The sequence below is a fragment of the Rosa chinensis genome, chromosome 5 (assembly GCF_002994745.2).
Source record: "Rosa chinensis cultivar Old Blush chromosome 5, RchiOBHm-V2, whole genome shotgun sequence".
NCBI lineage: Eukaryota > Viridiplantae > Streptophyta > Magnoliopsida > Rosales > Rosaceae > Rosa > Rosa chinensis.
Window position 1 is genome coordinate 66438002 of NC_037092.1, and position 144179 is coordinate 66582180.

The following is a 144179-nucleotide window of genomic DNA, read 5'->3' on the forward strand; positions in this document are numbered from 1 at the left end:
ATGAATTTTTTATCAATTGGTGCACGTTTTGAAAATGATTGGAATTTCTAAAGTTTCAAAAATTTGGGTTTTGATTTGAGAAGATCCGACCGTTAGGTCGACCCCAATTTTTGATAGGTTGTCATAGTTATTGAATCAATATAGCCTATGATTTTTGAGCTCGTTCTGATATGAATTCGAGCTTTCGATAAATTATAATTTTTAGGGTTTTGAATTTTAGCATCGTCAATTTATCCTTGATTATCGAAAAAAGTTAATCATAATATCAATTTGTTCATGACAACATGTAGATCGAGCTCAAGGAGGAAATTGTTGGATAGACGTCATAGCGTAATTCTGTGAGTGGACATTTGATTTTAAAATTAATTGTGCATGTAGTACTACTTTCAAGCTTTTATTATGATATTTATTTATGATTTTATTGCTTATGGAGATATTGAGTTTTATGAGTTTTGATTTACCAAGTATTTGATTTATGTTTTCAATGATTTATTGATGATTTATATCGAGATTTTGAGTACCGAGTTATTGAAAGAAAAATGGAGATTTAAATAGCATGAGTTTCATATTCCAGTATTTGAGTATATATGATATATCGAGATTTCATGAGCTTATTATTATGATTTAATGATTTTAGTTTTGACAGGACCCGCCCTGAATTTCACACTGAAATCAGAGGTGGCCCTGTGGGACCCACCTTAGGAATAGCTCTACCAAAAATTCGACAGAGTCACCCCTAAAATGGACTACCCAAAAACCTGTAAAACACACAAACACTTCAAGCAAACCAACCTTATACTCCTGGAGCCACCCTACTCCCAATTACCATCAACTCCACTTTCACAAAACACAAAACTCAACAATACTAATCCCAAAGGTTATCAGAGCAATACTAATACACAAAGATATATAAAGAAGAGTAAAGGATCAAGGAATCCTACAATGCGGTAGTAATAATTATGCCTCATATACCATGTACGCCCGACCTCCACTAATTCGCCTGCAAACTGGGCATTTGAAACCGAATGGCCCAGGGAAAAGTATTTTAAAACACGTTAGAGTGAGTGGACAAAAATAAATAAGTAAGAAATTCAAATGAAAGTAAAGCTTTAATACTTTCCCACATTTATTCCTTTAAAAACTCGATGCATGCAACGTGGATAAAACATATTTCCCGCAACATGAAAATTTGTGAAAACATTCCAGTCCCGCTGGTAAAAATAAATCAAGCTAGCCCTGCTAGCTGAAGGTATCAATCGAATATGGGGAAAAAGTTCTCACCATACAAATAAGAGAGCCTCCCAGGCTCGGGTCGGAGCATCCCACACTCTGGAGCATCCCATGCTCTGCTCTACTCACCCACGAACACATAGTAAGCAAGGAGGAGTACTAATAGGCTAGCTAGCAATAAATATGACGACCCAGGTATGGTGGTTTAAAACCATACGAAAACTCGAAAATCATTAAGGCTTCCCCATTACTCATGAGAGAAGACATAATCCAACGACGTGGCCCTGCACACCAAAATATTCTCGAAATCATAAATAATTAGGCTAGGATTAATAGATTAGTAAGATTCTTTCGAAAATCCCATTTTCGAAAACCTTCCAGAAATCTCAAAATCGATGAGTGAAAATATAAATAATTCCGGAAATCACCTCGGAAACTGCTTCATCGAATTTCGATATAAATCACAAATTCAAAATCGAGCGTAACAAATTTTAATTTGAAATTCCAATCGATATGGTCATGAATATTCAAATCCCAGTAATATGCTTGATAACTTAAAAAAATAATTTAAATCATAATTAATCTCCGAAAAATAAATCATATTCCCGAAAATAAATTATAACTCCAAATCCGAGCATAATAGATTCGTAACCGAAATTCATGTGGAAACATAATGTCCAAATTATAATCTAAGGCAAAATATTATGCTCGATAAATAAAATGATAATTAAATTAATCAATAATTTCAAAATAAATGCGTGCATCATTATTTAAAACAAAAGTCTACTCACTGTTCTATTTAGGCGATCACGCATACAAGTTCCTTCGTCGAGCAATAGCTCGGTACATCGCCCTGTACACAATTATATTCCGTGAATCACTATTCAACAATTTAATATAATTCCTAAAATCAAATCCTCATAATCACATCTCCACTTCTTCTCGGATTCAACCCAAATTACACCACTAATATCAATCCGTTAATTGAAAGGTTCCAAGGCATAACCGAGAGATATCCGACGGTCGGATTCTCGTAAATCGGTAATGGAATTCTAAATTCCAAAACTTTCATAATCAACACAACTTTTCTTCAATTCCAACCAAATTCACATTTACAAGCTCTCCATCAATTATAGGATTTAATAGGCTAAAAATCGAAGCCAGAAAACTGCCCAACGTGCCTCCACGCGCCACCTACAGTGGCGGCGCGTGGGGCCCACGCGCCGACGGCCACCAAATTTTGGCAGCAGCAACATCACAACAAACCCAACATTTTTCTCAACTACAACAAGTTGCAATTATACCCGTAAGTGATCGAAATTTGCCGGTGAAGAAAATCCAAGAACCCTAGGATCGGGTTTTGATCGATTCTCCCTCTACACTGCAAATCGTGGCTCAAGGCTAGGGGGAAAATGATCCTTGGCGAAAACCGAACCTTCGACGCCGGTTTGGTAGCCGGAGACGACCGGAATCGGAAGAATTGCCGGAAAACCCCCATCTGCTACAGTTTGCTTCTTGTCGTCGATTCTCGCTTCTCCAGCCAAATCGCCATGATCCACGGGTACTAGCGTGAAGAGGGGGGAGTACGCGTGCCGGTGACAACTTGTGGCTTGCCGTTTGGTCGCCGTACGGCGAAGAAATGGACGGAAGAAGAGGAACAAAACCGGAGGAGGAGAAAACTCGGGGGAGAGGAGAGAGAAGGTAGATTTCAAGAAATAGAAATCTACCACAGTAACTTCCTATATATAGAAAGTTACCATGAACAGTAACTTTCACATTTTTGGCCATAACTTCAAAATACGAACTCCGTTTTTTACATACCGCATATGCACACCTCGGTTTAACGTCCTCTACAATTTTCATGAAGGAAATTTTCTCAAATTTTGACCCGAACAAAAATTCATCTTTTAGAGCCCCTTAAAAGTACCGAAACGACAATAAAAGTGAAAGTAAAACTCGTTTACAATCCAAATGACTAGTAAATCGGTAAATTCATGTTCGGGACGTTACAAGTTTATCTGAGGAGGTAAATATATTAGCACATGCATGCATTACTGGTCCGCAGTACCCTCTAGGTAATAGTCTGATCGACAGTACCCTCAAGAATATTCTTATCGGCAGTATCCTCCGATGCCTCATCTGGTCGGCAATACCCTCCAAATGGCATGAGGTAATTCGTCGGCAATGCCCTGTAGCTATCTATGGTTAGTTGGTAGTACCCTCTATCCATACCTCCTCGTCCGGTCGGCAGTACCCTCCGATGTGTCCCTGGTCGGCAGTACCCTCCGATGTGTCTTTGGTCGGCAGTACCCTCCGATGTGTCCTTGGTCGACAGTACCCTCCAGGTGGCATGAGATGACTAGTCAACAGTTCCCTCTAGTCATTGTCTATTTTTTGATAGGAGTATTTCTTGAATTTCAAGAATTTTGAGACAATATTGACAACATGATTTGAGATATCAGTATTTTGACATATATTACCATTGAATATTTTAATGAGATTTCTCAGACTTATAAAGTGATTTGAGATATTTCTTTATGAGAGGCTTTGAAAGGATTTGAGATGATTTACAAAGGATTTGAATTTAGAGAAAATTAGATATAAACCCACAAATTCAACCTTCTATTAGAAAAAACCATACATACTTTTCTTTTAATTTACACCCAAATCATATTAATAAACCTTCTATATAGAGTGATTCAAAAAAAATTCAAAAAAATTAAAAAAATAAAAAAATATATAAAAAAACCCTCCATATAAATTGTATGCCTATAATCAATATTTTTTCTCATTTTCATGTATATCTAATTTGCCTTTTTATATTCTCTCAAATAATACATGTCTAATGTATCTACTACATATGTATATGTAGGTAGGGCTTAAATAATAGAAACGTTCAAGCTTAATAGAGATCGACACACAATGATATATACCACAATCATAGGTGTAACATTTTTGTTTATACAACCATAGATATAATATAATAGAAAACCTAACAAAGAGGTATGATACAAAAAATAATAATAAATTATAATATAGAGATGTTATACAAAACCTATCAACATTTAGGCTGTAATCGAATGTATAAACCAAAAACTAAGTCTCTTATATGTTAGATACATACCTTAAATCAAATCATCTAGGAAAAAAAAAAGTACTCTAATGATTATTCTAATGATCAGGTACCTTTTTAGTACATACCTTACAAATAGAACAAATGTATAATATGTTATTAACCTATGTTTGCTTTCCATTCAAGTGTTTATATGAAAAATATAACATACCTTTTATATAGAAAAAACATACCACAAAATAGTGAAAATCATATATAAATCTCGATCTAGGTATTGATTACGAGAGCTTCAATCAAGGGTCTAGTTCATCAAGTGTATTTGTTTAGAGCTTGTGGCATATTAAGAAATTTTTGACAAAAACATGTTTTATTTTTTCTGTCACTTAATGAGAATTTATTTATGTAATCAACCTAATCAACAGATTTGGGTATATATTAAAAAAAAAATTATGCAAGGGTTTAATCTAATAGGTGTAAACAAATTTGGGTATAAAATGAAATGCCCCAATTATTTTGATATTTAAGTAAAGAGGAGGATTAAGAGTATACCTTACTGCATGCGTGGCTTTTAAGATAATAAAATGGGAAAGCATTAAATCTTCTTTTATTTCCTTTGAAATCATTTATTTTTCGTCCACTCACTCTAACAGTTTTTAAATGCTTTTCCCTGAGTTTTTTGGTTTTACGTGCCCAGTCTGCAGACTAGTTGAGGTCGAGCATTCGTAGGCGGCGAGGATAGTGTTCGCCACCTTCATCATCGCTGTAGTTTATTGTTTAACCTACGCATGTTTGTATAGCGGTTTTATATTCGTAGAATTTCTCTGATTACATATGTTTTTAAGTGGTGTACTTGGAATGTATATATTTGGAATGTAAAAGTAGTTGGTGGAATGTTGATTTAAGTTCTATGTCCAGATTTGTTTATTTGGGTAGTCCACTTTTAGGGGAAATTACGCCAAATTTTTAGTAGAATTTCTTCTAAGGTGGGGTCCGCAGGGCCTGTTTCGGGTTTCAGAGTGAAATTTGGTTCTTATCCTGTTATAAACAACCCAAAAACCCATTTTCAATCCAAAACCTCATCAACCACAATCCGAATCCAAGCTTTTCTAGCTGCTGTAAATCTCTCATCTTTATTACAAATTATGTTTTTTTAGCTCCCACGCCACATGCATCTTGCCAAATCTCTTTTAGCTTATAAAAGCGAAGGATAAAATTAGCTTTCTCTACATCTAAAAACATTGAACACTGAACAAAGTCAACCTAAACCATATCCTTATACATAATGAAGTTCTGCTGCATACATCTAGCAAGCTTTGTAATTTTCTCACCAATTCAAGTCTAAGTTTTAGAGTGCTTTGAAGCAGTAGTCCTCGTAGAGTACATCCCAAATAATAACAGGAAACTCATCTAACCAAACATCAGAAAGATAATTAAAACTAACAAGGTGCGCTAATCTATTTGGCAACACCATTTACTTCACAGAAGATGTGTCTAATCTGAAAAGAGTGAAAATATGTCAAATATGACTTACAATCATCGATAATACGCCTAATTTCATATCTTCCACGTCATGCTGTAGAGCAGTAACAACAAGGGAGCAACCACTCTCAAAATCAAGAGCAGTCGTGTTCTGATGGATAGCAATAAGAGCCCTGCCCTGCATGCTTCCACCTGAGTGGATAGCAGTAGATTTACAATTAGGCAGATTGTCCTGCATACAATAGAGAAATATGTGGTCAAGGTTCTAATACATTCATCGATCTTAATTCAAACCGTGGTAGACTTAGGCCCAGTTTGGTCCCGAGGTGTGTGTGGATTAAGTAACTTATTTCTCAATTTAAGTTGCTAGACCTGTTTGGTAAAACAACAGTCATCAATTATAATAAGAATCTCTCACTTTCCTAGGCATAATCTAGAAGCTGCTAAAATGGTGCTTCTAGAATTGTGGCTTTTAGAAGTTGAGATGACTTACTTGACTTTACCTATATTGCCCTCATCCAATTCCATCAACTTCACAATTCAACCGGATGTCAATAAGTTGCATTCAAAGGCACGAGTTATAGATTGAAAGTAGCCCAGTTCATAAGCCATTGTCCTGGCCTTCTTGTTGATTTGCATGCCACTGGGACTTCAAAAGTTCTTGCATGTCTTTTTAGTCTTTTTTTTTCTTTGTACTGAGGCTTCTTATGAACTGATATGCTTAGAGCAGATTCGTTCATTTGTTGAATACCTCTGCATTTGGTATTGGACTGTTGGGATTCGTTTGACTTTTATAGTGTTATGCTCATGTTTCTTAAAAAAAAAAAAAATAAATAAAAAAGGGTAGCCCAGAGAAACCAAAGCCAACACTACGTCCGAAATTCGTAATAAATAGCTTTGACATCCGAAAAATTTGTAAAAATTACCTTGGATTGGTTGTAACACATACTTTACAGTCAATAAATTAAAGATGCACTTCAATAGACTTTTTGGAAAACTTCCCAAATGTCGTTACTACTTATCGAGAAATAAAATTAATCTAATTTTAATTCCTTAATTTTTCCATGTCCTTTTTGGTCATTTATTAAATTCACAGTACTTTTATACCATAGTTCACCAAACACTTAGACACTACTTTTGTACTCACATCACTTTTTAAAGCAGAATTTACCAAACACTCGGTTACTTAATTTCATAGCTGATTATTCTCACAGTACAGCTAAAGTTGCTTTTACATTAATCACCTCAGGGCCAAACTAGGGCTTAATACGAAAATTTATACAAACTCACTCAGCAAACCGTTTGATAATCTTATTCAGAAACTAACAACATGACAAAATGTCCTGAATTTGTCAACCTCAAGTAGTTCTACATACTGCCATAGATGAATCAGTAACGAATTTTCCAGGTCCATAAGCCAAAGGAATTATAGGACATTGCATTTTCAATAGCTAACATTGTGATTTAATATAATATTTTGATAAGTTATTTAATATTGTTGATGTCATAATTTGGTTCGACAAATACTTTTGACTTTTCAACCCATTCCACGTGGTACGCGTTGAAATGTCAAAGAGTCCACGTAGGACTCTGACCTTTCAACGCACTTAAACCTTTCATCAAGAAAGAAAAGATAACTCTAAGATGGAAATAATCATGACTAGTGAGATGCCTCACTTTGATACTCCAAGTCTTCAACCTTGGATCTCCACCTCTTAAGTTTTGGACGGTCACCATGTAATTGACTCACCATCTTGGATGGCAAGGCAAAAACATATCATGACCTCACTACTAGAGATGCATAATCCAAAGCCTCAACCCCCAAGACCAAGAGTTCGGCCCCCAAGCTTAGAAGCCACGACCTCCAAGGCTAAGGCCTCGACTACCAGGATCACTCTTAGACAAAGTGATTGCAAGGAGACATAGTTAGCGGAAATCAAGGGCCAACTCTTACCTATTAGGCCAGGTGTCACGCTCTGATGATAGGTATGGTCAGAGGGCATGGTCCAAAAGTGACGTGAGAGGAAGAGACCACATAGTTGTGACATCTGTCACCAACTCTGTCAGATGGAGTGTCAGGAAGCAGAAATCATGGGGCTGACACCCTGATTTTAGGGAAGAACCCATGCCTTCCCTCAACATCTCAACTACTCCTTCTCCTATAAATATCAATCCTTCACAAGCAGAAAGGGGGACTTGACCTTTCTCTTCTCTCCGAAAGCTATGCCAAAATACATAGTCCTTTCCATAGAGCTCCGCCAACTCGAGGTGGTGGAAGGCCAACTCGAGGTGATGGAAGCCCAACATTAGGTGGAGGAAGCCCAACACCAGGTGAAGGAAGTCCGAGACGAGACTATCAGTTTCACCCAACAAGGAGCTTAGAAGCCCAACACGAGGTGGAGGAAGCCCAACGTGAGGCCATCAGTTCCACCCAAGAAAGGAGCTTGGAAGCCCAACACCACATGGAGGAAGCCCAACATTATGTGAAGGAAGTCCGAGACGAGACTATCAGTTTCACCCAACAAGGAGCTTGGAAGCCCAACACGAGGTGGAGGAAGCCTAACATCAGGTGAAGGAAGTCCGAGACGGGACTATTAGCTTCACCCAACAAAGAGCTTGGTAGCCCAACACGAGGTGGAGGAAGCCCGACGTGAAGCCATCAGTTCCACCCAAGAAAGGAGCTTGGAAGCCCAACACCAGGTGAAGGAAGCCCGGGACGAGACTATCAGTTTCACCAAACAAGGTAGCTTGGAGGCCCAGGATCAGGTGAAGGAAGCCCGAGGCCATACCTTCAGTCACAAGAGGTGAACGACCAAGGCTAGGCACAGGACTACCAGGGCATACCTTCAGTCACAAGTGGACGACCAGGGCTACTCACGTAGCCAAACTAATCGAAGGAAAAGATAGGCCCACTTGAAGAAAACAACCCCACCACTTTACACTTGGATTTCAACGGAACCTCCGTTGACTCGTTGATGCAAAAATCGGCACCAACAAATGGTGCTGTCTGTGGGAACCTTGAACGCTTGGCGCGTGTTCACTGGTTTAGTTAAGAAGGAAGCATGTAGTATGCCGGAAAGACCTTCGAAGTATAGAGCCTTACCTACAACTACGAATGAAAGATGAAACAATGACAAATTAGGCAAGGGTGGACATCCACCTATGAGGAGGAGCACAGGTTCGAGTATATCATGCTTGCAAGTACTAAAAGAGAAGTCCACCAACCATTGCCACTACAGACCTCGGCTTCCACCTTCTACACCAATCGTAGGCTGGACACTCAATGTTCATATCTACAAATCTTTGTCCACATGTCTCTATTTGACGAAGGATAGCCCACTCTTGAACATGATGTACTCCCCCAACATGCCACTGATGAGGTGACCAAGGGTGACCAACGTCGCAAAGACAAACACTTTTATGATTTGGAGAACACGAAGCAACCATCACCACCCAAGGCTGATGAACACAATTGATCCTCATATCACCCATGCTAATCATTATTATCACTGGATGGTGATGAGCTGATTATAATCGTTGGAGCACCATCACTAGAATTCAAGCCGGGAATTGATGATCAGACAAAGTCCGTAGATTTGATGAATGGTGTAGTCAGGAGATTCACATAAAGATCATGCACGCTACCTGACACGGAGAATCTTTCTGCTAGAAATCCAGCAACGGCCCTACCTTCAACATCCAAGTCATTAGATGATATATAGCTCACAAGGACGCGTAGGAACCTCCGACGCATAGTCAATGACGAGCAACTTCAATTCTCGTGACATTGTGTGACCATCACTCGATGAAGTAGTAGCCTTGGAACGAACTAGAGGCCCCGAACCCCTAACGCCTGGTAGCCCAGGACACTGGCGTAATAGGAGAGAGTTATAAAAGCTTTGGAGTCGCTAGGAAGAGCGAAAAATTTACCGCCAAATGCTTGACGACAAGACCATTTGTTTCACCGAAAACGAAGAACTAAAATCCACTCATGCTAGAAGTCTTTGACCGTTGTTGCCATAAGAAGTATCAAGATGCATGATAGGCGACGTCTAGCTATCAACAGTCCACTGCTCAGATTGACGTTGGTAGTCAACAAGCTTGGAGCTCCATCACCAATTGCCACCATATTACCAAGGCGGGAGAGACTTTAGCTCCTAGTCGTAACATGTAGCTAAAAGGATGCACACGACTCATGCTTCATCAATGCTATTATGGTTGAAGCTTGATGTTCGAATGCCATGAAGGTTCAATTGACTCTCCAAGAATAGAGAAAACTTGGGTGCACCCTCCACCTTCATTGGAATTTCGGCATGCATCCACCATCGTAGGTCTTAACCAACACCTAACAGGACAAGAAGACAATGGAAATGCTATTGATCAGCATGTCGCTAAAAATTGATGTTATAGAATGAGGTGACAACAAATCAAACCTTGAAGACATGAGGAGGCAGCTTGAGCCATGGACCAGACCCCTGGAGGTCCAACATAGAAAGACTATGTTCGCTTGTTGGATAAATGACTGATGTGGAGATCTTGTACACGATGCTCACCAACCCTAACAAGAAAGTTGCAGCTTTGATCAAAAATGATCGATCAACCTCATCAACATACCATCACCAACAATCCACAAATCTTACACAATGTTGGCATCAAGATTATGGGACTCCAGTCCACCATCCTTTCATGATCAGGAGGTTGACCTCAAGTAGGAACACACCTATATCCTCGACTTCGCTGCTATACTAACTCCCTAAAAATCTGATGGCTACACCACCAGCGCAAAGATGTCGGATAATGATGAGCTTCAAAGCGTAGTAATCCTTACAGTAGACTTATCTATGTCTATCAAATGATGACCGCGCACTAGCAAGAGGATGCCATGCTGGTGTTCGTTCGATGATCTCAACTATTTTACTAGGACCTGACAACATTGATCAACCGGCGCAAAGACCTTGAGCATCCACCGCTTGATCATATTTCAATGCTCGGACAATCTTGAGATTTTGGCGTTGCTGGAGTACTACCACACGAGTCAAACATATAGATGGGTTTACAAGTCTTGCATGCATGGCAAAAATACCCATTCACCAATATGGTGAAAAATCAGTAGCTAGGAGAGCTAACCCCAGAAGAAGAAAGAGCTTTCAACCCACCATCTTATTGCCCTTAGACCTGTACTCCCACCAAAAAGGTCTCGACGTGCCACTACTCCACCCTTTTTGTTGCCAAAGGCCTGCATTAAGAAAATGCCTACATGGAGACATCGTCCGGAACAAGTCACATTCAAAGGAGCGAGCTACACCTCAAACGGTACACCCTACTCTAAATTACTTATTTGTCGTATCATAAAGTATGATCACATGCACCATTATATCCTCTTTAAAGATTTCCTTGATATGCCAAGAGTGATGAATCTTCGAACACCAATAGGAATATGTTAGCCCTAGAGAGCTGGGGGCTCAATTCTATTATGTATTGATTTTTACATCTTATATGGCGTTCTATGTATCTGCTATATGTGTCTCTATACTATTTGCATGCTATAAATCATGTTGAGATCGGAATTTGCACAAAAAAATTAGCTTGAAAATATATCCATCTATTCAACAATTCGACAAAGACCCCCGTGCTAAGCATATGACTAATTAACTCTGGTTACATCAGCTCATTACTGATGAACCTGTGTCAATGCCCAGACGCGGACCAAGTGGGGTACCAGTTCCACAAATCTATCTATATATAAACTCCTAGAAGTTTATTGGAACACAAAGGTATAGCTATCTCAATAGAAGTCCATCTAAGATAAATATAGTAGTAGTTTGTATAATAGACATCCTTGGTATTCCAACACCCCAAGGATTTGAGCCACAGGATGAAAGAGTCTTGCTAGCCGAGACCAATTCACAGAGTGCCCTCGAGGTCCAGCTCACTTGAGTCACAGGTGAGCAAGTCTTAACAACTGAGACTAACACACACAGTGCACTCGAGGTCCACTCACTTGAGTCGCCAGGTGAGAGAGTCTTAATGGCCGAAACTCGCAACGAACACTTGAGGTTGGTCGACTCTCAACCGCAACGACCACCAGTTGTGAGACTTTTAGACCGAACAATAGTTAGAGGTCTTACACTCCCTTATAATTTATGCTAATAGTTTAGTTATGGAAAAAGTAGGGACAATGCACTTATGTGCTAAATTAGAGCCAATAGTTAAAGCTCAAAGGGAAACAAAAGGAAGTCATTTAACCTATCCTCACCCTTGTCAAGGATATTACCCTTCTCTCTATTGGAGATCAGTCACAATGAGTTTAGTCTCCTACCGCAGACCTTCGACATTCAAGGTTATCATCATCCCTAGTCGAGGATTTCGTCTTCATCCACATAGGACCTCCGTAGTTCGACCTTCAAACTACCATAGTGATGGCTTATCACATATAGAAACTCACCCCCACACAACGAGGTTAACTTTTTTTACATCCACTCTTGGTCTTTCATTAAGAACCACCTACTCAAGCCTAGATTCACCAAATTCTCCCTCATATTGAGTTCCCTACCCAACATAAGCCTTGCTTGGCCAGGGAACTGGGGGCTTGTTGATGTCATAATTTGGTTCGATAAATACTTTTGACTTTTCAACCCATTCCACGTGGTACGCGTTGAAATGTCAAAGAGTCCACGTAGGACTCTGACCTTTCAACGCACTTAAACCTTTCATCAAGAAAGAAAAGATAACTCTAAGATGGAAATAATCATGACTAGTGAGATGCCTCACTTTGATACTCCAAGTCTTCAACCTTGGATCTCCACCTCTTAAGTTTTGGACGGTCACCATGTAATTGACTCACCATCTTGGATGGCAAGGCAAAAACATATCATGACCTCACTACTAGAGATGCATAATCCAAAGCCTCAACCCCCAAGACCAAGAGTTCGGCCCCCAAGCTTAGAAGCCACGACCTCCAAGGCTAAGGCCTCGACTACCAGGATCACTCTTAGACAAAGTGATTGCAAGGAGACATAGTTAGCGGAAATCAAGGGCCAACTCTTACCTATTAGGCCAGGTGTCACGCTCTGATGATAGGTATGGTCAGAGGGCATGGTCCAAAAGTGACGTGAGAGGAAGAGACCACATAGTTGTGACATCTGTCACCAACTCTGTCAGATGGAGTGTCAGGAAGCAGAAATCATGGGGCTGACACCCTGATTTTCAGGAAGAACCCATGCCTTCCCTCAACATCTCAACTACTCCTTCTCCTATAAATATCAATCCTTCACAAGCAGAAAGGGGGACTTGAACTTTCTCTTCTCTCCGAAAGCTATGCCAAAATGCATAGTCCTTTCCATAGAGCTCCGCCAACTCGAGGTGGTGGAAGCCCAACATTAGGTGGAGGAAGCCCAACACCAGGTGAAGGAAGTCCGAGACGAGACTATCAGTTTCACCCAACAAGGAGCTTGGAAGCCCAACACGAGGTGGAGGAAGCCCAACGTGAGGCCATCAGTTCCACCCAAGAAAGGAGCTTGGAAGCCCAACACCAGGTGGAGGAAGCCCGACGTGAGGCCATCAGTTCCACCCAAGAAAGGAGCTTGGAAGCCTAACACCAGGTGGAGGAAGCCCAACATCAGGTGAAGGAAGTCCGAGACGGGACTATTAGCTTCACCCAACAAGGAGCTTGGTAGCCCAACACGAGGTGGAGGAAGCCCGACGTGAAGCCATCAGTTCCACCCAAGAAAGGAGCTTGGAAGCCCAACATTAGGTGGAGGAAGCCCAACACCAGGTGAAGGAAGCCCGGGACGAAACTATCAGTTTCACCAACTCGAGGTGGTGGAAGGCCAACTCGAGGTGGTGGAAGCCCAACTCGAGGTGGAGGAAGCCCAACACCAGGTGAAGGAAGTCCGAGACGAGACTATCAGTTTCACCCAACAAGGAGCTTGGAAGCCCAACACGAGGTGGAGGAAGCCCAACGTGAGGCCATCAGTTCCACCCAAGAAAGGAGCTTGGAAGCCCAACACCAGGTGGAGGAAGCCCAACATTATGTGAAGGAAGTCCGAGACGAGACTATCAGTTTCACCCAACAAGGAGCTTGGAAGCCCAACACCAGGTGGAGGAAGCCCAACATCAGGTGAAGGAAGTCCGAGACGGGACTATTAGCTTCACCCAACAAGGAGCTTGGTAGCCCAACACGAGGTGGAGGAAGCCTGACATGAAGCCATCAGTTCCACCCAAGAAAGGAGCTTGGAAGCCCAACATTGGGTGGAGGAAGCCCAACACCAGGTGAAGGAAGCCCGGGACGAGACTATCAGTTTCACCAAACAAGGTAGCTTGGAGGCCCAGGATCAGGTGAAGGAAGCCCGAGGCCATACCTTCAGTCACAAGAGGTGAACGACCAAGGCTAGGCACAGGACTACCAGGGCATACCTTCAGTCACAAGTGGACGACCAAGGCTACTCACGTAGCCAAACTAATCAAAGGAAAAGATAGGCCCACTTGAAGAAAACAACCCCACCACTTTACACTTGGATTTCAACGGAACCTCCGTTGACTCGTTGATGCCGAAATCGGCATCAACAAATATGAAAGAAGCAAATATAGTTTTAGTACGTGCAACTAATATTGACATTACCTGTCACTATATGGAGTGTATATATTGACATATTTTCATCGAAATCATCTTCATCTTCATCAACACCGTCTTTGTCATCATTCTCCTCTTCAATTAATGGTGGAGTCAGGATTTCCTATCAGGTTGACAAACATAATTCAATATTCCTCTCTAGCCAAAATATAAAAACTTCCTAATATTGTTACTCCACAGAAGACAGTACGAATCTAACACCCATCAAGTGTAGTTAGTAGTTGATAATTTAACTCAGTTAAGATTCAAAGTTCAAAAGGAGAGTGATTTGTGAAATAAATGATAAGATAATGTGAAGAATAAGTTGATTTTGAGACTTATATTAACAGCATGCTACAACTAATTAAGAAAAAAATTGCATTTGGCATCCAATTGAAAACGAAACAGCTATACACTAAGAAGTATTTGGCAAAAATAATCCTTACTCATTGGATAGCAAGTTGATTATTGATCAAATAAAAAATAAAATAAAAAAAACAGTGAGAAGAAACCCAGAAATCTTTTGTTGTATAATAGAAAGAAGAATCCTAAACCCTAAACGCTTGAACGAAGTACACTAGAAATGATTAGTTGAACATATGAACATATGTAGAGAAATTGAATAAATCTGGTTGGGCATTTGCCCTACGTACCTCGTCCAGAAGTAGCTCCGCCCTTGCTCATCCTCCTCCACCACTTGTTCCTCCTCAAACTGTTCCCTTTTTCTTTTACTATTTTTCAGAGACTGACAATGAGGCATGCATGTTGAACACTGCATTATTATTTCCATGAGCTCTTCCATATTTTCTTGGAATACAAGTTGATACCCACAACTCTCCACCGTTATGTCCTTGCTGTTACTTTTAAATTTGACTTGCATATCCACAGGAGTGTATTTGTTCAACATATAACCTTGAAATGATCCATGTGAAACATACAATATCCAGATGAAACCATGACCCATCATATTAGGAAAAAGATCATTGACAATGACGTATCCATTCATTGGGATCTTCCAAGAGCCAGATCCAAAAGAACATTGAATGTGAGGAATATAAAGCTCAAATTGGATGAGAGAGGGGTGCGAGAGGATCGCGAAAGCAGAACAAACAACTACTCCTTTCCAACCAGTCATATTATTCAACCTTGGGATTGTAAAGGCTGTTGAGGAACCATTGACACTGCAGAACCACTCTGGAATTTCAGATTGTGAAAAAGTTTCTTTATATAGCAAGTCATGCCGACCAGAATATTCCTATCAAACAAAAATGAAATCAGGCTTGTGAACGAGAGAGAGAGAGAGAGAGAGAGAGAGAGAGAGAGAGAGAGAGAGACCTCAAGGATTTTTCCTAACACAAATGCAGTTTTGAGATTAGACGGTCTGCCATGTATGTTGTAGTACTTGCTTCCCGAAACGTCTATCCCCTGAATAAAGAAAATTTGATGTGTAACGAAAATGAGAAGATCATATGAGAGAAAATGTATATGATGTTTTCCTGCTAATTATAGAACCTTAATGTGATGTTGAATGAAAATATATATGATAAAGAAAGACCTCAGAGCAGTTTAGTTCTGAAGGCAGTGACTCAAGGTGTTCTTGCACGGGAATGGTTGAGTTAAATTTCAAATGCTGATCCTCGGCCAACGTTGGCGAAAGAGTTACAGTGGATCTTGAATTTTGTGAAGTGACTTCTGCTGCTTGTTCTTTCATGCCGTACATAATTTCTTGACCTGAATTTTCCTTCTTCCTTCTAATGTATAAACAATGACGGTAACTCTTTAATTCGTACAGAAACCCTATGAAATCGTGGTCGTACAGTAGACGAGCACCGCTCTTTTTAACCTCCACAGCTGGGCTATCAATTGTTGTGTGAGCCTCGATGGTATTGCACTCATTCAAGGAATTCAATCCTTTTAAAAACCAGACATGGGGTATTATTATCCAATATCCATGTGACCCAGTAAAAGGGACGCTTTCAACGTTCACCTCGTGGTATAAAGTTTGTTTATCACCAGGACCTTCCATGGTATCAAAATAACAATCAAACTTGTGCTTGACTTTCAAATCACAATTGGTATCAAAATCCTCATGAATTTCCAATACAACATACAGAGCATATCCCATCCATGGCTTGCCTTTGTTGTCTGTTGGCAGCAGAATTGTTACAGATTGGCTGTTGCTTCTGCTGTCAAACCAATTCGGAATTTCAAAAGCTCTAGTTGATAAACCATAAGCTGTCCTTGACCGTTGACTTATCTCAACCTACACCATTTTTGAGAAGAAAAAAAAGGGAAGAATGTAAATGATGAAGATGTTAATTATCTGTAGATACTTTAGGAGAGATAATTACCTCGTTAGCCTCGTGATAATCTCTAAGCCATGCTGCAAATTGTGAATACGACATGTCAATGATACATATAGTTGATGATATGCGCTTGATAACAGAAACATTTCCTGCTGTAGTTGAATCACATACTTCATATTGATCAGAATCACTTTTCAACGACATACAATCACTGACCCAAACCCCTTTTATACTCAACGGAAGCTTTGGAAATGACTGCAACTGGCTACAATCATCCAATACAAGTCTTGCAAGATTAGATAGTCGACAAATACTTTCAGGTATGCTTGTAAAATTGTTTCCCCCTAGAAACAAGTCCTTTAATGATGACAAGTGATCGAGATTATTGGGGATTGCTCCATCAAATAGATTGCAGTAACTTAAATTCAGTGATGTTAAAGAGCTGAAACCCGAGAAAGAAGAAGGTGACAACATGCCAAGAGCAGGGCATAGACTTGGTGAAGAGCGAAAGAGCAATGATGTAGAAAGCTGACGATCGCAATTAGAGCAAGATAAAACTTTGAGGTTTTTGTGATAGACAATGGATGACGGCATTTGTCTTATGGCAGTTCCGCTTATATCCAGCTCTTCGAGACCTTCCACATTCCCAATGTTTTCTGAAATTTCACCAAGACTAGAGCAACCTGATAGGATGATTGTTTTAAGCCTCGTCAAGCTTGAAATGACACTTGGAATTCTCAAAAGATTCTTGCAATCTGCCAGATCTAACAAATAAAGACCAGTTAGACCCTCAATTGACAATGGTAGTTCTTCTATAGCAGTTCCATCTAAATAAAGCTTGGACAAGCATCCCATATCTCCCAATATCTCTGGAAATGCCTTGAGCCTTGCACAACCAGAAAGACCGAAAATTTCAAGGGATTCCAAGCTGATGTCACATGAGAACATCTCAAGGCTTTTACAGTTTTTCATATTCAATAACCTAAGGTTTTTGAGATTGCTAATGGATGTGTGAACCTTAGATAATTTTGTACAACCTTCAAGAATCAACTTCTCAAGATTTGGTACACCCGTGAAGTCTGGGGTCTCCATCAGACATGTAGAGTCCTTGAGATCGATCGATTTTAACTTCTCTAAACTCTGTATAATAAATATAAAAAGATGTGTTATCAGTTTTCATCATCAATATAGTTTCTACTTTCTACTCAAAAATAAAAAGAAAATTGAAATGTTATAAGCTCTTCCGAAGTTCATATAGTAAAAGGCATATATGCATGAGAAAATTGTTACCTTGTATCCTTTCCATAGATATTCGATACGACTGCAACAAATGCTGAGTTGAACAAGCTTCTTAGATGGGAAGTTTTTCGGCAATAACTTTGAAGGATATCCATTCCATTCAACAACTTGTAGCTCAGTTGATAGATAATTGAGGCCTCGAGGTAGGAGCACATTAGAAATTTTGAGAAATCTCAATTTTTTCAAGTTTGACAAGGCGTCACTTTTCAATTGTTCATTTTGTTCTTGAGGCAAAACAAGGACTATCCCTTGAACCGAATCTGATCCCTGCAGTTAAGTACAGGAAAAAAAAAGAAAAAAAGATATAGAACTGGTAGCCTAGTGAACCAATTTTGAATATTTATTTTCAATTGAAAATATAAGAATCGAGTTTTTTCAGATATACAAATACCTTCTTATGCTTCATTACATCAAGCACATCAGCGGATTGCCAAATTCTACTACAGTTCCCAGGCTCATTGAGGCATTCCGCACGAACAAGTTCCCAACCCATTTCCTGAAGCAAATCATGCATCCACAATTTATTCCCTACTAAAGTGATGAGAGATTTTCGTATAAGAGCTCTTATACCAATGATCGGGTGAAAACCAAAACTCTCTAGCATGACAGCCACCTGATCTCTGTCATGCCCTTTGAAGAAACACGCAATATCTAAAAATATTTCCTTCTCCTTCTCATGTAATCCATCGAAGCTTATTCTAAGGGCAGACATAATATCATTGTCAAGATTTTCTTGTATCCTACTAAAGGCACTTTTCCATTCTTGAGGGCTTTGACCACACAAGAAAGCACCCAAAACTTTAATAGCTAAAGGAAGGCCCTTGCTGTAATTTACAAAGTTCTGGGATAACTCCAAATAATCTTCTGGGGGATGGGCACTCTTGAAGGCTTTCCAACTAAAAAGCTCGAGTGCATCATCATTTTTCAATTCCTTGACCTTGTAACTTCTATCCACATGATGAGCAATCAACAATTGTTCGTCCCTGGTTGTTATAATGATCCTACTCCCTCGACCAAACCAACTGTTGCTTCCAGCTAACGCTTGCAATTGTTCTAACTTGTCGACATCATCAAGAATGATCAGAACCTTTTTAAAACGCAATCTATGCCTTATCTCACTATCATGCACATCCATCCTCTTTAAGACACTGAACAGGAGGTCTTTTGTCAATGCAACGATACCATCTCTTTTAGAACTCTCTCTAACATTTTTAAGAAAGCTTTTATCGCTAAATTGATAAGAGACTTTATCATAAAAAGCTTGTGCAAGAGTTGTCTTACCTATTCCACCCATTCCCCATATACCTATAAAGACAACATCATTCTCTTTGTCTTTAACTGAACATAAATTTTTTATTTCCTCTACACGAAAGTCAATTCCAACAAGTCCAAGGTCATTAGAAAGAGTCTGGTTTGTACCCTTCAGCTCGCTTACTATCATTTCCATAATCTCTTGGATAAACTTTGACTCATACCTGTAAAGAAAGGGTGTTAGATATTTGTGTCAATTAAGCTGGTGTGTTTATGGAAGCATGTTCTAAAATGAGAAAATTAGCTTTAAACCTAATTTTACAATGATTTATTAGGTTAAACCCAATCACTTTTTCTTTTCAATCTACACCTAATCCACATCATGAAACATTCCTTACTGAGTAGATTGTTCAATTAATACAATCTTCATCACTTTTGGTTCCCATTGTACTCTTTAGTAGTTTGTAGAAAGTTATATGGAAAGAGTTAATCATATGGCTTAATTCATGCATGCTTTGATTTCAATTTTTTTTTCAAAACTTTTATATATAGCACCATGATTTCAAACTATAAAGATACTAGTTCATGTTCCTTAAGACCAGAAGGCAGAGCAGCGTGTGCATGGGCAATAGAGTTTAATCAATCGCCTGTTATTTTTGAGAGTGACTGCCTCTCTTTGGTCAATTCTATAAATTTAGGTGATGAAGATACATCCCATTAAATTTAGGGAGGGTGATTGAGGATATTCAGGTTCAGCTTTGTGGTCTGCCGGGTTCCTTCTTTCAGCGTGCTTACCGTGAATCTAACACGGCTGCACATAGAATGGCCAAGCAAGCCATGTTGTCAGGTTTATCTGCTCACTGGCAGGGAGCTATTCCTCCAGACTTGGGAAGTCTTGTTGCTTCCTTTTGTAACATTTGAACTGTCTGAGTAATAAAACTTCTTTCGTCTTGCTCTCAAAAAAAAAAAAAACCAGAAGAAAGAAGTAAGAAAAAATTTCAAATTATTGTTGTGAACTTGTATATCACCTATGCATTCGTGATCATATTCTCTTTCTAATTTTTGGCTTTCAAAAGTGTGGTATCTACTAATAAGGTATGTTATTCATTAGATTTAGTTTTTTAAAAATTTTTCTTTTTTCATCATTTTGCCCTGAATCTTGTGGTAAAGTATCTTGTTCTAAGTTTGAACTTTTCCTTTTGTATATTGTCATATTAATTTGATGGTTGTTCATTTCCAATTGTTACCTAATAGATAGGTGTATGCATATAGGGATAAGTTAGAGATTCAACCTAAGAAATATGGTCAAATCGCAATGATATATAGAATACCTAAGAAAGAGGTTGATGTGAAAAATGAATCATAGGTTTATATGAAAATTCCTATAAGGTCAGTTAAACATACACGTCTAATCTTTAGGTTGTAATTAGGAAAAAAAAACTATTAGCTAGGTTAAAAACTTAAGCCTCTACCTTTAAGTCAAGTTGCAAGTAAATGCATGGATGAAAAACATAAATCTAGAGTTGTGTTGCAAAACACAACAGATAAGAACAACTAATACATTTTTCGTGAAGCAAATAGTGTAGCAAATAGATTGGCTCACTTTGCTAGTTTAGATCATGTTGTGGATCTTTGTTTAGATGAGGCTCCTACTTTCATACATGATGTTCTCTTTGAGGATAATTGTAACACAACTATGCTTGCTCGGGGTTCAGGTCTTACACCCCCCTCGATGCAGCAAAACTTATTTAATATTATAAATAACAGGCATGGGGCTGAGCTTCCCAGTTAGCTAGGCTAGGTTCCAAACCCCCCTTTTTAGGGTGGTTCTAGTTGGACCTCTCATACTTAGTACACCTCTAATTTATTTTTTAGAATACTTAAAAAGTTAAGTAGACTTCCTTATCTTTACCAAAATACCCTTGAACATGAAATACAAAAATTTGTCACTCTACTTTTTATCTGTATCTTCAACCACGAGAAGAAGAATGAATCAAAATCATATGATATTGCTCTCTTATGAGTAGGGTCTCTCCTCCACCAAAATTAATCAGAGAGTTGGTTCTCAATCTTGATATGTTGCTGGAATCCATTTGAATTTGCTAAAATAAGGATTCCAAGGGTTTTGGGTTGGAAGATCGAGTAATAACTATATCATAAGTGAGAATAGTCATTGTAGTCACTCAACTATGACTCATTCGACACTTTAGTCACTCAAGTTTCAAATATATTACTTTGGTCACTCAAGTATTACACTGTCATTCACAAAAATCACTTTGTTGTGAGAAAAAATGCCCCTTGGGTGACTTTTGTGAATGACAATGTAATACTTGAGTGACCAAAGTGATATATTTGAAACTTGAGTGACCAAAGTGTCGAATGAGTCATAGTTGAGTGACCATTTGTGAAATTCTCCCATATCATAATATTGAATGAATTTAGTTTAAGGAAATTTCATATCAGATTGTTTTGGATTTAGTTTTGTATTAAATGATAATTATTATTTTTACTTAATTATTTTTGGTAAATTATAAAACTACATAGGTAATATAAAGAATTTGGAAAAGAAAATTAATTGAATGTTATATTTGGGGAGGTAAGAAGAGATTTTTTTTTTTTCTGTTCCATTTTTCTCTCTTTGTCCTTATTTGTCTTTTCATATAATTTGATAAAGTCTATTAATAACTGAAAAAAAAATTAGAGGTCCAAATATCAGATTTGGAGATCCAACTAGAACCACCCTTTCACAAAAAAAAAAAAAAAAAAAAAAAAAAAAAACAACTAATACTAATTAGTTGAGTTCAGAACACCAAATCTACTTTTAAAATAAAAGTTTAAATTGCTAAAAAGTAAATTATAAATTCATTTAAATCTATAAAACATTTTAATTAAAAAATGTGCAAAGAAAAACTCCATAATTCTAGCCATAATGATTAGTAGAAGGAAAATTGCTGGAATAATAGGACTAATAAGAAAAATCTACAATTAAGGTATTTAAAGAGAACGTTAATCTTGCTAGTTGACTTATGTTTATCAAATTTAAATAGTGGCAATATGTGTAATTTTCAGAAAGAAAAAAAGGCAATATTTAATCCTAGTTGGCATAATTGGGTGTAGATTTAAAAAAAAAATTGATGGGTTTTTTCCACTAAATTTTATAAAAATTTGGTCTATAATGAATTTCCCCGTTCTAAAATGGAGTTTTATGCTTTGTTTAGCTAGTGGGGAAAGACTATTTACCATGGATTGGATTTATTATTGATCTGATTTATCATTATTTGTACGTACGCACCTATCCTGTAAATGAAATCCAGAGAGATTGGCCACTTGAGTCAAAGCAGCTCTCCACTTTTGCAGTTTTTCTTTATCTGATCCAGCCTTGAACCGCTCTTCATGTGCATCAAATGCTTCGCCATACTTTCCCAATTGATTCCTTACCTCTGATGGATCTACATCATAGAAAATTGGAATCACTTTTTGCCCCGTCTCATCCATGCACTCGACAATCTTAGCGAGTTCATCCAAACACCAAGTTGAACTAGCATAGTTTCTTGAGAAAACAACAACTGCGATCCTCGAAACTTGTATCGCTTCCAACAGATTTCGTGAAATCGGTTGTCCTCTTGCAAGCTCTTCTTCATCCCTAAAGGTGAAAATTCCTCCTCTGTCCAGAGCAGCATATAGATGATCTGTAAAGCTTTTGCGAGTGTCCATACCTCTGAAACTGAGGAACACATCATATGTCCTTTGTGCGTTTGAAGAACAATAAGGAAAAGATGATGAGGAACAGAGTGTCTCTGCCGCCATGAATATAATCTTGACTATCCTCCCGATCAATTACACAAGTAGAGGCTGAAAGCTGCACCATAGAAAATAAAATCAAGGTTTTAAAGTTCGAATCTTTTCAGACCAAGTCAATTCACAATTCTTTATTTGAGGAATAACAAGGAAAGCTACAAAACTCAATTAGTTTAAATGTGTTCTTGATGAAAAGGAAATATGTAGATCATTAGATCGAAGCAGACGCATATATGAGATATATATACCTTTAGCTACTTGAAACCAAACTAACGAGCAAAACCTCTCAAATGACGCATCTTCCTCATCAAACTCATGAGCGCAGTACGTGAAACAACTGGAAGGGTACGAAAATTGAGTGATTAGCAAAGACTATCAGATACAGCGAGTCAGAGGCGATGAAAAGTGGAATATATGAAGTAAAACCCACGAAGTGCGAGTGAGGGGTATAATATGATTAGTTTCACATCTGAGAGTTATTCATCAGCAACTATTCCAACACGCTTCCATATTCCAACACGCTTTCATATTCTATTCGACCCTTGTTCTTTTTCGTTTATCTAGAAGCCTAGAAGGCTATGCGGAAGATGTTGAGCTATGGTCAATTAAGGGGAGCTCTTTTAATTAGGAACACTAAGATGAGTACTAGTTGAGAAATTTCTAATCAACGGTTTGGGGGACTCACTTTTCGATTATATTATCGCAAATCAACTGTTAGATGTTTATATATGCATGAGTAGATCACTTCTAAAAATTTTCTTCCAAATTGTTAATCGTTAAAGTACCGAACTAGATCAAATCAATAGACGAAACAAATTTGTCAGACATGAACCGTTCATGTCCATAACTAATAAGTCATGATTATGAATGCCTTAACGATTTTCGGTTTGGTTCAAAAATTGTAAAATTGATCTACACATAAATATCTAAACATCTAACGGTTGATGCGGAAATGTAATCGAAAAGTGAGTCTCACAAAAAAATCTGCAACTAGTTCTCCTTTTAGTAGTCTTTATTAGAAGGGCCCCCGTCAATTAAGTATTCCAACACGTTTTCATATTCTATTCTACAATAATTTCAACAAGTTTTCATATTCTATTTAATATGAATTTTTTTTTTTTATTAAATCATGAACCTATTTAATATGAAATTGGCTAATTAAAAAAAGAAACGATCTAATAGCTTAGATGTGAGTCAATTGGCTTATTTAATATTAAATTTTTTTCTTTTTGAGATTTTATTTGTAACTTTTCTTTTGTCCAAATAAATACTTATTTAGTAAGATTGCTCCCTTTTTTCTAATTTTTTAGAAGGGTGGTTCTAATTTGATCTCCAAATTTGATATTTGGACATGTCGTACTTATTAAACCTTCAATTTACTTGTTTGAATGCTTAAAAAGCTACGTACACTTCTTTAATTTTACCAAAACATCCTTGAATAATTAAACTTGTATTTTCTACTTCTTTTTTTTTTTTTTTTATTTCCATCAATTTCACATTTCAATTTGGAGTAACTGTTAGTAATAAATTAGAGTATAGGTATAGTTATAAATTTGCTAATCTTATTATAATGAAGGGTGGTGCTATTCACACACTCATTTTGTCTATTCACACACCCCCTCTATTTTTATATTACTTTAATCCAATTTTTATTTACAAATTATCCTAATTCCTAACTACCCTCTCTTGTAGCTTTTTTTTATTTAGCAAGTCAATCATGAATTAAAATCATTATACAATAAATCAAAAAATTTTGCTACCAAGATATATATTATGATTATGTTACGAAGATCTTCCAAGTAACACTAATTTTCAGTAGTAGATATGGTTTCACTCTCCATATTCTAATCTCATAACGATGAAAAATCATCTCACAAAGTTAAGTTTACAACACAAATATTTCAATTGTGTATATTAGAGCATGAATTATCCAAATAATTTGGCCAAAAATAAGAAAAACCAATGTACCAATCCACAACATTGCTTCATAAAAATAAAAACTAATAAGCAAGAGCAACTAGAAGCATCAAAACCAATCAACCCTCAATAGAAAACACAAACCCTTCCTTTAAAAAAAAAAAAAAATTATGTTACGAAGATCTTCCAAGTAACACTAATTTTCAGTAGTAGATATGGTTTCACTCTCCATATTCTAATCTCATAACGATGAAAAATCATCTCACAAAGTTAAGTTTACAGCACAAATATTTCAATTGTGTATATTAGAGCATGAATTATCCAAATAATTTGGCAAAAAATAACAAAAAGCAATGTACCAATCCACAACATTGCTTCATAAAAATAAAAACTAATAAGCAAGAGCAACTAGAAGCATCAAAACCAATCAACCCTCAATAGAAAACACAAACCCTTCCTTCAAAAAAAAAAAAACAAACAAACAAACTTGTTGAACCCCCCCCCCCCCCCCCCCCCCCCCAAGAAAAAGTATTTTGAATTCCTCTTTTTCTGCAGGAAAATAAGGATTTATGATTTGGGGATAATTGACTTGTCAAATAAAAAAAATAAAATTGCAAAGGAGTTAGGATATTTTGTGAAAAAAATTTGATTTAAAGTAATAGATAAATAGAAGGGGTGTGTGAATAGAAAAAAATGGTGTAAATAGCACCACCCATAATGAATTATAAATTATAATAAATACGGATAAGTTGTCTCTTTGAATAAAATATTTCGATTAGAAATCAACAAAAGAAAAAGTCAGTGGACCTAATGCCATTGCATCATAATTATTTTCCCTATTTGTCGGCGCCGTGGCGAAATAGTCCGGGCGGGTTTATGGAGCTGGACGGTAGTCCTAGTCAGATGGAGATGCAAGTGAAAGATCGAGAGTCCCGTTTCCACAAGATACGAAAGTCTTGTATATAGAAGAGTAGTACATCCTTAGATTTTGTTCCAATCTTTCCTGGCCATTAATTGGAATTTAAAAGCTTAGACAGCTGGGTAGAAAGAGATAGAAATTATAGTTGACTTGAATCATGATAGGAAGGGAAAGGAAGGACCTGGAAGATAAGGGTTAGCGTCTATTTGTGCAAATCTAACCTGGATCTCTCCTCTCAATCTACTGCGCATGCACGCCACCTAAATATAAATCTATTTTTGTTTTTTCTTTCACACTCCCGCATATCGATTGTCTAGGTTTATATTATTATATATGTAACATCAATTTGGCTTTAAAAAATTTGGTTGCAACTTTGGAACTATATAGTTACCATTTTTTTTCATCTATGTTGTGTGTCATTGAACTCTGTCGAAAACTCTTGTAAAATTCAATGATGAAAAATAGTAAACTTCTCAAAGAGCCGTATATTCTTCTTGCTGATCAACGATTATCACAATATTGGGTAATTTCGTCATATATTTGATTCCACCTAGATCAGGCCTGGCGTTAAAATTGCATAATTCCACTCATATAGAATTTTAAACATTTCTGAAACACATAGAAATATTCATCAAATTCTTTAGTGGACTTTAGTTATTTTGTTTGGGCTTGGGCTACTTCTTTGGGCCCAAGCTGGTTCATTTTTAAATTTTCTTTTAAAGTGTTTTGTGTTTTAGAGCAAGAGAATTTGGGAGAAGATTGAGATACTTTCATTGATAATAGGGGTCACTATATATAGAAAACTACAAGTACAATATCTTCGAATACAAATAGGAATATGCTAACCCTACTACAACCAAGCTAAGTTGTAACGCCCCAAGTTGCACTTCACCAGCTTGAGCACATCATAGTATCGCGAGTCTCTAAAACATAAACCGAACGCTCGATTTACATCTTAGAGAACCGCTAAGCATTTTATTTAATAAACTTTTTGTAAACGCACAACGGAGCTTAAAAATAATTTTGAGGTTAAATTCTTTAAATCACTAAAATCAGTTTGTTCACCTAGAACTTGATATGAATAATCACTCGAAGCAATATTAAACTTTAAGAAATAAGGTTTAGCAAAGTTCGACACAAGACTACCAATGCTTGGTGGTTCAAGTGGTAAGGAGCTTGTTCCCCTTAAGCAAGGTCTCGAGTTCGAGCCTTGTGAATGGAGCAGCCAGTATTGGGAGAGCTTCCCCCCTAAATGGGGTCCGACCCTGCTCGAGAGGGATTAGTCCTTACCTACGGGTGGGGGATAACTTGGTTTAACCAAAAAAAAAGTTCGACACAAGACTAACTTCCAACAAGTTTTGGAAAAACAAAGTTCGGGAAATGGAAATTGGAATAGAATGACCCGGAACTTGAATTCAGTACAAAGGTTTATCAAAACTTGTTACCGCACACCTAGCTTCATCCACTACTGTCCCATCACCAGTGCATAGTATCTGCATCCACACTATTGTAGGGGGTGAGTTTTCGTCCTCGCTGATCAATAGGGACACAACCCCGATTTAATTTGAATACCGACAAATAAAATACTATATTGGCTACCCAGTATAAAAACATACTACAACCAATTGTTTTAAAGAGCGACAAACTTTTAAAATACTTTCTGACTCGAAAATCGATGCATGTACTCAAGTAAACACGCGTGTTAAATATTACCTGATGGTCGATCACTACACGCCCTTACCTCACGTAATTTGTAAACCAAGTAAGCATAGCTCATGTCGTCATTGCGATCATGCATCATCCGACAGATGTACCTAACCCTCCAGAGGTTCTAAGGATCGAATCCCAAGGAAGTCTCTGCCACCCTTCGCTCTCAAGCCATCAATATCTCTCACACGGTTTGATTAATATACTACGCATTTTAACTTAACCAAGCCATACAACTTAACATGCATCATTTTGGGGAGTGAAATTTGCACTCCTCAAATTATAATCTGCACTCCCACTTTCTATATTTAATATACTTTATGACTTTATATATTGTACTTCCTATTTTACCCTTGTACTCCATTCAAAATAAAACACCAAATTTGTTCTCTCACCTGGATACGGAGTTTCAAGTCTTCATCTTTATCCCCAGCTCCACGATTATACAGTTTATACCCAGAGAAGAGTGCCAATGCTATCAGCTTCCTCTGCATCTGTGGTATGGAGTCTAAGAATCAGTAGCCATCACCAAAATGAAAATTCCCAAAAGAATGAGTCTTGGGGTTGAAGATCATGTTTATTGGTTTCTGGGTTTTGTTTTTAAGTTGGAGAGTTTGAGCTTGGGTTTCGATGATGCTTCTTCTTCTTCTAAGAAGACCCATTGATGTCAGACCTGGATTTTCATTAAAGATGTTTGAAGTGGTTCACTGATTCATTTAACAAGTTCAGATTATTTGCCTCTCCCTCTAATTCAATAAATAAACTTTTAGTCTCTCATAAAAAAAGAAAAAAGGCTGATGACATAGGTTTGCAGATGATGTTTCATTGACATAGATTTGCAGATGAGGTTTCATGGACATAGATTTGCAAGTGATATCTGTTAATTTTGTAGACGAGATGATTATTGGTTTTTCATTTTGGTGTTTTTGGCTTGGAAGGAGGGCAAAACAGGAAGTGGATTGTAAGAAACATAAAATATATTAAATGTAGAAAGTGGGAGTGCAGATTACAATTTGGGGAGTGCAAATTTCACTCTCCTTTTTAAAACAACTTAATATAATAAAATCACACATCAAGGAGAGTCCCGAATCTCATACCTGGATTCCAATGCTTTTCTTCACGTACTTTGAGAGTCACAAACTTTTTATTCCTCGGGTCCGACATTTCGATCGTTAATAATCTATTGAACAAATATTCAAAATCTCGACGATTAATAAATCATCCAACCAACTTTTCCTGGTTTGACAAGAAGTTGACCAAGGTTTGACTAACATTTCCTGGTTTGACCAGCATTGACCAAATTTGACCAAACGTTTAACCAACCCACGACAAGGTCCACTTTCCGGACTTATTACTTGAATTTGAAACATTATCTGATTCTCATTCTCTTAAAGTACGTTGCATATTATTTCAAAAAAATCAAAATAAATACGTTGCATAGTAATTCCGTCGAATTACTATGGACACCCATGGTACTAATTAGGCCATTCCTTAAGTATTCACAATACTTGAACTTTTCCACACTTCACAACCAATACTAATTCCAACACAATTTCAAATCTTTCTTAATTCGGTACTACATCCAGACTCTCACCAAGAGAGCAGGTAGACTAAATAGAATGCATCCTTAATTACGACATTTCATTCATTAACCAAATCACTGCAATAACAACAATCCAATTTACCAATTATACATATACAAAAGTAAAATGAGATTTTTACCGTTCAATGAATAGTAAAACAGTAATTTTCCGAATTTGCCCCCTATTTTCTTTGTTCTTTGACGCTTTTGTCCCATATATATATATATATTAAAAGGAAAAAACACAAATATTAGCTCAATTGGATTATTGCAAATATTTTTTTTCAACCAAAAAAAAAAAAAAGATTATTGCAAATAGAAGGGAAAGATGATTATGATCTTAAAATTTATTTGTTCTTGAATTCATGACTTTAACTTAGTAGAATTATACAGACTTTTTATCCGTTTTTATATATGACTTAAGTTTGTCAAATGTGAAATAACCTGAGCCTTTATTTAAGTTGATTTTTCAAATAGAAATTAAAAAAAAGTCCGTAAACATGGTATTATATAAATGGGTGTCTTGAGTAATTCTTAAAATTTAATTTAAAACTTTTTATGTTTATCACAGATTAGTAAATTGTTATACAGATTTTTAAAAGCTTCACTGCTAAGTTTTATATGTTGCTCCTTACATTATGTTGTTTGTATCCAGAAGCAAATGAAGGGTCTTCAACACCATATGAACTAATAAGTGATACATCAGAGGATGATTAGTTCCAACTTGAAATGTATGATATTTTAGTGAGATTTAACCACTTTCTTAATTTGTATGTAAAGAATATGTTTTGTTAGAATATCCCTTTCTTTTGAAAAATGTAAACACAGAAGTTTGATTAAAATATCCGCTCATACTCAACACTTTCATGTTTGAAATATGTTTATATTAAAGTCAAATTAAAATACAAACTTTCATAATATACAAAACGATAATATATTTAGTTAACATTTTTTATATTGTCATTTCTATCTTATTGCGTATAAAAGTTAAGACAAAAAATACAAATCTACAGCATCGCGCGGGCGAGCTGCCTAGTTTCAGCAAAATTCAAAGTTTCACAGTGAGCATACAACATAGCAACGAATTTCAGTCCAAAACGGCAATATCAATAATAGATTCATCACATATTCCACTTCCTCAAATTTGAACTCAACTCACCACAACTTGATAAACTCAAACACATAATCAGGATATTCCGATTTCAACCACAACTCCACAGTTCATCCAATCTGTCAAAAGTACCCAAAGCCTCTAACCCAGCTCGGCAACAGTTTCCCGGAACTCTCCCCAGAATTCGATCGATGTCGAACTGAGGATATCAGTGCAATCTACCCAGCAAGCTTCTGACTTCCAACTCCAAATGTGTTCAGCCTTCGTCTAACGTTGCAGCCAAGACAAAAACTAAGCCAAGGAAAGCCGGAAAAGTCGCCGGTGCCAACAACTACGTCCAAACCTGAAACAAACCCAGAACCAATTTATCTAAACTGGATCGAATTGAGAATCTAATTGTACTAGTAGGTAGAGCGTGTTGAGAGGAGTAAGTTTCATACCACATACACCCCAATCGGTAGCCTGAGTCGCCGGAATTTTCTGAAACTCGCCGCAGAAACTCAAATCTTCCGGTCGTCGATTCACCTTCCTCGTTCAATGCATGGATGATCCAAGGCCACTGGGTTGTCGGCGACAGCGAGACGAAGAGAATGATGCCCGTGCGCGGGCCGAAGATGGCCTAACGATGGAGTTACCACCGAATCTTCCTTTCGGGTTATGGATCACGAGTCTGGGTCTAGAGCTCTCGACTTCTATGGATCGTCTGATCCCACTTCCGTCTTATACCCTCAATTTAATCAGACTTGATGGCCTAGACGAGGCAGTGGGAAAATTTAATGGCCCAGATAGCACCGCATTAATGCCTATTTTCCTTAAGGATCCTTGACCCAAAGCACCAAAATAGACCAAAATCATCCCACTTACCCAGCCACCAACAAATTTTTATTCCCACAAACATAATTTAAAGTGAAATAACAATTTTGACCTCAGCTTAATTAAAAACTACATCAATGCCATCAAGTACTCTCTCATCTCTCTCTCATTGCTCTCTGATCACTCTCTCTCTCTCTCTCTCTCTCTCTCTCTCTCTCTCTCTCTCTCTCTCTCTCTCTCTCTCTCTCTCTCTCTCTCTCTTCTCAGGCTCCGCCGAACCGAAGACTCCCTCTGTATGTCCACCACCGTCGCTTTCCTCCCCCTCTCCAACGCCGTGTTCTTCCTCTTCCCCTCCGACCTGGCCGGATCCAACTCGTCGGAGAAGCTCACCCTGGACCTCTCTAGCTTCTTCTTCCTCTGGTTCTCAAATCAACCCATTCCGATTTCAGCAGCCTCAACTCGCCGCGGGACCTGAGGACTCGATCCGGCAAGGACCTCAGCTCTATTTTGCAGAACAGACAGCTGTCGTCCTCAACCGCTACCAGAAAATCTTCGATGCCTTCGAGAACGCAGGAGCGCAGATGACCGAGTCTGATATCGCCGGATTCTGCTCGAGAATTCTGATTGCAGTCTCGAACTCGAGCTCTGCCCCAATGAGACATATCGCCGATTCGAACCTTCTCGGGCCATCAAATCTCAATCTAAACTTCATATGCTTTGAGAAGAAGATTGGTTTCCATGCATTTTGAATCAGCTTTGAAGATTAGTCTAGTCTTGCTGTATGTTGTGTATGGTTTCTGATAGCCTGGGGGATTTGGTGCAGCAATAAGAGAGGGTTCCGATCATCGAGGAAGAAGAAGATTGGGTGCCCAAATCAGATTTTTTTTTTTTTTTATAAGTAACAGGACAGAATGAAAGAAATTTTTTTTTGAATGTCTATTGAGGGGCAATAGACGTCTATTATCTATTGGGAGACAATAGACGTTTTTAAATTAATAAAATCTCTTCGTTTTTTTCTTTAATCAAATTTTTATTTGTCTAATTTTGGGAAAATTAGTTCTCATTCCCTCTACCAAAAGTTCTGTTGGAGGACAATAGACGTCTATTGGAAGCCAATAGAGGTTTATTGACTCTCTATTGGGGGGCAATACATGGCTGATAGTCGTCTATTGGGGGCAATAGAAGTCTATTAGGGGGCAATAGACCTATTGCCCCTCTATTAAGGAGCAATAGATGTCTATTGGGGGCAAAAAAAATACTGTCCGATGAGATTTTCAATAAATTCCGGTGGGCGGCGGAGGTGACCGGATTCCCGCTGCCGGTGACGAGGCTCCGAGTAGGGCTAGGCACGGGCTGGGACCAAAAAAAATTTGCAAAAACCGACCCGAGCCCGAAGTAATCAGGTCGGGCCCAAAAAGGCATGTAACAAACTTTAGGATCGAGTTAGGCCCGGACAAAATTAAAACGGGCCGGTCCCATGGTTTTTTTTAGGCCCGAAAGACAGTAGGAGACCTGCCTTTCTTTCATTCTTTCAGGGAAAAATTTTAAACTTCTTCCATTTCCAAATCTTATTCTATCATTCTATGCACGCAGAAAACTTGTATCAAATTCAACATTCAACATTCAACAATCAACAATAAATAAGTTCCAGGTCCCAAATTAAATTAACACAGCAGTTCACAGGTCAAAGTTCAAACACAGAATGACAGAATTTAACCAAGTTAACATAAACATCAATGTTCCAAACTTCCAAATTATCCAAGCTTCTAAGTTCTAACTTCAAGAAGCACTGAAGCAGCAACTTGATAGCGACGAATTCCAGATATCAGCTAGACGCCTTGACATCTACCTTCAATTAGCTTTGATGGGCTGCTTCCCTGATAGAAAAAAAATTCAATACCAAACATCAACATTCAACAACATTCTTAGTTGGTTATGCTCTTCAGCTTCTGTAGAAGTAGATCTGTAGATGTCTAAAGAGGACTGAACGAAGATGATCATGAAACCATTTCTTCTAGAAGTAAGCAAACAAAGTGAGAATCTTTCTTTCTATAAATGAAAGAAAAAATAAGCAAATAAAGATGAGATTGATTGAAGCTACAGAGTACAGACCCTCTAAGCAAGAAGAAGAAGAAAAGGAGGTTGAGAACTGAAAAGTGAAAACGAGGCTGCGATGAGATTTAGAAAGAATGAGGAATTGAGTTGTTCATAGCATTTATGGAATCGAGAATCTTTTTGCTTGGGTTTGATCGGATCAGGACTGGGGAGTGAGAGAGAGAGGGAGGCTGCGACTGAGTTGTGAGATAGGCTAGGGTTTGATAGAAATTGGGATAGACGGTGCATTTAGGTGTTACTTGGGTTCATAATCCCCTGCTGCAACTCTATGGTAAGCTTGATTTTGGACGAGTAATATATGGACATATGTCGAAGTACCAATGATATCGGGCCTTCTAGTTTTTTTTTCTCACATTCTCAGGCCCTGGCCTGGACCGTTTAATAATGGTATCGGGCAGGGCTTTCAATAACTTTCAAATTTTAAAAAAAAAACCCAAACCGTCCGGTTCGGTCCTGGGCCTGTCCGAGTCGGGTTTCAGTTTTCCGCTCTATTTGCCCAGCCCTAGGTCCGGCGAAGTCTCCTATGGTTTCTCTCTCTTCCATTTTCTCTCTCTCTCTCTCTCTCTCTCTCTCTCTCTCTCTCTCTCTCTCTCTCTCTCTCTCCCCCCTAAGTAACAAAGGGGTAAGGTTAAAATGGTATTAAAAAAAATTAAAAAACAAAAAAAAATTTAATGGAGTATTAGGGAATACCTCCTTAGAATGTTTTGGGTAAGAGGGAATTAAAAAAACTTAATGGGGTAAGTGGGCAAAAAAATCTCTAAAATGGGGTAAATGGACAAAAACCCTTTCCTTAAATTATTTTCTGAAATCTCAAAATTTCAAAAAATCACAATAAATAGCTCAGTTATCCGAAAAATTTCCATGAACTCATTGAGATCGTAAATAAATAATTTATCAAAAGATCTCAATTTAAGCTCGATAAATTTTCCGATGCTCACATAAGTAACCCTAAACCTATTTAGACTAGGCACACAATATCTTGATTTCCTGCAACATTTTGTTATTTTTATATATCCATGTTAGTAGTTGATTTAATAACTTGCTATCATTTTTTGGTAGGACGAGGTGGGCTTGGTCCCGGCCTATGCACCTTAGGTACCTTGTATGTTCTAGTTAGGCAGAGAGTTTCTTGTTTTGCAAATGATCGCAACCATATAGTGGCAGCAGCATGCCTGCTCTAGGTAGGTGGAGAGTTCTTTGCATGGTCAAATAGTCACAGCCTCCTAGTAGGAAGTTGAAACTAAGTGTTACTAGTTTATATTTCGATAACAACATAGTGGGAAAGTTGATCTTATTAGTATATTATAGCTCTGCATAAGCAATTGCTTTCCGGTATGTTACAACAATTGTAAAGAAATGAAGTAGCCAAGAGAGCACTCTTTGCTAAATGATGTTTGTTAGAATACATTTTTTTAATTGAGACTCTTTATTAATAAATATTTACACGCACACACGTACAAGAACTATCACTGGCTATTTCCACTCGAGAGATATAGGCAAATTTTTGAATCTTTATTATAAGTGAAATTCTTAAGAACATTTGTGCATCATATCTTTATAGGAAGTTCAAACTATAAGACATAAGCAAGGTTGATCTTTCTTCGAAACTAATAATGGGTTATAAACTACAAAGGCTCTAGTTAAAATGAGGGTTAGCTTAAGGATTAAAATGACGGAGGGTATAGAATGGAACAACTTTAGGTAGGGCTGGGCACCCAAAACCGAAGTCTCGGTACCGTTCCGAAACCGTCCCGAAATCTGCCGGTACGGGGCGGGACCAAAATCTGAAATTTACTATTTGGGCCCGTCCCGTTCCGTTTCGTGGGAAACGGGCCCGGTACCGGTACTAGCCTAGTCGAAACCGATTGATCCAGTCCCCGTCCCATTTTAATTAATTAAATTAAATCTTTAATTTTTTATATTACTTGATTGGTTTTGATTGGGTAGTTTAGTCAAATATGTGGAAACACAGAGGAATGACCACACCTGATCAAAACATTTTGACCTAAACGGCCCTAAGCCGCTAAACGAAGACATCGATCGATCCCCAATTCACTAACTCTCTTCTCTACTCTCCACTCTCCAGTCTCCACTCTCCAGTTCTTCTTCTATTCTTCATCTAAATCTCCGATCCCCAATTTCTTTCCAACTTCCATTCACAAAGCAAGCATGATGAGCCTCAACCTTACTTTATTGTGAGGATTTGATTTTCAGCTTAAGCTTGTTCAAGAACCATCCAAGACTCTAACTTCTTAGTAAGTAGCCTCAACCTTACTTTGGGTTTGCTGGAAATTGAAATTCACAAAAAAAGATCGGAAATTTCCTGTTCTTAATCATCTGTTTCTGTCGAATTTTATTTTGAATCATATGGTAGGAGCCGAAGGAGGAGCATGTCACTCTTGGACAGTTGGACCTGCTGTTCGTGATGGAGAGCATGTTTTTGGTGTTGCTCACATATTTGCCTCATTACTGCAATCTGTCATAATCTGCAATTCGCATTACTGCACTTGTTTCCTATCATAAATTCATAATCTGCATTACTACAGTATGAATTCATAATCTGCATTACTACAGTATGAATTCATAATCTGCAATCTGTCATAATCTGCAATTTGCAATTTGCAGTTTTGCACTTTGCAGTTTTGGCTGTTTTGCTCATATTGTCCATCTTCACTAGTTCATTTCTTCTTTTCAAGAATTCTTCAATTCATTTTAATATTTTACATTGTTTGATTTGGTTTAAGGCAAAATTGATTGTGTAGATTTATAAGTTGCAGTGCTAAGAGGACAGCTGCATCCTAGAATGATTGAAATCTGGAAATTTTGGATGGCTATTAAAGTACTCAAGTGTGGGAAAAAAAGAAAAGGAATCGGGTATCCCGAATTGGGCCCGGGCTCGACCTGATCCCAATCAGTTTCGGTACCTTCGGTACCAACTTTGAAAAAACATTGTCCCGTCCCGTCCCAAATAAAATTTTCGGTACCGGACTCGTTATCAGTCAATAACCGGCCCGTGCCCAGCCCTAACTTTAGGTATGTCATGTCATCTCATATTAATCATAAATTTGTATTGCAAATTTGTGTTTATTCTAATAATTTAAAACCCGTTTGGATGTTTCAAGCCCAATGGGTTAGGTTCGTTTGTTTGTTGTTGCTGGGCCGTGATCCCATTCAACCCCCAATTCTCTCTTATCTGTTACGTTTCCGTGGGAAGAAATGACCCTAAAGGCCTATACCCTACGGCAATTCTTTGAGTTCATCAAAACTTTATCCTAAACCCTAAAGCTTCACACTTTACCCATTTCCTTGTTCATCATATAAATCGAGCCCTCAGCTCCGTTAGGGGCTTACCATCACTGAAGAAGAAGACGACGGCGACTGGGTCGCGCCAGAATGTCAAGGTCAGACTCTCTCTCTCGCTCCCTAAAGTCTATTTCGCCATCACTGGATTGGAATCGTTGTCTTATTGCTGTTATTATTCGTCTCGCATGATAGAGAATCACATATGGTTTTTAGAAATGTTGCGTAGTTACAATTGTTTAGGGTTTTACTAGTTTGAGAAAAAATTGCATATACCCAAGAAGAAGGAAGTTGCTAATTGATTTAATTTTGAATCCAATGAAATTAAAACAAGAACACAACACAAAGATTGTCTGTCTCACTCTGCATGTGTGGAAATTGCAGAAAGAAATTGGAATCTGAAGCAAAGTTTGACACTTTCCCTGAGGAAATCCGTCAGGATATCTTTCTTAGACTACCCATTAAGTCTTTGATCAGGTGCACAGCTGTGCGCAAGGCATGGAGATCAGTCATAAGAAACCCAAGCTTTATTCGCACCCACCTCCACCGGACACACAATTCCAATGAACAGAATGACACTCAACTCTTATTGATCCATGGTTTTGCTAAAAAGGCTTTTAGCTTTGATTACAGTGATAGTGAGGATGACATACAGGAGCTTTACTCTTTGTATTATGATAACCCTGCGTTTGACGAGCACTGCAAGGTTGAAGTTCCAACCATTGAGTTGGCGAATGCATGTTTCCGTGTTGTTGGCACTTGTAATGGGCTGGTTTGCCTTGCAGATGATTTAGGGTTATATATGAACACCTACATATTATCAAATCCATCTATAAGAAAGTCTGTGGCCCTTCCCGGGCCTAATGTTACATATTGCACTCATGGTGGGCATGTAGCTTCTATTGGGTTTGGTTTTGATGCTATGACCAATGACTACAAGGTTGTGAGGCTTGTCACTCTTTTGGATGAAGATTCACAAGATGCCCTTTGTCGAACTGTAGTTGAAGTATTTTCACTAGCCACAGGCTCTTGGAGCATGCTTCCTGATGTTTCTCCTCGGTTTGAAATGGATGCACGCACTCCCCAGGCTTTAGTTAATGGGGCTCTTCATTGGCACGCAAAGCGGCGGAAAGAAGATGATTTTTACTATTTCATTTTGATATTTGATGTCAGCAGGGGTTTATTTCATGAGACCATGATGCCAGAGAGTTTGAAATGCGATCCGGAATTAACATTGCAGTTGTCTGTTTCTGGAGATGGGAAGTCCATTGCTCTGTTCAGCATGTATTCTAGTCATTTTTGTGCTGATCCTTTTTTTGATATCTGGGTAATGAATGAATATTGCATCCATGAGTCCTGGACCAAATTGATTCGACTCCGTCCACATGGGGCACTACATGAAGTTCTTTTGTTAAGTAGTTTGCTCCCAGAAGCATTATGTTTCAGGAAAAGCAGTGAAGTAGTAGTGTCCAAACAAAGTGATACATTTTCCTGTTCCAGGCATTGTTATTGTCCTGGGTATGAACTATTTTCAATAGACCTTGGAAGCCAACAATTTAAGAGTCTTGGGATTTGTGGATATAGTTATTACACTGTCAATTCTTATGAAGAGAGCCTCGTCTTACTGGACATGGACAATGCAGTTTGCTACTGAGGCAAAGAACAGGTTAGGTGATTTGAATGCTGATTTTCTGTGGGTTTATCAATTTTTCTTTTATTTTTGTATGCGTATGTTGCTAATCCTTCATGACACCATCAGATTTTAGCAACTCCAGCAAAGTTTGATCGGTATGATGATGTACTACCTTTAAGCTAAGTGATATTTATGTGTGCTTAACAAAGTTTGATCTATAACTTTTGCCTTTATTGTTGCGTTGGTTCTGTTAGGACGACTTTGAGGCTTCTGTGTCTAGCCTCTTGGGTGTTCTTTCCAACTGCTGCTGCTGTTTTTTTTTTTTTTTTCCTTTTTGGTTTCTTGTTTTTGCTGATTGTCCTTCTTGCTTATGGTGCCTGAAAACACAATTTTGTTACTAAATCTAACTCAGCGCGGTGAAAGCTTAATTTTGAATACTTATAGTTAAAAGTAATTAAGTAAAAACAAAAAAATATTGTTCATGGATAAGTAGATGTTCGGAAACAAGAAGTTAAAAACAGAGTAGTAAAAAACATTGTTATACTGGTGCTTTTATAAATGCCTGTAATATCTACTTGGTATGACCTTGAACAAGTGGGCTGTGGAACTGTTAGATCTACTGTATTGAATGTTGTATATTGAACAACTGATAGCATAGTTTATTTTCGGGTGCAGAATTGTACAATAGTACATGCAATCTACACTTTTTCCCAAAGTTACCTTTGTTTTGTTTTCATCTGACTTGTAGTGCCGTAACATACCGACTCAAATGCTCTGCGTTGAGTAAAATAGTTGTATTTGGTTGCAGATTTAGAGCAGTAACATCCTCTAATTTGCTGGTGTTCTACAATGACGTGGGACTTCTTATCCGAATTGCTGAGGGACCTTTCATCTGCATGTTATGTGAACTTCAAATTTCATGTAACTTTGGAAGTATCAGTTACAAATTTCAGTTGGTCTTGTAGTTTGAAGTTTATTGTTAACTTCAAATTTGTCGAGACTATGGAAGTATCAGTTACATTTTCATTTGGTCCTGTAGTTTGAGACTGTATATTGTATAATAATTCACTGAATTTCCTCAACAGTTAACTAATTTTCCTGAACAAATTCAGAAATTCTGGTGTTCGCGTGTATGCTTTACTTTTGTCAATTGCCATCTATATAGTCATGCACTTGGTTCTCTAGCTGATTCAAGGAAGCAATTTCCTGAGATATACATGCAAATTCCCAATTAATAGAAAATGTAGTATCAGGACCTCTGTGAACTTCATGAGATTTTGTTTCGCCTGTTACATAACTGAAATATTTCTTTTGGTATCATATGTCTGATATTGATTTCATTTGAGTTTGAGTAATGTTGCTAGTGTTTACCACTTTCAATCAATTGCATATACCCAGAAGAAGAAAGCGAAGAATGTCTCATTATGTGTGTGGTTTTATGGACTTATCAATACTCGGTTACGAATGCTGACAATTTATGACAATGATTTAATTCCTTGGTCATTGAGGGTGCAATCTATGCTTGGGCCAATCATAATTAGTCCAATTCCTATGAGGATAGAAAAACCTTTGTGAGAAGATACTAGTTCTGTTGCCAATATAACTCCGTGTCTAGCTATCAATCCCATCATCTAACATGTATTATTCTCTGCCTATAGACATAGCCTAAAGGATAGCTTAAAGGAGAAGCACTAAGGTCGACCTTGTCTGCTACAGGTTAACATTAGTTCCTCCATTACAGTTTGTGTTCTTACATCGAGTACAACATACTTATTGCAGCAAGGAATTGATTACTCTTTCCCTACGGATATCAGCCTAGATATGTTGTTTACACTACCCATCAAGTCTCTGATCAAATGCACCTCTGTGTGCAAGTCATGGAGATCAATCATAAAAAATCCAAGCTTTAGTCGCACCCACCGCAGCCGTAAACTGAATTCTAACAACCAGAATGGCACTCAACCCTTATTGCTCCATGGTACTTCTGGAAATAGAAGACTACGCTTGGTCCAATACGTTGAGTTCAGTAAAAATGAAATAGAAGAGTCTTACGCTTTGCTTTATGATAACCCTGCTTTGATAAGTACCGCAAGGTTAAAGTCCGACCTTTTGATAAGAAAATAATGTGGTGCAATTCATGTTTCCGAGTGGTTGGAACTTTTAACGCTCTGGTTTGCCTTGCTGATGATTTATACTTCTTAATATCGAATCGGTGACCCTTCCTGAGCCCATTGTTAGATGCGAGACTCATGATGGGTATCCTGCTTCTGTTGAGTTCAGTTTTGATGCTATAACCGGTGAGGCTTGTCACTGTTTTGGATGATCATTCAAGGCTTTTCAAGCGTCGAACTAGAGCTGAGGTCTATTCACTAGCCAAAGGCTCTTGGAGCATGCTTCCTAATCTTGCTCCTCTCTTTGAAATGAACTCATTCACACCCCAGGCTTTTGTTAATGGGGCTCTTCATTGGCAAGCACAACGTTTGAAAGAACGTACATGTTTCATGCTGAAATTTGATGTGGGCGGCGAGCCGGCGAGTCATTTTCTGAGATAATGATGCCAAAAATTTTCAAATGGGACGTGTCATTGACATCACAGTTGTCTGTTTCAGGAGATGGGAAATCCATGTTAGAATAGAGGATAATAAGCAAGGGATGGATACTCAAAAATAATTGTAAGCAGCTATAAATATAATTACGAAATAAGATTGCAAACGTAATTCAATCCTAAAATTTGAATAAATTAAAATCTGCTCAAAATTAAAGAAAGAAATAATGAAATCACTGACTTGATTTGGGATTGATAGAGGCTTGCTTGTAGCAATCTCCTAGACAGAAGTTCGTCCCTACTTCTATCTTGCAAGATACAACTATCAGATTCAAGTCGAAGCACTTTGACTTGAAATGGTGGCAAACTCTACTATGTGTTTCTCTATAGAAAGTAGGAAGGGGAGAGGAGAAGCGTTGTTTTCTGTTCCTTTAATATTCTATATATAGACACCAAATTAACAGTTGCATCTGTTCAAATTCAAAACGTAAATCAACAGTTGTAACTGTTGAATGAACTATTATGATAATTATCCGAATATAATCAACAGAATACAAAAAGAAATTTTTGATTTAGCCCAAGAGCCCCAAGGCCCATCTTTGAAATATAAATAAACATATGCATATATGTATATTTACACATGTATATATGTATATTTATACAATAGGGCTTGCCTCCACCCATTCCAAAAGAACGCTAGCAAAGACATTTTGCTAGAATCATTTCTCAGATGTGGGAGAGTCCCACATGCTCCAACAATCCATTGCTTTGTTCGCATTCTAATTATTTCGATCCTGTTCTTGATATCTGGGAAATCATAGAATATGGCAACAATGACTCCTGGACCAAATTAAAAAGTTTTTGTGAACAGGGGCCACAAATTAGTTCACTTCCAAAAGGCCAAAAGCATTATAGTTTAGGAAAAACGGTGTAGTAGTAATGTCCCAACTAATTGATGAAGTCTGCACTCTGCAGTTCTAGGCGTTCTTCTCGTCCTGTGTATGAACTACTTTCATTAGACCTTGTAAGCCAACAAAGAGTCTTGGGATTTTAGGATGTAGTTATTACACACTCAGTTCTTATGAAGAAAGCCTTGTGCATGTTACTGGACACGGACAATGCAGCTTCCTACTAAGGCAAAGAAGCGGTAAGATGATTTATAATGCGGATTTTTCTCCGGCTTTTTTCATTCTTTTTGTCTTCAAATGTGTATGCTGTTCCTTCTCAAAAAAAACAAAATGTATGCTGTTAGCCTGTTAATGCAAGAATATGTGATCTATGACCATACATCAGATTTTTTTACTTCAACGAAATTTGATCTTACTACCTTTAGCCAAGTGATAAGCTATATCCTTACATTTTGCCTCCTCTGTTAGTTTGGTTTCCGTTCTTACGAACCTTTACACAACCTTTAGGCTTTTTCGGGACGGAAACCACTGTCTTTATGGTTGGATCTGTAAAACTCGGAGGAAGAAGAGGAATAGAGTACTGCGTTCATCTTTTTCTTTATTAAAAGAATATTATTTTCAATAGAATTTTAATGAAAATGGAGGTCTTAACAGTGTTAGCCTTAAAAAACAGAAATTTATGTTCATATTGACCACAAGCAACGAAGGAACGCGATGTACGCGCTTGAGAGAAAAGAAACGAGGTCCTCCCCCTTGTCCCGCGGCGTGCCCCTACGCCGTCGTCGGACAGGCCATTGCCAACTCCGCGTGAGTTGGGTGTGAGGCCGGGTCTCTCGATCACCGTTCTTTGTCCGATCGGTGAGATTACAGTGGATGTCAGTGAGGGAGGGGAAAACTGCAGCTGCTGGCTTCTGGGTCTCTCCTCGATGGCCAACTCGACGGATTCGATCTCAGATTTGGAGGCGATCGGGAGGTGAGGCGTTCGGCGCTGCGTGGCTCGGGGCTACTCGGAGCAGCTTGATCTGGTTAGGATCCTCTGATCCCTATCTGGGTCTTCTCTATGGTGCGATGACTATTGTTTCTCTGCAGGTTCTGGTTCCGATCTGGGATGACAGATCGCTGATGATGGTTTGGCGAAGGCGGCGGGTAGGAATGGCAAAAATCCCCATTGGGTAGGGTACCCATCGGGTATTCGACCCTAACGGGGAGAAATTCGGGGGAAATCGGGTAACGGGGATGAGGATCCCTAATATTCGAATTTTGAAATCGGATACGGGGCAGGGATGATATTTTGATCCCCATCCTCATACCCACCCAATAAGAATTATCTGAATTATATATATATATATATATATATATATTTTGATATTATTTATAAATAAATATTTATGTAAACTTCATCTTTTGTCAATATTTAAATTCTGTTAATAAATATGTTAAAAAAAGAAGAAGATTCTTTTTATAAAAGATCTTTATCAACATATCAATTTTCCTTTATTGAAATAAGAAATTTATTTTATTTTGATGTTTGATTTTAACTTCATATTTTACAATTCATAATTATTTGTATAAATTTTTATATAATAAATTAGTAATATTGTTAACGGGGATTAAGGCGGGTACGGGGACCTAATCCCCAATGGGGACGGGGACGGGGAATCCCCGGTATCTTATTACGGGGATTGGGGCGGGTAAGGGGATGGAGAATGAAGTCGGGTATGGGGATGGTAATTTAATCCCCTTACCCTACCCTCCCCATTGCCATCCCTAGCGGCGGGGCGCCCTCTGCATGGTTCGGCAGATGTAGCTGTAGGGGATTTGGGCCGGCCCGGCTGGCAGATTGTGGGTTTCTCCTTTCTTGAATTGCTGCTAGGGCTTGGGCCCTCTTTTTGGGCCTGGTCTTAGCTAGTTATGTTACTAATGTTTTCTTTTACTGCAGTTATGTATTTAGGTCGCGTCTTTGGCATGAAATAAGAGTCTACACTTGTTGTGTAGAACTTGTAGGGCCTTGTGCCAGAGTATGCACTCAATGTGTCTTATCTGCTCTAGGTTGGCAGCGAGCTTTTGGCATCGTCAAATGGTCGTTACCGCCTAGTGGCAGGATGAAGCTAAGTGTCATCGGATTTATCATCTAGCGGCAACATAGTAGGAAAGTTGTGCTAAAGCGAGTACTTATGCTACGTTGTAATCGGGTTACATATCGAGTTATCTTTTCGTTATGTCACTGCTATGTGAAAGCAAATGGAGTAGCAAGTAGAGCGCTCTTTGCTAGTTGGTGCTTGTTTGAATACAAGTATTTTGTAGAGATTCCTGATATTATTTCGGGACACACTCTAGTCGTTTATTGTAATCAGGGGTTTAGGCTCAATGTCCCCACCTTGTATTCAACAGTTTCATTAATCAAGGCTTGAAGGCAACTCCACCAGCCCTTCTTTCAAAAAAAAAAACAGCATTAGCCTTATGTTACTTAAGAGTACACGTGTCAAGTTATGATGTGAGTGACAGAACAGGGACAGAAAAAGCTGAGACAGATGATTTCCTTCCACTTTAATGGATAAGTTCTATTTGGCTAGGGAGGAGAAAGTGACTGTTCATGAGGCTAAGGATGCAAAATGGGTTGTAGCTGATGGTTAATCTCAATTGCACGCCGAGATTGACAGAGAATGGACATTGGACAAAGTGAATTAGAGGTGTGACTAGATAGAATTGGAGAGCCTGCAAATATTTTGATTTACATGTCTTTGCTTTGATCTGGGTGCGAGATTCATTTCGATTGTTCAAACTGATACCTCTACTCTTTAAACCTAAAGTAGAGGTTTTATTTGGATCTAGATCCATGGCCTTTTGGATTCTGAGAAAAAGGTTTTGCAGGGGAAGAGAATATTTTGATGAAAAATGTTTTTTTTTTTTTTTTTTTCGAAAAGTAAAAAGAAGAGGTTATTGATTTGGATTTTTTTTTCCTTCATTAATGGAGTTGACTCTAGTTATGTGAGATAACACGTGTCAAGACAGTAGTGGGTACGACAGAATGTGACATGTATATTCGGGACAGGTGATATTTTTCCGATTTCCTTCGTGTAGGGTGTTGATGTATAATTAATATTTTTTTGTGTTTTTCTATATGTCGGATTTACACTTTTTTTTTTGGAATGAAATTCAACATTTCTCAATAATAGTCTCAAGCTAGAGCAGTATATTACATACCTTTCCACTGCCTTGAAAAACAGAGGGCATATAAGAAAACGTGTTATATATATCTAGTACCACTCATTAACGAATATCCATGCTCACTTATTCTAAACAGGCCTATCTTACTATGATCGAAACGATTGCATAGTAAATAAGCATAGTACATAAAAAACTTAATAGGAAGGCTAAAGAAAAGCCTTATGAGCCCATACCCTCCACCAGGATCCCATAACCGAAACCCTAGTAGGCCGGAGCCTGCCTGTTTGGTCTAAACTTGGGCCACAATCCACAACGTGACACCCAATCTGTTTTGAGCACCCAAAATGATATAGGCACCCAAAGCTTCCCAGAATTGGGCCGCAAACTTGACCTGGGCCATTCAGCAGATTTGGGCCACCCAATCGAGTTGGGCCTCGAAACTGATCTCGGCACCCAACCCAGAATGAGCATACCCACTCCTGCTCCGATCACTGTCACGGCCTCCACCTTCGCTGCACATACAAGATGCAGGCCATCTCGTCTCCGACCCGGATCCACGACCGAATTCAGATCTCGCAAAACTCTAATCCAACACCGAGAATTAGCAAGACTTTCGTCCACCTTGAGACGCCCTCGACGGAAAGCGAAATGCATCGCTCTTGCAAGTTGGAGCCAGCCCACCACTGCCTTTGAAAGCCAGATCGCTGCCACCTTGTTCCAGGAACAGAAACGATCCTTCGTCTCATCCACCAATCGACAAAAGCCGATCTCCTTCAACCCTGCAGGCCCGCTGTCAGGCTCTTTCAACCGTCCTCTGCGTGGTCGGATCCTACCCGGATAAGCATGGCTGCCCATCACCGCAAGCATGTAATGGAAAGCTGTACTACCCACCGACCCCTCCCAACACTGGGAGATCCCATCACAGCAAGCAATCGCTCGAGCTTTCACCAAGTCGGAGTACAAATCTACAGTCCCCCTTTGTAGTGCACAATACCTTTTATCGGACACAAAGCAGTTGAGTTCTTTGGAGATCGGCGCACGAGCTCTGTCTATATAGGCCGGTTCTCGATGCCATTTGGGCAGCGTACCTTCTTCCCCTCTCTAGGAAAAAAGGCAGAGCCGCTTAGCTGTACGATTGGCGCAAGGAAGCGCCATTGGAAGCCTAGCAAGCGGCGGCTAGGGCAGTGCATTGAGTATACCCAACAAGGATCATAGAAAAGGAACTACGTCTGATTTACACTTAGGCAACCTTTCTTATAAAGTATTGATGTATAATTATAGCATTTTGAAACCATAAATCACATACTTTCATTGGTGCATTTTGAAAGTATGTGATCCATGTATGTTGAACTGTTGAAAGCACATGGTTTAACATCCTCAACTCATAAGCTGATGTATTTCAATGTGAAGTTTATTGTAAACTTCAGTTCTGTTTAAATTGTACGACATTATGGAAGTATGAATTATAGCTAGAATAGAAGAATATAAAATGCTAGAAAGTTTTCATTCACAGTCTATTACATCCGCAATTCCAAAAATAAGGTAATGGTAACCATATATCAGTGCTGATCGAAAAGCTAAGAAGATCAACGATCTCATGTTTCTCTGATCATATATATACCACATACTAACTACATAACTTGAAATTCCACGGCCAATGGGGATTAGAAATTCCTCGGATAGTGATTTCGACTTCAATCATGTAACCATCATTCTTAATTAGGAACCTCGCATTATCTTCCTGTGTAATGAATTCAACAGAACCCAAACCATATCTGATGGATTTGGTGGGTTTGGTGATGAACCAGGAATTATGTTGTGTCAAGGAACGATGGTGTCACGCCCCTGATTTTTACACACATGAAAATCGATATATATAACCCATAATTATATATGCGTGAACGTTCAGTCATCAATACAAATACCTGGAACATCATTCCCCTTAAAACAAGTACATACTGATGCCCTGAACCAATCCAAGTTAATATACACTCGCTCAACAGAGTTATATATTACATAAGCTTACGAATTAAATTTGCCATCACAAAATAAAACGTAAGTACTCCTCAGAGTTCACTATAAAGCGGAAGTCATAACAATGGCAAAGCCAGATCAAATTTGCTTCCTACCAGTTCTGCTACCAACAAGATACCTCAGCTTCAGCCATGATTTCCCTGACCTGCAAGGTTAACCCCTACACCGTTTGAATAGTGCATGCACCGGGTTGTCACACAACAAACCCGGTAAGCTTTTGCAAGCCCGTATGAGTAACTCAAAATAACTCACACCAAATTACGGGATAAAAGCCCGCACAACTCACGCCAACACGAGGAAAACCTTTCGACTTGAGAATAAGGAAAACATACCATGCTTCCCAAAACAATACTCTTTTCCAAAAAGGAAATCACAAAAGCCACACCATGGAAAAATCATATAAATCATTAACCTAACAATTCAAATATGATTAATCGATCCAACCTGGATAAAACACATAAGCACACCAATCAGTCCAACCTGGACGAAACACATCAGCACACCCTCAATCATACCTATCGTTAACCTAACAAATAGAATATGATTCTTAGTCCAACCTAGACAAAATACGTACCCAGGAGTCATAAGTAACCTACTTAGATCCATGAGGTATCATGGCAGACATACTAGCACTCTAGCTTATCGTAACCACTTGCCCGGCTAACTGCGTGATTCCTTATTTCTTGCCTTGGTCACTATCAGCGACCTGTCACCATCTGTGACATATGATCTTCAGACCCCATCAAATCTCGGAATCAACCATTGGTCACCGTCTGCGACCTATCACCATCTGTGACATATGATCTTCAGACCCCATCTGGTCTCAGATCAACCATTAGTCACCATCTGTGACATATAGAATATGATTCACAAGTCCTCCCAGGACATTTAAAAGAAAGAATCCCCGAAACTCTCTTTTAAAAACAAGTACTAATGAGCATCAGATAGCTCCCTACTAACCCCATGATGTACCAACAACAAATCAGTCCAACCTAGACACACAACACATCAACACAGATTCACCACGAAGCCACTAATACATGAATACGTGTGTGTATATATATATATATATCCCATAATATATATATGTACACACATAGTTATTCACTCAGAAATGCTATCAATACATGAAGACATATGTATATATATATATATATATCCCATAATATATATATATATGTACACACATAATCATTCACTCAGAAATGCCACAATACATCTATAGTCACAGTTAATTCCATAACTCCAAGACAATATGGTAACTAGGCTCATAACACAGATAAATCATTGGTCACCATCTGCAACCTATCACCATCTGTGACTCTTGGTTTTCATACCCTGTCTGGTCTTAGAACCAACCGTTGGTCACCATCTGCGACCCATGCTTTTCAGACCCCATCTGGTCTCAAGTCAACGTTAAGTAATTCACACCTGACCTAAAAACGTTATGACCATCTAGTTCCGGCTTTCCCTATCCCTGCTCACCATCTATGACCCTTGGTACAAGGACCAATACATTTAAAATGAGTCACGCTTGACTCCAAAATGTAACCTCAAACTCAATACTTTTCAAACAATAGAAAACATCTTTTCCACAATATTGATTCTATGAAAAGTCTCATTCAACAATAATATGAACCCATCATGCATATTATTCATCACACATCAACCACAAGAATATATATATATATATTTCACGTAAATATATATATATATACGTAGTCATTCGCTCAGGAATGCCTACTAATACCAACTATAGTTTGCAGTTAAATAATTAACGCTAAAACGATAATGGTAATTCTGTTCATTGATGAACCTTGTGAGATTACTCACCTCGAAACTCCCGCTGCGTCTTCAATACAGAACAAGGCAGCCACACCACAAAACAACCGTCCAAGGATACCTCGTCAAGCACCTAATCACATACGGTTTCAACTTAGCAACAATCCACAAACAATTTAAGTCCGAAACCCCCGTTTTGAACTAAAATTCCCAAAGTGACGCCAATCGAGGCGAAACCACATCCGAGACCACCCAATGTCTCCAGAATACTTCTACGATCGATATGCCAAAACCACAAGTCAATCGGAAGCTCGAATCCTCACGGATCGAAACATCGAACGGTCCGAAACCGTAAAAATCACAACATGCTCATACGATCTCCAAAAATTACAAACAATATATCGAAATGCTCGTATAGACGAGTAGATCGAACTCAGGAACAGAAACTATCCCTGAGGTGGCCGGAAACCACCGGAAAACACTACCACAGTGGCGGCACCGCCGCCGGACCAAAGTCGGAATTTGACAAAACTCCCAACACCAAAGTTCTTCATCTCAACCCCAATTTCAACTTTCATAACTACAACAAAGTCCAAATATGAACCAATTGATCGAATTTTACCTTAGAACAAAACAACTCGATTGAAACACTAGAATTTCAATTCCAAAATTCGACCTCCACGAGTTGAATCGATGCAAGCCACCTTGTGGGAAGCATCAACGTCCTCCAAGCTCCAAAAGCCCTCAAGAATCACCGGCAAAGGTGGCCGGAATCTCCGACTCCGATCAAGGCGATTTCATCCCCGAAGCAGCCACTTCCAGTCGATGTAACTCCCTCCACGGCTCGAATCTCTCTTCAATCCTTCCACAGACCTCAAGAGGGGATTGAGGCGAGCAAAACCCACTCTTGAATCAAAGAAAACGGTGGCCGGAGGAGCGAGAACGACGCCGGCGAAGTGGAGGCCGCGCGCGGGCTCGGGAAAGGGCTGGGTTTCTGTTTTTGGAAATCTGGCCTTCTTTGCAATTTCCGGAAAATTTCGTCCTTTTATACCAAAATGGATAGTTTTTCCGAAGCCCATAATTTCTTCATACGAACTCCGATTCTTGCGTTCCGCATGTCCACAAACTCGTATTGACGCGCTCTACGACTTGCGTGAAGGAAGTTTTCGGAGAATCCCAACGTATCAAAAGTCAACTTTGAACCCCCCCTAAAGTCACACTTTACGAATAAAAATTCTTCCGAAACACTTCCGCTCCGTCCACGAGCCACGAAACCGTCTGATACCCATAATTTAAATTCCGGAAAATCCTCGGAAAATAAATACGAATTTCTGGGGCATCACAGATGGTTACTATGAATTTGATCCAAAACGCCTGGAGTAAAATTCCGCAAGTATTTTAGATCCATGAGGAAGCTTATATGGTTGATCCGCAAACAAAAAATGAGAAACATGACTAACCTTGGGATAGAGACACAGTCCCCATCTCTACTGATCTACTATATACGTCAAAATTTAGTGTTACATGCTTCACTAAATTTTAATTGTCATAGATATTCTTTACAATAAAAATAAAAATTTATAACTGTTTTAGGGAATCAGAAATTGAGAGATAATTGCTATGTATTCGCATTGATAATAGGGGCCTCTTTATATAGAGGATTACAATACATAGAATCTCAATCATACAAGGAAAGAAATTCTACATTGATTAGGATTCTAGATCCTTCTAATTAAATCATATTACCACTAGGTCAAGTAACCTAGAGTTTGGGCTAAGCACAAATTAGGTTTTCCTTGAACACTCCTCCTTGTGTTGCCCGAACGCGGTGCTTCTCTCATTGCCTCGTTAAAAACCTTGCCGAGTAACAAAAACCCAATGGGACAAAAATAACCTCAGTCGAAGGGGAAAAAGAGCACAACACACCCTTCACGATTCGAGACGAACATGTAGACATGGGAGTTCAGATAATTTCCGCAAGCCAATTCTTGCCACATGTTTCTCGAACGTGGATTTGGGCAATGACTTAGTAAACAAGTCTTCCGCATTGTCCTCAGATCAAACCTGGTTCACTTTGATCTTGAGGAACTTCTGTTGTTGCTGATTGTAGAAGAATTTGGGCGATATATGCTTGGTGTTGTCGCCTTTGATGTAGCCTTGCTTCATTTGTTCAATGCAAGCAGCATTATCCTCATAAATGCTCGTTGGCTCATCTGTGGTAGACTTCAAACCACAATTGCTTCGAACATGCGTAACTATGGATCAAAGCCATATACATTCACGAACTGCTTCGTGAAAAGCAATAATCTCTGCATGATTCGAAGAGGTAGCGACTAAGGTCTGCTTTGTAGACCTCCAAAATATGGCGGTCTTTCCCATGGTGAAAACATAATCAGTTTGGGAGCGACCTTTGTGTGGGTCGGAGAGGTACCCAGCATCAGCAAAACCTTCCAAAACACTTATATCATTTTGGGTTGAGGAGAGGGAACGCAGTCCACCATGTGTAGCGTCCCTGGCACTTGATGGGTCCGAATCCATCACCTCTCTGTAGGGATAGAACAAGCCCATATCGATCGTACCACTTAGGTATCGAAAGATATCTTTAACACCAGTCCAATGACGTCGTGTAGGCGCAGAGCTATATCTAGCTAGCAAGTTCACAGCGAATGAGATATCCGGTCTAGTGCATTGTGCTAAGTATAATAATGCGCCTATTGCACTTAGGTAGGGCACTTCTGCTTCTAGCACATCTTCATCGTCATCTTTTGGACGGAATGGATCTTTTTTTGGATCAAGACTACGGACGACGATTGGGGTGCTTGAAGGCTTAATCTTGTCAGTGTTGAAACGCCTTAGCATCTTTTGGGTATAAGCTGATTGATAAATCAGGATACCATCTCTACGGTGGTCGAGTTCTAAACAGAGGCAAAACCGTGTTTTCCCAAGATCTTTCAGCTCAAACTTGGATTTCAAGTGTTCAGCGGTTTCCCTTAACTCTTTAAGGGTGCCAATTATGTTCATGTCATCAACATAAACCGCTACTATTGCAAATCCGGAACTTGTCCTTTTTATGAACACACATGGGCATAGTTCATTGTTGACATATCCCTTCCCAATCAAGTAGTCACTTAGACGGTTATACCACATCTGTCCGGATTGTTTCAATCCATATAGTGAGCGTTTCAATCTAATCGCAAACGCGCTCCGTGGTCTAGAGCCACTTGATTTGGGCAACTGAATTCCATCTGGAATCTTCATGTATATCTCTGTATCTAGATCCCCATATAGATACGCAGTAACCACATCCATAAGCTGCATGTTCAGTTTTTCAGAAACTACCAAACTGACAAGGTAGCGAAACGTTATGACGTCCATTACGAGAGAATAGGTCTCCTCGTAGTCGATTCTAAGGCGTTGTGAGAAACCTTGCGCCACAAGGCGAGCTTTGTACCTTACAATCTCGTTTTTCTCATTACGCTTTCTAATGAATACCCATTTGTGACCAACTGGTTTGGTGTTGGGCGGTATTGGCACAACTGGTCCGAATACCTTTCTTTTCGCTAGAGAATCAAGTTCTGCCTGGATCGCATCTTTCCACTTTGGCCAATCGGCTCTACGTTGGCATTCATCAATGGAGCGTGGTTCAATGTCATCGGTCTCAATAATCTCACAAGCCACTGAATACGCGAATACATCATCAATGATGATGGAGTTTCTTTCCCACGTCCCATGTACACTAGTGTAATTAACAAAGATCTCTACGTTCTTAGGGATAGGTTCTGACATTGAGGCGTTCCCCAATGATGTCTCATGGACATAACCATAATCCGGAACATTCTCATAGGATGGATTTTGAGTATCGATGATCAAATGATTTATTTGTGCCTCATTGGCTCTCTTTCTAGGGCGAGTATCCTTCGAACCAATTGGTCTACCGCGCTTCCTTGCGGGACCCGCGGCCATAGATGCCACATCATTGCCATGTTGGGCAATGGCGCCATCCCCTGATGTCACAGGAGTGGCGTGATGTCCAGTATTTGGGACATCGATCCTTGCAGGCACGTTTGCAGCAGGTATGTGTGATCTCGTCACTTTGGCAACATTAGAAAACGCATCAGGCAGAGTGTCTGCTACGTTCTGGAACTCGATTATTCTTCGCACTTCAAGTTCTGACTGTACGGTACGGGGATCGAGATGAGACATAGTGGGGACAGACCACGACAATTCCTGTCGCTCCTGTTGAACATCTGTGTTCTTATCTCCCCCTAACGATGGGAAGACTATCTCATCAAAGTGACAATCCGCAAATCTAGCGGTAAAGAGTTCACCTGTCAAGGGTTCAAGGTAGCGGACGATAGTTGGAGATTCATATCCAACATAAATGCCCATTCGTCGTTGGGGACCCATCTTAGTACGCTGTGGCGGCGTAATAGGCACATAAATGGCACACCCAAAAATGCGTAAGTGCGAGATATTAGGCTGGTACCCAATCACTAGCTGTAACGCAGAGTAAGATTGGGTGGCAGTGGGTCGTAGACGAATTAGCATTGCTGCATGCAATATTGCATATCCCCAAGCAGAAACAGGGAGATTGGTGCGCATAACCAATGTCTGTGCTATCATCTGTAGTCGTTTGATAGCGGCTTCTGCGAGACCGTTTTGGGTATGAACATAGGGAACTGGATGCTCTACACCAATCCCCAGTGACATGCAATAGTCATCGAATGTTTTCGATGTAAACTCCCCAACATTATCAAGTCGAATTGACTTAATAGGATAGTCAGGGTAGTGAGCCCGTAGACGAATAATCTGGGCGAGGAGTTTAGCATAAGCGGCATTTCGAGTGGACAATAGCGCGACATGTGACCAGCGTGTCGACGCATCAACCAATACCATAAAGTATTTAAAAGGTCCGCATGATGGTTGAATTGGTCCACAGATATCCCCTTGGATTCTTTGTAAGAACGGAATGAGTATTTTGGGATCCTTTGCGTAGGACGGTCTCAGTCCTAATTTCCCGAAGGAACAGGCTTTGCAGAAAGAGCGAGGGGCCTTAACAACCAATGAGGATTTTGGTTGGGCCTGAGCGTCCGTAGCGCTATTAGAAAGTGTGTGACTACATCTCCCATTTTGGCGTTAGAGCCATGGAAATTGGTGTGTGTGGCGTCATGGCCACTAGGAGGAATAACCATGGCGTCATGCTCATGGTTGGCGCCATTAATGGCATCATCACATGGGACGTGGGCGGCCTTATGGCGCCCCAAGACAGCTGCAGCTCCAGATGCTGCAATTGTTGCGGTCTTGCTAAGTCCTGGAATCAATTTTCGATTCTTGCTTCTTCTCACTCTGAAGAATGGATATCCGTGTGAAGTCTTTAGTATACGGAGCATCATATCACGACCAGGATGTCCTAGTCGGTCATGCCAAAGCCAATATGTGTCTGAATCCAAGAGATCTTCTCTTATGATATTATTGGATTCAATAGGTCGAATTGTAGTGACATAAAGTCCACTAGATTGACACATAAGCTTCTCTAAGATGCGCTTTCTTCCGCAATCATTAGAGGTAATGCAAAGGAATTCTATTCCGTTCTCACTATGCGTTTCCGCATGGAATCCGTTGGCTCTAATATCTTTAAAGCTCAATAAGGTTCAATTTGCCTTAGGAGCGTAGAGAGCTTCAGTGACTTTAATCAAAGTGCCATTAGGCAAAAGGAATTGGGCCATTCCATGTCCTTGAACTAAACTTGATGGCCCAGCCATCGTAGTCACAGATGAATATGTAGGCAACATTTCTAAGAATAATTGCCTATGTCGTAGAATGGTGTGCGTAGTCGCACTATCCGCAAGACATTGAAGTTCATCAATTCCTAAAAGAAAAAGCTCGTAATTAAAAAGGAGTCATAAAGAAAAAAACTCAACTTTTATTAATAAGCCAAACGGAATTACATCATCGTTTCTCTTAACCAAAGAAAATCTAATCCAATAAACTAGTTAATGCAAAACAATGGTAGTCGTCTAACTTCTTTCGGTAATTCCAATGTAAATGTGACCAGGTAAGTAGAGAGATGTCGGTGGAGCAAAGCTCGCTTAAGTACCACTTATCTCAAAACCTTTCTAGACATCACTTTTACATCGAGTACGCCTACTTTGAAGAAAGACTAACATCATTGGCATCTACTACAAAAGTAATATGGCAATTGCCTACATCTCTTGGAAAATAAAAAGACTTAATCAAAATCGCCAGTTTCTGGGTCTTGATCTTTGTAGTCTTCCACCCTTAGATCGAGATCTCCATCTTGATCTTCTTGCTCCATGTAATTTGCCTCCCTTGCTTCACGATACATCTTGTATGCGTTTGCAACGTTCTTGGATGCAGTACACTTCTTTGCCCAATGTCCACTTGATCCACATCTGAGACAAGCATCATTATGGTCAGGTTCCCTTGATCGAGGCACTCTGGGGGCGTTTTGTAGACGGTTATTGCCTTTGGTGGCGTTACCACCATAACCGGAGGCTTAGCCTCTCTCTCTCTTCACACGTTTACCTTCACGGTTCCGTGCACGCCTATCTTGGCGATTTCCTTCCTCTTTAGGGCGAGAATATGGACCAGAACGTCCAGAATTATCCCTACTCTTAGGGTTTCGCTCCTTGCGTCCTCCCTTGGGGGCGTGACTATAATTAGACTCCGGATTTGACTTGGTTCCCACGGGTCTAGAGTTATAGTTCTTCACAAGTATATTGTCGTGCTTTTCAGCTACGTTCATGGCACCAATTAGCTCATGAAATCTTGTGATGCGTCTAGCATTGACATCAATCCGATAGTTTTTGGCTATCATCAATGCAGAGACGGGGAAGGTGGAGAGAGTCTTCTCGATCAACATCGTATCAGTGATGTTCTGTCCACAGAATTCCATCATAGATTTGATACGAAATGCTTCTGAATTGTAGTCAAGTACAGACTTCAAATCACAGAAGCGGAGGCTATGCCATCTCACTTCTAAGTCTGGAAGCAGGGAATCACGGACGTTGCCAAAACGCTGCTCGAGTTCCACCCATAGTCTTCTTGGGTCTTCTTCATTGATGTACTCATTTTGGAGCGCGTCATTCATATGCCTTGTCGTGAGAATGATGGATTTAGCTTCATTCGCCTCTCTCGTAACTCTATTTGCTTCAAAAGCAGCAGCTTGTTGAGGAGTACGCACATCCTGACTTGGCTCTTGGATCGTACTCAGGATCCCATCAGCCTTAAGATGCTGGCACACATCACGGATCCACTTGTGGTATCCTGCGCCTGTTGTCTCTAGTGGAGCGAAGCTCAACTTGTTCAGGTTACTCATCCTGAAAAAACAACAAGAAAATAGGGTTAGTTTCGGAGCGAAGAAGGCTACCACGAAAAACTATATAATTTCTGAGCGTAGTCACTTCCAAGAAATTAGGGATTTTCTGAGCGTAGTCGCTTCCAAGAAAATCCGATTCCAAGAGGGGTTTTGGATTATATTGAAACGACGATGTATGTGGTCGATTGTTTTCTTCTCAACAAACTCTAAGTTTGGAGGACTCTACAAGCTCTAAGCTTGGAGTGAGTACGAACCCCCACAGTTCGGCTATCGGTCTCCCCTATGAAGAAGAAAGGGGGTAGAAGAAGGGATGTTGGAAGTCCCCGAGAAAAGAAGAAAAAACTTCAAAAACTTCAAAAACGGGAACTTTTAGAAAAATTTACCTTGAAAAATAGCCGGAAATCTTGACTGGAAAAAGTTTCTGTAGATGGCCGGAAAAAGGTCACCGGAGGTCGCCGGAAAAGTGGCCGGAAACTGGTGGCCGGCGGTGGTGGCCGGAGCTAGGCTGGGCTGTGCAGGGGCTATGCGGAGGCTGTGCAGCAGCTATACGGAGGCTGTGCAGGGCTCGTGCAGGGGCTGTCGGCAGTCTGTCGGCAGATGTCGTAGGGGTGTCGGCAGATGTGTGCAGGACTGTCGACAGCTATCGGCAGATGTGTGCGGGACTGTCGGCAGCTATCGGCAGGTGTGTGCGGGGCTGTCGGCAGCTTCTCGGCAGGTCTCGCAGACGCTTCGGCAGGTGCTCGGCAGGGCTCACAGACGCTTCGGCAGCTACACGGTAGATGCGCACAGGCTCTCGGAAGCTCTCTGCAGGGGCTCGGCAGGTGCAGAGACCGGTCCGATTTTTCCGACGGCCGGTTCAGGGGTTTTCCAGCCGGTTCCGGTGGTTCCGCCGCCGGTTCTGGGCTCCTTGGGATTAGGGCTTCGTTGTGTGGGGCAGTGGTTGCAGGATTTTGAGGGCTACGAAATTAGGGTTTCAGGGTTAGAGACTCATGCTGATAACGTGTTTTAGGGAATCAGAAATTGAGAGATAATTGTTGTGTATTCTCATTGATAATAGGAGCCTCTTTATATAGAGGATTACAATACATAGAATCTCAATCATACAAGGAAAGTAATTCTACATTGATTAGGATTCTAGATCCTTCTAATTAAATCATATTACCACTAGGTCAAGTAACCTAGAGTTTGGGCTAAACACAAATTAGGTTTTCCTTGAACAATAATCTCAAATGATTATTATGGTAATCTATAAAAATACAAAAAATATAAAATTGAGAAAGTAAGTGAGAAGAAAACTTTCACGTTTTCCTTCATTTCAAAAATAACACGTGCATTGGACGGATATGAGGTTAGCAATAATTTTCAGGCCCGTTCGGTTTCACCTGAAATCTGTCCCGTCGGGGCCCTATTAGTATTATTGGTCGTTGTAACAAAAAAACAAAAAAAGAAGAAGAGGGAACTGAAACAGAAAACCCATGTGTCTAATGAGTCTGCACTCTCCAGTAGAACAACCTTTTGTCGAATTGAACTGAGCTTTATCTATGAATCAATCCAATCGAGACTCAGATATGCTGAAGATGGTGATGATGATGCGCTGCAGCAGCGAAGGAGGTACGCCTTTTCGTCATTTAGGGTTCTCAAACCTCTGAACCAGTCGATTCCAGAACCAACCAAGTGGCCCAGATTGTTAGAGAGAGAAACCCACCACCCAAAATCGCTGATGTTGTAGATGCCCGCAAGGTCTGCGATGAAATGCTTCAAACTCGGCCTCTGCCCTCGCTTGTCCGTTTCCCTCAAATCTTGGGTCAACTCGTGAAATTGAAGCATTATTGGGAAGCCATCACTTTGTACAAAGTACAAACAAATGCGTCTTTGCGAATTAGTCCTGATGTTTATTCTCTAAGTATAATCATGAACTGCTATTCTCGTTTGAACCGAATTGGGTTCAGTTTATCTGTCTTGGCTCAATTCTTCAAGTTTGGTCTTGAACTAAATGTCACCACCTTCACCACCCTAATCATCGGCTTTTTTATTCAGAATAAAGTAGCTGAAGCAGCAGCAATTTTCAGCAAAATGGTGGAGGCAGGTATTCAGCCCAATGTGGTCACTTTCGGCACATTGATAAAGGGCCTGTGTATCAAGGGTAACAATGTTGCAGCTATTCAATTACTCAGAAAGATGGAACAAGGACATTGTAAGCCTAATGTAGTTGTCTATAACACCATCATTGACAGTCTTTTTAAGGATGCAAGGACGCGTTGAACCTTTTCTCAGAAATGGTAAGAAGGGGTATCACCCCAACCGCCATTACTTACAACTCTTTGATTAATGAAACTTGCAAAGTAGGTAGGTGGAAAGAAGCTACAAGATCAGTCAAAATATCTTTCCAGATGTGCACACCTTCAATGTCTTGGTTGATGCACTTTGTAAGGAAGGGATGGTGGAGCAAGCAGAAAGTGTGATTCAGATGATGAGTCAAAGAGATAGAATCACTTACAGTTCGCTTATGAATGGTTACTGTTTGCGAGGAGAAATGGACAAGGCAAAAGAAGTCTTTGATCTGATGATTAACAAGAAATTCATGGTTGATGTTCACAGTTATAACATATTGATAAACGGATATTGTAAGCAGAAACAGATTGATTAGGCAACAACGCTTTTTCAGGAATGTCTTGTAACGGACTGGTTCCAGATACCGTTACTTATACCACTCTTATCGATGGTTTCTGCAAAGTGAGGAGGATACAAGCAGCAAAGAAGTTGTTCTCTAATATGCAAGCTCTGGGCCAACTTCCAAATTTTCAGACTTATGCAGTTTTACTGAATGGCCTATGTAAGAACTAACAACCTTCAATGGCAATTGAATTGGTTAGAGAGATGGAAGGCAAAAAGTTGGATCTGGATATTGTAGTGTATAATATTCTTATTGAGGGTTTCTGCATAGCAGGAGAAGTTGAATCTGCAAGAGATCTCTTCTTTGGTTTATCATCAAAACGACTCCAACCTAATGTGAGGATGTATAATACTATGATTAGTGGATTTTGTTATGGAGGCCTATTAAGTGAAGCAGAAAAGTTGCTCAAGGAAATGGAAGATAAAGGCTATCCTCCATATGGTTGTACTTATAACACAATTATTCGAGGATTGATTAATAACAATGAGACACTGCAGGCAATGGAACTAGTTCAACAAATGGTGGAGAGTGGTTTCTCTGCAGATGCATCAACTGTGGAATTGATAGTTGGATTATTGTCTATAGAGAAAGTAGATCCTGCTTTGTTGCCATTGTTGAAAAGTTCATTATGAACTGCATTTTCATCATTAAAATGGAACTTTCTGTATTACTGTCGTATAGCAATGTAAGTTCCATTCTATTGCAGGTACTTGCTTGATTTGTTTGGCTATGAGTATGACTGAACTGAACACTGTAAGCTGCCAGTTATTTTGTGCAGTACTGGATACGATATATGAAAGTGCAAATATGGGCTTTTGGACACTGGAAATGAGCTAATTGATTGTTGTATGTTGTGTTTATGGAAACATTTGTCCTGGCAGGATGGCGAATGACAAAATTGAGGTAGCAGTAGTCATATGGAACACTAGAACGTAATTTTTATTCTTGCTTTGGATTTACAACTTTTAACTGAAAACATGCTACTAGAAGTTGGTTTTAACCATCAGGCTGGTATGAATGTCGATGATACGACATAACACTCTCTCCTGCAAGCTATCCTTAGGCTGTATTTTGGATGTTCTCTTAGTAGTGCATTTCCTTGGTGCATTATCAGAAGAGATGTTGACAAAGTTGTATATACAACCGGTTATATATGTAAGAATTTGTATTCCTCCACAGTTTATAGTATACATCTCTTTCTTGCTCATTTCAATAGGCAAAGTCCTGTTTGATCTATATTTACTTGTACATTTTTTCTAAAACCCAAGTCCCATTTGCCTTTATATATAGGTGTCAGGTTGTTAACTACCACTCAACACTCATAATTAGCAGAATTCTAGCTTTGCTTCTTCATTGTTAGGTTGTTCTTGAAACCTGTTTTCAAAAGCCCTCGTTCTTGTTTCTTCAACCATGGCAAGCCAGCTTCATCATTTCAAGCTTATCTACTACTGTATGCTGCCTTGCGTATATAACCAGGATACTCCACATTGGTATGATTACACTGGAAAATTTATCCTCTTATGTAAATACATGCTACTGATTACCTTCAATAGCTAAGCTAAACTTTCAGACCCAAAAAAAAAAAAGAAGGAAGCTAAACTAAAACACGACACTTTGATGAGCAACCACATTACATGACCGAAGGCATAAGAAAAAACATCATGATCGATGCTTAATCTATTCGTTTTTCAAGTAGCTACACAAACTGAAAAATACCAGTTTGAGTATTAGACTCAGAGAATTCAACTTTCAAAAGCTATCTATTATCTGCAGAAGATTAGAAATAATTTCGGCTTGTCTTGGAGAGAAAATGCTAGGCAAGAAAACAATTTTTACGACCCTGGTATTACCCTTGGCATTGCGCTTAACAACACTGGCATTCCCAATTCATTGTAAAAGCACCACTCGTTTAGTTTTGTACACTCTAGAAGAACGCATCCACCTACGTGTTCGAATTAAAGTCTCCAAGTATAAATAGACCTTGAGCTGCTAGTGAGTTAATCTTCCCTAATCCTTTTCTGTTTTTCTTAGAATCTAAACATTCATTGAATGAGAGAGAGGTTACAAACAAAGAGCCATACATGGCCTCGTTAAAACTTTATACAAATAAAACTTTAGATTTATAGTACTCCAGTTTTAGGTAATATGTCCCCCCTCACTATACAATCATCCTTAAATTATTAATAATAATTTCGAGCCTGAGACTGAGTTCGGTTAGATTGGGTTCCAAATTCTTGTTAAAAAAAAATAAACAAACAAAGATTTATTATTTAAAAATATCTTATATACATAAAATATAATATATAAAAAGAGTACGTACAACATCCTCAGATAATAAATAATAAAAGATACATTATTAATTAAATTAGCCTCATCTATCTCCATCCTCACTCAGATCCAAATCCCTCATTACACACTCATTAAGCATTACGACTAAATATCCGCTTGTTTATAAAAATAAAATTAAAATTAAAAGAGAGAGAGAGAGAGAGAGAGAGAGAGAGAGAGAGAATGAATAGACAAAAGATAGAGTCATGATGACGAGGGCAAGTAGATTTGGTCATCTCGAGTAAAATAACTCCTAAAATAGCCCCAACAACCAAACCCATATGGTTCAAAATTATTTGGCAGGCACTGTCATTTTCCAAAGGACATATTGTCATTCTCATATCCAAACCTAGTACCATATGATACAAAATTAAATGTAAAATTCCATGTTCCCATTCTATTGTTAGAACACCCATTGAAAATCTTGTCCCACTCAAATATTCAAATGTCAGTCCAATTTGCTCAAATTAACCAATAAAGAAAACCAGACAGCAGATTTCAAAAACAGAAGCTGCTGACTATTCTCTCACGCCCAAATCCTTACTTGGATTTGGTCTGCTAAGAAAAAAGAAAAATCCACCGTGAAATTTGTGCTCATGCAAAGTCATGTTTCACTGAAATTTAAATCCTTGAGGGGAGGAAAACCCATCAGCGCCAATAATATTATAATTATTCCTCTCTAATTTAATACTCCCAAATTGAAAACACAAATATCTACCTGAAAAATCTAAGCTGTAGTCATAGCAGAATATGTTGAAATCATCCAAAGCCTGTAACCAACAAACCAGTCAGAGTTCAGACTGCCCAAACCATCAAACATCTCTCTCTCACTCTCACTCTCCCTTTAAAATTTATATGGAAATGATTAAATAAAAATTCCATGGCAACCTCTGCAAGTTTTTTGTCTTGGTTAGCAAACAAAATCTGGGATTTCAGAAAAAAAGAAGAAGAGATCATATCATGACATATCTTAATACAAAACTTAATAGAGGACTGAAACTGACATTTTGAGTCTCTGATGATAACTAAGTAAACAAATTAAATTTAAAGTACCCTATGCTTTTTAGTTTTGGTAATTTCTGGGTGAGTACCACTTGATTTTAAACTAGGGGAAGAAGTCCATGCCAAGATGGATTTGCAAGTCCATTCCAGCTCTCTCTTCCCGAGTTATCATACTGATCATGATGAGCACCACCACCACCACCACCACCACCCATGTTCAAGTTGTGATGATCTCCATTGTTCATCTGCCATGGAAACCCCCACAAGACTCTGTTGTTGTTGGTCTCAATATCTCTGCTCAGCTCTTGCTTCATTGTTGTGACCGTCACAGCTGTTGTGGTTGCTACATTGCTCAATTCCTCATAAGGGTGCAGCCCCATTTCTCCGCAAACCCCATTGTCCATTTCCGCCTCACCCACCATGGCGTTCCCCCCACTTGATCCAAACCCATAATACAAGTTGTTCTGGAAGCTGTTGCTGTTGTGGGTTTCGAGAAACCCAGTCCGGAGAGCATCCAGAAACCCTGGCGATGCTGATGCAGACGAACCGTTCGACAAAATGTCGCTGTGGGAATTGGTGGTTGGGTTTCCTAACATGGATAGGTGATCATCATAACCCAACTGCCCACATGACCTCTGGAGCCTAGCAAAGGCAAGACTGAGGTCATTGGAGTCGTAGGAGAGCGATGGGAGGAGCGGGTTGGAGTTGGGAGTGAGTGGTTGTTGAGGGTCTTGCGACGATCGCTTCGATGAGGATCTCTTGTTCTTGCGGCAGCCACCGCCCACCGGAACGTTCCGCAGTGTGCCGCCTTTGGTCCAGTACCTCCTGCAGGACTTGCAGAAGTACCTGGGCTGGGTGAGGCTGTAGTTGTTGTAGTAGCAGAACTTGGTGTTGGTGGAGTCACATCTTGGACACTTGAGGGCTTGTTCTGGTTGTGGCCTTGGTTTTCTCTGGTCTGTTTGCTGCTGGGATTTTGAGCTGACCAACATGTCTAGGGAATTATGAGCTTGCATATCCTGAAAGGTGGATCCAAAGGAGTTAATTAATTAGAATACAAAATGATGATAGATTATATTCTAATCTTGGCTTTTAAGTCATATATGGTCACTTGATTGAACACCTGATAGTTCATGATACATGTGTTGAAAGTCATAACTGTCATAATGACATGTAATGCTCATCATCATGATATATTAAAACCAGAGAATTTAACTAAATTATGATCACAACACACTTAATTTCATGTTTGCTTCCTTCTTTTCATGAACAATCAGAACCGATTAATAACAAATTACCGACCGAATTTAATTAATTAAAAATTAGTTGTGCTGTTTAAGTGTGAAAATTTAAACCAAAACATGAAAATCAATTGGGAAAATCAGAAACGTACAAAAACCCAAGGGAATTTTTATTTCCATATATGTTACTTTACCTACTCAAGCACAAAAAGAACTGAAGAAGAAGGAAGGAGGAGGGATATCAGGCATTATAACAGTAAAACAAAACTCGAACATCATCAATTCCCCCTGTGGAAAATGAATACTTCTTTCTTTACAAATTCGACCCGGCCGAGAAAGCCAGAATCAGAATTAAAAACAAACCCAGATAGAGACTAAGGAAATGAAAAACGCTTCAACAAGATCATGCTATCACTCAAAACCAAAACTCAAAAGCTTCAACAAGATCATGCTATCACTCAAAACCAAAACTCATGTCCTACCTGGTTTTGTTGTCCGCTTGAAGGATCCATAAGCTCATGCACTGATGAAACACTCCCCCAAAATTGAAAGAGAGAATGGCTTAGTTTGTGTACTAAACAGGAACTGGAAGATGGGAGAGTAAAGAGACTTCTGGGTTTTTAAGAAAAAGGATGGCAGTAGTCACATGCAAAGCGAGGATATATATAAAGCAAAGCAAACCCACAACAGACTGACAGAGAGGCTTAGAGAGAGAGAGAAGCTTAAATTAGGTAAAAATAAAAATGATGGGTTCTGCCGTACGAAAGATGATAATGGATATGAGAGGCGGTTTCGGGGTTCTGGCTAGGTAGCTTGCACGCAGAGAAAGAAAGAAAGGAAAGCTTGATCGAGTAGTAGTAGTAGTAGAAGGGTAGCGAGTCCCACAGGTCCGCAACGGTTTCTTTATATAATGGAGAGCCAGCTACTGTTCATGAATCATGATGGTGATTCAGAGATAGCCAGGCAAACCTCGCTTGCTCTCCTACGCATGTGGGCCCCACTATCGCGTGGATTGCAACAATTTTTTTTTGTGTGCGGGTCCCCACCGGCTGACCCCTCCCACTCCCACCACCACCCCCACCACCGCTCGCCTCCAATTCCTTAGCCTACTTAGTCCCCTCTCTCTCTCTCTCTCTCTCTCACCTCGAGCGCAATCCTCGTGTTCCAAAAACAAAGAATTAAGAAAATAATAAGACAGCAAAGGAAAATAGAGATTTGGTCTAAGCAAGCAAAGAAGGAGAAAAATATGTGGGCACTTAGGTTTTGGACTGTAGTGGGGGGGAGGAGGGACCCACTGAAGGACTGGTGAAATTATTTGAATTGGTTCAATGGTTGTTGTTGTTGCTGGGATTGATCCAGATTTTTGATGATGTGGACAAGGTGATGATGTTGGGGACAGGCAGGGGACAGGTTTTGATTGAGACGCAAGACAAGGAATATTTCTTTCCTTAGTTTCTTCATTCTTCGTTACTATTATTACTCGTAGATCGACGACATGGCTAGAGTCCTAGAGAGACTGAGCTATTTAGCCTACTATGGCTACAGGGAGAGAGAAAGCAGCTCTGCAATTCGTTGCTTTGGTCTTGCCGTGTAGTCATGCATGCTTCGCGGTCCATCTATGGGAGCCTTTTGCGACTAGTCCTAATCATCCTCAAAGTAATATACCACCATAATTCACATCCCCTCCTCTTTGTACCAAGTAGTACCAACTCTGTAGTGTGTCCCAACTACTAGCTGTGCTGCTGTATGAGAGTTTGGTCTCAATCTTCTCATACATCCAAAATTATAACCAGATCTTAATAGTTTATGTGCATATTTCAATGAAATTGTATGGAAATTGGGTGTTATATATACGAAATAGCTAACATGCATGTATATAAATTGACTCTTTTTAGTATGTTTTTAGAAAATTCAAGGGTCGATTCCTTAAACACGACATGAAACGTGATCACGGTTATATAAAATTTTCGTAACTCTTTATACTACTCGAGCAATTAAGATTCTATCAAAACCTTTTAATCAAGATTAACCGATTGACTTAGCTAGTTGGCATTGCTTATTAAACTAGATAAACATAAGATCAATTTCAAGCACAACATAGCTTCGTTATAAATAAGATATTCAGAAAATATGTCGGCTTAATGTTTCAATCGAGACATTAATTTATATTTTCACCATTTGCTTCTCTTGACGAGGAAAGCTCATAATAACTTCTTCATCAAATCACATCGTGGATGTGTGTGTTCTTGTGTATAGTCTAATCCCACTAACAACAAGATGCTTCTCTTAAAAGTGCATTTCCAATTTTCTTTCATTTTCCCGGTAAAGAGTAGTGCCCTACTCCCCCGAGAAAGCAAAGGCTGGCTAACTTAGAAATCCAATCCATCGTATACAAAGACCAAGACCAAGATCAAATTAACAATCATGATTCACATTTTGTTTTCTTGCATAAATTGGCAGGCTATCTTCTTTTTAACTAAATTAAGCGTCAAAATCAACATGACCTAGGCAATGTTTTCATGTCACGAAGAAAACGAAGCGATCTTTGTCGTTCTAAAAGGGTCTATTACTTAATCATTCACACTAGGCATTTCATCAACACCAGCTTTTCCTTCTTCGTCTCTATGATTAAAGCTAATGAAAAATTAGCACAATTAGTTAATTAACTTGTTTCTTAATCAAATTAAGCTGCATCATTACTTTGTTATCCACATGCAACCCATCATGGGGGTCGATAGCTCAATCAAATCGGAATCCGACGGCTCAGATTTGAGCAGCTTTACAAGTGTTGAAGTTACGATATAGGGACCAAGATTCTTGGAGTAGCTAGCGGGAAACACAATGTACAAACCACTAATTTGTAGTTGCATGTTATAATATGTCAGAAAAACTATGACATGTACCGGAGAAAATGATAAACAAACAATGATTGAGACCACCATGATCGATCACATTCTTTGGATCCTATGAGAATTTTGTCTTAGACTCCAAGAACCCAAGAAAGATACGAATGATCGATCATTTTTAAACAATTTACATAAGTAAAGGCTAGGGGAGACAAAACTCATTAATTTGAAGATATTTGAGGGTTAAGGTCTAAATCAATACTAGGATTGCAATTTAATTAGCTTATCAAAAGAAGACAAATCGAATAAAAAATGAGAATACATCCTTTGTAGCCTGTAACCTACAATAACAGTGCAACCACACCTCCGCCACAACATCTTCTATCCACATAAAACCAAAAACCAACCTCTTTCACAGTAACTGCCCAGATAATTGAGGAATAAGAGGATATTGGCTCTTTATTAAATAGTTAATTCAAGTCTAAATGTCTAATAGACTTTCGAACTGCATCGAAATCAATTGTCAAGTCTAAATGTTTAATAGACTTTCGAACTGCATCGAAATCAGTTGTCAATCAATGCAAGACAGTTCAATTTTAATGGTCATTTGTGAAAAATCAATTATACAATAATAATAAAATAACAAACAAAAGATTATATAAAGTCACGTCATTCGTCAAGTAAGTTGGTATCTTCAAAAATTAATAAATAATAACAATGCTGAAGCTTATCTTTTTCGATAACAATACTTAAGCTTATTGATAGTAATCTTTTATTAGTCAGATGATTATGATGATCACAATTGACGAGTAAGAACACAGCACTTTGGGTGCAAAATTTACAAAAATTCCGTTGGGGCCTTCCATGGGTGATGCATCAGTGTGGGGACAATGGAATGATATGGGGATTTGATCAGTCAAGTTAGTTGACTGGTCAAATGGATCAGTCAAAGACAATACTGGGGTAGCTAGCTAGGGCCCAAGTTTAAAGCCAAAGTGGTCACCGGTGAGGTGGGAAACCGTGCCGGGAAACACAATATGATAGGCCTGACTGGACTACAGGAATAGGGAGTATCAGAGTATGCGTCTTCTGTCAAGTAAAGAATGTTGGCATGCATCCTCGTTCTCGTTCTCACTCTATCTATGCTTGGAGAGAATCTCTTGGGATTTTTGGCCAACTATTCACACCTAGGATTTGGTTGGGATTTCGTACGGCTGCTGCAGCTTATTGTTTAAACAACGACATGGTTTTGTTTGTTGGGGAATTTCATAGTGATCTTTGAAAATAATAGGGATTGAGGGGGATGACTTTACTCATATATGGTCACTTAGTCGTACATGGGGATTTTAGGTTCATAGAACCCATCGTGGTTGTTGGTGAGTCTAGGTTTAATAGAAGAGAGAAGAAAGTAAGGGAGTTGCTCGTGGTTGCATTCCACCCTAAAATTGTTGTAAATTAGAATTTACAGTGGTGTTCACCTGGTCAGTTATTGATAAAAAAAACTATGCTCAATCACCTCTAAAGGTAAATCTAACTGTTGAAAACAAACAACTCAACTTAAAGTCCACAATGAATTTACATTTAATAGTGGTTGAGCATATTTTCCTTAATGAGTTACTGATCAAGTGAACATGCTTGTTAAAATATAGGTCTGCTCTAACAAACTGATGTCTGCGTTGTTGTTGTAATGGACATAGAGATTTTTTTATTTTTTTTTCATAAATTGATCAAGGTTTCAATGAGATCAATGCATTTTTTATATCATAATCAATGTTATGATTCAATGAAATTGTGCTTTCTGAAACAAAGATTTATTAATTGAGTTCTATATGACATTTAGGATCAAGTTTTTGTATATAAAACATCATGATTTTGGGTAGGTTTTTCTTATATCACATTTAAATTATGACAGAATGTACATAAATTTTTTTTTTTATATGGTCACGTACATATGTCATGTTTGATGTGAACTAGTATTTTAACATATTAGGATTTTGATTCGATTTGGATGGTGTCTTGATGGCTAAGTTAAGTAGCATGATATACAAAGAAGTTTTTCTTATTGGGACACGAGTCAATGCGTCTTAGTCTTTTGGAATTCTTGTAATGTCCAACACCTGTCGATTATGACAGAAATATATAATATATAATTATGAGGACTTTTGGATCGCCATCTATCATGGCACCTAATATCTTCAGTAAATTTTATTGTGACATCAATTGACTTATATGAAGAATGTGTATCTATGACCTAACTGATCATAATTTTATATTTTCATATCTGACGCATATATATATATATATATATATTAATTGGGAGTGAGGTAGCAAGTCATCTCAGTTACGTTAGCAAGTTAGTAACACACCCACCCACCTAATCAGTATTGGGACCGAGGGACAGAGGTCCACGAGAGTATCCCAGTAAAGCCAGACTAATCTTCCGCAGCAAGCGCACTAACCAGAAGTCCCCTCAAACCCACTGGCCACAAACTGGTGGGAGTTGGGATTCGAACTCTAGACATAGGGGTTCCATAAGAGGCAGCTCGACCAACCTTACCACACCAGTTGGTTTGACGCATATATTTTCTGATAATTGAATATGTAATTAAATTAATTCTTAAATTAAATTTTTTAGTGTGTGCAATATTATAAACATAATCTACAGAGGTCATCATTTGGCCCGCGGGCCTAAAAGCCCATGGGCACCCTCCCGGCCTAGTGGGCAAAAGCCCTGCCCGACTCTTAGTAAAACCCATCTCGGCCCTGCCTATTAGGCACAAGGCAGGGCTAGGGCTAAGGGTTCAAAGCCCAGACCCAGCCCATTAAAGCCCGCAGGGCCCGACCTTATAAGCCCGCCTGAAAGCCCATTCAATTCTCGTAGTTATATTGAACTAATTATTGCATCAGGCCATATGTTATTTTAATTTTGTATTTTATTTTGGTCAATCATTAACATATCATAATTTTTTCATAACTTTTTGTATTTCTTTTAATAAAATAATATGACATATAAATATAATGGGCTCGGCCCTGCCCACCCAAAAAAGCCCAGCCCAGCCCGACCCATCCAGGCCCAACCCAGCCCTAAAAAGCCTGTAAGGCCATGGGCCTTGATTTTTAAGAGAAGCCCGGCCAGAAAAATTAAAAAAAAATGTTTTGGCCATGCCCGAGCCCATTAATTTTGGGCTGGGCTGGGCCGGCCCATTAGTGACCCCTAATCTACTGCTTGCACTATAATTTTTTTTTTTTTTTGGGCAAAAGTTACAAATAATACCCCAATTTAAAGTCATTATACACTTTGGTACCTCATCTTCTAAATATATCACTTTGGTACCTAAACTTATTACTTATGTATAACATTCGTACCTGCCGTTAATAACACCGTCAACTCAAGTGCCATGTAGTTTTCTGCCATGGGTATTTTTGTCTACTTATGTTTTCCCACCAAAATTTCATGAGAGAAGATCTAAAATTCCTTTCTTTTTGTTGAAAATAAAATCTGTCATCAAGGAAAACATTATATTTGGGTTTATGGAAGATCAATTTAAGTTATTGTACTGAAAATTTTGACTTATTACTATGATCCTAGGAAAAAGATTAATTAAAATGAGAATAGGTGAGAGATTTATCATTTTTCAGCCTGCTAATCCACAAATAGAGAGTGATTTGGATGAGATCAAATTATCTGCTAGCTTTATTAATTGTTGATTCTATATCATCTTATCTTAGCTCTTCAAGTGTAATTTGTTGGGTAGATACTAGTTTTCTTTCAAGTTTTGGGCTTTGAGCCTTTTCCTTTTTAATTGAAGAACTCTTCAGAAAAAAAAAATGCATGTTCAATTCATTATGCATAATTAATTTCAATATCAATCATAGTAGATTGTTTAGTAGAGTTGTAGAAGTTGCTAGAAACTTTTAAGATCTAGAGTTGTTGTAGTTATTTGCTTACTTTTTAAATATAAATTCATGGTCGTTTGGTTTCTTCGACATTGAAGAAGGATGCAACAAGTGTTTTTATTTTTTATTTTTTAAAATAAAAACAAATATGAATTAACGTAGTGAGTGTTTGTTAAGTGGCAAATACCATGAGATTTTTGGTGGAAAACATAAATGGATGAAAATACCTATGACAAAAAGCTACATGACACTTGAGTTAACAGTGTTATTAACGGCTTGTATGAATGTTATGCATAAGTAATAAGTTGATATATTTAGAAGATGTGTTATCAAAGTATAGAATAACTTTAAGTTGAGGTACTGTTTTTGACTTTTTTTTTTTTTTTTTTTTTCAATGATTAAAACAACAAAGGCTAAAAAAAGGGCTCTTTTAATTAAACTACCGACACCAAAAATATCTAAATAGAAAGCATTTCTAGCTTGAGGAGGAACTTGTTGAAACCAAACTTTTGTAATGACAGTATGTCCTAAGTGAGCAAAGACATCTGCTAAAAAATTAGCATCTCTCAATCATTTATTTTTTGGGGCAAAAGCCATTTCAAACATTAAGAAATTAGAAATTACAGGTATTGAACAATATAAATAAATAAATAAAAACTCAAAGCATTCAAGAGTGTGAACAAAGTAGGAAGTCTTTGGAGTTTCCAGAAGCGGGAGGAGGAGGAGCAAAGAAACAAGTAGGGACAAAGCTAGGGAGATTGAAATGGGTTGGTCCAAGGTGGGACCCAGGCTGATTATTCCCTGATCCCAACACGTGGCAGCCACAATGCGGCCAGGAGACGAATATCTCTGTTTACGAGGAAAAGAGCAGTGCACAGTCTTTGTCAAATACCACCTTGGGCCGCCTCTGTGGGCTTTTAATCTGGGCCCCACATGGAATTCTTCCTCTCTTCTCAAGTAAAGGATAATTCTCTCTCTGCAAATTTTGTCCAGTATTATAATGGGAAGATGACGGGGGAGAGAGAGAGAGAGAGACAGACAGAGATGAGGTTGGTTATTTTGGCACGTGGGAATGATGACGGGAGGTCACGCGGGGCACGAGAACGGAACGGGGACACGAATACGTAATACGTACGTGAGTGAGTTTTGGTAACGGATTCTGGGTTAAGGTGAGTTTCCTTTACAAAATACACTTCAAGTTGTATTTTATACCTGAGGACAACGTATGTGTGCAAAACTCTGTAACGTATGTATTTTATACATGTATGCTTGTTGCTGGAAACTCTGATCCTGAAGAGGGTTATCCTCTCTATATAATTGTTTTTATTTTTTTTTCATATAAAGCGCATCCATCATTTTTATTAAACTAGTTTCTGTTTTCTTGTTGGATCGACCAAGGTGAAATGTTTTGATCAGATTAGGTTTTGAGTTCAAAACGCACTCCTTGTATGGTAAGGGAAAACACATTTCTAACAATTTGAGGGCCAAGTTTAGGATTTAGAGAGATATCCTTCTTGATCCTCTAGAGAATTAAAGTTAATTCTATGCGGGTTACGAAACTCCAGAAGTAGGTTATAATTAAAAGAGAAACCCACCACTAGGGTCAAAACTTTTCTTCACCGGACAAAATGATACCCAATTTTCAAAAGTGATCAAAATGATACCTAAATTTTTAAAAATGATCAAAATGATACCTAAATTTTTAAAAACAAATCAACTTGATACCCAACTTTCAAAAGTGATCAAAATGATACCTAAAGTTTTAAAAACAAATCAATTTGATACCTCAGTTTATTTTTTTAGGGCTAAATACTAGTTACTACTCTGTAGTTTAGGTCCAAAATCAATTCAGTCCCTGGACTTCTAATTTCAATAAAAACACCCCTGTATTTTCAATTTTGATCTAATAGGTCCAATTCATTAATATTCTGTTATGAGTTCAAGTTATAGTTGGATTATTTGTTGAAAAACTATTTATTTAATAGATTTCTAATAGTAGGACTCACTCCAAAATTGACTATGCAGGCCACCTCAACACCACATCATAAAACATAGGCCATATATGAGCCACGTCAATAAGTTAAATGACTCAATTGTCTGAAGACTAACAAATTGGACATATTAGTTTAAACTTGAAAGTGCAAGGGTGTTCTTGATGAAATTAGAAGTTTAGAGATTGAATTGATTTTGGACCCAAACTACGTAGTAGTCAGTATTTAGCCCTTTTTTTTTAACTTTGTTAAATCAAATGCAAAATCAAGCACAAAAATTGAAGTGATTTGTGGTCAGAGGGCCATCAATCGTAGAAACAAATAAAGTTCGGATGTTTCCCAACTTCTAAAGAAACAAAGAAAAATGGGAAGAGAGAGAGAGGCAGAGATAGAAGAAGAAGAAGAGAATTAACAAAGTAAAATAAAAAATAATTGAAAAATAGTTTTTTGTGTAAAATATTATTATAACCCCATAAAATACTGCACCACACGTGATCAATTTTAACAAAAAGTTACAAAAAATTAAACCGAGGTATCAAATTGATTTGTTTTTAAAACTTTAGGTATCATTTTGATCACTTTTGAAAGTTGGGTATCAAGTTGATTTGTTTTTAAAAATTTAGGTATCATTTTGATCACTTTTAAAAATTTAGGTATCATTTTGATCACTTTTGAAAGTTAGGTATCATTTTGTCCGGTGAAGAAAAGTTTTGACCCTATTGGTGGGTTTTACTCTAATTAAAATGTAGACTTGTAACTAGTTAAATATCCCCGATGCAAAAATTAATAAATCCACCTCTCCTATTGAAAAATGTATTGTCTCGCTCGATTGTACTCCGCCTAATACTCATTGCAAACAACGTACACGCATTGAATTAATTTGAAGAATTTCGAATCTTCGATGTCGTACACTCGTACTGTTGGTCTACTCCAACTCTCCCAACATCTTTTGTTTAGATTATCTTTCCATTGCTGGTTTATTTGTAAAGATTCTTCCAAATTTTTAAAACTTTGCCGGTAATTATTGAATATTATAGTCGTAATTCTTTATATATAAGATTTCAGAGGGTACCTGAAGACTTGAAACATGTCAAAGAAAAACAATATACTAGAAATGAAAGTGATCAGGTGAATATATTCTTACCCCCTCGTTTTGTTTAAACAACAGGTATTTCTTGTACAACTGTACAAGTACAGGAGAATGCATTCAACGCAACACGTTTTGAGGAACAGTTTCTTCCTAAGACAATGAGAATGGAATATTTTTTAAATTAGTTTAATTGATGATTTGACTAGCAAATATACCTTGTCGGTATTAGCTTTTGTGCTAATTAAAGATGGATTATGAGAATTAATCAACCATACAGTTTTAGTTTAATTAGATTTATAGTAATTATACAAATTCTGCACTTTAATGGGTTCAAATGTTCAATTGATCCAGATGATCTGATCCAAGTATCCGAGTCCAATCCAGCATACCTAATGGGTTCTAACGGCATGGTGGTGGGTTTTAGTGATTGGACAACATGGTTTGGGCTTAGGAACGGTAAAAGTAACTTGGATATTGGAAGTTCCCAATTTCCCAACTGAACTCGACAATGAATCTCTTTCAAACAAATCATAATCATGAAATAAAGTAAATACGTTACTAATTACATCCTTCAAGCTCAAATGAAAAATGCTTTAGGTAAAGCCAAAGATTGTATCTAACCACCGAATGATCACCGAAGGATATTTTGAGATACCATGTAAATTAAACTCCGAAGTAAATGAAAAAATATCACTGAAAACATGTAGCTAGCGAACTAATAAAATAAATCAAATTAGAAGAGTATCACGCATCATTCCAATTAATATAACATAAGAAATTTAGAAATTAATCAACTTATTACAGTGACCTTAGTGATCTGAATTTACAAGCAAGTTCATGTAGCTCATTGGATAGAGCGTAAGTTTACCAAGCAGAAAGTCTAGTTCACCTTACTTGGCACACATTCAATATTTAGGTTTTGTAATCACATGCATTAGTTTGTTCCAATATAATTATTCGTCTTTCTTACAAGCAATCATATACTTAACTTTCATATAATGATGCATTTTATCCTCATCCTTTTCATTTAAATAACAAAGGCCGGCCAATTTTTTTCAGTGCTATATATTCATTGTCATGAAACCTGTGTTACCAAGTTTCTCACAAAAGTGGTATCATTCATGTCAAGGTTGTTGTGGTTTAAAAACCGTAGTTTTCTCATTGATATTCATTGTAATGTAAACTTTATGTTACCAAGTTTCTCACCAAAAGAGTTACAAGTTCATCCATGTCATGATTTTTCTCAAGTCACAAATGAAAATACGTGAAATTAAGATTATATATTTCATTTATGAGCGAAAGACATGAATTGGGTGACAAGTCTGTAACAACTTTTTTTATTAAAAAAATAAAAGTTAAATTATGAAGCAACAGAATATGTTTGGCCCACTCTTGGTTGTATCACAAGACTTTTTTATTACCCTCACTTATATTTATTATATTTTGTATTTGTTTTTCGAATGAGTAGTGCTAGGGATCCCAAAATTTTATACCAAAATTACTTACCAAATGAAATGGCACATGCCATATCATCAATTCTTTGGAATTTCTGTTGACATGGATTTCCTTGTTTGATATAAAATAAATTTCAAGTTTTTTTTTTAAGAATTAAGAAAATTTATATTAAATAAAAGTCACAATTAAACAAAATACCAAATTAATTTAGAAAATGAATAGATGCAGTTGTTATAGCAATCTAGCTCTCTGCAACCTTGATACCCAGATCAAAATATATATTAGAAAAAAAAAAAACAATTCCCACATGAAAGATTATAACTGGATCTTTGATGTTTGAGTTTTGAATCGATCTCTGCGAGTTTTCTTAATGTCTTTCTTTATTTCTTTCTTACCTAAACCTTTTGCAGGTTAATGAGGCCTTGAAACCATGGCTTATTCCGATCGTCATTGGATAAATAGAACTGAGCAGGGATGAGATCAACTAGCTTGTCCATAAATTGAGAATGCTGATGGGTAATAGACTTCAAATAAAGAATTGGATAAGAATCAATATTGGTCTCTCTATCCGTTTTATTCTTCATCATTTTCCCCATTTAAGCAAGATGAAGCCAATTAACGAACAACATTGGCTGCTCCTCACGAGAAGCAGTGTAATTATATTTGTAATTGCTTTGATTTTTGTAAAACATTAGGGTTTTGATAATATACAAAATATTTTCTCAAAAACATTCTGTTTTTAAATTGAAAATAAATAAATCCATGTCATTGAAATTTATGGAATGATATTGATGAAGTGTTGTATGCCACATCATTTGGTACTCAATTTTTATATAAATATTTGATGTCTCAAGCATTTTCCTTTTCGGATTGCAACTTTTCATTTTCACAACATTAGTTTCCATTGAGCTTGAGCTGCACAGTCCTAATAACTTTTTGGAAAATGTTCATTTAGGTCATTGTCAGTTAAAATTCAAAAGAAGCCTCATTCATAGTGGGCTTGGATCGGGCCGTACCGAGCCTTACTACATTATTAAATCGCAAGATCCAAGCTCGTCCATATAAAACGGGCCTCTTGGATCTTGCGGGCTTTTTGGGACTGGACCGGATAACCCTAATTTTTTCCGGGCCAGGCCTGACTTTATTTACAAAGAAATCTTTAAAGATACTATTTTTTCTTATTGACTTTTATTTTTATTTTTGTGTTCTTTCAAGAATGTGTTAGTACCTTACTATGTATTCATAGGGGCTGTAATTGTATGCTATTGCTACTTCCAAAGTTTAATAAAGAAAAATTGATAAAGAGTGATTTTGCTGTGCAGAAGCAATAATGTTAAATTGTTGTTGCACGAACGGATACACACACACACGTATTAATATAAATAGATATATCTCTGATGAAATTAATCATAAGGAAGATGTTTGGGTGCTTTGAATTCAAGAGCGAAGTAAAGGATGAGGGGAAATAATGTTGATAAAGGAACAACAACATTGATATTACACTGAGTCATGCGAAGGTGAAAAGACCAGACTTATTAAGTTCCCATCCATCTTATAGAGGCAGCATTCATCACTATTCCAGTCAGGCGTTTCATCAACATTTTCATCATTCAAACTGGAGCTACTAGCAATTTGAGCAGAAGCCTCCCTTTTCTTGCAGACGTCAAAGTTTACAACCCATGTCATAAGTTCAGATGTCGGACACGTCAAAGTTTAAAATATATATATATATATATATATATTAATTTATGGGCTTTTACTGGCCGGGTCTTGCGGGCTTTTACGGACTGGGCTGGGTAGGGTTTGAAACCTCTAAACCAAGCTTCACCCTCTACCCACCAGGCAGGGCTTTATGCGGGCCGAGCCAGGCTTTTACCCATCGGGTTTGCTGGCCTCCATCGGCTTATTTGATCCGCGGGCTAAATGATGAGGCCTAGACTATAGTTAAGATACAAATGCTCAGATTAAATTAAGAGCACCATTTATATGTCATTCTAAATTTCTAATGGTAGTTTAGAAAATTAAATTGCATGACTAAATGCAACAATCAGAATACAACTTGTTAATGCGATCTGAACCTGCACAGATTGTGGTCGCATCATTTTTTTTTCTCTGGTTTTTATAGGCTTTTTCACTACTACAGAAATTGAAACATATGACGGGCAAAAACTGTTGTCTGATATGGAGGTTGACCGTCGTATATCGAGGGGTCGTCTGATGAAAGTCGATTGTAGGGAACCGTCGTGTGAAGGGCTCAGGAGCATGTCGACAGCCTGTCGACAACATTAGTTGTTGTGTGACTGTTATTCAGACAACGGGCGACTTTAGAAACTGTTGTGTGATTGCGATTCAGATGTCACTTTATTTTATGGCTGTTGTGTGGCTTCTATTCAGACGACAGTTTTTATTTTGTAGTCGTCATGACTATTGTATACACTCGACAGTTCTTTTGACAAAAAGTGTGGTGTGCAGACTAACAATTAAATGTATTTGTGCTTTAAGTTGACACATTGAGCTTTTACAGTTGTGCTATAACATATTGGACAAAATATATAACAATCAAATTAATTCAAATCCCACCATATGTAAAATGAATTCAGTAAATTGATATCAAATAGGGAGTATTTCCCAAATATTCATACACAAATTTAAGAGGGTCATTTGTACATTTATCTTCTTTCTCTGTTTCTGTCAACTTTTGCTATTTTCTACATCATACAATGGCCGAGTATCTTGTAGCTCCATGTCTACAAGTTGAGCTACTGTCTGTGATCCTTGGGACACATCCTTGATACTTGCCATGTTGCTTAGCCTGCTGTTGGCACCAGTAAGAATGGGCAGCCCTTCTCTGAGTTCCAACTGATATCCCAATAACCATTCCAACAACAATTGAATAGATGCAGAAGTTTCCAATTGATGTTAAAAGCTGCAACCATCAAACAAACATTACTTTTTGTTAACATTTATACACGTACGAATTGGTCATTAATACAATGTATAGAAATTGTTCCCATCTATTAACCCATAAGATTTTTTTTTTTTTTAAAAAAAAAAAAAAAAAAAACCCCACCCTATTCCCACCCTTGATGGGGCTCGAACTCCTGACCTCTTATATATGAGACCAAAGCCTTACCACCCCACCAAACACACACACCCTATTAACCCATAAGATTAGCTCATCTATGATTAATACAAGGTGGAGAATTAATGTGAAATAAACTTGTTGGAAATGGCTAACATGTATCGTTTTCTCCACAAGATCAGCTGACTTTCCAAAGAAAGTATGGATACCAGTTGCAATAACACCTCCTTAAAGTTCTCCTTGTTTGCATGTTGATCCTACAAGTGATAGAAAGAATATCTCCAGGAACCAATCTAGCTACATATGTCTCCAGGAACCAATCTAGCTACATATGTCTCCAGGAACCAATCTAGCTGCATCTTCTTATGTAAACCTACACTGGACTACATTATTTAAAAGTAATGTTTGAAGAGAATGACATTCGCTTTTGGAGCCAACTGAGCCATAAGAGCAGCAGCAACATTGCCCTGCATTGTTCTCCTCTATAAAACTGATGATAGAATTAATAATAAGTAAGACGATGATCCAACAAAATCATGATAACTTGCATCATATATTTGCACAAAAAAGGTGACGTCACCATCTAGTGATCTGAAGCACGATGGTAGAAGTGCCATTGCCATTCTTCGCCATTTGGAACCTCCAAATAAACCTGCATATAGAGGTATGAAATGAAGGTGGGTGAGATGCCAAACCAACTTAAGTACATTACAAAGGGAAATGAAATGCAGCATTCTGCAATACACACTATCCTCCCACCTCAGTGGTGTACCTACCCCTTGGTTTTTGAATATTTCTTTAAATAACTCACCCGGAGTTAAAGATCACATGGTCACTTAATCACATAGTTACAGATAAGAAAGCAATGAATTGAGTACATGTCATGAATTAATTTTATGAGGTGTGCACATCTAGGTGTGTATTAAAGAAATTATCAGATTCTTTAATCATCTTAGTGCACATGGATTTACCGTGTGTTCCTATAAAACTATTATTTCCCTTTCTGAGGAATCCCATCATGAAGATTTGCCTCCCCTTTCTTAGACAAACAAAAACAGCAGCATCAAAGAGATGGTTATGTTATAAAAGACTATAACTTCAACTACCCATAAACAGATTAGTCTAACATTGGCAATCCTAAATTCCTTGAAACAATCAAGATGAGCTAGAATGCATGTCAAATAGAAAGCTAGGGAAATCAGAATTACATACCTTATTTACACCAATTGTCTTTCCATAAAGTTTGATCATATTAAGCACCTTGACTGCCTGCATAGCAGTCAAGACAACAAATTTATAGTCATAAATAACATCTTTAACAGAATCGGGGAGCTACACAATAAATTGAGAAAATGAAAACTTATGTAATCAGCATCCTCTTCACTTCGGAACTCCACAAATCCGTATCCTTGATGGAGGTTCGTAACTCTATCTTTGGGAACATACACATTAACTGCACGAAAATGAGCATAGAGTTCCATTAATAGTTTTAACAGATCTTAATCAATTCAATTTCATTTATTTTCATTAATAGACGGGATATAGAGCAACTAAATACACAAAGCAAGCTTTATAATTAGATACATACCAACATGATCAGCTTGAACAAACAGCTCCCACATCAACTCTTCACTAACCTGAAAACCAACCAAACAAGAAAATCAACAACCAATATACAAAACCAAGTGGAATGAACTCAATGCCAAAACCCTAGAGGCTCAAATTTCTAATTGTCAAGCAAATCAAGAAATAGAAAGAGAAAGAGAACCTGAGGGTCGAGATTGTTGACGTCAGCAGTGGCGTCCTGGTTTCTCTCGGCGGAGTGTTGACCGAGCAAGTTGGCTCCGACTCCCGGAGCTATTCGAGTCTTCATTGTGTCTCTCTCTTCTGTGAAACCCTCTCTGATTATTTACTTACCAAAAAGCTCTCTGATTGGTTGCGTATTGAAATTGGAAGCCATGAAACAGAAGATGGTGTATAATGTAGAGCAGAGGATGAGAATGTGAAAGGTTAGATGTGGCTGGGTTTTGGGGGTTTTTCAAGCCCTAAAGATGCTGGGTTCTGGCTTTTGAAAAATCTTGGAACAATCTTGTGTGGGTATTTTGGACCACGGAATATTCCACTTCTTCCAGCCACGGAATTCGCTGTTGCTATCCCAGTCCCATATTTTGTTTTGGCTTTTTGACAGAGAGGGGAGGGCGAATTTGGGTGGTGACCCTAACCAATTGAAACTAAAACCGAAGTCGGAAAGATCGAAATAGTGACCTGAAAGGCTTTGTTTTCCATTTCGAGTTCGCAAACTCGCTTCTCACAATCGTAAGGCGGCAAACGCATTCGAAATTGGATCGGCTAGTGAGAAAGAAGCGAAACCTGAAACCATAATCGAGTCGCTAAAGGTGGTAATGGATCGGAGAGAGACTGCCATCGGAGAGACCATCATTGGTTGACTGCTCGAAGAAGTCTTGGATGTCTTTCGTGTTTATGTTGGCTCTCCACGCATTACTGCACTTCTTTTCTCTAAGCCCAAACCGAAACCTTCAGTGAGATCTGGGAGATTTGAAAATTGGAAATTGAGGATTTGAAATTTGGGGATCCAGACGGAGGATGGTGGGGATTTGAAAATTGAAACCCTAGAAATATGAGGGATTTGAAAATTGAAAATTGAGGATTTGATATATGGGGATCCAGATGGAGGATGGTGGGGATTTGAAAATTAAAACCCTAGAAATCTGAGGGTAAGAGTGAGGGTTTGGCCACAAGTTTTGGTTTTGGGGAGACGCTGTCGAGAGAGGGATGAGCTTTGGGTTTTGGTTTTGGTTTTGAGAGCGAAGGAGTGAGGAGCTTTCGGTTTTTTGTTATTTTTTTCCTCAAGTGTTAGGGTTTTAAGCCCGACCTATATTGATTTGGACAAGTCCTATCAATTTGGACAAGGACTTACACAACAAAATTTTATAAACATATGGTCTGAGTGTGGCTATTTTAAATTTGAGATTTGTCTCCTATCAATTTGACTTCCCTCTTTGGGGAGTTAGAGAAAATGGTGGTGGGAAATCTCCCTCCTTCAGCCAAACATATTGATCAGACCACAGTTTTATTATTTTTGGTCGTATGATTAATACATATTGGGGGGAAATTTGGGGTTTGAGATGGGGTTTGGCACCATTTACATGGTGAGAAAATTGCCGCTCAATTTATTAAGCGTCACACAACGGTTTTATCCTTAAACACCTTCTGAATTAATTCATAAGTCCATATCAGACGACAGATTTTGTAAAAACGACATCTGAAAAAATAAAAATCAATTAGACGACGGAAAAGTATGATGCGTCGTGTGCGAGGCATCGTCTGATTCAATTTTTGTAGTAGTGTTGCTCAAAATATGTGACCGATCCCGCCCCATGTTTTGGGTTTTGGGAAACCACCCATTTAACAACGCTATACTTGGCGAGCTTTTCCCTACAACCCATAGCAATTCCTCTTGCTGGCAATTGAGATCCCCCAATCCGCTATCGCCATTGCATGTACTTGCCCTTATAACCCATGAGTTACCTAGATTCTAGTGGCAGGATTCATTTCCATTGTTGTCCCAGAATGAAGAGTACTGAGATAACTTCCCAAAGAATATTGGGGGAGGATACCATTACATCAACTCTGATGGATTAGTGTAAAAAACGATTGGAGTTTGTTTAGTGAGGCTCTTAACTTTGCCATTTGTCTTTGTTGCTCTTTATAGGTCGGTTGTAGTTTTTTTTGACAAAGAAATTTTTTTATATATTAAAACCTCTGAAACAACCAGAGTTTGTAGTGTCAAACAACAAAGATTGAGTAGCCTCAGTATGGACTCTATTTGTCTAAGTTACAACATCGGAAGCAGCATGTCCTAGATTGGTTATTGCATTTGCTACAAAGTTCGTTTCTCTTAAAACATGCTTGTGTTGATATCACTTATACCACATACCGCCAAGCATAAGTAACGACCTCGTAGGTGAACCCCGTGACATGATTAGTCCTGCCTAAGACATGCATCCGGTACACCGACACCCAAGCTACCTCGTCATGATGGAAGTCGACCGGTATCTCGCATAGAGGCCATCCTCCCATGCTCTCCAAAGGGCTTCAAGAGAAACAAATAGACACATATCGTCCCACATCGGATATATAGAATAGAATGGGACTTACTTTAGCTATAAGAGGAAGTCCTCCCCTTCTTAGAGATGGATAGGATCCATGATCCCCACACTTGTATACTACAAAGGATACTTGGCCTCACTCATAGTGGAAATATCTAAGTGGATGTAGCCTTGCCTCAAAGGCAAGATGAACTACTATACATGCTTGTGTCATTTCTCTCTCCCTCTCTACCTTGCCTCATACTTAGTTCCCGTTCTGTATTCTCACACAGAAACAATGGTGCTAGAAGGAGGAGCCCTAGGAGCTTGGGTATAAGCCTCCGACCTTGAGCAAGGGTCATGTACGGGTACCACGAGTCAGTGGGTACACGCAAGACATCCCTCACCTTTCTCACCCAAGCCTCTGAGGAGCCACTGGGTACATGAGCCAGCGGGTACCACGAGCCAGCGGGTACGTGCACATCCCACTCCCAAGTACCTTCAACTGCACTCCCAAGTTCCACTCTTCTTCGGGCCTCTCACGAGTCAGCGGGTACGCACACCTCCCAGTACCTCTCTCCATCCCTCTGCCATGCAATACACCACCACCCATCAAGGTCCCACTTAGCTTGGCCAATAACACATCAGTGATATGCACCGTTTCATCATCGGTACTCAGAAAGTTAATTTGAAACTGTATACTCAACCCGAAGATCACAAGCCCCCGACAATCCTCGGTGCTCCCACTCCCGTAAGCAAAGCAACCTTACTTAATCTCAAATCTCACAGTCATCAGTACCTTAGCATTCCTATTGATCATCTGGTTCTCTAACAAGCTTCTACGGCCCTTGACCAGCCCGAGACTCCGTACGTGAAGTTTCAAATACAACCCGGTCAAGGAGCTACACAACTACACCTATCTTCATATGCGACTTTGGGATCCATCCGTACTGGACTTTGGGTACCTGCATATCCTTCCAGGACCTCCTTGGCTCCTCCTCCTTCGAGATTAAAAAAAAAAAAAGGGGAATGGATCTGCTCTGGACACCCAACCCACCCCGATGACTCACCCTCAGCGTGACAACTTCTATCGAAGGCCCATCACAGCAGCACGTACCAGTGACACATCACCCCTGACTCACGAGCACCGTCCTAAATCCCGGTGAGCCAATCCAGCAGCACGGAGGCCCGACGGTCATCCTACTCCGTAGGAGATTCGAGTCTAGCCCCAGCTCAAAGTCGGGCATTTAATAGCAAAATGCTCCAGGGTCATACACCTGGTCCCATCCGGGTCAAGCCAGTTCATCACCTTAAGAACTGATTTGAACTGATATGAATGCATCGGTGCACGAGCAGTTTCGAATACGACCTGGGTCAAAGAGCCATCTTTCCGGCACTTTGAGTACTTGCACACTTCCGGGACCTCTTTAACTTTTTCCCCACCTGGATCATCACCGACCGGGACCTCTTTGGTTAGTCAAACTCCACTGAGAACTTAGCTTTGTTTTCTTCTACAACATTAGCTACCTAGCTCCTCCGAGGGGCAACACACAGCAACCCGCTCACTTTCGACAACCCGGATCCTTTCTTGATTCCTTGTCGACATCGTTTGTTCTCGGGTTCATTGGCAACCGGGAAGTTGGTTTGGACACCAACCCGGAGAGCACAGGCCACTAAGGTTCACCCAAGCAGTTTTTTGACCTGGCACGCCCACTCTAATACAAGAACAACCGGGAACCCATCGCTCTACTCAACCCAGAATCTTCCTCTTCCCGGCAGTATACGTCTGGGAACAAGCGAAGCTAAGTGCCTAAGTCTTCACAGCTTACCATTTCTCAAATTTATCAGTAATCATATATGTGCATGATGTTGCTCTTTGTGCAATTACTGCCCACTCTATATGCATCAATCTACTTTCAGAAAATGGATACCGGTGTTCAAATATAGCTGCCATGTATATCTTCTCTCATGAGAATCGAATGTCCACCTTTCATTTACTTTTCTTTTTCCTGAACTAAACCACCATGTGGTGCACATGCACAGGCTTAAAGGCTATAAAATGGATGCCCCGTCCAAATTATATACTTGTACGAATATGCATGTGATTCTTTTCACCGGGAACGAGTTCATGTCAGTCATGATATTATTATATCAAGTTCAAACACCATGCTTGCATGACCTTATGATTTTATAATTCATGCATGATTAACACCTTCAGGTTGTGTTTGTTTCGTGGGACTGGATGGGATTGGACTAGCTTATATAATGAAATTAGACTTGTCCCACGTTTGGCACACATGAGGACTCAATTAAATGAGATAAGAGAGTCCCCGCGTCAGCTCCCGACCTTCTTACATAGAACCCCCAAATCTCAAGGGACTGTGGAAGCAAGGGCTTCAGCAATGCTCAATCCCTTTCGCGCGCTTCAGCCTCGTCTCTCCATCTCTCGATCGCGCTTCGTCCTCCTTGAACTACTCGTCCAGGTTCAATCTCTTTTCTCTCTCATGCTCCTTTTGCTTTGATTTTGATTCCCTCTTCCCTTCGACCCAGTCTAGCTTCTTCTTCTGGTGTATCTACTGTGATTTGTTAAATTAAAGACTATGGATTGATTTTCTATTAACAATTGTTTATGGGTTGTAACAATTGGTGTCTGGGTAGCTTGATTTGCTAAGAATTGATCAATTTCAAGACTGGTTTTTTTTTCTTTTAACAACGTCTCTGTTTTTATCATAGATTTAATATTTCTGGATTTGGATAGTTTGATCATAGATTTAATATTGTTTTTGGTATAGGAGTCTGCTTCAGGTGCAGTTGAGATTGCTGGGAAACATTTTCCAGGAGTAGAATGCAAATGGGGTGATCAGGGTCTTGAGGAAATTATTGCAGATAGTTCAATTCTTGGTGTTGCTGTGGTTTTAGCTGGCCAAGTTCAGGTATCACTAATACTAAAGCTTGCTTCTTTTTTTATTGAATCATAGAAACAGAAGCTTGGTAGTAGAAATTTGTAGTCTTTTAAGCGTTTTGTGTGTAAGAAGATCTTATTCGAATGAGTGGATTACAGGAATAGTATAAGGTGTGTGAAGTAATGGTCTCTTAGTTTTAAGTGTTTGGTTATACCCTACGAGCAGAATGTAGAACTAATTTTTATGTGGTTGTTGATTTAAACTATAGTATTACCGCTTGTCCTCATTTTCATCCAATTTTTTTTTTTTAGAATACATTTTCATCCAAATTATAACTCTGATGAAATGAAAAAAGGAAAACAAAATGAAGTAACTATATAGACGAGAAGATGTATTCAAGTATGTGAGATACACCCTTTCGGAGATATTTTTAGCATACCGTGTAGCTATATAGATGTGAAGATGTAATCAAGTATGTGATATGAACCAACTCATGCAGGTTGATTTCTCACTGAAGCTTCTCAAAGCAGGGAAGAATGTCCTTCAAGGTTAGTCCTAGTCTCTAAACAATTGTATAGTTGGATTGTCAGAATGATGCAATTCTATTTGTGAGATTGATAGTTATGTTAAAGGATTTGTAACCTCCAATCAACCCCCAGGCTGGTGCCTTCTTTTTTATTTGACAGAAAGCTTACATGTTATGGTGCTATAATAAATCATCTAATACATTTCATTGACTACAGTGGACTAAATCTTTCCTTCTGTTTATCATTGCTGTACCTATTCACTATTGCTTGGCCAACTTAATGGACTTGAAGAGAAACCAGCAGCAGCTAGTAAATAGGATGCAATTTACTTTTATGTGTTATAACTGTCTTTCAATTTATTTTATGACATCTTAATTTGGAAAATGTTGGTTATTTGTTATGTTATTACTTTTACATGTGATTCTGTTTATTCTAAGTTACTTATTCTGTTATGCAGCTACAAGTGAATTGGAAATTGCAGTGTCAAGTTATAAATCTATTGTTGCTAATACCTCCAATAAACCAATTTGGGTTGTAGCAGAAAATTATCGATTTGAACCTACTCATGTTATCTCAGGCTGTGTTGTATTAATAGGTGGACTTGTCAATGTGTAAAAACTAACTACAAGTATGCAGATTGTGGTTTCTTTTCTCAATCTATGATTCTTTTGCTGTATGTGAACTTTTAGTCCAATACATAAACAAACATGGGATATGACTATTTTGACTATTCTGCTCTTTAGTCCTAAGCAGTACCAAACATGGGTCATGTATTAACATAGCATATCCCAGGCTAGAAGAGTCCTAGACTATTATAGGAAATAAGGTGGGAGATATAGTCCCCCATAACAAACACAGCCTCAGGGCACGTGTTAGGCATGATTATGTGACACAAAACTCATGCATGGCCATTATCTGACCGGTACACATGTTCAGTGTCAACCATGCATCTACTTAGAAAACACATTTGTTCCACTTTATTCATATTTATTCATATGTAGTCTTGCCATTCTATCCAACCATGACAGAAGGACATCTGTTTGACTGTTTTAGGGGAGTGAAATTTGCACTCCCCAAATTGCAAACCACACTCTCCTATATTATTTTAATAATATTTCATCTCACATTTCTTTACACTTCCTAAAATATCCCAAGTAAGGTTCATTTTCTTTTTTTTAGTCTTTTTCTTTTCTCTCTCTCTCTCCTCCAAACCACGACAGATTCTATTTTCTCTCTTTCTCCTCCAAACGACATACTCTCTCTATCCCCTCCATTGAAGCTTTCTGGTTCCACAAATATCAACCAAGACGAAGTCCAAACCAGGTCATAGTCCCAATTCTTCTCTTTATTATCTCACATATCTACTCTAATTTCATGTCCAATTTTGCTTTTCTCTTCTGTAATTCAATTTTGTTGTTACTGTTCCTTATCTTTTGGCAAAAATTGCACAAGTTTCTTTCTTTATGATTTGTGGGTAATATGTTTTCTGATAAATTGAGAAATTTGTAGTCTTTATGCTTTTTGAAATCTTTTCAGGCAGCTTATATTGAAAAAAGTTCACTTTTATGCCCAAAATCAGCTGCTGAGGAGGTCAGTACAATGGAAGAAGAGCCTCTGGATACTGGGTTGCAAATTTCTAAGTCTTCAGATGATATGGAAGAAGACTTACAATCTAATCTCCCGTCTGAAGGCTCCATTGTCAATGGTAAGTATTATGTGCTATCACTTTTATTATGTTTAGAGCTTTTAATTATTTTGTTTTTCTTTGATTTACTTGAAGGCCCCTCTAATCCTCTATGATTAATGTTTCTGATGAATTCCTCTCATTATCGACTGAAACTTTTGAAAATCGAGAAGACCTTTTTCTTTGATTTACTTGAAGGCCCCTCTATGGTTAGTCGGAATTTTTTGTTTACTTTCTTTCTTTTTTTTGGTTGATGCATTCTGAGGAATTGTTTTGGTAGTCATACTTTGTTATGCATATTTATAAGTGATTTAAGTATGCTGAATGTTTTTTTTTTTTTTATGATCATATCTATCCGTAGCAATGTACTCTGCAAAAGGACACTAGTACAGAGCTGAATGTCATCCAATTTCTATTTGTTCTTACTTCTTTTGGTTTGTAGTCTTCTTTTTGTTGTTTTTAAGTGTGAAGTCATATCATGGAATGCAACCGTTTTTTATTTTTCTCAATGTTAGGTTGATGCTTAGATACTTTAGGTTTTTAACTGATGAGTAAGAGAAGTGATTATTTTTCATGCTCAGGTTTATTTGATGAACAGAATGCATCAAGAAATGATTACTTGGTTGGGGTAAGCAATGCAGTAGCTTGTAGAATGCATATTTTATACATAATCAGGGTTCTGAAAAGCCTTGAGGGAGTATAATCTGCCTAAACTTGGTTGTTATTACGGCTCCAGGTCCAATTTAGGATTGTTAACCTCTTGCTACAAGTGACCGATTCTATTAATACTACTTCAAATGCTTGGACCATGTTTGTTTGAAATGTAAAATTGAGTAGGTGTGCTAGATATGTATTGTCTAATGTGTTTTGCTCATTAAACTGAAATATGGGCTTTTATTGATGTTTGCAGGAAGTTAGCAGTGCATGAGAGGCTTTTGTGCAGCATGGCCAGAACTATGGTCTCTTTTATCTCTCACAGCATAGGAGAGTTTTGTAGATGACATATTATTAGGGGCTATGAGTTATCTATTTGGTAGAACAAGTTTAGGATTTGAGCTATGTATCGTTTTGAAGTCAATGGATGTTACTTCAGTAGTGCAACTTTTCATACATATTGGATTTGATTGAAGAGTTGTATTAAAATTATGAATTTGAATTTTTTTTCATTGGCATACGAAACTGGATTTTAGAAGATGAAATTCCTTTACGAATTTTGATTCCAGTGACCATCCTTATCTGGCCAATTTTTTTTTTTTTTTGGGTCAATCTGACTAAAATTTCAAAAAGAGAAGAAGAAGACAAAAAAAGTCTTACTGAATTTCAGAAAAAAAAGAGAGAAGAAAAAGACCAAAAAAAGAAAAGGAATCTGACTTGGGGTATTTTAGGAAGTGGAAAGAGAGATGAGATGAAATATTATTAAAAAAGTAGAAGGGAGTGTGGTTTGTAATTTGGGAAGTGCAAATTTCACTCCCCCTGTTTTATTTTTATATTCTACTTCTTCAAAATCACCTGAACATTGTTAATTACTTACCATGCCTACCCATGATTACTATTGCCATACAATAGTTGTGATTAGTTTACGTCATGCACCAACCATGACAATTGATTTTTTGTAGCATGCTCATATTAATCTTCCCATGTCAGATTAATCATTTATGTAATTACATGGGCAATTCAATCCTTCATGCTATGGATTTAAATTGTCAATATGCCTCTCATACCATATCCGAGCACACAAGCGCAATATATGTGATTCATCAATTAAATCATATAACTTGCTAATTACTTATTCTCTTTTGCCTTTGGAGAAAGCAAAATCACTGTAATTGGGCATTTTCTTGTGCGTACAAGGCCAAGCAAACTATCGACGATCATCCATCGATTACATAGAGCGTTATGTTTGGACAACTCCAACATGATTTGGTATTCAGGTCAATCCCAATTTTCAAGTTCTCCAATCGGCAAAAGATAAGTTCTCATTACACTTTTAAATTCAAGTTAATGCAATGGTTTACATGCTTCAAATAATGATTTCTATAATCTAAGTATGCCTATGATATTTGATAATTTCGATATCATATCTATTATGCCTATGTATTAATGTCAAACGTTAATTTAATTGCAATCCAATTAAATTGCTACATATACACATGTGACACTAAACAAATGTGTAATGTGTGGCACTTAAAATTCTCGTCCCGAGCGAGGTACCCTCAAGGGGTAAGCCAAGGTCAAATCCTTGCATCAAATCCCACCAAGCCCTCACGCTACCCCATCGGGTACAAGAGGCACCAAGCCCTCACTTTACCCCATCGGGTACAAGAGGCATCAAGCCCTCACTTTATCCCATTAGGTACTAGAGGCACCAAGCCCTCACTCTACCCCATCATGTACAAGAGGCACCAAGCCCTCACACTACCCCATCGGGTACCAGAGGCACCAAGCCTTCTCACTACCCAGCCTGGTATCAGAGACCGGGCCCTCCAACGGGTACTAGAGGCCGACGCCTATACAATACCCCAAAGGGTACCAAAGTCTGTGTACTCGAGGCCTACAGGCCCTCATAAATCCTCTACTCGAGCGAGGTATCCCAACAAGATAATTAAAGGGTAGCTCCCTTACAAAAGGCAAGGTCCAGTCCCTTGCATCCAAATCCTTGCCCCGACCGAGGTACACCCAACGGGTAAGCCAAGGTTCAATCCCTTGCTTTTGAGTCATCTCACCTCCCGAGCGTTCTCTACACTTGGGGGATTTATTCATACCACTTTTCACAAGTGGAGGTAATACCTGACCGGGACTATCATTGAGCTTCACGCTCATACTTTTGGTGCTATGGTCTATTAATGGAAATATTGAATTTTTTCGCCTTGTTGATCACAACAATTAAATTTCTTTTACATCCCATTAATAAGACCATATGACAGAACTCACACAACCTACCGCTCGCTCAATATGAACGAGCGCAATTCTTACACATTCATACTCGGGGGACTATCATGGTCTTGCCATAGTCTCGCTAGTATGACAAATAGTTACTTGGATACTGGAGCTTCATTCTCAGCCTTACCGGCATCGTCGAACATAATCTAAGTCTGAATTCCCTTTTTACTAACTACGTGAGTTGAGGGACTTGGCGAGTGATAACACTCCCGATCCTAACACATATGTATCACATGCATACAACATTTACATATCATTATGTGTCATCGTGCTCATCACACATCTTTGCATCATATGCACTTTGTATGCTATCACAACCATATACATTTTTGACTTATGCGTCGTATGTCAACATTACATAATATGTGCATACACACAATGTGTAACATGCATCTCATATAAACATTCATGCACCTTGATACATTTGACTCAAATGTCACTTAGATTGCCCTAGCGCAATCAATATGTTTTTTATACACTCTTATCTTATTTGCAGGTACTAGCTTGATGAGGGCCCCATGGCACCAACCTACCCGTAGAGTCCCTTCTTGCTTACTGAGTTAGGGGACTAGTATGGGTATGACGTTCAACAAGGTCATCACTCATACTTGGCGACATCATATTTAAACTCCCAAACCAAGAAGCGCCTCTTACTCGGGGACTTGGGGGACTTGTTGATATCACTTATACTACATACCGCCAAGCATAAGTAGCGACCTCATAGGTGGGCCCCGTGACATGATTAGTCCCCCCTACGACATGCATCCGGTACACTGACACCCGAGCTACCTCGCCATGAAGGAGGTCGACCAGTATATCGCATAGAGGTCATCCTCCCATGCTCTCCAAAAGGCTTCAAGAGAAACAAATAGACACATATTGTCCCACATCGAAAATATATAATAAAATGAGACTTCCTTTAGCTATAAGAGGAAGTCCTCCCCTTCTTGGAGATGGATGAGATCTATGATCCCCACACTTGTATACTACAAAGGCTACTTGGCCTCACTCATAGTGGAAATATCTAAGTGGACGTAGCCTTGCCTCAAGGGCAAGGTGAACCACTATACATGCTTGTGTCATTTCTCTCTCCCTCTATACATTGCCTCATACTTAGTTCCTGTTCCATATTCTCACACATAAACAGCTTGAATGAGATGGATTCAAAATGTGAAGCCAGTGTCCTTATCTCTTTGATGATCTTGAAAAGTCTCCAGGGTGGTCTAAAGAGTCCACAAACAGCATCAATGACTAGCTTTGAATCACCTTCGACTTCAATCCTCATGAAGCCAAGCTCTAAAGCACAATGAAGGCTATTGCTCTCTGCAACTAGAACTGTTGTCTTCCCCATATGTCGAGTAGCTGCTAGAAGAGGCTTGCCAAGGGAGTCTCTAATTACAAACCCACCAACAGTTGAGACTTTAAGGATTGAGCCATCGAAGTTTATTTTAACATGATCACTAGAGGGAGTCTGCCACCTAACTAAGTTTGGGTTTGTAGGCAGTAAGCTAGCTCTAACAATCACACCTTGTTTACCTGAAGCTGTAGTTACAGCAGCTGCAGCTGCATCAATAGAGCCCTGGTTGGCTTTAGCATTACGAAAAACAACATCATTTTGAGCTTTCCGAACTTGCTAGCAAATGGTAATAATTTTCTCAAACACGGCACTACAGTACGGTTGTAATAAGAAAAGCTCCTTTAACACTTTAAGGTAGCCTTCATTCCAATTGACTGGGGGTCAAGAGTAGCAAGATTCCACACTGCTTTACTGTCATTGCAGTAGCCAAATAAGTGATTGGCAGTTTCATTATCTTCTTGACACAGTGGACAAGAATTGTCATTAATTAGTCCAAACCTTGACAGTCTACCCCTGGTCTTAAGTCTTTCTCTAAGAAGAAGCCAACCAAACATTTTCACTTTTGGTTGTATATTCAGCTTCCATAGCTTATTGATTAGCTCAATTTGATCATGTTTTTGAAAATCAGAAATTTGTGACTAAGTAGCTGAATTTATAGAAAATTTACGATTGGAGGCAGGTCCCCAAACATACTCGTCTTCTTGATATGTAAATGGAATAAAGATACCAAGAACCTGGTTGACAATGGAAGGCTCCAGAGGAGCATTGCCTTATTCCAAACTTTGTCGAAAATGTAGTCACTTATTGTTTCATCTATATTAATCAGGTGCCTACTATCTTCAGGAATGTAATCCAATAGTGGATGGTCTTGCGCCCAATTGAACGTCTAGAATTTGATGTCCTTGCCATTTCTTACAATCCAACGCATTCCTTTGACAATCAGCTGCCTTGCATCGAGTATGCCATTCCAAGCCAATTTACCAAGAGCTGCATTGTTGAAAAAAGCAAATGGTCTAATACCTAAACCACCCAGTGATTTGGGTTTGCAAACCTGTTCCCAGGCCACAGGTGGACATTTCATATCATTTCCCCATAAGAAGGTTTTAGCTTGTTTGTCAATTTCATTGGTAACTTTCTTGGGGCATTTGAAAACAAGACATGACATGGTTAAGCATACCAGTAATATTAGATTTAATAATAGTCAGTCTAACTGCATGAGATAGAGAACCATTTTTCCAACCTGTCAATTTGTTGAAGATCTTAAGGAGAAGCTCTTGGGTATTTATAGGGTCCTTCCAGAAGATGACATTGTGTATGCCAAGATATTTCATAGATAAGTTGTAGTTGCTCTCAACTGTTTAAGATTTCATTTTTTAGGCCTTGTAGCTGGGCTATGAGATTTCATTTTCTAGACCTTGTAGTTGGGCTATGAGATTTCATTTTCTAGACCTTGTAGCTGGGCTTGTTGCCTCATGTGCATGCAAATTTTTTTCGCACATTTCTAAATACTCAATTGGATAAAAAATTTCTTAAATACATTACACTTTTTATCTAAAAATAAATGAAATACCTACATGTGATATGACATTCCAATTTGGTACGAAAATACCAAACATTCTACTAGTCTATGTTTCGTCTCTAGATATAAATGGAGATTTTTAGAAACAACTAAATATAAGATCTCTCTGTTTTTTTTTTAAGAAAACAAAATATATGGAATGATTATATTCAAACCTCCTAATTTATTTTTTAAACCTCTCCTAATTTTTGTAAAAATTTAATCCCATTATTTTCCTCTGACTAAAAAATAAAAAGGAAAAAAAAGAAGAAGAAAATTTTAATATTGATTTAATGACCGTATATTGAGTGGTTCTGATTCTTGAATATACGGTTATTGAATAAATATTAAAAATTTTCTTGGTCCATAGTCATCTACTAATTTTCTCTTCGTCGCCTTCCCCGGCAATCTCGGCTTCACCTTTCTCCGGCGCCGACCTGACCTCCACTCCACGCGCCATGGCGGCGACTTCCATTGCTCGATCCGCCGCGACTCATCTCTCACCACCTCTCCCATCGAAGTCCTCGCCGTCCGATCGCTTCCCTAGAACAACACTAAAGTTCTGCCCGAAACGGCGTCGTTGTGCCGTCGTCGTCGCTTCTCTTCACGGAGACGGAAACGGAAAAAGCCACCACCAGGTCGGCGGTGCTCTGGATTTGGAAGACTTGCCGTTCGACGACGCATCGAAAGACTTGCACACTCTTCCAAGTAACCAATCTTTTGCTCTGATTCGGATCCCTGTTTCTGTAAATTTATGGAAAATTGAGTTCATTTTTTGATTCGGATTCGTTGATTCAGGACCTTTGTCTTCGACTTTCGCCTCCAATTCGGTTGCTGAGAGCTCTCGTCTTCGTGTTGCGTATCAGGTATCTCTCTATTCTCTCTGCTCAACTCTCAGGGTAGTAGAAGCTAAAATGAGTCGCTAAATACTAAATTGGACAACCAACTTTCAAATTTATCAACTAACTTTATAGAGCTGTAGGTATAGGTATATATGCAAACACCTAACTTTCAATTTCTGATCCTGACAGAGAAAAAAAAAAATGACATTGTAATTGTGATGAATTATTTATATTTAAATTATTGTATGCAGTTGGTTTTGGTCCACAGTAATAGGGAAGGAAATCATGATTAGGTAAATGCATGTGTTGATCATATTGAAAGTGCATCTGGTGTGAAACTGGCTGATTTTATACATCTTGCATGCCGGATTTTATGATATCCGGAGATGTTGAGCTATCTTACCTAAATGTGAATATTTGTTTGGCAAAGCTTCAAATAGATGGGGAAACTTAATCTGCTTAGACTTGGGTATATATGCAGTATAAAGGGAATATGTGATCCAACATTAGGGTTGGACAAAGATTGTAATTTTTTCTTATTAAGCAGTTTGTCGACAATTGTGAGTTTTCAAGTGGAAATATGAATGTATGGTTTTGAAATTTGGTTAGCAGTTTGACCAGAAAATGTTAATTTGATTCACAGTTTGACAAGAATACATTACATCATATGAGGTTATTCTGTGGTGAAGTCCTTAACTCTTGATAACTCTATATCTGGTCAAGTCTAATAAAAGTATAATCTGAGGGCTTACATAGAGGAGTTCCTTTGATAACCTGGATTTTACTGTTTTAGCCATTAGGTCAGATATAGTTGATTGATATGTAGAGTACGTGAGTTGAAAGAGGTATGTTATAACCATCCATGTTCTCAGTTTGAGCCATCAACTTAGATTCTTATAAGATCATTTTGGTGTGTATGTATGTATGTAACAAATCTGGGTAATGTGACTTTTTGGGCTCTGATAATTTAAGTTGCAGATTGGGATTGAATCACATTGGTTCAAGCATTTTTAGATGGTAAAAGAAAAGGAAGGGGGAAAAAAACTTGTTTATAGATGGTTGAATATTGAATTACATTTCAGGGTGTTCAAGGAGCATACAGTGAGTCAGCTGCTCAAAAGGCATACCCAAATTGCGAAGCAGTGCCTTGCGAACAATTTGATACTGTATTTGAGGTAATTATTTCTGTTTTTGCCATCCTCATTGTTTCTCTTTATTGGATTTGATTGTATCACTAAATTCTGGTAGCATTACATATCATTTATTCATTTATCTTTAGTTCATGAATAATGACCCATGATGTATGTGCACTATGGAAATGCAGTGATCATGATGCATATTCATTCTTGAATTCCCCTGATTTTAAATCAAGGGGCAAATGCATTTCATTTCATGGACCTGAAGGCCTTGGATTGCATTTCGTTTGATGAATTTAAGTCAGGCTGCATGTGGTAGGGTGTCCTTTTGGATCTGATTTGAGAACCGCTTAATTTCTGTAGCTGTATTTTGATTCTATTTGTGGGAATTGATAATAGTCTTTGCAATTTGTTTCTCAATTTGTTGACACTGAAAGAACTTCCAGTTATGATATAAGTTTGGTAGAGGCCTTCTGTATAATTGAAGAGATGGGACCTTATGTATAATGGGAATGATACAGAAATATGTTAAAGTAGGGAAAGAGCTGTTAGAAAACTAGTCAACTCATTGCATGCTCCATATTGTACGAATTTGCAATAAATCATTTTCAGCGAACTCACTACGAATATGCAATCTTTGTTTGTTGACTGTGAGAATCTGAAGGTTATAGAGATGCATAGCTTTAGAATCTTGTTTTGCATCTCCTGTGGTGTCATCCTTAGCCTTATGCTCTTATTTTAGAGAGAAATGTCAATATCCTACACCTCCAGTGTAGAATTATTTACCTTCTTTCCTTTAAATGTTTGGGTGTTGATAAATACAGCTCTGATGACTGGCTTTTTATTCTAGCTAATTGTACATTCTCCTATTGTTCTATTGTTGTTGACTTGTGCCTGTGTTCTTTTCTTTTATCTCTTTTTGGATATTTGTATGGTTATTTGTTGCCTCTCTAATAGGAAACTAAGTAAACCATCTTTATAGTGGAGACAATGTCCTTTAGTTTGGGTGAACTGTAGGGTTAATGCTTCTTTGGTCCAACTTACTGTAGGCTGTTGAACGGTGGCTTGTGGACAGAGCAGTTTTACCATTTGAGAATTCATTAGGTGGTAGCATCCACAGAAATTATGACCTTATACTCCGGCATAGATTGCATATAGTAGGGGAAGTGAAACTTGCAGTTCGACATTGCTTACTAGCTAACCATGGTCTTGAAATTCAAGACCTAAAAAGGGTTCTCAGCCATCCACAGGTATATTAATTCTCACTCCATGGTTCTCTCTTCATCTGTTATTTTACTTTTTATCATGATCTTCCCTCATAACTAGTCATATTTCAGGCTCTTGCTCAGTGTGAGCACACATTAACCAGGTTTGGATTAGTCAGAGAAGCAGTGGATGATACTGCTGGTGCAGCAAAGGTAAGCCCCTGATTGTGGTTGGACAGCTTACTCCAAGAATTTCTGGTGCCAAATATAGCTCATGATATGTTTGCACTGTTGTGTTTGTGCATGGAGTGTTTCTTTTCTGTTTCACAGAGAAAAAAAAAAAAAAAATCTTGGTTGCCTATTTTAAGTTGAAAAACGTAGTACTGTCATTTCTGGGGGCCTGCCTGTTTTAAATTGTACCATTTTCATTATTCTCATCTCAGAGGGTCTTCTGGTTCTATATCGTTGGGTTTCATTGCATGGTAAATTGTGTTATGAGGCCTCAGTCTAAAACTAGAATATTCAGATAGATTATCTATCATGGCTTATAAATAATTAATTCATTTTTATAAATTGTAGCATGTTGCATTCCACAAACTGAAAGATTCGGGAGCAGTGGCCAGCTCTGCTGCTGCAGGGATATACGGTCTGAAGATACTTGCAGAGGATATTCAGGTGTTATCCAATAATATTTGGTGTTATGATGACTTATAGTATGCATTAGAGGTTGCTTATAACTTTCTTTGTACAGGATGATAGTGATAATGTTACTCGATTTTTAGTCCTCGCAAGAGAACCTATCATTCCTGGCACAGATAGGCCATTCAAGGTGAATCCTGCAAGCGTGTTTCTGTTGAGTTGTTGAATACATGTATTCCACACCTTTTTTTGAAAGATTGATCTTATTAACACTTGATTATTACATGTATAGACGAGTATAGTTTTCTCTCTAGAGGAAGGCCCGGGAGTCCTTTTTAAGGCACTTGCTGTTTTTGCATTGCGTCAGATCAATCTTACAAAGGTAGGTTCTGAAATCTCTAGGTCTTCCCATAGTTTCATTTTGGTAATCTATTGATAGCCCACTTTGTTTCTTTAACCAGATTGAGAGCCGTCCCTTGCGGAAGCAGCCCCTGCGAGCATCTGATGATAATAATGGTGGAATTCCAAAACCAAAGTAAATTCAGTGAACATCTCAACTGATTTATACTTCCCTAGTAATGAAATAAACACGCAGTTGCGATTGGTATTACTGATGGGCCTTTATTGCCACAGCAATTTGATTTTGGCATTAAAAATTATAATCAATTTTTTTATCTGATAGGATTTTTAGTTAACGATTATTTTCCTATGATATTTTGTATTTTTCTTGCAGATACTTTGACTATCTTTTCTATGTGGATTTTGAAACATCGATGGCTGATCATAATGCACAGAATGCCCTTAGGCATCTCAGGGTTTGTATCTTTCTAAAATAATTCTCAACTCTATGAAGGAAATAATCTTAAACAGAGATATGAAAGTGTATATTTGCTTTCCTTTGCAGGAGTTTGCTACATTCTTGCGGGTACTAGGGAGTTACCCAATGGATGGAAGCATGCTATGATTGACCTACAATTGTGGTAAGAATCCAATTTCTAAATGAATGTCATAAACTTGTTTGGAATGATTCAGTCTGTGTATAGGCGATTCTGACATGAGTCCTTATCATCCTCAATGTTAACATATATGTTGTATATGAATCGGTCCCTTCAAGCTTTAGTTGCACCTCTAAGTGGAGCCTGTTCAGATGTTCTCTAAAAGAAAACATCAAAAGTACCTTTTTTTTTTTCTTTTCATTTTTATCATTCAAGAATCAAGACTCAACCACTATTGTTCAAACCAGTTGCTAATTCTCTCTTGCTTTATATTTCTTGATCCTCTACCATTTTTAATCAGTTAATTGTTATAGAAATTATTACCTATTGTAAGAGTGTTGTGATTGTGTCAGATGGTCTTCTTGGTTTTTCAGTTCTGATCCTATTTCTACTCCACTGGTCTTGCAGATACAGGGTTAATGAAGGTACCTTTAATATGGATCCGCGTTGTTGAGCTTCTGTCTGTCATTATTGTCCCGAGTTAAGGAAAAGAATTGAATCATAGGACAAGCTGTTGTAGAGCTCGATTTACTGGTTGGTTTTGTATGTCCTGCAAGTATAGTAGTTGGGTAATATCTTGTTAATAGAAGCTGGTTAACATTGCAGTTGGATGCAATTTTGTAGTGGCTTTCGCTGATTTTTGCTATTCAATTGTTTAGAACTACTTGATGAATTATCAAGGTTGCTCCTTTGTTGTTGAAGATCTAGTCCTACTCGGCATTCTTGTCACTGTCGGTTTCTTTATTGTAATATTCCTCCATTTTACCAATAAAATGTGGTCATATTATTGCTGCCCATTGTTGAACTTTCAGTTTTCCCTGACAAAACTAGTACTGAACCATACACTGCGTTGAACCCTTGACATCAGTACATTATATTTGTTCTAACGATAGTCCCCTTATTAATTAGAGTAACGAAAGCATTCAAAATATGTGTAATGGAAAAATAATCCAATTGAGTGAATTGACCAAAGGAAAAAGAAACAATAACCCAATAGTACATATAGGCGATCATAAATAAAACTTGCATGTGAAAGACATGTCACACCAGAAACCGACTAATGCAGGCAGTGTGCATAATGTTCACTTAGCAGTGAACTTATTGTAAAGTTAAATTGTAGATCCGGGTCCTAAAATGTATGACAAACATGACAGAATTACTAATTATTTATGGTAATGAGTTCATAACAGATCCTCAGTTCTGTTATAACCAACTTATTTAAGGAAACATCTGATCGGTTATTGGAGAAAACTTGAATCAGCAGACGAAGCAGTGCTCATCTAATCCTTATTATCATGAATTGCTTGCTCCAACTGCACAATCCAGCATGTTTTTGAAGGTTTTAAAATAAAAGAAAAATCAGAATATTAGAAGAGTTTACAGTAAACTTAAAAGACGAGAAACACCAAAGTTACCAATATACCTGAGCAATCTTATTCAGACTCTCCTGCAAGATAGAATATTCACGATTGACCCCTCCAAAGAGTGCAAGACACCTGAAAACATAACATTAATTTTCCTTAAAGCAAAGTTTTTAGAAGAGGGAATTAGAGTCTTCATCTATCGATTACATTGTTTAGGGTTTGTATAAATTCTGAACAATTAATTAACTGGTGATGGTGAGGGAACAGATTTCTTACGCTTCTCTTTTGTTTGCCTCACTTGCCTCACAGAGCTCAGCGCAAACATCTGCCATCCGAGCGCCACCGATACTGTGATATCAACTTTCTTTTGTTATTCATGATCAATAATAAGTTGGTAATTTTGTTTAGATGATAAAGACCATTGATATCCTTAAAATGAAATGCATAGACTGCTGTATCAAAAAGGAAAAAAAAAAGAAAAAAAAATCTTTCTGTAAAGACTACCTCATGCTACTTCCCTTCAGTTTATCCGCAAGATAAGTCACCCTGGGATAGTTCACTGCAGGCTCACTCCTAAAAAGAATTAAAAGCAACCAAAATCAGTTTTCAACATACGTAATCTGTTAGGTACTTGAACAAAATTAGTTACTTGAACCATTAATGGAGAAACTAAAATTACTTACAGATTTTTGGTGAGTTCTGCTATCGTATCATCTGCTCCACCAAGGTAAATAGTTATAGTGTTAGTAACAAACTGTGGACTTTGTTCATCTTGTAACCCTTTCAGTTCATCAAAGTAGTCATCCAGAATGCCCTGCCAGAGACAAATTAAAGTGGAAATTAATGAGCTTGTAATAAACTTAATTACAACCAAAATTGTTTTCTTCTTTTTAATGAAAAATGATAACACATATGGTGTGCTACTTAGCTGACCTGGTCTTGCAAGGAGCTGATGAGTTCATTGAGCTTCTGGTTGAGATCCTTTCCGGCCATTGTCTTCTTCTGGTTGTGAGAGAGATGAAAGTGCCCGAGATGACAAAAGAGATTGATGGAATCAATTACTAGATTTAATCAAATGGTTTTTCATGATTAAACTGGCCTCTTTCAATTTTATTTATAATGTGTCGGTGTTGTTTCATGTTATACAGGATCTATATGCGTCAAATCAGTACGAGTGCTAAGTAGAATGAGCTTTGCATGTCTCTGGTTTTTTCACAACTTGATTATGAGTATTTGGATGCATTGTTTGACTCATGCTTCATACCAATTGTGGGGTTCAATTCAAACTTCGCCTGGATTCTCATTCTGATTGAACCCCAAATGATCCATCTCCATCCACATCAACAATCTATTTCAGTTTTTTTTTTTCCTCCTCACTTGTTTGTGTGAGTGTGTGAATTTGGCTTGACTATACCTGAGGGCATAAATTTGTCACCAAAGAAAAAAAAAAAATCTAAGGGATTCAATTACAAAGAAAGAGATCAAATTAACTTATTCCATTCAATATACAGAAGACAATCATGAAATCGATCACATATGTTTATTCTTTAGTACTTGAGAATTAGTTAACTATACGACCAATCCGAGTTCAAACATAACTAGAGCTGTCTATAATGAAAACTAGTTGATCATAAGCTTTTCAAGATAAGCATACAAACTGCCAGAGCTTGATCGGCTTGTTTCTCTTTATAAGTTGATTGTGAAAGAGACAAGCGAAGCTCATTACGAGCTCTCTATATCTTCTATAATGGGCAGATTTATTTCTCTATACTGATCGAAGCATTCATGTAAAATCCTACATTGAACAATAGAAAATTAACTGAAATATACTATATCCTAGGAGAGGCTGGTATAGTTTGCCTCCAGTCACCCTTTTATGGGAGCAGCACTATAGCTGTGAACGTGTGAGAGTGGGAGGTGATGATAAATTCATCCGACTTTGGGAGAGGGACTCGCTTTCGAACAATATTGTGAATGAGAAATATATACTACTATATTAATAGTTAATGATCAATATACTGAAAATTTGAAAGTTAATATGATTGCATGTAGTAGCCGTTACCTTTAAATGTTCCAAGTCGTTAAGGTCTTGTACTTTATTTACGTGAACTGGTTATTGAACTTAATTCCATTATATACAATGTAGAATTTTTCTCATGTGTGTCACATATTGTAAGGCAATCTCCCAAGTGGTCTAGTCAATTCCATGTGATTCTTTTATGTTCCAATATCTTTGACAATCTGATTTCCGCCTTTTCAATGACTCTACGTACCCAGCCTTAATATTTTGTTGCTTTCTCCTTCTCTTAATTTGCGACTATTTGTTCTATTACTTTATCACTAGAGTGATCATGGAGTTATTCCTATCGTTGGTTTTATATAGGAATCTAGTAAATGCTCGCTATATTTCTGAATCAATTGGTTGTATACGGAACAATTATCTAATAGGGCCAATCGTAGATAAAACTCACTCGCATTGATACACAAATAGATAGTTAATTAACCAGAAATTGACTCATCAAACAGAGTACCTACATAATGTTCACTTGACAATGAACTTATTTTAGAGTTCAAATATAAAACAAGGATACATAAACATGATTACTAATCCTAAATGAGTATATAACAGATACTCAATTCAGTTGTAACCAACTTATTTCATACTCATAATATAGAACATCTGATCGGCCGAGAAGACTAATAAGCAAACAAACCAGCTCTCTACTTAAGGTGTATCTCTTCAGACCCCATTATCATAAATTGTGCGCTCCATCTGCATTATCCAGCATGTTTTCGAAGGTTGTCAATATATCAAAATAGTAGAAAAGCTAGCAGTTTGCAGTGAAATTAAATACGAGAATTCAAATATCAAAGTCACCAATGTGTTAATAAGATTACCTGAACAATGTTGTTCAGATTCTTCTTCAAGTTTAGATATTCACGATTATGTTGGGTTAGTCCCTCCTTATTTGGAGGAGAGTAATTCATGTGGTAGTTTTTCGTACTACATGAGGAACACACTTTCTACTATTCCTTTGGTGACCCAATAAATGCAAAGGAAGGCTAGCTATGTGAATAGCTAGGGTGGTGCAGTAATTGTTGAATGTTGGAGGGAAACATGCATTAATCAGCATGTCAACATTGAGCATGAAACAAGGAGGAAGCTTGACTTTGCTTCCATGCATGGTACGTGCATACGTTGAATTGCTTGAACTCCATGAAGATCAATGCCTATATAAAGGCATCAGATACAATAACAAAATATCGAGAGAAACATCTTCATCCAAGTAGAGAGTGAAGAGTGTCCACTTCATGTTGAGAGTGTAGTAGTGGTTAGGTAGCAAAACAAGTGTGAGAGAGAAAGTTTCCTTCAAGTAGTGTTCTTGAAGTTGTGTATCTCTTGTACCCACCTTATCATAGAAGTTCTTGTTGCTGCTGCCCCGTGGACGTAGGCACCTTGCCGAACGACGTTATATCCGGTGTTCCATTTCCATTACTCTTTTATTTCTTTACATATTATCTTTTTTGTGTGTTTGGAGTTATTAATTACTTCCATTATATTATTTTTTCCAACAGATTAAGCACCTCAAAGCTCTCAAGGCATCATTGATACACAAAAACTACGTCACAACCCTAAAACTCTCTCTCTCGAGAACACTAAGCTTGCGGCGGCAAAGGCAGCTCTAGCCCTCGTTCGGGCTCTCCAGCCTCGCCTGGATGTGGTGGAGATACTGCCGGACGGGCGACACATGGTGTAGCCCTCTGGGATCTTTGCTTATGGTTTTGATAGGTAGCTGGCTTTATTTGGATTGAGACAGCTTGGGGCTGGAGGTTCGTGCATGCCGATTCAGATTGACGATGGCGGCTGAGTTTGGTTCTTTCCTGACGGAGGCGGCTGGGTTTCGATCCAGACGGTGGGGGCTGGAGTTCGATCCTCACGACATCAGTTGGATTTCGCTCCAGACGGTGGTGAGTGTGCGACCCATACCAGGTTGGGGTTCAGTTTCAATCTGTGGTGTGGTTCGTTCCTCTCTTCTGGGTTGGGTGCGAGCTCGGAGGTGGTGGCGGCGAGGCGGGGTCACGGCGACAATATACAGACGTGTGTGGAGCTTGAAGGCTTGGGGCTGTGGAGAGAAGATGGGTTGGGCTTCGTTGTTGGGCCTTGGTAGGATGTCCTTTAGGGTTACTGTTTATTGGCCTGGGCCTTCACTTTGTCATTTGGCCAAGTGTTTGGACCTAGGGCTATAGATTGTTAGTTGTGTTGCTTTCAATAACCCTTTTCTAGGGACTATGCTTGTTAGGTTTTCTTTCGGGCACTAATGAGTATAGTTTTACTCGGTCTATTACTACGACCTAGGTTATCGTAGTAATAGGTTTTCTTTCAGAAGTGAGCACTGGTTGTATAATGAATGGTCTAGTCCCTATGTACCATGTGGTACCCCACAACCTCTTGTCTATCTGTCAATGGTAGTGGAGGGGTATGTAATGGTCATTCTGGCTTGAGATTTATATTGGCAATCATTTATTGATTGATTAAAAAAAAAAAAAAAAAAAAAAAGCCCTCAAGGCACCTGCAACAAGAAGATTCATTTTTCTTAAAACAAAATTTTCATAAGAGTACGTAGTAAAATACAGTCCTAATACTAGTAGATTACATTGTTTAGGGTGTTTATAAAATTCTTATAAACTAATCGGTGACAGTGAGTGAACAAATTTCTTACTTTGCTCTGTTCTTTGCCTCACTTGCACCGCAAAGCTCACTGTAGGCATTGTCCACCTGAGAACCACCCATACTGTATATATATATACAGATCCTATCCAGAGCGGAGCTCCGCTTTGAAAATTAACGTGTGAAGTTCGAGTTTTGGGTCACTTTTTGGTCGCATATCCACATCTTGACCGTTCAGTTTTTAGGTACTAGTGTATAGATCATCTCTGCAAATTTTCAGCCAAATTGATGATCGTTAAGATATTTAACTCGCTTAAACCAATGGACGGACTGAATCTGTCAACCTGAACCGTACTAGTTTTAAGGAAGTTATCAATGCCTTAACGATCATCATTTTGGCTGAAAACTTGCAGAGATGATCTATACACTAGTACCTAAAAACTGAACGGTCGAGATGTGGATATGCGACCGAAAAGTGACCCAAAACTTGAACTTCACAAGTTAATTTCAAAGCGGAGCTCCGCTCTGGATAGGATCTGATATATATATATATATATATATATATATATATATATATATATATATTGGTATACAGATACCTCCTAAGCACAAGTATTGGAAGCATGAGACTTGTATAGCCTATATACCAGTGAGGTAAGCTCCCAGCCGAGGGTTTTGATACCCCTCGGGGCGATATCGGGGTCCCGAGGATCCCACACCGAAAGAAACGGAATTAAGCCCCCACAAACCTGCTACATTAAGGTCATCTCCAACAACCTAAAGAGGTAACTGTTCTACTATCACTTTCCATTATCATTATCTTACACGATACTGACTTAGGCATCGGAGCTTTGAAGGCCGGCACACCCGGTCTTCCTTCTGACCTTCGTTTGTTTTGTAGATAAGTGAGATCAATAGTGGTAGTAGCAGACCGATACATCCCGTGTTCAGCTGGATCGAACTCCTCTCGAGATGTATTAAACATTTGGCGCTAGAAGGACTCCCCCCACTCCTTGCTGGCAGAACAACACATCGATGGCTACCAACAATTCCGATGGCAGCAACGACGATTCGCCTCGTGAGGTAATGACCCGCCCAACTCACTCTCGAGTTTCATAGCCCAAACACTGAGACTCGATTAGTCATGACCAATGATCCGACCATCGTGCTACAGATAGTGATGAACGATCTCATGGAGACACGTGCACAGGCAGAGCGTGCAGCGGCCATGGCAGTTCGCCGGGAGGTCGAAAATATGACAAACCAAAATCGCATCCTCCGAGAGGCACTCCAGCGGCGAATTGCACATATCGAAGCACTGGACAGAGCCCACTAGCAAGAGACCTCGATACCAACTATCGGTGGTGTCCCGACACCAGGAGTAGTCCTCACCACCTACCCGAGCACCGACCTCACTAGCACCTTCATGCCTCCAGGCGCTACATCGGGAAGCCCCACGGGCCTCACGCTTAGCAGCACGAGTGCAGGCCCACAAGTGATCTACTTAAACTCACCTCTACTCCCCAGTCAACTCGGCACGGCGCCACCACCTCAGCCCGTCCAAGATATAGTGGGAACCTTAGGTGCAAACGCCGCCACAGCCGCCACCATACCTCCACCCGATCCCAATACTCGGCTACTGCTCTAGATGAGTGAGGCCATTGCCTCCTTACAGGCACGAGTTGAAAAATCTGAAAGCAGGGCCGGTTGGCAATCGATCACAGCAGGCTTTCAGGGAAAGACGGGACCACTCATTGCCGGCATAAAGGCTGAGAAGCGCCCACCAGAAGCCAAGCCCTTCAAGATTGAGAAATATAACGGCACTCGAGACCCTTACCACCACTTAGAAGTGTTCCAGTCCATCCTACACAGTACCCGATACACGGACGCAATGGCATGACACGCGTTCTGAGGAAACCCTAACTGACAAGGCCCTGCATTGGTTCCTTAATCTTCCTCCCAACTCCATCGATAGTTTCCAAGAGCTCGGGGACAAATTTCTCCGCAGGTTCATTCTGTGCGGCAGCGGGTATCGCACGACACCTGACCTATTCCGGCTCAAACAACGGCCAAACGAGCGATTACGAGACTTTATTCGCTGATGGCAGAAACAGGCTAAGCAGTGCCGTTCCCTTGACCCAGCCCTAGCAGCATCAGCATTCAAGTAAGCACTCTAGCCAGGTTACTTCCTACTATAGATAAACACCAATCCACCCGCGACATATGACGACCTCCTTGATGCCACTACCACCTTCGCACAGGCTGAATACGATACCTTTGGTTGCTATACCAACTCCAGTGTGCATCCAGTCAGCGTCCCTCAAGTCAACAACCCCATTGGGACCACAAAAAGTAGAGGCAATGATTCTGCCAAAGACAAGCCCATTCGGCATGACAGGTCCCAACGAGACCGATAAGGCTATAACGACAAAAGGGACAAGCAGTAGGGGAAGAGCCCCGAGAAGCCAAAATACAACTCCTCAAGCAGTTGATATCGCGATGCACCGTACAGCGGCACTCGGCACATGGATGACTAGCGCTTCGAGGCACCTCAATATGAGATTTACACCACACTCACCGCTTCTTATGAGGATATCTGGAATAACCACAAGGACATCATCCCACGACTGCCACTGAGCAAACTTGGCCAGGCAAAACCGCCAGATAACGGTAAATACTATACATATCATGAGGAGTCCGGTTACCCCACAAATATCTGTTGGGCACTAAAAAATGCTATCGAGCACCTCATTCAGAGTGGCCAGCTCTCGCAATATCGCACTCCTACCACGGGCGCTAACTGTGAGCCCCTGAAAATTTTAGTTAATTTCCAAAAGTAATTTCTCGCCAATAAGATTTTTCGCAAGGTAATTTTAGTGAAGAAGTCGATTTCGGAGATTGTTTTGGTGTCGAGACCACCTATTAGGCCTTATGATTTAAGGTTTGGGCCGAGATTATTTCATTTAGGCCTAGAAGGTTATAGAAGTTTAGTGAGGCGACCGTTTGTTGAATTTTTGAAGATGATAAATTGAGTTGTAACAAAGTCTTAGATTTTGGGTTTTTACGAAATCGAGTTTTGGGCCTATGAAGAAGTCGAGAAATAACTTAGGAAGTTTTCGACGAAAAACTAATCAAGTTGCGAGCCCAAACCTGAAAATAAACAGCTAGGAGAAATTCGTAATTTGTAGCAAGGGCAAGATGGACTTTTCACATGAGCTATGAATAAATGGGTTATAGGAAGCCCCAAATCTCAAAACCCTTTCTTCCTCTCTCATCCGCCTCCTACTCTCTCTCTCTCTCTCTCTCTCTCTCTCTCTCTCTCTCTCTCTCTCTCTCTCTCTCTCCGACCTCTCTCCTTCTCTGTGCCTTCGCCGTCTCTGACCACCATCTCGCAAAACCGCCACCACCAATCAACGTAGCTCTTGAATCCGACCCAAACCTAAGAAAAATCTAAACCATGCATCAACCTCTCCCTTTCCTGTCTTCCCACTGCCAACGCCAGAAAAACACCATCTTTGGCCATCACCTTACAACACCGCCTCCACCAGTCGAACCAGAGTACAAATCTGACCAAAACCCACCCGGAATCGACGACATGCATCGATTCCAGCCTCCACAGTTGCAACACCACCGTTTACCCACCTTCATTGACCTCCGGATGTTTCGTCAGCTCGCCACCACCACCGCTCAATTTAGCAAGCAATAAGGAGTAAAACCCAAAAACTATTCATTAACCGACGCCGGAAGACCGCCGTATGCGCTATCGCAGAAGACGTGGATCTGTGATTCTTCGTTCTTCAATTTTCGGCCAAGTTCACGCTACAGTGCCACCATGGATGTAGTCAGCGCCTCAATGTCTAGAATAGCCCCTAACCTAGACCTCCGATTTCGACCAGAGGCACCCAGCTTTGCCATGAGAGCCACCGGCTTACCTCTTTCGTCTGGTAAGCTATATTTCATCACCTCTCTTTGGTTGAGGCCTTTATTCTATTATGAATCGGAAGCCCTAATTATGTGTTATTCAATTTGGATGAATTGAGGTTTGTGGAATTTGCGTTTTTGGAGTTTTGGTAAATGAGGAGACTGCTGGGTCAGTTTCAATTGAAACTGGAGAAGGTAAGAACCATGTATAGGTTCTGTTTTGGGATACAGAAATGGTCAAGGGTTGGTTACTAATGATTTGGTATTTGTTAGGTATTTACACGACTGTTGATGGTAGATTGCAGCAATTGGAACTAGCTCTCAGTTTGGAAAAGAAGAATTGGTAAGGGTCCGGGTTTTGAATCTGCTGTTTGGTGAAACTATTGTGGTTGTGATCTGTTGTTTGATCGATGAATGAGTGTGGTTAATGTGTGAAATTATTAGTAGCTGATGTGTGACTCGATTAAGTTTTGGTATTGTGACTCATGATGATTTTTTGTTTTTTTGTTGATGCAGGGTGAGGGAGGAGTCCCTAACACCCCAAAAAATTTATTAGAGAAAAGATAAGTTACAATGGAGGGGGACTAAGCCAAAAGCTCCATACCAGCAGAAAACCACAAAGAAAAACAATCTAACGAACTCTAAACTTCGGAAGACCCAAACGGTCTTCATTACAATTTGAAGCAATGAAACTAGGAGTTGTATCCCACCACACAAAGTCAGTAGAAGACGTACCATAGTTTGCTAAGGCATCAGCAACATGATTCCCTTTGCGAAATATATGAGATGAATGAAAATTCATTTGAGAAATGCGAAATAAACAATTATTCCATTGAACCCGAAGCTGTCAGGGCACCAAAGAAGGAGACCGAAGAAAGTCAAGAATAAGAGAAGAATCAACTTCCAGCCATACATGTTTCCAATCCCTAACCCAAGCTAGTTCAATCGCTTTGATTACCGCCATAACCTCTGCTGCAACCGAGCTTGGGATGTCAAAATTAGAAGCAAAAGCACCAAGAACATGACCTTTGTAATCCCGAAAAACCTCACTCACGATTGAAATTGTAGAGATGGGTAATAAGAGTAAGTTAATTGTGAGTTGATGGTGATTTGAGCATGGTGTTGAATGGTTGGAAAATGGATTGAACGAAGGTTAATTTATGATGACATTTTGGGTCAAATGCTTACACAGTTTGGTAATTGAGAATGAGTCAAAGTGTCGAAAACGTACTCTAAAGCTATCATATCCCGAAATGAAATTAAGAAATGAAATTGTTCGGGAATGATGATCACTATTTATTTGCTATGTTTTAAAGATTAAGTAAAAAGGTCAAACTGGTTTACCTGAAATACATTCAGGAAATAAGTATGATCACCATATCCCGAATGAGCTTATTATGGTAGGTGAATTGTTTGGGAATGGAAATTGTCAATTGTTTTCCTAAAGTAAAAAGGGTAAAGAAATAAAGCCAATGTGTTGAGTATAATCACCATATCCTAAATTATTCAAATGCAACATCATTTGGATTATTTGGGAATGGATAATAGGTTTTAATGACTAAAGGAAAATTTGACGGACTTCAAGGAAGTTAAATAAATGCTTTGGTTGCTCGGTTAATTGAGTTATAGTGTAGTCAATGTACTCATTGATTTAATTTTATTTCAAAGGACTCGAGCGTGTGCACATGGATTTGGACAAATGATCGAAAGTCGGGAACGAACCCGAATGTGGATGAGCACTCCATATCCAGGTAAGGTGAGCTGTCCCTTCCTTTTTAGAGACTTTTCTATATGTGGAATGCTCTAGTATCATAATATGTTGCCTGCAAGTACATTTTTGGTTGTTCATTAGTCGATGCCTCGTGATATCATTGTTTCCATAACTGATAATTGTTTATTGCGAAAACCGAGGCTAGACTTGCATGTTGAGATACTGTACCCATTGTCTGTTTGTACTTGTGACCTGAAAGTGAATGGGACCTAGACGCATAGATTCCTAGGGATCCCACGGCGTCGATAATCGTGAACCTCCAGAGGGAGCTGTACTTCTATGTTTGTCGAGGAAAGGTGAGTACAGACAGTGAACCAGTCATAAGAGACTCAGGGCCAGGAAATGGATACTTTCGCTACTTGTAGTCACAAGACTATAGAGTAGTTGGCCGATTCTTGAAGGCTGACGAACCGGGTCGGTCACCGATTTGTTTGAGTTTAGCCGGCATGTAAGTATCTCGGAGCTCCAAGTTGTGTGAAGCATGCTGCATATGTTTTATAAAAGAGAACAAATGTTTGTGGTTGCCTCTTTTAAAAGTATTTTCAATAAACGTGCACAATATTTTGTAGTAAATATTTTCAAGTATATTATTTTTCAAACCTAGCATGGTTGGGTCGGCCCCTACTGGGCATGCGAGGACGAAAGGTCACCCGTACAACAGTGTGTAGGTTTTGAGTATGTGATCGGGAAGCGTACAGGGGAGGCACATGGCCTGGCTTGGCGCATTTCTATTTAACTATATCAAAAGAAGGTTTTGGTCCTTTATCGGATTTTGAAGTAGCTTGTTTATTTATTTCCTACTCGTTTACCAAAACTTCGAGAGGCCCATAACCCTAGGGCCCGTCTTTCGCACTTGTAGATACTTAGTGATTTGTTTTCCAAATTGGGCTCCGATTGTAAGCCCAAAACTCATAGCCCATTTCAAATTCCACTTTTGAAAATATGTTGTTCAGTTGCTAGAATGATTTGTCCAAGAAAGTGTTTTGTAAACCAACAATCTAAACCCAAAAGGCCTTGAGATTTCGAGTTGATGATTTATTGGGATGTTATTCGTGACATGTCGGTTTCTCATTGGCTCGGGTCGCGGTGCTGTGGGACCCCCCTCTCGGGTCACCACACTAACGCCATCAAAGTTTACGTCCAAATCCTGACCATACACAGCGGCGCTCCAAGGACACCCAGGACCCACCATGCACAAAAACGTCAATGCCCTCGGGGCTAGGAGATATTGGGACTTAACCATGGCTGCCACACCCCGCAAGTAGAATGGAACTCGATAGCCTTTAATCGCAGCGAGGACACCATCAAGAAGCACCATAATGACCCATTCTTAATCACCATGATCATCGACCACTATCGATGCCATATGGTCTTGGTCGATAGCGGCGCAGTAGTCAGCGTCATGTTCTGCAGCTGCTACGAAGGCCTCAACCGAGATAGGAAGAAACTCACCCAAGACCATGAACCCCTAATAAGCTTCGCAGGAGAGATTACACAGCCCTTGGGATCCGATGATTTGCAGATCACACTGGGCGGCGGTAGCACTATCGCCACCATGACAACACACTTCATTATTGTCGACTGCCCCTCCTCCTACAACGTCATCCTGGGACTCGATGCCATATGGGGACTCCAATGCTTTGTGGCAGGGCACATGCTAATGATGAAGATACCGACCCCGGGTTGCATCCTCATCGTCCAAGGCGATCAAGAGCTCGCGAGACAATGCAACTCCTTGACTGTCGCTAGGGGACATGGCCGACGAAAGGTACTCCTAACTTCAGACCTACCCGCTCCCTCCGACAAGCCCTATGATCCAAGGGAAGATCTCGAGATTCCAGATGATTGCGATACATGAAGCAAAAAGAAGGATGATAAGCGCAAGCTTAAGCACCCTAGACCAGATGCTTTGGTAGACCTGATATCGGTCTCCATTTTCGATACACAGAAAGAAAAGTTAAGATCGGATCCAAAATGGATCCACAGTTCCAAGCAGAGTTAATCGCCTTCCTCAAGACCCGGCATGACGTGTTCATATAGTCGTATGCCGATATGCTAGGAATCTCCCTAGAACTGTTGACCCACAAACTCACCATCTCACCAGATGTTCCCCCAATTTTCCAGAAAAGACGGGCCTTCACGGAAGAAAAATACAAAGCGATCCAGGCCGAAGTCAAGAAACTCCAAGACATCGGGTTTGTGAGGGAAGTCTCCTACCCGACATGGCTCTCCAATGTCGTAATGGTAAAGAAGCCCAACGGCAAATGGCGCATGTGTGTCGATTACACCAACTTAAACAAGGCTTGCCTAAAGGACAGTTTTCCCCTACAGCGAATCGATCAGCTAGTTGACTCCACTGCCGGCCACAAGCTCCTCAGCTTTATAGACGCCTTCTTGGGCTACAACCAAATCGCCATGGAACCCTCCGATCAGGAGCATACATCTTTCACCACCGATAAGGGTTTGTACTATTACAAGGTAATGCCATTTGGTCTAAAGAACGCCGGGGCCACGTACCAGCGACTGGTTAACGCCATGTTCGCAGATCATATTGGTAAGATCATGGAGGTATATATGGACGACATGCTTGTCAAAAGCGTCACCATTGAAGATCACATTAAGAACATGGGCATCGTTTTCGACATTCTACTCCAATACGGTATGCGACTCAACCCGGACAAGTTCGTGTTTGGCGTACTAGGAGGCAAATTCTTGAGTTTTGTAGTCAGCGAGAGAGGCATCGAGGCCAACCCCGAGAAGGTGTAGGCAATCCTCGATATGGCACCACCAAAAACAAGGAATGAGGTCCAGTCCCTCACTGGGTAGGTTGTTGCTCTCGCCTGATTCATATCGTGCTAAACCGACAAGTGCGCCCCATTATTCAAGCTCCTCAAAACTCACCATACCGAAACGATCAATTGGGGACCCGAGCACGACAAGGCTTTTTAGGGCCTCTGAAACTATTTGGCGCCAGTACCCACTCTTTCCAAACCTATCCTAGGAGAGGTTCTATATATCTACCTCGCGTATCAGTCACCGCGATCACCGTTGCCCTGGTCAGACGAGAGGACAGCAGTGAACTATCCGTCTATTACACCGGCAAGGGATTCAACGATGCTGAGTCCAGGTACTTCGATATCTAGAAATTCGCCCTCGCACTCCTTACTGCCACCCAGCGATTATGGTAATATTTCCAAGCTCACACCATACATGTTTTGACCAACCAGCCTTTGAAACAAGTCTTCCAGAAACCGGAATCTTCAGGCAGGTTGGTAAAATGGTCCATCAAACTCAATGAGTTCGACGTTCATTACACGCCGCTTACAGCCATCCGCTTACAGCCATCAAAGGGCAAGCCACTGCCGATTTCATCGCTGAGTTCATCCCCCGAGAAGATGCCATACCCTCGGACGAGACTATCTCGGAACCCCATCCCACCCCCACATGGACTCTTCACATCGACGGATCCTCCAACAATAAGCTCAGTGGTGCCAGGGTAGTCTTAACTGACCCAGAGGGGAACACTTCAAAGCCTTAAACAACGAAGCCGAGTACGAGGCGCTGATCGCTGGCATCCAGCTGGCCAAGGAATTAGGAGTCACGAAGCTAGCCATTTTTAGTGATTCCTAACTCGTAGTCAACCAAGTCGACGGTGATTTCCAAGCCAAAGAGCTGCATCTATCCCACTACCAATCCTTCGCCAAGGCTTTAACTCCAGCAATGTCTCACCAACCATACAATTGCCCTGATCCCCTGGGCACAGAACAGTAACGCAGACGCTGTCGCTAGGTTGGCAACATTGCCTCCAAACACCGATATGGGAGACCTCAAGCTGGAAACGCTGGACAAGCCGAGCATCAATAAGCCATTCTCTGAAATATTCTTGACAGAGAGCGAGCATCCATCTTCATGGATGGACCCATTTATCTACTACCTCTCCAAGGGTATTGAGCCCCAAGACAAGACTATCGCCACAAGGCTCAGCAGAAGAGTAACGCTATACACGGTCCGAGAGGGCAAACTGTACCGGAAAGGAAGGTCCTTCCCCTTGCTGAAGTGCATCTCCCTCTAAGAGGGACAACGAGTCCTGCTATCGCTGCATAGCGGGGTTTGCGGCAATCACGCGGGAAGAGGAAACCTGGCATTTAAGGCACTACGTACAGGGTACTATTGGCCTACAATAGAACAAGATGCAAAACATATCCATAGCGCCTGCCTTAAGTGCCACCAGTTCGCCAACTCCCCTCTTGGACCATCGGTACCACTCTTGTTAACGTTAGAGATTGAGCGGGATCTCTAGTTAGCTTTAGAGAGAGAGAGAGAGAGAGAGATTGACACAAGATGTATAGTGGTTCGTCTCCGCATGAGCGGGAGACTACATCCACTTGAATGCTATACTAGAGTGTCGAGCCTTGCGGCCTAACAAGATTACAAGAGATGTAATGAATGTCTTGAGTTGTGGGAGGAGGCATTCCTTTTATAGATGAAGGAATGCTTCTCATTTACTTGTTCTTCGATGTGGGACAAGCAAAGATACTATTCTAGTCTATTTAACATGTAGAAAGCTATGTTTATGGGGGCATCTTGGCAAGGGCGGAAAGGTGGCTTCCCGGTGGCGGATTTGCGACTTCCGGATACCGCCGCGTAGCCTGAACATAGGGCTACACGATGCATGTCTCGGTTGGGCCTTGCCATGTCTTGTGGATGTCCCAAAGTAGGTGTTACTTATGCTTGGTGATGTAGTAAATACTCCATATTGTTGGAGGTATGCACAAGTCCCCGAAGTCCCCGAGTAAGAGGAGCTTCTTGGTTGGGGAGTTATAACCACGAAGTCATCAAGCATAAGTAACCGGGCGGCACGGAGCCCCTACAAGTCCCCGAACTCCGTAAGCAAGAAGGGACTCGTTAACCTGCACAACAAAGACAAAAAACAGGCATATGTAGAATGCTCGTTGCATTGGGCAACAAATGTGAGTTGCAATGATATGCGTTGGCATATATGAACGTATGGGGTGCGTGATACATGTTGATGTATGGCGCCGAGTACGATCAAATATGACGTACAAACTCGAGAGCGCGTATGGTCGTGTGAGCATATGGATTGCATATGATAAATGTAAGTTGTATGAGCGCTGCGAAGGTAAACGTTTGTAATTCGTGAATGATGAATACGTGAACGCTTAAGTTTGTTTGGTTGTCGCTCATATTAATGGAACGCGAAAAGAATTCAATTTGTCACGGGCGACAAATGGTAGAAGAATTCAATGTTCCATTAACGTGTGGTGTGTCGAGTAGACATGTGTAAAGTTTGAGGATTGCCGGGAAGGCATGAGCGGAAGCTCGGGGTGCCGGGAAGGCATGAGCGGGAAGCTCGTGAGCGGAAGCTCAAGGGTGCCGCGAAGGCGTGAGCGGGAAGCTCGTGAGCGGAAGCTCAAAGGTTGCCGGGGAGGCATGAGCGGAAGCTCGGGGTGCCGGGAAGGCATGAGCGGGAAGCTCGTGAGCGGAAGCTCAAGGGTCAAAGGTTGCCGGGGAGGCATGAGCGGGAAGCTCGTGGGTGCCGGGAAGGCATGAGCGGAAGCTCGGGGTGCCGGGAAGGCATGAGCGGGAAGCTCGTGAGCGGAAGCTCAAGGGTGCCGCGAAGGCGTGAGCGGGAAGCTCGTGAGCGGAAGCTCGTGAGCGGAAGCTCAAAGGTTGCCAGGGAGGCATGAGCGGAAGCTCGGGGTGCCGGGAAGGCATGAGCGGGAAGCTCGTGAGCGGAAGCTCAAGGGTCAAAGGTTGCCGGGGAGTCATGAGCGGGAAGCTCGTGGGTGCCGGGAAGGCATGAGCGGAAGCTCGGGGTGCCGGGAAGGCATGAGCGGGAAGCTCGTGAGCGGAAGCTCAAGGGTTGCCGGGGAGGCATGAGCGGAAGCTCGGGGTGCCGGGAAGGCATGAGCGGAAGCTCGGGGTGCCGGGAAGGCATGAGCGGAATCTCGGCGGTGCCGCTGAAGCACGGGCGCGAAAGCGTGGCGGTGCCGCTGAGGCACAAGCGCGAAAGCGTGGCGGTGCCGCTGAGGCACGAGCGCGAAAGCGTGGCGGTGCCGCTGAGGCACGAGCGCGAAAGCGTGGCGGTGCCGCTGAGGCACAAGCGCGAAAGCGTGGCGGTGCCGCGAGGCACGAGCGCGAAAGCGTGGCGGTGCCGCTGAGGCACGAGCGCGAAATCGTGGCGGTGCCGCTGAGGCACGAGCCCGAAAGCCTGGCGGTGCCGCTGAGGCACAAGCGCGAAAGCGTGGCGGTGCCGCGAGGCACGAGCGCGAAAGCGTGGCGGTGCCGCGAGGCACGAGCGCGAAAGCGTGGCGGTGCCGCTGAGGCACGAGCGCGAAATTGTGGCGGTGCCGCTGAGGCACGAGCGCGAAAGCCTGGCGGTGCCGCTGAGGCACGAGCGCGAAATCGTGGCGGTGCCGCTGAGGCACGAGCGCGAAAGCCTGGCGGTGCCGCTGAGGCACGAGCGCGAAAGCCTGGCGGTGCCGCTGAGGCACGAGCGCGAAATCGTGGCGGTGCCGCTGAGGCTTTAACGGGTAGCTCGAAGGTGATGCCCTGAGGCATGAGCGTGACCGTTGCTAATTATGCTAGGCTGTATGTACAAGTCCCCGAAGTCCCCAGTCAAGGAGGGTGTTCTTGCGGGTTGATACCAAAGCGTAGCTTTGTGCCGTATATCAAGCATAATTAGTGCGAGTGCGTCGTCCATCTAGAATTGGTTGGAGCGAACGCTTTTGCCCTTTCGGGTGGGCCCCTGCTAGGCCCGCCAGGGAGTCCCCCACTCCTGGCTATAGACCTCCGTATGGTCGGAAAATTGTTTGATGAGGGGAGCTGCGCGGAGCAGAGGGTGTTGGGTAGCGAGCCCAATCTTAGATACCCAAGCGTCGGGGTTAACTGCCGGATCAATGGCTGCCGTGGGCTGTGTTAACTAGTCCCTAGCTGTTTTCTCGGAAGAGAAACTTGACTGCAATGCCGCGTAGCGGTCATTGTCATGATGAGGCGTTGCCTTACCGCTTGGCGGTTTGAATGAAAAAATGATAAACACATAGAGCAAGTAATAAAATTTTGTTTGAGTGTCCCATACTTATTTAATTTTGCAATTAAAATAGAAGCATGGCATATGTGTATAGCATGTACTTGTAATGTGGATGCTAATATCATTTTTGCATTTTTTGTAGATATGCTAACGGGTCATTGAGATCGGTATGTGAAGCATGGCATATCTAGCATGTGAGGTCTAGAAAGTGTTGCCAAATCTACGAAATGTTGTTGGCATGCTCAAAAGTTTACGGAAGCATGTAAAAGCATATCAAGTGTGATATTCTATAAGCATGCTTAGAATTAGTAAAAGCATGGTATTGGCATGGCGGTAGCTCAAATTGAAAGAGCGTAAAAGATAAGATAAAGTGACTTATCTCGTGCCAATTTGGAGGCTAGCGGAGTTTGGCCGAGCGTGACGCTCCATTGCATTGTGGCGGATAAAGTAGTCCGATAATGTCCGCCAACTCGTAGTCGCGGTGGAATGCTCAATAGAAATAGTTGAATTTCCTTGAAACAAAATAGATGATTAATATGCGGATTTGTAAAATCGACACCTATAACTTGCACGTGTACGTTGATAAAATTGTAAGCAAAGTGTACAAATTGTAAGCTCACTTTGATAAACTTCAAAGCATTGAAGTTTAAACAAGCAAATAAATGAAAGCATGACCAGCTAGTCTTTGTGTGATAGAGTTCAGCATGTGCGGTCACTTAGTAATGTTTCACAGCAAAGTTACACGTATGCTTCCATTATTGAGTAACCCACTTATCAATAGGCAAGATAGTGTACGTAAGCAAGGTGTAGTTGAGAACCTATATACTGGCATGTGGCACAAAATTAATGTGATTGCACAAAGTATATATGTGTGCATGGGTAGACAGGTTTGTCAAGTTATTGGCTAACAGATACATGCATGCATGATAATAATTGAATATATCAAGGCATATATAAGTGTATTATATGTGTGCACAGAAGATAAGCATAATTCATATGGCCCAAGCATATATTGCTAATCATGCTTTTGTTGACCTGTGTGAAGGCACAGGCACGTGTGTCCCAAATAAGAGATAAGAAACTTATCTGGATGTTTAGTGTTCCATGCGGCAGAAGTGTATGTGGCCATAAATTGTGAGAGAAAGCAGAAGCACGTGGTGCTTCAATTATATATGGAGGAACACTCAGCTTTGCCGTGCAGACAACGTTGATCAATTGTTTGAACGCTCGGAGGCCGCTGCAATTGATATCCAAGCAATGGGTCTAACTCGGATCGAGTGAAGATGCAGGCGTGGTGATGAAAAGAGCATTGTTCAACGGTGATGATGGAGCTTTGCCGCTGATGGAGTGGGGCGGAAGATGCCGCTGAAGAAGTGTGGCGGTGGAGCCCTTCCGGCGGTGTCCGATCGGCGGAGGAAGCCCAGCGGCGATGGTTGGAGCCAGTGGTGGCTGGCGGAGCCGTTGCCGGTGATTCCCAGCGGGGGTGAGTTACTGTCCGATAGGGATGTTTGGACTGGCGCTGGGCCGTTTGGCGGGGAACCAGTTCGGCGGAGATGGAAGTTGGGCGGAGCACTTGACGCTGATCATGGGAGATTATGGAAGAAGTTTTGCAGCTGGACCGAAGAGGGTGGGAGGGTCTCAGCGGAGATGCCCAGTGCCGGCGGTGTTTGGTCGGCGGAGCGGTGATGCTCGGAAGGTGGTGAAGCTTGGCTCATCGGTGAAGCTCGGCGCTGAAGTTCAGCGGAGGAGAGCTCAGTGGTGGAGCCTTGGTGAACAGTCCAGCGGAGACTCAAGAGTTCGGCGGAGCTGGGCTTGAGGTGATGCCAGCGGAGGCTATCCGGTGGAACTGGGCAGCGGACGGGGGAGGAGGAAGCCGGCGGGGTCCCCTGGCGGACTGTCATGGCAGACTTGGAGGCCGGCGGAAGATTCGTGCCGGCTAGCGGAGCGGTTGGAACCAGCAGAGTGGTTGCACGGCGCTGAGGTTGGGCGCGCAGAGGTGATGTTGCAGAGCTGCAGTCGCTGGCTGGTGTGGCTAGCGGAGACGTGCAGCAGGAAATTGCAGCAGAAGAAGAAGCTGGGCGGAGCGGTAGAAGGAGAGCGCTGCACGTGGGTGTGGAGAACAAATTCTTGGGTGTCCAAAGAAATTTTTGCCGCCCATTTTTTTTTTTTTTTTGAATAGTGCAACGTTGACTTTCTTGAGTTGGCGTTGACCAAATGTTGACGGGCGTTGACCGGACCGTATGGGAGTTGACCGCCTCCGTCGGGCGTTGACCAAATGTGTTGGGCGTTGACCAACCCCGTCGGGCGTTGACCAACCCCAATTTGATGTTGAATGAGTGTTGTCTCGACATTTTCGGGTCAAAGTTCGTGGTAGGTGACGAAGCCTTTGTGTTGGCTTCCCACAGACGGCGCCAATGTTAACGTTAGAGATTGAGCGGGATCTCTAGTTAGCTTTAGAGAGAGAGAGAGAGAGAGAGATTGACACAAGATGTATAGTGGTTCGTCTCCGCATGAGCGGGAGACTACATCCACTTGAATGCTATACTAGAGTGTCGAGCCTTGCGGCCTAACAAGATTACAAGAGATGTAATGAATGTCTTGAGTTGTGGGAGGAGGCATTCCTTTTATAGATGAAGGAATGCTTCTCATTTACTTGTTCTTCGATGTGGGACAAGCAAAGATACTATTCTAGTCTATTTAACATGTAGAAAGCTATGTTTATGGAGGCATCTTGGCAAGGGCGGAAATGTGGCTTCCCGGTGGCGGATTTGCGACTTCCGGATACCGCCGCGTAGCCTGAACATAGGGCTACACGATGCATGTCTCGGTTGGGCCTTGCCATGTCTTGTGGATGTCCCAAAGTAGGTGTTACTTATGCTTGGTGATGTAGTAAATACTCCATATTGTTGGAGGTATGCACAACTCTCGATCATCATCGCCCCTTATACTGCCAATGGGGTCTGGACTTCATCGGCAAATTCCCAACAGCACCGGGACAACTCAAATTCGTTATTATCACAGTGGACTACAACACCAAGTGGGTCGAAGCTGAGGCTTTAGCCACGATCACAATTGCCAAGGTCATTAATTTTCTGTGGAAGAACATATAACTACCGATTCAGAATCCCAGAGACAATCATCACTGATAACGGTGCCCAGTTCGATAACGATACGCTCCTGGACTTCGTTGGCCAGTACGGCACACAGATTTGATATGCCTCCCCTGCACACCCACAGAAAAATGGCCAAGTCGAGGCTGTTAATAAAATAATTAAGCAAAACTTGAAGAAGTGACTCGACGATGCTAAGGGCTTATGGGCCGAAAAACTCCCCGAGGTGCTATAGGCGATCAGAATGACCCCAATCGAGGCCAATGGAGAGTCCCCTTTCTGCTTGTCATTCGACATCGAGGCTGTGATCCCTGTCGAGCAGGAGGTTCACAGCGAGAGGGTCGCATGCTTCGACCCACTCACCAACTTGGAAGGGTTGAACCTCAACTCTGACCTCTTGGATGAGCGCCACGAGCTATCCCATCTCTGGATCAACAACAAGCAGCGCATCACTTGCTACTATAACGCTAGAGTCACTCCTCGCCTCCTCTCTGTCGGGGACTGGGTGATGAAGGAGAAGATGCCAACCCTAACAGGGCTCAAGGCCACATGGGAAGGGCCATATGAAATCATCGAAGTCGTCGGACCCGCTACCTTCTACTTGAGGGGGGCAGATGGCATCACCATCCCACACCCATGGAAAGCCCAGTATCTCCGATACTACCCCAAGAAGTAGAGCAAGGGATCCAAGCTCTCCTCCGCAGCGCTATCACACCCCCCATGCTTGTAAGCATCAGCACTCCTTTACCTTCCTTAATCAAATGTATTTTGCATCTGCCCTCGTGCAGTATGGAATGATATGATATTACATATGCATTGAATGCTCTCGAATGAGTGCAACACTGCTAATCGCCACACCCACCCACTGAATTAAACGAATGCTAACGATTATCGCTTTTCGACCTATGATCTGTCACATTTCTCCCGTCATTATCGCCATAGGCCTTACGATGGCCATCATAGCACGCAATAGGCATGGGCACGCTGTATAGCAATCCCAACTTATTGCCTATGCGCTTTATAATGTTAATGCGATATCGCTCACGGCCGGTTCCGTTGATACAGCACAATGTTGTCACTTGCGAACCCTTGCGCTGCCAATCGCGATCAAATGAATGAACGCTCCTACGAATGAATGAATGTTACGCGATACACCAGCGAATGACTAAACAAATGTTAACGCGATATCTCTCACGGTTGGTTCCACTGATACAACACAATGCTATCACTCCCGAACCCTTGTGCTGCCAGTCTTTATCAAATGAATGAACGCTCCTACGAATGAATGAATGTTACGTGATATGCCAGCGAATTGACTGAACGAATGTTAACGCGATATCCCTCACAGCGGGTTCCCCTGATACAGCACAATGCTGTCATTCGCTAACCCTTGCGCTGCCAGTCGCAATCAAATGAATGAATGCTCCTACGAATGAATGAATGCTACATGATACACCAACAAATGAATGAAAGAATGAATGTTACGTGACACGCCAACAAATGAATGAATGAACGCTACTCGATACGCCAACGAATGAATGAATGAATGTAATGAGACATCGCTCACGGCCGGTCCCGCTGATGTAGCACAATGCTGTCCCTCGCGAATCCTTGCACTGTCAGTTGCGATCCAATGAATGAATGAATGTTACGCGATACGCCAATGAAAGAATGAATGAATGTTATGCAATACGCCACACTAAATGAAATCGCTCAATGTCAAAAGTTCGCCACTCGCTGTCGCCACAAATATCGATATCATACTACACCCAACAATGCGGCGCCTACACTCACACTTCACCGCGGTGAAAAGTGACACGCAATGAAAAGCTCATACAGAAATAAAAGGCGATAGCCCAATGTAAGAAGATACATACTCCAAAAGGAATATTTATTATACAAGGCTTTGCGGCCAATAGCGATACACCAATTGATACTTCGCACAAACGCGATACACAATTGCAACATTACATATTCACACAAATACGATACACATGCAACTATCCTCGCCTGTCCTCCCTAGTCCGGTACAAGCTGGCTCCAATCAAGTCTAATTCTTCAGAATTTGAGGAGCTTCATTAGAAGATTGAAGAGGGTTGATAGGCTGGCCGGGCAATGGTGGGAAATACGGGAGGGCAGTACTAGTTCACCACTCTCCGCCGTATCACCACCCGATATCCATCATTGTAGCCCACCGCACCTCCAACAATCTTAGTCCTCTGGTTTCTCACTTGGACGGGTTTGTAGTTTCGTAGGGGCACAGATTGCGCAATCCCCAAATGGGTGCTGAAGCCGAGTCCTTGTGAGATTAGGCTATAAAGCTCATAACCCAAGATGAGATTAAGCTATAAAGCCCAGAAATCTGGAAATACACACTGCCTAAGGGGAGAACAAAATTTCAGGAGCAAAAGCACAATGATAAACAAGGAAAACGCCATGTTGAAAATGTGATCAACCCATCTCCTTACCCCTACCTATTTATAGGGGAATGCTACCGCCACCAACCTACCCCAGATGACCAATCGTCGCGTCACCTTAATGACCTGCATTAATGATAAGATAACCAATCGACAATGCAATAAATATATGCAATGCACGGGGGACTATAGCCCAACAATATCACTTCCCCATAAACTTTACGTGTCCCAATACCAAGCGGACATTCCAAAAAGTCAGACCACTCGGTCAATTGTCTCAACAAAAATCCAAAGCATTTACAAGAAAAGGAAACCCTATTGCTAGCACAAAATGAAGAAATACAGAGGCTAAGTCTCGCCCTCAGCGCTACGTGTCTGCTCCTCCACCCCGTCTCGCTCTCCAACATTCTCGCCTTGTACCTCGCCCTCGATATCCACGTGGGCCTCCTGCTCTCTTGTAACACCCTCCGCCTCGCGATCGCCAGCTTGTCCCGATACATGCTCCGGTACAGCTTACTCCAGGATCATGATCCCAGAACTTCGACCACTACTCGCAGCACTGGCCTGCGATCTTGCTGCCTTCTTGGCCTGCATGTCCCGCACCATCTTCTCCTGATCAAACCACCTGGCAGCTATACCATCTCAAATCGAGTGCAAGACCCCATCCGAGAAGGCTTTGTTCATGTTCTCTTGAAAGTGGGTTGACCGGAGATAGAGATCCACTGCCTTATCCGCACCATCCTGCCTAGCCTTGGCGGGCTTTTCCCGATGTGTCTCTGCAGCGCAGCGCGCAGGCAAATGCACTCCTCAGTAAAGCTACTCGACCTAGCTTGTTGCTCAGCTAACTCCTTCCTGATCCGCTCCATCTCTGCCTCCCTCTCACTTGCTTCAAGATCAACGTACCGTAAACGGTCAACCTCCCTTTGCAGATTACCAACCTGCCCCTCCAAATCCACCACGTGATTAGGATAAGGAGCCAAACTCTCCAAGGCAGCAACACTAAGCTCCAACTCGGCATCGAGCTCTCGAACCTGCCTTTCCAAGTCCTGCAGACGCTCTTCAGCCTCGCTAACCCGGGCCCTAACTTGATCCACCAACCTCAGGACATCCTCCGCCAGTTGCAGCTTCCAAGTAAGATCCAGGTTCGCCTCCCTCAGTGGAGCGATAGTACCCTCGGCCTCTTCACGATGAGACTCCTCTACAGTAAGTGATCGCTCCAGCTCCATCCTCCTCGCGATCCCATCATCAATTACTCTCCTCATATCCTCGCGCTTCACCTGACCTTGGTCCACTGCACTCTGAAGCTCGCACACCCGCTCCCTTTTGACATTCAACTCCCCCTGCAGTCGGGCTATCTCCCAATCAAAGTGAGTTACCAACTAGCCAAAGGCATGGTAATTCATGTTCACAGCCTGCATCGCACACCAATGTCAGTACACCTACGGGAAAGAAATAACAAATACAGTAAACCCACAATGATACATACCCTCATCAACCTCTCCTGAGCCTCCCGATACCCCAGGTGTGGATCTTCAGCACTCACACTGCTGCGGTCACGATGACAGTTCCGCAAATCGGCAACCATATGAAGGATAGGGCCATCAGTAATTCCAATCTCGCCCACGGTGCGCACTAGACCCCCGGCAACTTCATTGCGAGAACCTCGCGAGCCCCCACTCCAAGATCTCGAGCGCGAGACGTTAACAACCCAAGACCTCTTGCTACCACGAGTATCGATACCAACCCCAACTGGGGGAATCCCGAGTCATAGCTGCGAGGCAATCATCTTCTTTGATCCAACCCCATCTGTCCGAGCCCATGTGTCCGACACTCGGATTCCATCCCCCTCGCCATCCTGGCCATGGGTCCCCACCTCGGTAAGTTGGCTAACCCTAACCACGCCTTCTCCAGACCCGGTTTGCACCTCAAAAGCTTCAACCATCGGACCTGTCTCGCCAACGGCTTGGCTGGTCACCTCAAAGTCTCTACTGTCTACAGTAATGACCTCCCGCAAGACGGGATCGCCAATGTCTTCACCAAAAACGGTTTCCAGCTGTTCCAAAACCGCATCTTGCACGAGCACTAGTATCGCTTTGATGCAGCTCCACCTCTTCCAGTAACCCCTCAATGGAGATCTCCACCTCAACTGTGGTCTTCGAGGCCCGGGCCAAGTCACCAAGATCCACCCCTCCTGTCGAGACCCAGGGGGACTGTATCACCACCACTTCCAGAGTCTCGGGAGACTGACATTCGCCAGCATGCACTTGAAGACCCTCGCCCACTTCACCCACTTGCATTGGCGGCGCTTGGGTATTTTGCACAGGTTCCCAAGCATCTGGAGCCTTCTGCCCCTCGACACTTGCTTCCTCCTCAGCTCGCTGGTTGAGATACTCCAGCACTGTATCGGGAAACCTCAGATACATCTCATCGGGCAACAACATGTTTGCCTGATGATCAGTTACGTGCACCCTATCCGGCAAATCAACGTCGACTCGCCTCGCCGTACCCGATTCTCGTAACAACCCCTCAATAATGATAGCGGAATCGACATCGGCGTATGGGGCATCGCTCTTGGTCAGAGCCTTGTTCGGCATATCCGCTGCAAAACAAACACACAACGTTAGCGAGGATACAACACAACACACAACCAAACACCAAACAAACAGAGAACCCTTCACCAGGAAACCTCCCCAGCTTAAACCTCTCGTATATCGAGAGCCTACACAGACTTTAGAACCCCTCGCCCCTTGGGAAATGCACCCATCAACCTCGCCACACGCTTGCTCTCCAGCATGGTCAAATTAACCTCCTGCCTCACTACGATGCAAAACACCCTATTAGTATACACTAAAGGCAAAAACCCACAAAAAATGCAATCACGATACTCACATATGGGTTAGAAACGGGTCAGAGCCCGATGCATCATATCCGAATTCTGCCACCGGCCTCCTACCAAGCAAGGCCTCCCCCGCTAGCGCGCATAAATGTTCGACGGCAAGTCCTCTATTACAGCACAACCGCGCGCCCTAAAATTTATACACCCACTATCGCCGGCTTTCGTCGAGTACTGCATCTTGAACATGGAATTAAACACGCCGATACTGGGATATAACAACCTGCTAAACTTCCATAGCAACAACACTCCCATTATTTGCCTCAACGCATTGGGCGATAGCTGCCTTACCGATACATTCAGACAAGACAGCAGATACTGCAACTCCTCCGGTATCGGGAACGTCAACCCACACCTGAGCTGATATTCGTAAAAGCATTCCCACCCCAACTCAGGGTGGCTAAAAGTCTAACCATCCCTCGAAGGGCACAACAAGATGCTTTCCGGAATCGCCCAAGTGGTCCTTATCTCGGCGATCTGCTCCTCCGTCATACTTGGACCAGGTTGGTCAATGGGCATATCGCTAAGGAACAACCGCCCCTATGGTAAATGCGGGATCTCCAATACTTCAACATCCTCCACGTCAGGTACATCAGACACCACGAGTTACTCAACCTTATCGGAACTCCACAGGACGAACCCTCACCACTTCTAAGGGAAATACCCTCACCGCCTCCTCGGGAACTCCCTGTGATACTCCCACGAGGAACTCCCCCACCACCTCCTCGGGAACTATTCGCGGTGCCTCAGCGGGGAACACCGTCACTGCCACTGTGAGAGGCGCCCTCTCCTCCATAACGAGAAGCACCAACACCACCACGAGAGGCCCCTTCCCCTCCGCGAGAGGAACCCTCTAGCCTACAACGACTGCGATTCTCCCGCACCATACTACGAGTGATACAAATAACCGGTCAGTCGTTTATTATCTATCGCCTTCCTCAACACTCCCCTGCAAAATTTCAAATCTTCAAAATCTACCCGGAGCAACCACAAGAGGCTCAAGTCAACCCGAAATTCAAGCCCTCCAAAACCTCGCCAGACCTAACGCAACCTAGAACCTGCCGGTAAATCTCACTCCCCGAATACGTCCCCGTAATAAGACCTACACACACCAGTGCCCTCAGATAAACCCAGAAAGGTCAAGAGACGGCGTACCTGTTCACTCCTCTGATCGAAACACAGTGACAACGACGACCACTTCACGATAAGTTCTGCACACCAACGGCCCTAACCTCACCCAGTTCTTATCTAAATCTCCAACACAAATGCAGGAACAGTAACCATCTCCATATCTCTCCCCTGTCCTTATATAAGGACCTCGAGAACACCGGGACCGTTGGAAGTGCAAGGATGACGACCCCAGATCTCACCACGTGTCCGACATCCCTGAGCATTACAAAAGTCATGCGCCGTCGCCTCTGCTCCTCACCACTACGCTATTATTACACATTACGGACTCCAGTACACCGGTTTTCCCGCACACGAAAACAAATGAGATCACCACACGTGTCATGGGGGCATAGCCTATGTGCCAAAAGATGCATGCGACCCCACTACCGATTCACGATAGCGACACAACGTCGAATGCCAACACGATTGACTCACCCCAGCCAAGATTCCTCTTAAGTGGGGACTTGGGGGACTGGGGCTAATGGCTGTACGGTAGCCACGTGGCATAAACTCGCCTTGAACTTCCGATACTTTTACCAACGACAAACTCCCCACCTAAGAGAACTCTTGACCGGGGACTTGGGGGACTTGTTGGTATACACATACTTCCTAAGCACAAGTATCGGAAGCACAAGACTCGTGTCGCCAATATACCAGCGAGGTAAGCTCCCAACCGAGGGTTCTGATACCCCTCGGGGCCATATTGGGGTCCCGAGGATCCCACACCGAAAGAAACAGAACCAAGCCCCCACAAACCTACTACATTAAGGTCATCTCCAATAACCTAAAGAGGTAACTGTTCTACTATCACTTTCCATTATCATTATCTTACACGAAACTGACTTAGGCATCAGAGCGTTGAAGGCCGGCACACCCGGTCTTCCCTCTGACCTTCGTCTGTTTTGCAGATAAGCGAGACCGATAGTGATTGTAGCAGACTGATACATCCTGTGTTCAGCTGGATCGAACTCCTCTTGAGACGACTGAAACAATATCAGTTAGCTTTCTTTTGTTATTCAGATGATCAATAGGAAGATAATAATTTTCTATCTCTAGATAATAAAAATCGTCAAATAGAACTTTAACATCCTTCAAAAAAATTGTATAGAATATAGATACCTTAAGTTATTTTGCTTGACTCTATCAGCAAGCTCTCTCACCCTGGGATAGTTCACTTCAGGTTCTCTACTAAAGCAATTAAAGTATCCAAAATTGTACAAATATCAGCCAGCATATTATTTTGTGAATATATATAACTGAAGAATCATTAATCAATAAACTAAGTTAATTGATTACAGAATTGTTGTGAGTTCTGCTATGGCATTGTCTACTTCAGCAAAGAAAAGAGTTATCACTTTTGTAACAAATTTTGGATTTTGTTCGTCTTGTAACCATTTCACTTGATCGAAGTAGTCGCCCCGAATGCCCTGTCGACAGAGAGTAATTATTAGCGTGGTGATCGATCAATTGGATTAGGTTGCAACTAATTTAATCACACGCATATGATTGTTTTTTTTTTTTTCCCGCTTTTTTAGTGTAAAAATGATAAAACATAGGGTGACTCAGTGAGAGAGATGAAAGAGCTCAAAATCACAAAATAGAAGGGATTAGTTATTACAAGATCAAATATATGGAGTGCTTCATATGATTTTATGTATGTGTCAGTAGTGTTAATTTTCATGCTACACACATCATCTGTGAGTGTCTAGTAGAATAGTCGCATGGATGAGCTCTGCATGTCTCTGTTTTTTATCAGATCTTGAGTATGAGCTTCATTCATGCGTTATACTAATTCTACGGCTCAATGCAAACTTTGCTCGAATTCGAAGCCTCAATTCTCATTCTGATATTGAATCCCCAATTCCATAACCAAACTTTTTGAATATATGAATTTCGTTGCTTGTATTTTTATGGTCCAAAGGGATCATCTTTGTACTGGAAGTCTTTTCGTCTTCAACTCTTCACACACACAAAAAAGGAAAAAGCACAGTAATCATCCAAATCATTACTATAAAGCACATATATGTCATTTTGAGTCCATATACAGGTGCGATACGTGGTGGATACACTCAAATGCGCGTATCCGATGAATCTAATTTTGGATATGCTGTGGATACGTGACATATCTAAATAGGATACATAAAGCTCAGTAAGCACAACTCATGTAAACAGTAACAAAAGGCATATTCACACTCAAGCTCGACTTGTTTCTTTTACAATTGTTTGAGTTTATACGAGTCAAAGACGAGCCGGTCTCATTACAAATTCGAGGTCTCGAGCTACGTGTGACTTTAAGGCCCAATCCATATGTTCCTCCTCGTCGTAAAGAGATTTGATAGTGTGAATAATATGTGATATTTACATTTCATTCATAATGGTTTACAACGTTTTATACAATGATGCTAATTCTATTCATAATTATAGACTAATTATAGTAATACAAATCTCTTAATTAACTTGTGATGATACAGAAGATCCCAATAACGAAGATTCCAAATCATATGGTATTCCTTTCCTCAATACTCCCCCTCAAGTTGGAGTATATGTTAATTACACCCAACTTGCTCAATAGTGCTGAAAATTGCTTCGAACCCAGCGCTTGGTGAACAAGTCAGCTGGTTGTTCCTTTGTTCCAATATGCATAGTTTTGACTAGCCCCTTCTGTACTTTTTCCCACACAACATGGCAATCTATCTCAATATTCTTTGTGCGTTCATGGAAGACGGGATTTGATGCTATATGAACGGCAACCTGATTATCACAGAACAATTTAACTGCATGTGGATGTTTAACATTCAAATCTCTTAATAAACTTTGAAGCCACATAATCTCACAGCACGTCGTTGCCATAGACCTGTACTCCGCTTCTGCACTAGAATGAGACACTGTTCCTTGCTTCTTTGTTTTCCATGAGATGGGTGAGTTGCCTAAGAAAATACAGTAGCCAGTAGTTGATCTTCTTGTGTCCTTGCAGCATGCCCAGTCTGCATCACAATACGCCTTGATCTCCAATTGTCCTGTGGAAGGCAAAAGTATTCCTTGTCCTGGTGTCTGCTTAACATATCTCAACACCTTGTAAGCAGCATCTAGATGAGGTTGTCCATAAATTGACTTAGGATATGTTCAACATATATCAGGTCTGGTCTCGTGATTGTGAGGTATATGAGCCTTCCAACTAATCTGCGATACTGAGAGGCATCCTTTAACATGACTCATTCACCTTGCGTTAGCACCAAGTTCTGATCAATGGGGAACCGAGATGGTTTAGGGCCTAGGAAGCCTGCATCTTCAAGGACCTCTAATGCATACTTTCGTTGGCACAAAACAATGCCTTGCTTGGACCTTGCCACCTCTATTCCAAGGAAGTACCTTAATTGACCCATATCTTTGAGCTTGAAATGACTCGCAAGGAAGTGATTTGTCTCCATGATGTCTTGTAAGTTGTTTCCTGCCAATATAACATCGTCAACAAAGACTAGCAAGGCTGTGAATCTACCTTGAGTGTGTCAGACGAAGAGTGAGTAATCAGACCAAGATTGATTGAATCTGGCAGCCTTGAGAGCACCAGAAAGTTTCAAAAACCATTGCCTCGATGCTTGCTTAAGGCCATACGATGATTTGTGTAACTTGCAAACTCTATTCTCCCCCTTTCGTCTGAAACCAGGAGGCAACTTCATGTACACATCTTCATAGAAGTCACCGTTAAGGAAAGCATTGTTGACATCTAGTTGATGAAGATGCCAACCGTGAAGAGCTGCAAGGCTGAGTAACACTCGAACTGCTGTTAGTTTGGCCACCGGAGCAAAAGTCTTGCGATAGTCAATCCCTGCAACTTGACTATAACCTTTTGCAACCAAACGAGCTTTATACCTCTCTACTGTGCCATCTGGGTTGTGTTTGATCTTGTAAACCCACTTACAACCGATTAATTTCTTGTTAGGGGGGAGAGACACCAAACTCCATGTCTTATTTTCTTGAAGAGCTTGAATCTCTTTGTCCATAGCTTCTCTCCATCGTGGTTCAAGGACTGCCTGAGAGAAAGATCTAGGTTCCTTTTCGAGTGTAATGTTAATAGTGAAAGCTTTATGTGTAGGAGAGAGTCTATCATAGGATAAAACATGAGCAATAGAATGAGGAGTACCTGGAGGAGGAACCTCGCTCGTGGAAGAGGACGGTGCAGTACGTGAAGGAAGGGCTACCTCAACATGAAAGCCTTGCAATGTGGTCGGAGTTCTGGTTGGCCGTGATGATCTTCGTGGTTGTGGAAATGAAGAATGAGGTATTGCATCTTGGGATATGGATAAGTCTGGTAGTGACATATTTGGAGAAGGAGATGGTGGAATATTTGAATCCGAGTGAATTGTGGGATTAATATCAGTGGAAATTGTGGGATTAGAATCAAGATTTGATTCCGAGTGATTTGTGGGATTGATATCAGCGGAAGTTGTGGGATTAGAATCAAGATTTGATTCTGAGGGATTTGAGAAGATTTGATATTCATCAATGTGAGGTGAGATAGATAAAGAAGGGAAGAGTTGAGGAGGTGTTGGAGAACTGACAGGAGGCGAAGATGTGGAGAGTTTGGATTGATAAGGAAACTCGGTTTCAAAGATGATGACATCTCGTGAGACTAAAATTTTCTTATCTTTCAGGCTATAGACTTTATATCCCTTTTGACCATGAGGTAACCAAGGAAGATACACTGAGCAGAGCGTGGATCAAATTTGCTATGCCGGAGTGGATGAGTAGACACAAAGCAACGATAACCAAAAACACGCAAATGAGAGTAGTTTGGTGATTTGTGAAATAATGTTTCAAAAGGTGTTTTACCTTGCAAAAGTGGTGTCGGTGTCCTATTTATTAGATAGGCAGCAGTGACTATGGCATCCCACCAATATGGTTTAGGCAAGTTTGATTGAAAGAGAAGTGCACGAGCAACGTTCAATAAGTGCCTATGTTTGTGCTCAGTGACACCATTCTGTTGGGGCATGTTGATGCAACTGGTCTGATGTAAAATACCCTTGGAAGAGTAATATTGTGTGCATTTAAATTCTGGACCATTGTCACTCCTAACAATTTTTACTCTTTTACCAAATTGATTCTCAACTAAGTTGACAAAGTGAATGAGTAGGGCTCGTGTTTCTGCCTTGTGATGCATGAGATAAACCCAAGTGCTTCTAGAGTGATCATCAACTATGGTTAAGAAATATTGTGCCCCAGAAAGAGATGGGACGTGGTAGCCACCCCATATGTCCACATGAATCAAATCAAAACAATAATTACTAGAAGAAACACTCAATGGAAAAGGCCTTCTAGTTTGTTTAGCTAAAGGGCAAATGGAACAATGACTTGCATTGCAAGATTTATTTTACAAAAAGGGAAATAATAAAGACACTTTGCTAGATGGATGTCCGAGCCTTTGATGCCATAGGCCATGTGTTTTGGTGTCTACCGCATTGCACATTCCTTTCTTTGGCAGATTGAGACAATAGAGTCCCTCACTTTCAGTTCCCATCCCAATCATCCTTCCCGATTGAAGGTCCTGTATGAAACAAACTTGTTTAAGAAATATGGTGATATAAAAGGAATCAAATGCAAGTTTGCTGATGGAGATGAGATTTAGGTAAAACAATGGGACACATAGAACATTGTGAAGGACAAAGTGTGAAGAAAATGACACTGTCCCAATGTGAGAAACATGTAATGTGGTACCATCAGGCAACTTCACTGTACGATTGTGCACATGTTGAAAAGATGTGAGGAAAGCCGAATTACAAACTATGTGGTCACTTGCCCCACTGTCTAGGATCCATGTTACATCTTTATTATCTTGTGAGAGGGCAAATGCTTTTCCTAAGAGCTCCTCATAGTTAGGAATCTTACCAACAAGATTGGCTGAAGGCTCAGAAGGATTGTGAGTTGGCCTTACAAGAGTTCCATCTATAAAGCCCTTTTTGTTCTTGATGGTGAGTGCCATGCTCATTGATTGCACCCACATTGTGTAGTTGTCTTCCATCAGTGGTTGTGAAACTAGGACAGCGCCTGGTTGATCAGAGTGATAGAGGAAAAGTGGATGATTGGAATTCTCCCATGGTTCTGAGGTCTTGGAAGAACTCTGGTCTTTGTTGTGTTCAATGACCTGCTGTTCTTCATCACCAGCCATGAGGTATTTTGTTTGTGTAGATTTCTAGGTTCTCAAGAGCGATTGCTCTGATACCATAAAGAGATTTGATAGTGTGAATAATATGTGATATCTACATTTCATTCAGAATGGTTTACAACGTTTTATACAAGGATGCTAATTCTATTCATAATTATAGGACTAACTATAGTAATACAAATATCTTAATTAACTTGTGATGATACAGAAGATCCCAATAACGAAGACTCCAAATCATATGGTATTCCTTTCCTCAATAAATTCCTCTGCAGTATCCATATAATTTGCTTCCAGACTGAGCAACCTATCCTTATCAATAATTGGTTCCTCATCACTTCATCAGTACCCTCAATTGTATCATCCACATGTTGTTTATGTGCCGCCAACATGTATATCACTAGAACAAACAATAGCAGATTAGCTCCACTCAATGTAACCAAGGTCCAGTAAGACCTTGTTTGTTTCACGGATTTTAAGCTCGGGAAAGGGAAAATGCTTACTTTCCTGTGTTTGGTAAGTGCAAGATTAGGAAAATGGTTTCTCTTGCAAGGGAAACTAGGAAAAAAAATGAATCCTTCCATTCTCCTAAGGAACCATTTTCCCTTCTCATTTCTTTCCATTTATTATACTTTTATCACATTTATTACACTATTTGTATGGCTAAAATAATTCTATAAAAAAAATACCAATTTTCTTCAATTATACTATTAGTTATTGATTCCATTCCTTATTGTTATGAAACACATTAGTAGGAATCTTCATGCATTCTAAAAAAAAAACAAAAAAAAAAACACATTAGTAGGAATCTTCATGCGTTTCCCTTCCCGATGGAAATACAAAGAAACAATTTTCCTAAGAAATCCATTCCATGAACCAAACGAGGCCTTAATAGTAATCCAAATGACTCCTATTTAGTGTGTCTTGGAACCAAGACAGTTCGATCTGACCCACCATATCGACTAACAACATTGAATATAATTCCTACTCTAGAAACATCATCAACAAAGAAATCAATGTACTAACGCTTGGATTCTTGTTTCTCCTTATTGCTATCTTTTTATGTACTCTTGGACTGGTCTTGTGCCTGATTAGGAACCTCACCATCTTTTTCTGTACGCTTGAATACTTCACTTGCCTGATCCAACGGCGACTTAATTATGTGTGCTCTTGAATCCTTAATGTCTTTTTCTATAGGCTTGGATTCTTCCTTTGCCTGCACACCATCATCTTTTTCTATTCTGTTCTAGCGAAGGACCACATTAGTGAAGAAATGAACAATGCTAATCTCCGAAGGACCACAAACACCTCCAAGGAGAAGATACTGCGGTAGCAACCAAAATATTGCAATGGGACCAGTTTTGTCGGGCTTGTCAAGCAAACCGTGGCTCTTAACCACACCTAACCTTCGCTTCTTGATTATTGTAGATATGCTACCATATAGAACTGCTAATGCAATCGACACTGAAATGCCAACTTTGGGAGCTATGTTATTAGCACACCATTTTGATGTGCTTGACGCAGTCGGAAGTAACCTGGATTTACAAGCAATAAAATCTAAAAAGATACATCTGGAGTCCACCAAATAATTTGAGAAAAAAACTCTCATTTTTATTAAATTTGATATGACAAACTGATTCTAATACAAAGCATGATGGTGCTTATATAGGCATCCAAGACCTAAAATCATAATATAATAAGAAATCCTAAAGAATCCAAATTTAAAAGTAAACTAAGAACCTAAAAATAAAAGAATTCTAAAACCAATGTAAAACTAGCCTAAGAGGGCTAAATACTATTTAGTACCCTGTGGTATGAGTCTAACATCGATTTAGTCCATCGACTTTTAATTTCATCAAAAACACCCTTGCAATATCATATTCTCGTCCAATAGGTCCCTCCGTCGGGATTCCATTAATTTCAGACGTTAAGATGCTGACATAGTGTTCCAACTCACCAAAAGTGGGGCCCACATGGAAGTCAAATTCCCAAAATGACCCTGGCTCTGACTCCCGTGCGATCTTCTCTCCCTTCTTTTCTTATCTTCTTCTTCGTTTCTGCTCAGGTTCGGAGACGACCTGAAATCCTATGCTCGTGAAGGTCGCCTTCCGAATCTCGGCTCCAATCTCAGACAATTGGATCGCAAGAAACTCGGAGCTCTCCTTTTTTTTTTTTTTTTTTTTTTTTTTGCGGGAAAAAAACCGGTTATAGGGTCTCTCCCTAATCCCAAAATGGCCCAGATCATAATCTTTTTCCAGTGGTTCTTGGCGGTGAGAAATGAGCATTTGGGGTGATGATGATGATGTTAACCAACCCCAACACTAGTCCCAGTTCCAATCCCAAAGAACAAACTAATTCCCGATCACCCAAAAGTCGGCGATGGCGGCAGAGCCAGGTGGTGACGGTCGTGATAGCCATCACGGAGCTCTTGATCTCCACCATATTGTGGCTCTCTCTGGTGTTCTCCATCACTTATGGTGTCCGAGGACATCTCTAGGTTTCAGTACACAAACTCGACAGGTCACCGGTCGGGGATCCGAATCTCCCTGATAATTTCTGAGTGCTTCTGCCTCCGCCTGCCCAAAATCCGGTGGTTCGTGCTCGCGGATGACGACACCATCATCAACGCTGATAACCTCATCGAGTTCTGAGCAAATACGACGAGTCAGAAATGGTTTCTGTGGGGAGTCCATCGGAGAGTCACTCTGCCAATACGTATTTTAGTCATTCTATGGCTTTTGGCGGTAGGGGTATTGCTATTAGCTATCCTCTGGCGAAAGCTCTCTCTGAAATTCAAGATGAGTGTCTGGAGAGGTACCCGAAACTCTCTGGAGGGTTATTCTACACTTGCTTAATTAGTTGATGGATTGTTGTAGCACTGCTTAGTTAGTTAATGAGTTGTTCGAGCATTGCTTCAATAAAGTGGGAGGGTGGCTTTGCAGAGGAGGTCCCGCTGCGAACTGTAGGTGGGAAGCGGCGGAGGTGGGTTAAGTGGCCATCTCCAAGCCTGAGCAGAAATGAAGAAGAAGAGAAGAAAAGAAGGGAGAGAAGATCGCAAAGGAGTCAGAGCCAGGTCATTTTGGGAATTTGACTTCCATGTGGGCCCCACTTTTGGTGAGTTGGAACACCATGCTAGCATCTTAACGTCAGAAATTAACGGAATCCCGACAGAGGGACCTATTGGACGAGAATATGATATTGCAGAGGTGTTTTTGATGAAATTGAAAGTCGAGGGACTGAATCGATGTTAGGCCCATACCATAGGGTACTAAATAGTATTTAGCCCTTAATAAGATGTGAGAATTTAATTTTAGGTGTGTTTCAACTAGATTACGGTGATACAGCCATGCAACCAACCCAGATGCATTTGGGAATGCCATGGTTGGACATCTTTGACCCCAAAAGATGTTGAGGGTGCAGCACGTACAGTAGGGATTCTTAGTTTTGTTTTGTTTTGCTTTTTTGTTTTTCTTTTCATTGCAAATATATTTAGTTTTTGTTATTTTAAGTTTGAGAATATATTTTATTTGACGTGGCATTTGCTATTGAGTCACATGGGCCAAAGATTTTGACTCATGCTCTAAAGCCTTGAATACAGCAACCGGTGTCACGTAGATGGTGTGGCTGCCAATGAATCAATATAAAGTTTTCAGAAATGCCCTCACTTTATACATTGCGAAATACCAAAACCAATTCACTGATCCCCTGCTAATGTTCCAATTGGTCCAACGTATCATCCACGTGGCACATCGGACGTATTAGGGGTCATCATTTGGCCCTTCGGCCCTAAGCCCGCCGGGCCTGTAGGGCCGAAGCTCAACCCGACTCTTGCATTAGGGTGGGCCGGCCCCACCATTCGGGTTGACCTGTTTGAGCCCTTTAGGGCCAAGATCAGCCCAGCCCTTTAAGCCCTAATAATTTTTTATTTTTTAAATATGCTTCTCTTTTTTCTATAACATACTTATCTCTTTCTTTGTACTTGATTTCCTAAGCTTTATTTTCTTTAATTTTTGTTTCCTTTGTTAAACAACAATTAATTTTGGGAGATAGTTAATTGAATATAACCACCTTAACTGATATTTATAAATGTTATAAGTTTTTATCTATATATATATATATATATTAAACATGATAAACAAAAAACAAATAGTCTTGTATTACCTACATAACTATTGAGTCACATTTTGAGAAAAAAAAAATAGAATGTGTTCTTTTTGTAAACAAAATAAGGCCTTTTTTGGCCCATTTCGGCCCTATTCGGAAGGCTGGCCCGTCCCGGCTCTTTCTGCCCTAGCGGATATATAGGGCCTTTCGGGCGGATAAGAGTTGACATATTTAAGCCCTTGCCCTAAATTTTGCTGACTTTGACTAGGCCCAACCCGACCTGACCCTAAGCCCTAAAATTTGGGATAAGGATGACTCTAGGATGTATTAAGGACCTGCTCCATGCTTTGATCTCCATGTTTGTGTCATGTAGAACTGTATGTGCCACATTTGTCTAAAAACAAAAAATAGGATGATAATGCTTAAATTTGGGTATCTGTTAAAGGAAAAGCACATTATGTGCCTTCGTCAAAGCGACTGACGGAGAGGGAATCAAGGAATCAGTGATTACCATCAATAAGCACAATTACGGATCAATTAGCGTTTAATGTTATCATTGTAATTATTTTTCCATTGTAATTCTCTCCCTATATAAAGGGGCTATGAAATGAAATGAGTAGACCAATTCCAATTGTCATTTTACTTTAACATATTATCAGCACGCTCAGAGCAAATAGCCAATAGAAAAAAAAAATCCTAATTTTCTAGTTTTCTTTCTATCGAAAAGAAACCAAAACCCTAGAAGAAAAAAAAAAAATCTTTTTCTTCCTTTTTATTGCCGCCACCAACTAAAAAATAAATAAAAAAATTCAGACCGGCCAAGACCGGCCCCATCCTCGTTGCCACCTCCCACCTGTAGATCCGAGCCTTGCAGCAGCACCGATCGCAGCCCGATCCCAACCCACCTGCTGCTGCGCCGAGCACCGACACACAACAGCCCATCCCCGCGGGCCACCAGCCTCGATCTGCCCTACACCAACGCCTAGTTCTTCTTCCCTGCCCACGTCACCGACTAGACAGGCCGCTAGTCACCCAGACCCGTCGGACCGTCTCTCTCCAGAAGCAGATCGACCTCCCTTGCAGTCGATTGGCCTCTATCCCAGTAGCACTCGATCCTAGCCGTTCTCACCAAGCAGCACCTCTGCCTTGAACATACCACCGAGCCAGCAGCAGCCCCGACACCTGCAGATCCCCCTGCAACCTCCGAGCAGCAAGCCAGCAAGCCGATCTGCATCAGCCCGCCTTGCAGAGCCCAAGCCTCCATTCTGCCACACCCCTAGCACTTGCAAGCGGTGGACGACCGAGCACCACCCTTGCCAAGGAAGAACAGAGAACCAGAAAGAAGAAGACACGAAGGAGGAAGAAGAGAGAAAAAGAAAAAGAAAAAGAAAAAAAAAACAGAGAAGACAAAAAGAAAAATTAAAAAACAATAAAAGAAAAAAAAACAAAAGGCCCAAAGAACAGAAGGCCCAGAAAAAAAAAACAAACAAAAACAGAAAGAAAAAAAGAAACTCGGCCCAAAGTAAAGGGGCCAGCCCAAAGAGCAGACCCGGCCCAGACCGAAAAAAAAGAAAAGAAAAACAAAAGCAGGCCTCACTGGTGAAGCAGCCCAACAAGAAGAAAAAAAACTCCTGCCCACTGCTGAAAAAAAAAACATCGCTACGCACGCCTGCATCAACACACGCGTGCGCTAGGATCTTTTTGTTTTCTCGCAATCAAGTATGTTTTCTTTATTTTGTTTTTATGATTTTAATCAAGCATGTGAATTTTATTTATGTTTTCTATTTTTAAGCATGCTTTATACTTCATTATTCATGCTTTATTAAATTTGGTTATTAAGCATGTTTAGTTAAGATAATTTTGATCATTTTAAGCATGTCTTGTTATTTATATAATTATGTTTAAACATGCTTTATATTTTATTGTTTATGGTTTATTATGAAATTTTGAGCATGTTTTTCTTTCTACACTTATATAAATTATGCCGACGCATGCTTCGTATTATGCTATTGTTTACATTTTATTTTATGCATGATATATTCTTGCTATTATTATGTGTAGTATATAATTTGTTGTATATTTGTGACATTTGAGCATGCCATGTAGTTTATTTTTATATGCTATGTTTTATTTATTATTAAATGTGCTATTGTTATTGTTAGAATACAATATATAAATTGCATTTTGCCATGATAATGAAAATTCATGCGCATTATACACACACTTACTGTGATAAAGTATTTTCACATAGCATCGAAAAAAAATGTGACCATTACGAATCTTGGTCTTGCAATCTAATTCATATTTTTGGAAAATAATTGACGTGGATGTCTTTATGACTGCGTAATTTATATCTTCCCTCTTGTTTATGTAGATGGCTGATCCAACTCGACCTGATGTCTTGGACTCAGAAGGACTTGAATACCATCGTTGGGTTTCCGATGTAGAAATTGCCTTTGTGGCAAAAGACTACACTGCCACCATTACCGACCCCAAAGATGATGAACTATCTAATAAGGTGAAAGCAAATACCTTAATGTTTCTGAGGCGACATATTGATCCTAGCCTACGCTGGGAGTACCTTCAGTTGAAGACACCTAAAGAACTGTGGGATGCCCTTAAGGGACGTTTTGGGAACATTCATGACATTTTGCTCCCAGAACTGGCCGTTCAGTGGAATGGAATCCGCTTGCTTGACTACAAAAGGGTCAATGACTTCAACAAGGACATGTTGCACCTTAAGGCACGTCTCAATTTTTGTGGAAGGGAAATCACAGAAGATGATATGATCTACAAGACTCTTACCACCTTTCCTACTTCAGCATTTATACTAGCGAACCAGTATAAGTTGGAGTATGACAACAAAAGAATCACAACTTTCAATAAGTTAATAAGCCTACTGCAAGTGGCTGAGAGACATAATGAGGTTCTCTTGAACAACAATGTCAGGCCCATTGGGACAAAGAAAATTTCCGAGGCTAATTATGGAAAAATGAAAGGTGGAAAGAACTCCAATGCAAGGGGGTTTAGACGTGCTGATCCCTACCCACGTGGCAACAATGCACCACATGGAAAGGGACATAGGGATCGTGGAAAAAAGATGCACAAGAAAAGAGTTGACAATGAACCATGCTATAGGTGTGGATTCATTGGGCATTGATACAAAATCTGCCAAGCAAACAACAGAGTAGCAGCCAATTACAAGAGGTATAGAGAGTCTAAAGAACAAGAGGCTCACTATATGGAAGAAGGAGGTCATGACCTAGACGTCAACCTTACAATTGCAGACTTCAATGGCAAAGAGGAACTTGCTAAGTCAATGGATGCTCTCAATCTTGACTGATCTGCTTTATTCATTTTATTTTCCACAGACAGTTGTGAAGGCATAATGCCTCATTTTTAATTAAACTATTATTTGGTCTTAAAGAATGGTTTGATGAATTAGATTTCTGAACAAAGACCTTGATTTGATTATCGTTGGCTTATTAATAAATTTTGAATTTTATTCTGAAGCACTGAATTTATTCAAATTTATTTACTACACATATTTACATGGTTCGAAATAGCACTACAAAGATGTAAAGCAATACATCTAGAGAAAAAATTATTAGAATGACAAGTTTATCATTCTACTAAAATAAAAATACTCTAACGAAGATGAGATATATTTAAAGTCAAAGACGCTCTATATGCACCAAGAGCTAATCGAACCTTGTTAAAGTTTTCAAAAATATTTGTGCCAACGGTTATCCAGTAGAAACACACTGTGAGAATAGAATTGAATACCTTGATATTAACTCTCATGAATGTGGGAGGAAACACATTTTAGAGAAACTTATGAGTCAATCTAGTGGATTGTACCTCACTACGATTTGGATAATTGAATCCTATGCTGTCACCAACAATGAAATGTGAGACACTGACTCATACACGCTTTGGCATGACCGCCTAGGGCACCGAGATTGTGACATGATGATCTGTATTTTAAAGAACTCGTATGGACATCCCTTATTTCGAGTGAAAAATAAAGTGGGAGAAAAATCCGTCACACTGCAAGGTGTCGGTCCTAGTACTGCTCAAATGCAGTCATTGCTTTCTGAAGTACCAGAAGCACTACCTCCCATTATGCCTCATTGACTATTTCAAAGGCACAACGCTCGTTTTGCAAAGCTTGCTCTTTAGCAAAAACAGGATTGAGACATTCCTATGCTAAAGATACAAAACAAAACATTTCATTCCTACAAAGGATACAGAGAGATATTTGTGGACCTATCCATCCAGGATACGGACCATTCAAGTACTTTATGGTTCTGGTGGATGCTTCGACAATCTGGTCACATGTCGCTTTATTGTCCACAAGAATTCCTGTAAAACTCCTAACACAGATTATACGTTTAAGGGCTCACCACCCTGATCACCCTATCAAGTCTATAAGACTTGATAACGCTGGAGAGTTTACATCAAAAGCATTTGATGATTATTGCATGTCTATTGGATCGATGTGAAGCATCCTATACCCCATGTGCATACACAAAATGGTCTCGCAGAAGCCACCATCGAAAGGCTACAGATGGTGGCTAGGGCATTGGTTATGCGCACCAACCTGCCTATATCTGCCTGGGGTTATGCAATATTGCACGCAGCTTTATTTTTTCGTTTCAGACCCACTACTAGCCAACCATTTTCTGCGTACCAGTGGGTAACTGGATATGAGCCTGACATTTCACACTTACGCATATTTGGTTGCGCAATATATGTGCCTATTGCGCCCCCACAGCGCACTAAAATGGGTCCTCAGAGACGATTAAGTATTTATGTTGGATACGAATCTCCAACGATTATCCGCTATTTGGAACCCTTGACAGGCGATCTCTTTACAGCTAGATTTGCGGATTGTCACTTTGATGAGACAGTCTTCCCGTCGTTAGGGGGAGATAAGAAAAAGGATTTTCCAAGGGAATGACAGGAATTGTCGTGGTTTGTCCCCACTCTGTCTCATTTTGATCCCTGTACTTCACAATGTGAAAGTGAAGTGAAAAGAATAATCGATCTTCAGAATGTAGCAGATTCGATTCCTGATGCGTTTACTGATATCGCAAAAGTGACGAGATCACATATACTAGCTGCAAATGTGCTTGCAAGGTTAGAAGTCCCCAACAAGGGGCACAGTGCCGCAGATAGAGGCGCAGATAGAGGCACTGCAACCGCACTTAGTGGAGGTGTGGTTGAGGCCGTGGCTCCCCAAGGAAGAGGGGGAGGTCACTTGGTTCGATTGACACTCACCCAAGGAAGAAGAGAGCGAGTAAGGCACAAACCAATCATCAATGTATAGAATCCCTCTCATGAGATTGTCTCTGATTATAGTTATGTCCATGAATCAATACTGGAGGACGCTCCGATGTTAAAAATGATTCCAGAGAACAAAGAAATCTCAGAGGATTATGAGAGTGCGTATGAGTTGATAGAAAGATCTTCCATACACATTGATGATATATACTGTTGCTCAAGGAATCATAGAGCACGATGATACCGAACCACGCTCTGTTGCAAAATGTCAACAAAGAGCAGATTGGCCTAAATGGAAAGAAGATATCCAGGCAAAATTAGATTCTCTGACAAAGAGACAGGTATTTGGTCCGGTAGTGCTAACCCTACCAAGTGTAAAGCCTGTAGGACATAAATGGACCTTTGTCAGAAAGCGTAATGAGAAGAATGAAGTCCTAAGGTACAAGGCTCGCCTTGTGGCACAAGGTTTCTCACAACGCCCTGGAATTGACTACGAGGAGACATTCTCTCCCAAAATGGACGTTATAATGTTCCGCTACTTAGTTAGCTTAGTAGTTTCCAAAGGACTGGAAATGCAGCTCATAGATGTGGTTACTGCATATCTCTATGAGGATCTAGATTCAGATATATATATATATATATATATATATGAAAGAAAGTGCCTGATGGCCTTACATTACCCAAGTCAAATGACTCTAAACCACGGAGTGCGTTTGCAATTAGGTTGAAACGCTCACTTTACGGATTGAAACAATCCAGGGCGGATGTGGTATACCCGTCTAAGTGACTACTTGATTGGGAAGGGATATAAGAACGATGAATTATGCCCCTGTGTATTCATAAAGAAAACAAGTTCCGGATTTGCAATTGTAGTAGCATATGTCGATGATATGAACATAATAGGTACTCTTTATGAAATAAGAGAAACCGCGGGCTACTTGAAATCCGAATTTGAGATGAAGGATCTTGGGAAAACTTGATTCTGTCTAGGTCTTGAACTAGAGCACCGAGTTTGTGGAATACTAATCCACCAGTCTGCATATGTCCAAAAGTCAGGCAATTTAACATGGACAAAGCGCATCCTGCTAGCACTCCCATGATCGGTCAAATTTGGATGCAAGGAAAGATCCATTTCGTCCAAAGGAAGATGACGAAGAGATGTTGGGAGCTGAAATTTGCTATCTAAGTGCAATAGGCGCATTATTGTACTTAGCCCAATGTACTTGACCAGACATTGTATTCTCAATGAACTTGTTAGATTTAGCTCAGCGCCAACGCAGCGTCACTGGAATGGTATCAAGAACATTTTCGATACCTAAAAGGAACCATTGACTTGGGACTGTTCTTTCCCTATAGAGAGACAAGAGGGATCACATATGGAACTGCAATCCCTAAAGGAAATGTTGATAGCGAAAGCGCCACTCACTACACCGAAACGCCAAATAACGTTTTGGTTGGTTTTGCTGATGTTAAGTACCTCTCTGACCCACATAAAGATCGTTCCCAAACTGGTTATGTATCTACCATTGGGAACACGGTTATATCTTGGAGATCAACCAAGCAAACCCTTGTGGCTACCTCCTCGAACCACTCAGAGATCATTGCTCTACATGAGGCGGTTCGTGAGTGTGTATGGTTAAGAGCTATCATTACACATATTCGAGGGACTAATGGTTTGAGTTCTACCACTGAAGAGCCTACTTGCATTTATGAAGATAATGTAGCTTGTATCGAACAGATGAAGCTAGGATATATCAAGGGTGATAATACAAGACACAGATCGCCAAAGTTTTTCTACAATCAGCAACAACATGCCCTCCTCAAGATTCAAAAGAATCAAGTAAGGTCTGAGGAGAATGTGGCAGGTTTGTTCACTAAATCATTGCCCAAGGCCATATTTGAGAAACATGTGAAAAGCATAGGAATGCGAAAACTTTCTAAACTCCCCTGATTAATGTAAGTATCAGGGGAAGGTGTAGACATCAGGGGGAGTCTAACACACACATATCATACTCAAATGTAGAAGGTGCGTTGTGCTCTTTTTCTTCGACCAAGGTGCATTTTTTGTCCTACAGGGTTTTTATTGTTACTTGGCAAGATTTTTAGTGAGGCAACAACTCATGCACCATTTAGTCTTTGACTTGGCACAAGGGGGAGTGTTAAAGGAAAAGCACATTATGTGCCTTCGTCAAAGCGACTGATGGAGACGGAATCAAGGAATCAGTGATTACCATCAATAAGCACAATTACGGATCAATTAGCGTTTAATGTCATCATTGTAATTGTTCTTTCCATTGTAATTCTCTCCCTATATAAAGGGGCTATGAAATGAAATGTGCAGACCAATTCCAACTGTCATTTTACTTTAACAGTATCGAAAACTTGTGATAAATTAGGTACCATACAAGCTTAAGGCTTCACCAAATTCAAAATGTTAAAATTACCTTATGTTAATAAATTGTGGCATTCCGAATCAGCACAAGTGGTATGGAAGGCAAAATTTCAAAAATGTCCCTGACTAAATTTACTAATGGCTTCTTGTTTGCATTACTAACAATGGCTTATGCTAGAAATTCAATAAGCATACAGCAATCTTTCCGGATAAAATCGGGCTTGATCCAATAACTCTATGGACCAACATCAGATGATACTACTATAGCTCAATAAACCCTCCAACTCCAGAGCTAGAACTAAAACCAGCCTGAATAGCACACAAGCAGCTTAATCAATCGACACTCACATGCCCAATTCAGTGAAGAACCTCTTCTCTCTTAGCAGCTTCCTCCTTGCTTTTGTAAAGCCCGACTTCAACCAAAAGCTTCAAAAATCAATAAACCCAAAATTATCA

The 144179-nt window shown here is 40.3% G+C and overlaps 8 protein-coding genes and 2 long non-coding RNA genes across 17 annotated transcripts; 6 read left to right on the forward strand and 4 right to left on the reverse strand.

The window, feature by feature from the left end:
- Positions 1-5549: 5549 nt before the first annotated feature.
- Positions 5550-23524, reverse strand: LOC112165851 (TMV resistance protein N). 5 transcript variants are annotated; one of them, XM_040507143.1, is made up of 11 exons: positions 23296-23518; positions 22542-23108; positions 18390-19473; positions 17990-18265; positions 17737-17839; positions 16745-17463; positions 15949-16656; positions 15729-15818; positions 15047-15648; positions 14403-14517; positions 5550-6014 (listed from the first exon to the last, which is right to left on the reverse strand). In XM_040507143.1, the coding sequence occupies exons 2-10, from the start codon at positions 23054-23056 to the stop codon at positions 14508-14510; spliced, it is 4107 nt and encodes a 1368-aa protein (XP_040363077.1). In that variant the 5' UTR covers positions 23057-23108; positions 23296-23518; the 3' UTR covers positions 5550-6014; positions 14403-14507. The 5 variants fall into 5 exon arrangements, with proteins under 5 accessions (XP_040363077.1, XP_024158316.1, XP_024158317.1 ...); XM_024302548.2 differs by having other exon boundaries at positions 16745-17839; positions 23296-23519; XM_024302549.2 differs by lacking the exons at positions 22542-23108; positions 23296-23518 and adding an exon at positions 20045-21314 and having other exon boundaries at positions 16745-17839.
- A 12915-nt stretch (positions 23525-36439) lies between these two features.
- On the forward strand, positions 36440-39304 carry LOC112201695 (F-box protein CPR1). 4 transcript variants are annotated; one of them, XM_024342609.2, is made up of 4 exons: positions 36440-36612; positions 36896-38177; positions 38271-38299; positions 38953-39259. In XM_024342609.2, exons 1-2 carry the CDS (start codon positions 36605-36607, stop codon positions 38163-38165), a joined length of 1278 nt encoding a protein of 425 aa, XP_024198377.1. In that variant the 5' UTR covers positions 36440-36604; the 3' UTR covers positions 38166-38177; positions 38271-38299; positions 38953-39259. The 4 variants fall into 4 exon arrangements, with proteins under 4 accessions (XP_024198377.1, XP_024198376.1, XP_024198375.1 ...); XM_024342608.2 differs by having other exon boundaries at positions 38271-39304; XM_024342607.2 differs by lacking the exon at positions 38271-38299.
- Positions 39305-56443: 17139 nt separating this feature from the next.
- On the forward strand, positions 56444-58182 carry LOC112163883 (putative pentatricopeptide repeat-containing protein At3g16710, mitochondrial). Its single transcript, XM_024300147.1, has 2 exons — positions 56444-56890; positions 57898-58182. Exons 1-2 carry the CDS (start codon positions 56444-56446, stop codon positions 58180-58182), a joined length of 732 nt encoding a protein of 243 aa, XP_024155915.1.
- Positions 58183-58773: 591 nt separating this feature from the next.
- Positions 58774-59226, forward strand: LOC112163884 (pentatricopeptide repeat-containing protein At1g12620). The gene has a single exon (XM_024300148.1). It carries the CDS (start codon positions 58774-58776, stop codon positions 59224-59226), a length of 453 nt encoding a protein of 150 aa, XP_024155916.1.
- A 2572-nt stretch (positions 59227-61798) lies between these two features.
- On the reverse strand, positions 61799-64055 carry LOC112168321 (dof zinc finger protein DOF3.2). The gene is made up of 2 exons (XM_024305444.2): positions 63645-64055; positions 61799-62940 (listed from the first exon to the last, which is right to left on the reverse strand). Exons 1-2 carry the CDS (start codon positions 63672-63674, stop codon positions 62023-62025), a joined length of 948 nt encoding a protein of 315 aa, XP_024161212.1. The 5' UTR covers positions 63675-64055; the 3' UTR covers positions 61799-62022.
- Positions 64056-77154: 13099 nt separating this feature from the next.
- On the reverse strand, positions 77155-79396 carry LOC112163885 (protein HSH49). Its single transcript, XM_024300149.1, has 5 exons — positions 79292-79396; positions 79112-79160; positions 78951-78976; positions 78736-78855; positions 77155-77367 (listed from the first exon to the last, which is right to left on the reverse strand). Exons 1-5 carry the CDS (start codon positions 79394-79396, stop codon positions 77155-77157), a joined length of 513 nt encoding a protein of 170 aa, XP_024155917.1.
- A 5049-nt stretch (positions 79397-84445) lies between these two features.
- LOC112202518 lies at positions 84446-85575 on the forward strand. Its single transcript, XR_002937409.2, has 4 exons — positions 84446-84565; positions 85035-85083; positions 85354-85371; positions 85520-85575. It is a non-coding gene; the product is annotated as an uncharacterized LOC112202518 (long non-coding RNA).
- Positions 85576-92937: 7362 nt separating this feature from the next.
- Positions 92938-98215, forward strand: LOC112167347 (arogenate dehydratase/prephenate dehydratase 2, chloroplastic). The gene is made up of 12 exons (XM_024304358.2): positions 92938-93309; positions 93400-93467; positions 94526-94618; positions 95629-95829; positions 95917-95997; positions 96364-96459; positions 96536-96613; positions 96716-96805; positions 96885-96958; positions 97157-97238; positions 97328-97403; positions 97827-98215. Exons 1-11 carry the CDS (start codon positions 93060-93062, stop codon positions 97385-97387), a joined length of 1173 nt encoding a protein of 390 aa, XP_024160126.1. The 5' UTR covers positions 92938-93059; the 3' UTR covers positions 97388-97403; positions 97827-98215.
- A 483-nt stretch (positions 98216-98698) lies between these two features.
- On the reverse strand, positions 98699-99775 carry LOC112163886 (histidine-containing phosphotransfer protein 1). The gene is made up of 5 exons (XM_024300150.1): positions 99716-99775; positions 99466-99596; positions 99287-99355; positions 98842-98914; positions 98699-98731 (listed from the first exon to the last, which is right to left on the reverse strand). The coding sequence occupies exons 1-5, from the start codon at positions 99773-99775 to the stop codon at positions 98699-98701; spliced, it is 366 nt and encodes a 121-aa protein (XP_024155918.1).
- A 7453-nt stretch (positions 99776-107228) lies between these two features.
- On the forward strand, positions 107229-109126 carry LOC112202284. Its single transcript, XR_002937257.2, has 3 exons — positions 107229-107567; positions 107646-107715; positions 109041-109126. It is a non-coding gene; the product is annotated as an uncharacterized LOC112202284 (long non-coding RNA).
- The last annotated feature ends 35053 nt before the right edge of the window (positions 109127-144179 follow it).

Bases quoted from the DNA above. Each gene is read 5' to 3' on its own strand.
- LOC112165851 (XM_024302548.2), bottom strand. From the start codon at position 23,056: ATGGCGGCAGAGACACTCTGTTCCTCATCATCTTTTCCTTATTGTTCT. The intron at 16,657-16,744 runs GTAATTATCTCT...AAAATGGTGTAG, and splicing joins ATTATCACGAGGCTAACGAG to GTTGAGATAAGTCAACGGTC. The intron at 15,819-15,948 runs GTCTTTCTTTAT...TTCTTTATTCAG, and splicing joins CAGAACTAAACTGCTCTGAG to GGGATAGACGTTTCGGGAAG.
- LOC112163883 (XM_024300147.1), top strand. From the start codon at position 56,444: ATGCGGAGGCTGTGCAGCAGCTATACGGAGGCTGTGCAGGGCTCGTGC. The intron at 56,891-57,897 runs GTTTCAGGGTTA...CAATTCTTCAAG, and splicing joins TTGAGGGCTACGAAATTAGG to TTTGGTCTTGAACTAAATGT.
- LOC112163884 (XM_024300148.1), top strand. From the start codon at position 58,774: ATGGCAATTGAATTGGTTAGAGAGATGGAAGGCAAAAAGTTGGATCTG.
- LOC112168321 (XM_024305444.2), bottom strand. From the start codon at position 63,674: ATGGATCCTTCAAGCGGACAACAAAACCAG. The intron at 62,941-63,644 runs GTAGGACATGAG...TCCACCTTTCAG, and splicing joins CAAGCGGACAACAAAACCAG to GATATGCAAGCTCATAATTC.
- LOC112163885 (XM_024300149.1), bottom strand. From the start codon at position 79,396: ATGAAGACTCGAATAGCTCCGGGAGTCGGAGCCAACTTGCTCGGTCAA. The intron at 78,977-79,111 runs GTATGTATCTAA...ATTTTCGTGCAG, and splicing joins TGTTCAAGCTGATCATGTTG to TTAATGTGTATGTTCCCAAA. The intron at 78,856-78,950 runs GTTACGAACCTC...TTTATTGTGTAG, and splicing joins TGTATGTTCCCAAAGATAGA to CTCCCCGATTCTGTTAAAGA.
- LOC112167347 (XM_024304358.2), top strand. From the start codon at position 93,060: ATGGCGGCGACTTCCATTGCTCGATCCGCCGCGACTCATCTCTCACCA. The intron at 94,619-95,628 runs GTAATTATTTCT...AACTTACTGTAG, and splicing joins AATTTGATACTGTATTTGAG to GCTGTTGAACGGTGGCTTGT. The intron at 95,830-95,916 runs GTATATTAATTC...GTCATATTTCAG, and splicing joins GGGTTCTCAGCCATCCACAG to GCTCTTGCTCAGTGTGAGCA.
- LOC112163886 (XM_024300150.1), bottom strand. From the start codon at position 99,775: ATGGCCGGAAAGGATCTCAACCAGAAGCTCAATGAACTCATCAGCTCC. The intron at 99,356-99,465 runs GTAAGTAATTTT...AATTCTTTTTAG, and splicing joins GCAGAACTCACCAAAAATCT to GAGTGAGCCTGCAGTGAACT. The intron at 98,915-99,286 runs GTAGTCTTTACA...TTATGTTTTCAG, and splicing joins CTGAAGGGAAGTAGCATGAG to GTGTCTTGCACTCTTTGGAG.